Source organism: Gavia stellata, chromosome 32 (assembly GCF_030936135.1).
Source record: "Gavia stellata isolate bGavSte3 chromosome 32, bGavSte3.hap2, whole genome shotgun sequence".
In the NCBI taxonomy this organism is placed as follows: Eukaryota; Metazoa; Chordata; class Aves; order Gaviiformes; family Gaviidae; genus Gavia; species Gavia stellata.
In genome coordinates this window covers 5,633,862-5,758,304 of record NC_082625.1, presented here as the reverse complement: position 1 = coordinate 5,758,304, position 124,443 = coordinate 5,633,862, and the positions used below count along the sequence as shown (strand labels likewise).

The 124,443-nt window shown below is 59.5% G+C and overlaps 12 protein-coding genes across 17 annotated transcripts in view; 8 read left to right on the top strand and 4 right to left on the bottom strand.

Annotated features, from left to right (window-relative positions):
• PIP5K1C (phosphatidylinositol-4-phosphate 5-kinase type 1 gamma) overlaps positions 1–22,110 on the top strand; it is a 46,503-nt gene extending 24,393 nt beyond the window's left edge. The window contains exons 2-17 of the mRNA XM_059831654.1: positions 739–770; positions 3,115–3,201; positions 3,554–3,684; positions 4,303–4,420; positions 6,359–6,511; positions 8,604–8,903; positions 9,426–9,631; positions 10,848–10,931; positions 11,460–11,508; positions 12,527–12,611; positions 12,981–13,142; positions 14,130–14,271; positions 14,566–14,598; positions 17,072–17,176; positions 17,461–17,593; positions 21,778–22,110. Coding sequence (XP_059687637.1) covers positions 739–770; positions 3,115–3,201; positions 3,554–3,684; positions 4,303–4,420; positions 6,359–6,511; positions 8,604–8,903; positions 9,426–9,631; positions 10,848–10,931; positions 11,460–11,508; positions 12,527–12,611; positions 12,981–13,142; positions 14,130–14,271; positions 14,566–14,598; positions 17,072–17,176; positions 17,461–17,593; positions 21,778–22,110 — 2,153 coding nt within the window. The remainder of the gene's footprint in view (positions 1–738; positions 771–3,114; positions 3,202–3,553; positions 3,685–4,302; positions 4,421–6,358; positions 6,512–8,603; positions 8,904–9,425; positions 9,632–10,847; positions 10,932–11,459; positions 11,509–12,526; positions 12,612–12,980; positions 13,143–14,129; positions 14,272–14,565; positions 14,599–17,071; positions 17,177–17,460; positions 17,594–21,777) is intronic.
• A 4,882-nt stretch (positions 22,111–26,992) lies between these two features.
• CACTIN (cactin, spliceosome C complex subunit) lies at positions 26,993–32,634 on the top strand. Its single transcript, XM_059831653.1, has 10 exons — positions 26,993–27,141; positions 27,827–28,301; positions 28,858–28,953; positions 29,428–29,573; positions 29,658–29,820; positions 29,952–30,069; positions 30,322–30,514; positions 30,866–30,988; positions 31,156–31,424; positions 31,944–32,634. Exons 1-10 carry the CDS (start codon positions 26,993–26,995, stop codon positions 32,432–32,434), a joined length of 2,223 nt encoding a protein of 740 aa, XP_059687636.1. The 3' UTR covers positions 32,435–32,634.
• A 3,001-nt stretch (positions 32,635–35,635) lies between these two features.
• Positions 35,636–43,615, top strand: TBXA2R (thromboxane A2 receptor). 2 transcript variants are annotated; one of them, XM_059831878.1, is made up of 3 exons: positions 35,636–35,668; positions 41,886–42,793; positions 43,258–43,615. In XM_059831878.1, exons 2-3 carry the CDS (start codon positions 41,972–41,974, stop codon positions 43,525–43,527), a joined length of 1,092 nt encoding a protein of 363 aa, XP_059687861.1. In that variant the 5' UTR covers positions 35,636–35,668; positions 41,886–41,971; the 3' UTR covers positions 43,528–43,615. The 2 variants fall into 2 exon arrangements, with proteins under 2 accessions (XP_059687861.1, XP_059687860.1); XM_059831877.1 differs by lacking the exon at positions 35,636–35,668 and adding an exon at positions 39,242–39,329.
• Positions 43,616–44,051: 436 nt separating this feature from the next.
• Positions 44,052–46,662, bottom strand: GIPC3 (GIPC PDZ domain containing family member 3). The gene is made up of 6 exons (XM_059831869.1): positions 46,405–46,662; positions 45,769–45,954; positions 45,253–45,433; positions 44,594–44,706; positions 44,281–44,362; positions 44,052–44,203 (listed from the first exon to the last, which is right to left on the bottom strand). Exons 1-6 carry the CDS (start codon positions 46,660–46,662, stop codon positions 44,052–44,054), a joined length of 972 nt encoding a protein of 323 aa, XP_059687852.1.
• A 337-nt stretch (positions 46,663–46,999) lies between these two features.
• HMG20B (high mobility group 20B) lies at positions 47,000–53,180 on the bottom strand. The gene is made up of 9 exons (XM_059831775.1): positions 53,085–53,180; positions 50,832–50,937; positions 50,353–50,556; positions 50,004–50,124; positions 49,834–49,886; positions 49,436–49,511; positions 48,906–49,121; positions 48,337–48,469; positions 47,000–48,124 (listed from the first exon to the last, which is right to left on the bottom strand). Exons 1-9 carry the CDS (start codon positions 53,120–53,122, stop codon positions 48,112–48,114), a joined length of 960 nt encoding a protein of 319 aa, XP_059687758.1. The 5' UTR covers positions 53,123–53,180; the 3' UTR covers positions 47,000–48,111.
• Positions 53,181–56,975: 3,795 nt separating this feature from the next.
• MFSD12 (major facilitator superfamily domain containing 12) lies at positions 56,976–71,747 on the top strand. Its single transcript, XM_059831652.1, has 10 exons — positions 56,976–57,270; positions 66,507–66,717; positions 67,666–67,789; positions 68,036–68,233; positions 68,500–68,592; positions 68,683–68,775; positions 69,524–69,694; positions 69,979–70,073; positions 70,450–70,580; positions 71,270–71,747. The coding sequence occupies exons 1-10, from the start codon at positions 56,976–56,978 to the stop codon at positions 71,362–71,364; spliced, it is 1,506 nt and encodes a 501-aa protein (XP_059687635.1). The 3' UTR covers positions 71,365–71,747.
• A 3,076-nt stretch (positions 71,748–74,823) lies between these two features.
• Positions 74,824–78,950, top strand: LOC132319882 (GRAM domain-containing protein 2B-like). 2 transcript variants are annotated; one of them, XM_059831876.1, is made up of 11 exons: positions 74,824–74,984; positions 75,864–75,998; positions 76,152–76,233; positions 76,455–76,628; positions 76,723–76,821; positions 76,962–77,033; positions 77,139–77,198; positions 77,516–77,579; positions 77,882–77,992; positions 78,127–78,208; positions 78,460–78,950. In XM_059831876.1, the coding sequence occupies exons 2-11, from the start codon at positions 75,886–75,888 to the stop codon at positions 78,569–78,571; spliced, it is 969 nt and encodes a 322-aa protein (XP_059687859.1). In that variant the 5' UTR covers positions 74,824–74,984; positions 75,864–75,885; the 3' UTR covers positions 78,572–78,950. The 2 variants fall into 2 exon arrangements, with proteins under 2 accessions (XP_059687859.1, XP_059687858.1); XM_059831875.1 differs by lacking the exon at positions 74,824–74,984 and having other exon boundaries at positions 75,671–75,998.
• Positions 78,951–79,184: 234 nt separating this feature from the next.
• Positions 79,185–80,377, bottom strand: TEKTIP1 (tektin bundle interacting protein 1). The gene is given in 6 exon segments (XM_059831650.1): positions 79,185–79,299; positions 79,403–79,449; positions 79,451–79,543; positions 79,715–79,927; positions 79,930–79,948; positions 80,322–80,377. Coding segments are annotated over 6 exon segments (543 nt in total).
• Positions 80,378–83,872: 3,495 nt separating this feature from the next.
• Positions 83,873–92,147, bottom strand: FZR1 (fizzy and cell division cycle 20 related 1). Of its 4 annotated transcripts, none has more exons than XM_009811611.2 (13): positions 92,008–92,147; positions 90,800–90,921; positions 90,494–90,557; positions 89,952–90,079; positions 89,407–89,489; positions 88,862–89,045; positions 88,585–88,650; positions 88,002–88,104; positions 87,157–87,341; positions 86,038–86,271; positions 85,852–85,956; positions 84,895–84,999; positions 83,873–84,084 (listed from the first exon to the last, which is right to left on the bottom strand). In XM_009811611.2, exons 1-13 carry the CDS (start codon positions 92,078–92,080, stop codon positions 84,046–84,048), a joined length of 1,491 nt encoding a protein of 496 aa, XP_009809913.1. In that variant the 5' UTR covers positions 92,081–92,147; the 3' UTR covers positions 83,873–84,045. The 4 variants fall into 4 exon arrangements, with proteins under 4 accessions (XP_009809913.1, XP_009809915.1, XP_009809914.1 ...); XM_009811613.2 differs by having other exon boundaries at positions 83,873–84,087; positions 84,907–84,999; XM_009811612.2 differs by having other exon boundaries at positions 83,873–84,087; positions 84,907–84,999; positions 90,800–90,925; positions 92,012–92,147.
• Positions 92,148–104,721: 12,574 nt separating this feature from the next.
• LOC104254068 (uncharacterized) lies at positions 104,722–106,625 on the top strand. The gene is made up of 2 exons (XM_059831883.1): positions 104,722–104,777; positions 105,269–106,625. Exon 2 carries the CDS (start codon positions 105,404–105,406, stop codon positions 106,385–106,387), a length of 984 nt encoding a protein of 327 aa, XP_059687866.1. The 5' UTR covers positions 104,722–104,777; positions 105,269–105,403; the 3' UTR covers positions 106,388–106,625.
• A 1,812-nt stretch (positions 106,626–108,437) lies between these two features.
• On the top strand, positions 108,438–111,247 carry DOHH (deoxyhypusine hydroxylase). Its single transcript, XM_059831884.1, has 4 exons — positions 108,438–108,711; positions 109,118–109,194; positions 109,398–109,635; positions 110,606–111,247. The coding sequence occupies exons 1-4, from the start codon at positions 108,438–108,440 to the stop codon at positions 110,920–110,922; spliced, it is 906 nt and encodes a 301-aa protein (XP_059687867.1). The 3' UTR covers positions 110,923–111,247.
• A 5,238-nt stretch (positions 111,248–116,485) lies between these two features.
• Positions 116,486–118,169, top strand: SMIM24 (small integral membrane protein 24). Its single transcript, XM_059831649.1, has 3 exons — positions 116,486–116,558; positions 117,060–117,177; positions 118,076–118,169. The coding sequence occupies exons 1-3, from the start codon at positions 116,486–116,488 to the stop codon at positions 118,167–118,169; spliced, it is 285 nt and encodes a 94-aa protein (XP_059687632.1).
• The last annotated feature ends 6,274 nt before the right edge of the window (positions 118,170–124,443 follow it).

The following is a 124,443-nucleotide window of genomic DNA, read 5'->3' as shown; positions in this document are numbered from 1 at the left end:
TTCTCTCCTCTTCTTCTCTCTCTCTCTCTCTCTCTCCTCTTCTTCTCTCTCTCTCTCTCTCTCTCCTCTTCTTCTCTCTCTCTCTCTCTCTCTCCTCTTCTTCTCTCTCTCTCTCTCTCTCTCCTCTTCTTCTCTCTCTCTCTCTCTCTCTCCTCTTCTTCTCTCTCTCTCTCTCTCTCTCCTCTTCTTCTCTCTCTCTCTCTCTCTCAGCTTTAGGCAAAATCCTGATTTCTCACCGTTCGCTGTAATGTAGTAATGGTGGCTTCTCCCAAAGGCAGTGGTAGAGATAAATGATGCGTTCATTTTTGCGATATATTTGGACATTGGATCTGTAAATAGATTCAATTATCAATATAGTTTGTGAAGTGCTGTTTGAGTGGCTGGAAAGCAGCTTCATAGCGTCTCTCTGGGCTTCTGTATGTAACAGACTTTGCAGTGTCGTGTGGACCTGTTACGGTGCAGCAGGGTTTTACAAGAACTCTCTCTACTGAAGCCTCTAGGAAACGTTATTGCTGGGAAAAATTGTGGCATCTTTGTGCTTCTGAATATTAACCTGTTTGGGTGACCCCCTATAACTTCAGGCTCCTGCGCTAGTGAAACTGAAAGCTGAGCAAAACCAGCTGCTTTTAAAGGCTTCCAGCTTGCTTGAAAGAGCAACGCATTAGGCTTTTTTCTTGCCGGTTTCTTTTTTTTTTCTGATGTCCCTATTTTTACTGATGCTTTTCCCTTCTCTCTCAGGTCTGGCACTGAAGAAGGCAGCCATCACCGAGGTGAGATGTGTAAAGCTGGCTTTGAAAATCCCGTCTTGAGAATGAGAACACAAAACTCTAGAAAACACTTCTGCCTGACTTCTTTGAGCAAAGCTGGATTTCAAAATACATTTAAGATTACTGAAAATTTGATATCTGTTATATGGGAGAAAGAAAATTAGTGGCGGGTCTCTGGAGTCCCTGGGTTGGCCCCACCAGAGCCAGAGGGGACATGAAGGGATTATGCCCGCCACGTGGCCAGCTTTAGCTGCGTGATCCACGATGTCTGTAAGTGGCTGAGGGCACCTCTTCCACACCAGAACCTGAAGGTGCTGAATGGAGAATCTGTGTATTGGGCATCGCCAGAGCTCTGTGTTGGGTCTCACCCGCTCCTGTGAGCGAGTCAAGGAGGCTGTGATTTGTGAAGCCATAAAACAGGGGAACATCTCGAGGGACTGATCTTCTCTCACACCTAATCCAGGTCGCAGGTTGCTGATTCACTGTTACCTTCTGGAACAAAACTCTTTGCAGTTGGCAGCAGGGAGTCTAGTAGGAGGATCTGTGCATGAAAGCTGTTCCCTGAAACCCACACTCTTGGTTTAGGGCACCGTGTTCAAATGATTTTTGTTTGATCTAACTTTCTGACATACCCCTTTACATTACTCACTTGGGATGATGAGCATTTGTATACATGAATAGCAAAATCTTCCCATAAAACTGCCAGGAATGTGACACGATTCTTTTTGCCTCCCCAGAAATATGCATAGTAGGAAGCCCAACTTCTATGAAAGTTAATTGCTTTGTTCAATGCACAAATAGCCCCACTTTTTCTTGCCCTGGAAACACAGGTAGAGCAAGGGACTGTGGAAGAGACTTTTGTTACTGCATTTCCTATGATGGCAATCTCTTAACCGATACCTGTGTCTGTTAATCCCTTTGAGAGGATGATGATGAGCCACGTGGCGAGGCAGGACGATACAGCTTGAGCTTGCGTGTAATAGGATCCAGCTTGTTGGTTAGAAGCTGCGAGGAAACGATAAGCTGTACTGCTAATCACGACTGCTTGGAGAAGGAGTACTTGGAAGCAAGCCTGGCTGTGCTAAATGTTTAAAACAGAATAAGAAATAAGATTTTTGAAGGAGAAATCAGGCTGCCCCTTAGTACCAGAAGTACAAGCAATTTGACCAGAAATAGCTGCAAGCTCTTGATTAAAAGCTAAAACACAAAGAACTTCTGTAGTCTGAACAAAATTATACATTGTCTGCTGTAGACCTCAGTTCTGAGAGACGGGGCTGTGCGGCGCTTGAGAGACAGTGCTATAATAGTGTCACTTGGGAAGTGACCTTGGATCTCTCTGCACGCAGCTTAAAGGAACAACCAAAGCCTGGCTTTTTTCTTTAACGTAACAAACCCCCAAATGTCGCTGGTGGCTCACGGGCGGTTTTAGCCGTCTGCTGGGCTGCGCAGTCCGCTGGGGTGGTGGGAGAGCTGGGGAGGAGCTGAAGCGTTGCCCCGTGGCGGAGTGTAGAGGCCCTGCGCTTGGGGTTGCAAAAGGAGCTGCGTCAAACTTCACAAAACACAATGGTGTTGGCTTGTTAAAGGGTGCAGCCGCAATCTGCTCCCTCCTGGATCAGCAAAAAAAGGCCCAGGCAGACTCAGAGGTAGAAGAGGATGTGGATAGTGGGATAGGAGTAGGTTTTTTTCGCACTCTGACGTGCTGGCAGTCCTCTAGCGTTTCTGTAAACTCCGTGCAAAACTTCAGGAAGAGCTGTTATTGCAGTTCACCCTGTGTGGGCTCGTCCTTTGAATTGTAAACAAATGAGATCTCGCTTCAACGGATTATCTCCCTGTGCGTGCAGGAGCGGGGCTGTGTTGTCCCTGTTATCTGTCTCTTATTTCTCCAGTGAAGCGCGAGGAATTGGTATGACACCTGAGGGCATGGGATTTTTAAGAATACGCTTCTCTCGCTGTTTGATTTAATTCATCACTATTTTAAATCAATGAGAAACCGCAGTCAAGCAACTGCTGCGGAATCTTGGCAGCTGGGAAGCAAGCCGATTTTTCCTGAGCTCAGCATATTCGCTGAGGGCTCTGCCCAGTTAGTACTGAGGGTGTCAGATGGAGTGGTTGGGTGTTCTAACCCTTCTTGTCTTGGGGGATGGATGTGTAATTCAGCCAGCCTTGTTTAAGGCCTGCCGGTGCCGATTACACCTGTTTGCCCTCTGCAGATTTTTCTCCAGTGGTAGAGAGCGATCCCTCTGACCGTTACAACCGTGACAGCGTGGTTGTGCCTGTGCTGCTCTGCTTGTTCTTGTCGGTCAGGTCAGCTTCTGGTCTGGGCTTTAGCCATGCTTTTTCATTGCAGGGACCATCGCTACCAGGACAGCCTGGCCAAGGAAAGAAGATAGGTCATCGAGGCGTTGATGCTTCTGGTGAAACCACCTACAAAAAGGTTTGGTTTTGTGGAGTGGGGACTGGCAGCTACGTGTAGGTGGCAGGTGGGGAAGAGAAGTTGGGGCCCAAGGTTAGCAATAGCACAACCGAGCTTTCCTGGTTCGGTTTGTGAAGAGCTACCAATCTGATTTAGATTTTATGCAGCACCCTTGTACTGCGTAATATCGCAAACGGAAACCTTCTGGAAGCCTTAGTCCACCTCTTCAGCAGCTGGTTGAATTTGTTTAGCAGTATGTAGTGCCCAAGACGACCCCACAGAAGTCATAGGCACAGCTGTATTGTAATATAGGGGATGTTGTCATGATAATCTGCTGTGAAACGCTCGCTGACTGCTCTTTTCTTTCTGCCAGACCACCTCATCCACTCTGAAGGGGGCCATCCAGCTAGGGATTGGATATACTGTCGGCAATCTGAGCTCCAAGCCGGAGAGAGATGTCCTGATGCAGGACTTCTACGTGGTGGAGAGCATTTTTTTCCCAAGGTAAAGGAGACAGGGGAAACAAAACGAACAGATGAGTTATTTCTTTTCCTCTCACTGATTTTTTTTCAAGAGAGCTTCCATCTGTCTTTAGATCAGAGTTGGATGCTCTGAATGTTTTAAATATGCATCCATTACACACAAACCTAACAGTGGGAAGTGTTAGGCTCTGCAGTACACTGGCTTGCAAGGGGAGTACAATGTAAGATGCAGTATTATGTGCTTGAGTTTGTTAGCCTTCCTACGTGCTTTTCTTGCTACCTGTCCGTCTAGAATTTCTTCCACAAAATTATGCCATGTTTGAGATGGAAGAAACTCATTCTGGGAGCTCTTTAACTCTGTGAATAAACAAAGCTCATAAAAGCTATATTCTCTGTAAATATATTCTGCTTGGCAAGTGGTTGTTCCGTGCACTCTATGGAAATAGATTTTGGCAGGTAATTTAAAACATACTTTCCTGTTGTCCTGCCACAGAAGAAAGATATTTTTTGTTGTTGTTGTTCCTAAGATGTCTTTTTGCAAGGCTTAATTCATCTTAAATATACAGTAGCCTTGATGTGACTGTACGTATCTGGCGAATGGTAATACAGTGGCCCTGCTCACGTAATGTCTTCTGTGCAGCGAAGGCAGTAATCTCACCCCGGCTCACCATTATGCTGACTTCAGGTTCAAGACCTATGCACCAGTGGCTTTTCGGTACTTCCGAGAACTCTTTGGGATTCGTCCAGATGATTATTTGGTACGGATATTTTTTTTGATTTCTCTGTCTTTCCCCCTTTATTTGAGATGGTCTAGAGTAACACAAGAAACTTGCCCCTAAATCAAGGCTGTCAGCGATTCTTGCCTAAAAGGGGCAGAAAAGAGTTGAGGAATCGTTCTGATCCCAGCAAGGAGTGGGAACAGGCTGTGGATTTAGGGACTCTGTTCAGTTTTGGAGGAGATCCAGTGACGGTCCCAGCAAGGCCAGCACCACTCAGCCCAAGTCTTCGTTTGCTAAGAGGTAGCTGCTAGCTTACACTGGAGGGAAAGGAAATGATCTGCATACAGCGTGTGCCGTGTAAGCTACGCCATGGGGTTCCCTCTCTGTTGCTTGTGGTGACAATAACTTACTGTGTTTACAAGCAAAAGGAGTTGTGTTCTGCTGGGTGCAACCCTGTAATGTCCCCTGGGGCTCTGAGGACAAAGATGGGAATTTTTCCTTGTGCAGTCACTCAAGAGCTCTGTGAGTGGAGTTATTTTAATCATCTTATAAAGACAGAATAAAATACAGCTTGTTCTTGTGATCAGAAAGCTCCTCAGAGCTGGAAAGGCTGTGTTTAAAATACCTAGCAGTACAAGCTGTCGGGGCTTGGAGTACACTAGGGTTGAATTTGGTCCCTTGCATGATGTCCTGCTCTTTAGAAAAGGACATTTGTTGAACCAGGGAAGGGAACACATCCAAATCAGCGCACGCTCTCCCCCTTTTTTAATAGCCCTTTTTTTCTGACTTCGGCTGTAGACAGGGGTAATGGTAGCTGAACAGCTACAAGTAGAAACAAATCTGTGCCATTGCACAGTTTGACAGTAAGAGTGGTCCCCATCTGTGCCATCCAAGATATTGCTGGCTGATTTGATGAGTGGTTCAAAACTCGGGTGAGGCAAAGAGCCTGCCTCAATTGCAAAGGTCACGGCTCTGATTTGTTGCTTCTTCTTCCCCCGATGCTCTCTTGCCTGCCACGGCAGCAAATGCCTTTAATTATGCATGAGATAATTAACTTGATAAAGTCTTGGATCATTAATCTGTGCAGTGCTGAAAGCTGTTTTCAGTACATAATGATGAGCGTTTAATTTATTGCTCTGATCATGTCCCTTGCATACCCTGCTTCCCTCTCCCCATCTTACCTCTTGCTGTGGCACCTCTGACGTGATGCTGCCCTGAACCCACTCGACCTTCGCAGTTGCCTTGGGGTCGGTACCTAGCTGCAAAGTGCACGTGCGTGCTTGCGCTTTCGTATTTTTTTTTTTCCTGCTGCTAGGCATGTCCTCATTTGAGAACCTGCTGTTTGCATACTGATGTATAGAAATGTCCTCCCAATTCCATTCCCTATGCAGTACCCCTTGCTGGGCTTACACAGCGCTGAGCGCTCTCTTCTTTGGACACCTGGTCTAATTCTTTTCATGTGTTTCTAGCAGGATTTGAGGGGGTGAGATGTGGCTGTAAAAACCCCCTGTAACAGGGGAGCCCAAGGCCAGAGGAGGCTGCTGAGAACAGCCAGTGCATTGTGTTCCCTCCAGCACGGTGATAATGTGGTACCCTGTGCAGACTGTCATGACTCGTAAAATCCTTTCTTTCTGTCTGCACTTGCGGTAATGTGCTGAAAGAAGCCTAAATGTGATACGCGCACAATGGGGAAAGATAAGATGTAATTATGAAGCCTGGATGTTACTGAAAGCAGATTATTAGCTTGATTCTGAGCAGTTGGGATGCTCTGATCTGTAATCTCGGTCTCTAATTGTAAATTGTCCATCAGCTTTGCTGCTTAGACCTAACCTATAATGAAAATAGTTCTCACTTAAGCTTTGCTACCCCTTAATTTCCCAGGGAGACAGCATGCTGGGGAAAGCCTTCAAGGGCATAGAACTCAATCTGCAATGAGTGGGGGCTGAAAACATCATCTTTTTTCCTTTTCCTCCCTAGTATTCATTATGTAATGAGCCTCTCATAGAGCTGTCGAACCCTGGTGCCAGCGGCTCCCTCTTCTATGTCACCAGCGACGATGAATTCATCATAAAAACTGTGATGCACAAGGAAGCTGAATTCCTACAGAAGCTCCTTCCTGGCTACTACATGGTGTGTATCACCCAGCACCTTGGACCCGACTTGGGTTTCTGGTGGCAGCTTTTCTGTCCAAAGCATCGCACAGGGCATGTCCTCCACCTGGGTTTCTTGTGCCCTGCCCGCCCTGTGCCAGGGACAAGGTTAACAGTGTGTCACGAAGCCAGTCCCAGAAGCACAAATCCTGCCAATTATTTGCAAACTCCGTGGGTAAACTTGAGGCAGGTAATTGTGCCATAGCTTGTAGGCATGTTCTAGCCTGAAAATGGCTTCCCAGATGTGTGTTTCTGGGTGTTCTTTTGTTCTTCTAGTTCGTTCTTCTTGGCTTGGCACCATGCATCTGCCTCAGCCTGGCTTCAAGGATGGGTGTTGATTGCAATAACACAACCACTTTGATTTTGTGTGGAAACCACTGCTGTCCCTGGATATCTCCCATATCTTTTGTTTAACAGAGTTACTCTGAAGGTAGTTGGTTTTCCTGGCTCCCTCTGGCTGCGGTACCAACCAGCTTTGCACATCCAGTCTGCTGCAGGTAGCTGTTGCCTAAAGCTCAGGGCTAGCAAGGCAACGTATTGAGAGCCAGAGGACTTGCATGTGGTGACAAGTAGTGAATTGGAACCAAACCCAATGCTTTGGCCTGTAAACCAGGAGCTGTCTCCCTTCATAACTGTGGTGACGGGTCCAGCTCTATAGATTAGGGCACTGAAAATCAGTTAGAACCACCCAGGGATTTGTTTGCCATGGAGATGCCGAGGAGACGGTGATGGCAAGTGGTGTTAACGCTGCCCCACCTGTGTGCGTGTTGCAGTGGATTTGATTTATGTGATCGTACACTGTTTTTATGAAAATATTTGCCTCGCTCAATATTTACTGGGGAAAATTTGCCCAAGTGAGGCGGGGTCTTGGGAGTCTATATAACCGGCAGCCAGTTGCTTGCTTTTGCAAGTGACGGTCAAGTTCCTGGACAGGATGATCTTGGAAAGTGTTGCCTAATGTATGTAGTAAATCAGGTGGAGGGTTTTGAACGGGAATGGAGTTGCACTGTTGCCCTGAATTCTGCCGTTGTCCTGCCTAGCAATCAGCGTAACGAATTAAACTGAACTTACCTGTCTGGTGCAGAGTTGTGTGCTACTTCTCGTAGCATTCCAGTGTTTGTGGGTTACTGTAGTGCTAACACACGATCTCTCTGCTGTTCTTGGGGAAACCCATCCAGTGTAAAAGGAGTCGGTAGAAAGGAAGCAGAGTGGTTTCATCCTGAGTTACTTTAAAGCTGGACAAGTGCTGTTTGCGTTCGGTTTTGCCTGCCTCTGTTGCTTTTAGGTTGCACCATGTTGAACAGCGCACTCGCAAAGAGGGCTCACTCGTGTGCCCAGTTAGGTGAGATGAGGAGGGGCATGGAATTTTCATACAGTCGTGCTTCTGCCGTCTGTCAGAGAATCTGTCAGGTCTGTCCTTTCTTTCGTAGCGTGCAGAGATGTTCTGTTTCCTTCCAAAATTTTCCCAAAGCTGAACAAGCAAATCATGCCTGTCTTGTCATTCCTAATAATACTGCTGCCTAAAAAAAGGACATGATAGCAGAGCAGGATATCCGCGCTCTCTGGCCAACTGTGTTTTATAAAGCAGCTCCACAAAAGGAGGAGAAAAATTTATGTTGTTTTGTTTAAAAAATACCGTGTCCCTGGTTTATTCTGGGCCAGAGAACGGCTCTTGGATTCTGACACTTCTGAAGAGATGAAGATAGCTGTTATTTTTAAACTTGAATTTCCCATTTAGTGTGTTTATTTCTCTTCCAGTTTGGTTTCCCTTTTTTAGCTGCTGTTGATGTGGAAAGCAGGGAATTTCCGGACTTGGTTATTTGCCCAGAGAGTGCTGTACATCTCATTCCCTGTATTCAAGGCATAGTGGTATTTTCAGGTCCTAAAGCCACTGAAATGCAAGAGTTTGTCAAATATGTACAGTAAGCTCTCATGTAAAGTTCAGAAAATCTCTAGGTGAAGAAACCTTAGTCTGACTGCTCCAGGATCTGTTAATATGCTTTGTGTTGAACAGAGCAGGAGTCTTCTGCCAAAATGACCTTTCCCCGTGCTTTTTTCCAACCCTGCTGCAGAATCTGAACCAGAACCCACGGACACTGCTGCCGAAGTTTTATGGACTGTACTGTGTGCAATCAGGAGGCAAAAACATCCGCGTGGTCGTGATGAACAACATTCTGCCTCGTGTGGTGAAAATGCACCTGAAATTTGACCTGAAAGGCTCGACCTATAAACGCCGGGCATCCAAGAAGGAAAAAGAAAAGTCTAGCCCTACGTACAAGGATCTAGACTTCATACAAGACATGCCCGAGGGCCTGATGTTGGATGCAGACACCTTCAGTGCATTGGTGAAAACATTGCAACGAGACTGTCTGGTAAGGAGGGGGGCAGCTTGGGGAGCAGGTTAATGAAGTTCTGTGGCTGTGGATCATGAAGAAGAGCAAATGATTGAGAACCTTGCTAATCTGCTAACCCCAAAGCAGGATAAATCCCTTCTACTGCCCTTTTCCCTGAAAGCAAAGCAGTGGCGTTGGATCTCATGACAGCCTCTGAGGACTAAGGCTGCGTTCCTTTGCCTGATGCATCAGGCTGTGGCAGCCTGCTCCCCTTGTAGTTGGGCTGTTGGGACTAAATACGTTTTTCCTACGCAGTGTGCAGCAGATACGCGGTACAACAGCGTTATTTGCAAGGCTTCAGCCCTTTGGATTGATTGTGGGATGGCCAAACTCCACGCGATCAAGTCCAGAGGTGGCTGTTGGTTCAGAAATGTTCAAGCTCTTGCAAAGGAGTTGTTAGTGGGAATGTGGATGGGCTGTTCCATGCTTTGGGATCTGCTGTATTTGAGCTGCTGGCCTGATATTTTGTCTTTTGTTCTTAAACTCGATACTAACCTGTAGGTGTTGGAAAGTTTTAAAATCATGGACTACAGCCTCCTGCTTGGGGTTCATAACATAGACCAGCAAGAACGGGAGCGACAGTCTGAGGGAGCCCACAGCACGTCGGATGAGAAGCGTCCTGTGGGGCAGAAGGCACTTTACTCCACTGCCATGGAGTCCATCCAGGGTGGGGCTGCCCGGGGGGAGTCCATAGACACAGACGACACGTAGGTGAAAAGCTGGTTCTCTCGCGCTGCTGGGAGGGGCAGAGGTGGAGGCTGAAGTAGTAAATCCTTAACTGAGGCCCATATGACCTGTGAGAGTGAGCATCTCTCCTGGGGGGGTTATGGTAGTGCTGCCAGTAAAGCCATGTGGTGTGAAAGGGGGAAGCTGGGGTGGGAAATATTTCTGTAAGACTCCAGCTTCACAGCGATCTCTCTTCTTAGGCCAGTCTGTAGATTGTCAGCTCCTGTAACAGCCTCTAAACAGCCACCCGTGCTCTGTGGAGGAGAAACTAGCTCAGTTCTAGCTCAGCATCCAAATACTGGAGTGGAAGCAGGGATCAGCCTGTCCCTAGGAGCTTGGAGTTTGTTCTCCTTCACTCCACCTTCGGAATCCCTGACAGTACCCTGAGGCCATCCCACTGCAGTTAGCAAACAGCAATGTAGCCAAGCGCTGGAGTAACTGGTGGAGCTGTGGGTTTGGGGGGGGTTCCCCAAAACCTGTCCTGTGCTGTGCCCAGTCTATAGCTCTTGGGCTGCAGGTGGCTCTTGTGACTGTCTGCCTGGGTCTGTGGACGAAGCTTGCTAACAAATGGTAGAGTTTGCTCTTTGTTGCCATCTGAAACCAGCTGCTCCGGTTTTGACGGAGGATCAGTCACAGCGGAGCCGGGATAATACTTTGGTGTTTCCATTCTTTCAAGTAGTACCATTAATTGCAGTGGCCTGTCTGATACCTGCATGCTTTTGTTGTTTGCTGGTGCTAGTGGTTGCTGCACCTTTTGGCAGGAGTGATACTGGTGTGGATGGAACTGGAAATACCCTCATCCTTAAAGGTTTGGCTGCCATAATAGGCAGACAGTTCGCACTGACCTGATAAATAATCTGATCCCCAGAATAAAATGTCCTATAGCTAAGAAAAAACGATGTGGTGCTTTCTGGCCCAAGCAGAGCTGTTGTCACGCGACATGGGTCCTGTCCTGATCGTTGGCATTCGGCAATCCAGGCAGGCAGTAACCCCGGGGATGCCTTGTGTGAGACGGCCTGGGTCAGTAGGTGACTTCCCACGGTTGCACACAGAGTGACTTTGCAGGTTTTGCGTTGTGCCTGACCGCCACATCAGAGCCCTCTTTTCAGTGCTGCCGTCCACCCTTCCGCCGGTCTCGGGGGTATTACAGCTGCACTTTTTGAGCCTGCGTTCACTGAGGTTTTGTTTTACCTGCAGGATGGGTGGAATCCCAGCAGTGAATGGCAAAGGAGAGCGTCTCCTGCTACATGTAGGAATAATAGATATCCTTCAATCATACAGGTAGGTAACTTTGCAGTTGTCTGTCCTTTAAGTGTGTTAACATCTATTTTAATACTGAATGAAAGCAGGCAGATTTTCCTCTCCTGAAGAGTTTGATAATGAGTAGGCAGGCTGCCTAAAGCCGTCTGTCGATGGCGTGTTGGGGCTGTGGATTTTTATCCTGTCCTTAGAACAGCTGGTGACACAGAGCCATTTTTCTAAGATACAATGAGTTGCTCATAAAGAAGTTTCCCATCTCTGTGCTGAGGACAGGTACCATATCTCCAGGGATGGAAAGTGATTTCCTGCCCCCCTTCCAGCCCAGCTTCTCCTTCCCTGGAGGGTTCCCAGGCAGTCCTGACCTGGCTGCAGAGATGCCGGTGTGCTCAGCCAACCTCTCTTGGCTGGAGGAAAGCTACACTCCGGATGAAGGAGGAATTGTTAGCAGCTCAGTGATCTCTCCTGTGTGGGGTATGAAAGGTGGCTTAGGTATAGAGTACATGCCTGAATCTGTCTCTTTTTTTCTCTCCACTTGTCCCCTGGAATTAGGTTCATCAAGAAGCTAGAACATACCTGGAAGGCCCTTGTCCATGACGGGGTGAGTGCCTGTGCAGGGGCAGGAATTGTCCAGGCCTCGGCAGGATTACCTGCCTTGGCTTCGTTTATGCTAGTTGGTGCTGATTACCTTGCTATTTATAGTGCCTGAACTGGCACAGTGGAAGCTAATGAAAGGAATAGTTCTTGCCTCTTATGCTTCCACAGCGGTGTAGTGCCACTTATTCCCAATCAGGTTTTCTTGCTCACTCCACCTCCTCACATGTTTAACTGTCGTGCTACCAGCTTTCCTCCTCTGCTCCCATCTGTCATTTTCCTCCTCCCCGCAATACCAGGAGCTGAACGCACAAGGCGCGTGCGTTCATGTATGTGTCAAGGAGCCTTGCGTTTTGCTCTCTTTGGTGATTGACTGTGTTTCCACTTCAGTAAGCTATCTCTTAATAAATCCCTTTCAGTGTTTCCCTGCTGTCTTGTCTCCTGCAGCAGCCAGGTTCATGTTTACAAAAGAGCAACCTTGGATGTGGAAACTAGTTTTCAGCATTGCCTGTCCTAGCTTCCCTTAAATAATAAGGCAAAGGAAATGTGTAGATGCCAAGTCATAGTAGCACAGGCAAACATCAGAAGCAGCGACAGCTTCAGTTTTGCTATTTTAAACAAAAAGTGCAAAACACTTGAAATGTATGGAGACCCTTGGCTGAATTTTGGTGTCCTTGTCGTATGCGAGGGTATCCAGGTGTGCTTTGAATGTCAACCAGCAAAGCCAGAAGTTGTTTCATGTGTGTAATCAGGCTGATATTTGAAAAATCCAGGAAGCCTACAAAGGAATAAAATCACTAAAATCCATTATAAAATTACAGCAAGAATATAATCAAATGCAATCAAATCAAAGGCAATGCTTCAGGCTTATTTATAGCATTAATCAGATCATTTCAGTTAAGCCTTTCCATTTTAAGGCTCTATCAGTGCTAAATGTTGGAATAAAAAAGACTGCATTGGTTGTTACAGAAATTCTGCCTTGAGGGTTAATTTTAAAATTAAACAATTGCTTCTTGCCTTTGTAGGACACGGTGTCAGTACACAGACCCAGCTTTTATGCAGAGAGATTCTTCAAATTCATGACCAACACGGTGTTTCGAAAGAATTCCTGTAAGTACCTAGTCCGAGAGCTGTTGTCCTTGTGATGTGAGGCAAGCCACATCTCAGTCTTGCTGCTTCAGTCCACGTGGAGAGTTTCTGGGCCGGACTCTGAGCAGGGTTTCCCGCTGTAATATAGAGCAAAGCTGGGGAACTGCAAAGCCCTCAGGTTGTCACGGCTTGCTTTGGTCTGCCCAGACTCCCACCCAGGAGCTTTCCCTGCAGCCTGACTCAGGCTCAGTCCTTTGGAGATGGCACTTGGAGAGCATATTTGTGTGTGTCAGAGGTCAGAGGCCTCTCGCTATGAAGGGAAAAGTGCCTTTTGGTGTGGCAGGAGTTGGTGGTGGTAATTTCATCTTCTCTTTCACTCTTCTCATCCAGCTCTGAAGTCATCTCCCTCAAAGAAAGGGCGTAGTGCCTTGCTAGCTGTCAAGACGACTGGTCCAACCGCTGCATTTTCAGCTAGCCAGCTTCCCTCTGAAAAGGACGAAACACAGTATGATCTTCGTGCGGCCAGGAGTTACCCCACACTTGACGATGAAGGTAATGGTCTTGTTTGGTGGCTGATGGCTGTGTGATTACCCTCTCTTTCCTAGCAGTTCCTTAGGATCCTCCCCTGTTCTCGTCAAGTTCCCCACTGTGCACTGGCCACATGCCTTCCTTGATGGATTTCTCTTCATTGCATGTCTTGCTGTGCTTTGCAGGTGCTAAACTTAACCAGGACAGGGGAGAAGGTAAGAGTATATTGTTTTGTCACAGCACCAGCAGTTAGTTGGTTGGAGAAGCAATGCCTCTGCATCGAAGAAGACAGAATCCCTTCTTTGTAGCACTGTACAGTTCTGCAGTAAAAATGGTCGCTTGCGTCACTGCTGCAAGACAGCCGCTGCCAACTGGCACCAGCAGTCATAGTCCAAAAGCGATCAGAAAGTTGAAATTTCCACCCTTTAAAAAAAAAGGGGGGGGCAGCGGTGCCTGGGAACTGCAGGACTCTAATGGCAGTGTTTGGACAGTTAATAAGAGGCAAGATCTTGCCACTGAAAAAAAGATGAATGGGCTGGTTCAGTGCTGCCTTTTCATCACTTCCATCTGGGCTGGATTTACAGATGAGTGGTGAAAGACAGGCTCCTCGAGTGCATAGGTGTTAGATTTCTACCCATGCAAATCAGTGAGCGCTCGATTCATCTCTTAATTCACTTGGACATTTATCTCTGGTGAGCCAAGCCTTTAATCCAGCTTTGGTTACCAGTGAGATGTCTTCATTGGCATTACGTTTCCTGTAGCGTCTGTCGTGCTGGAAATGCTTACCAGTGCTTACTGACTCTCTCTAGAGGATGCCTTGGGAGAAGCTGTTGCATTCATGAACCCAGCTAAACTTCTTGCCTGTTTGTGGTTTTAAGTGACCAGTCCCAGTGAGGGTGTGCAGGTTGATGGTGGAACAGCCTCACACCGGGCTGGTGTAGGTAAGGTATTGGTGTCTGACCTACTCATCTTTTTCTTCCTGCATCATTCCTGCCCTCCACTCCGGGCCAGCAGGCAGGCCAGACCTGCTGCCCTGCACACCTCCTTCCTTTGAAGAAGCTACCACGGCCTCCATAGCCACGACACTATCTTCAACATCTCTCTCTGTTCCCGAGCGATCCCCTTCGGAGACCTCTGAGCAGCCCAGGTACAGGTGAGGACAGCACTCGTCCCCTGTTCCCACTGGAGTTAAGCGGCTGCCGTTCCCCTTCGTGCTGCAGATCTCGGCAGGCTGCCCTATGCTCTGGAATGCTAATGACCGATTTTAATTAAATCTCTCCTGGGAGCAAGCAGACACAGCTTTGATGGGATTAATTATTGCTGGGAGAAGTGTCAGCTGTTAAGTAGAACATCTCCCTCATGGGGTGGGGAGTTAGATTTGGGGGCAGGGTGGGATTTCTGTCTTAAATCGCTCCTCAAACTCTACTATTCTGGTTTCTTTCCGCAGGAGGCGCACGCACTCCTCAGGGCAGGATGGCAGGTGAGAAAAGTGCCTCATGTCTTTTTGCGCTGCTGCACAGAGACATCACGTTTGTCCCTGTGCAAGGGTCTCTTGGAGGGCTGAATGTGAATCTCAGCAGCCCCGAGATTTTGGCATGGTCCTCTGCAGGATGATGAGCTTCTTCCTGCAATCAAATGATTCCCATTTCTTACACAGAATTTTCCTTACAAGCAGATCTCTCGGCGCTTTGCAAGGAACCTTAAATATTCCCCCTGTTATTTGATGGGAAAGGGGACAACTGAGTTGTCCAAATTTACCCACCCAACCAGCACCAGAATCAAGGGAAGTCATTTATGTTCTCCTCTGGGTAAGCGAGACTTAACAGCAGGAACATTCCTCCTCTGTGCATCTGCCTGCCGCCTGGGTGCGGTGAGTATGAATATAGGAAGGGGCTTTGACTCTCTGAGGCATTGAACACCCTTAGTCCTTCCAGTGTCTTCAGAAAGTCAGGTACTTTGAGATTTTTTTTTTTTTTCTTCCTGTGGTGATAGGTGGCTCAGGGCCAAGGGCAAGGTAGGACAAAAATCCCCTACTGCACAGGGATGTCTGGATTTAGAGGCTCATATCATATAATTATCTTGCATATTTTTGCACCAGTAAAAATGACCCCATTGCCTGTGTCAGCAGGATCTGCATGAGGACCTTGTGTTTGCTGCTGACTCTGCCCTAGCTTTCCGGGACATCTTGTAAGTGTTGTAGGCGCAGACTTTGAAATGCACATATCCCAAGACTGAGTCTCTGATGCCATAGTCAGAGGAGCTGCTGGACAGGCTGACGTCCTCTCTCCCTGCAGTCAGTGTTTGGTGCTTCAGAGGAATACAAGGACTTTAGAAATGAGGGTTTGCACCGTCTTGCAAACATCTCCCCTTGTTCCTAGCTTTTAGTGATTTGCTGAGCTTCAGGCCACATACGCCATGGAAAAAAAAAAAAAACCCTTTCCATTGTATTTCTTAATGAAAACACCTCTGGATGCTGCATGTCACTGAATCGTGGTAAGTTCCTATCACTGGAGGGCGAGGACCTACTTGCTGTTGATTTGCAGTACCTGCTGAATTGTCAGGGACCTGCGAAGCACCTCACCTCCTGCAGAATTCATTGTCTGAAATTGCTGAAAATTGGAGACTTAAACTCAGGCACCAGTGGTGGGACCCATTTGGCAAAACGCAGTGACTTCACCCGAGTTACTCCGGACTCCCTTGGTAATTAATGGAGGGAGCTGGTGTAGGGTGTGACTACTCATCCAGAAATAAGTCAGGTGAATCGAAGTGACTGTCCCTGGACCATACAGGGAGCTTTGCGTCTTGGTCAGAAGTAGATCTGTCACAGATTTGCCACAGCTACAACCACCCCACACAAGCGTGGCTGCCTTTGCTATTTTTTGCCTAGTTTCTCCACTTCTGGTGTTGGTGTCTCAGCGTGCCCTTTCTAGGGGAGCAGGGACCTGTGTATTTGTAGAGCACTCGGTGATCCCCTGGGGACAGTCAGTGCAAGAACAAAGTTATTAAAGCCTGAATTTACATTCCTGAGCTGAAATGAAAAAGACCTTACCCAATTTGCTCAAGAAGGTGTCACACCTCTGATTATTCTAATCTGCTGGGGAATTCCCTCCGGGTTTCTGAGATCCACCCCTGCGGGGAAGAGAGGAGCGAGCTCCCCGGCACTGAGCTGGACAGGAGTGCCGCCTGCTGGCTCCGGCTCCTGCCGATGAACCCGGAGCTCGTCCCTTACTGCCAATGAACCCCAAGCTCGTCCCTTCCGTGCCCTCAGCTTGGCAAGCGCCCGCTCCTCCTTCCCACGAGGACTGTGGAGCCAGCCCCGCTAGCACAAGCAATTACTTTAATAGCATGAGGTATTAAATTGAAGACTATCACAAACAGCTCCTGAGCGTACGGATAAATCTGATGTTAACCCTGGAGGGCACTTGAGCAGCTTTGGTGCGCTGGGAGTCTTGGAAGAGGTTGGAGGCTTTGGCCTTTGTGTGATTGATGGATAATGCTGGGCTAAGTCTGGACACAGGTTTTGCCCGGAGGCCAATTCTCCTCTTTCCTCCTGTACTCCATTTGACACTGCCTGTCTTTTCTACAGCACTGGCTAATTAATCCCTTTCCTCTTGTCCTCTTTTCCCACCTCGTTAGTCTTGAGCACTGCAGTCTGACAGAACTGACTCTTTTGCCTGGGAGTTTCCGTTTATCCAAATCCTCAATCCTGGGAGGTCTGACGGCTCCCTCTGAGCCGACATCAACAGCTCGGTCTGTGCCGGGAGCTCGGTGCCGCGAGTGGCTGGCAGCAGGCAGCCGCATGCCGGGGCAGACCAGCACAGCTCGCTCCTGTGGGAGGTTGCAGTGCGAGAGGCTGGGCTGACTCAGGACTGATTCAGGCTGACCTAAAATTGAGGACTATGCATAACTAGTGCCTAACTGAGCCGTTGGGCCTGTCTCTCTTTGGTTTCCAGGTCACACGAGGAGGTGCGGGTTGAGGAGGAGCTTCAGCAGATCAGTGTCGAGCTGGAGCCCAAGTGTGATGTTGAGATCGTAGCTCCTGAAGAAGATGACAAAGAGTGAGTGTTTTGGAGCATTGGGTAGCTTTGCAGAGCCCTACCCGGTGTCATTTGGTCTGTGGCAACTTGTGCTGGAGGCTGACTTTGTAGGGCACCAGCTTTCCTGGAGGGATCGGTGCTCCCCCAGACAGTTCAGAGAAGCTGAGCACTGTTACTTCTGACCTGACCTGACCTGTCTGGATGTGACAGCGGAGCACCTTCAGCTCCTCTGTAATAAATCATAGTTTTGCTTGCTCCTTTTCTGATCGCAGCGACTAGACTCTGTCATTTCTTCCCCCCTCCAGAGAGGCGGCCTCTTCAGCCTGTGCCATTGTAACGTCCACAGCTACGATAGAGGTGGAGACAGCCAGCCAGGCCTCCGAACCAGCCAGCCAGGCCTCGGATGAAGATGATGTGCCAGTCACAGACATATACTTTGTAAGATACCTTCTCCACCTGGCCCATTAGGGGTGTGATGGGAAAGGTTGGACGAGGCTGTAACAGTCTCGATTTCAGGCAGTCGGGTGCAGGGCAGTGTCTGCCCCGTGCCGTCTTCGTGTTGAGCACCTCGAGATCTTAACGCTGGATGGGGTTTTGAATGCGGGGAACTGGATTAACCCTTGGAGAACTCAAAACAGCATCTAGTGGGGCTCAAATGGGTGGCGCTGCTGCTGTGGATGTAGCTGTAGGTGTGCTGCTCTACTTCCAAGCACAAGGGCTGAAGGGCTTATCTAGGCCAGCGTGTTCACTCCCGGGACAAGCCAAGGTGAATGTAGGTGCAGCTGAGAGGTTCTTCCTTCCTCAGCCAGAGAGCCCGACTGTTTTCCTGAATACAAACGTGCCACAGCAGCCTAGTGCCATAAGGGAGGTGGTTGCAGTGGGGCTGACCTCGGGCTCTGGTGAACTCTGGCTTTTCCTTTCCCTGCAGGCAGATGCATTAGGTGATGCAGTGAAAATCTAGTGCTGAGACAAGGGAGTAAGTGAGGTGGTTGCTGGTTGGCAGCAGAGTGCCGTGGAGCCTGGCGCTGTGTTCCTCAGCTCTTGCAATGTCTGAGCAGCTTCTGCAGACCAGAGAAGAGTGTTCAGCAACAGTACCTGCCCTGTGGATTCCCGGAGCAGACCTGAGGGTCTGACCCGTGCAAGCTCTCCCCTATGCCTGGGCACTGGAACCTTCTCATTAAAAGAGGTGTCCAGCTCCTCCCTGCTCTGTCTCGTTGCTGTTGGTTATATGGCGATGGAGATGAGCTGAGCCCTCGTGATGAGCTCTTTCAGGCTAACCTAAAAATGGCAACGTTTGCCTTTCCCTGTGCTTGCGTGACTCTGCTGCAGAGCTGCTCACTTGTTGCCGAGTCATTCCGAGGCTCGTGGGAGCCGTGGAAGGAATCAGCTCCATTTTAAAAGCCTGTCTGTTTGGGTTTTTATGCATGCTGTTCAAAATGCAAACAGCTCCCTCTAACTCTGGCTGCTCTTTCTTTGCCTGTGGATGGCAGCTGTGTGCAAGCTGCCTGCAGATACTGCCTGCTCCACTGGCAAGTGTCTTCTAGCAAGGGTCAGCTCCTCTTCCTCCTTGTCCCTGGGCATGTGGACTCCCCCCAGCTTGAGGGGCACCTCTCTCTATCTGGAGGAAACCATCTGTGTGCAGTGTGTGCTCATAGAGAGCGTGACTGACTGCTCATCAGCATTTCATACTTCATCTGAGTCCTTGAGTTTTACGTTAAATGTGTGTCGTGTGCTGTGGAGTGTTTGTCATTGTGGGGATGAAGGGAAAAGCTGATTTGGGTTCCCACAGGCGCTCTCCTTGGAAAACCACTTGAGCCGGAGCTCAAGTGAGGCTGCACCAGAGTGCAGCGGGGCTTGGACCACGGCTGCTCTCTTGCAGGAGTGCTTCAGGGGCGATGGTCGGTGAGGGAATGCTGTGTGCAGAGGTTGATTTGTCAAGTCCCAGGAGACTGCAACCTGCTCTTTGGAAGGCTGATCCTGAAAGGAGAGCACTTTATCCTCCTGTTCGCCCACAGGGGAATAAAAGTGCAGAGGTTGTGGCAGGGCATGGGCGCCGCTCTTCCCACGCACGGCTTTCCTGCCCGCTGATCTGTTCAGGCCTGGAGTTGCCCAACCCCTTGTTTTTTGCTTTCTCTTTCATCCTCTCTTTCACATCATCCTTTTCTCCTCTGTTTCCTTTCTCACTTAACTTGCCCTGGGGCCATCCAGTTCACGGATGGGAGGTACTGGATTTACTCTCCCCGCCAGCGCAGACTCCGAACCACCTCGCTTTCCTCTGGGATTGTAAGTGAACATGCTAGAACGTAGGCAAGCAGAGCTGCAGCTTTGAAACACTGGGGCCAGCACTCCGTTTCCCTTGGATGCTGTGGCTCTGTATTGTGTGACCGTTAGGAACCAGCCCAGCAGAAACCAGGGACGCATATCGAAATCGCTCAAATGGATCTCCCTGTAGGATCTGGCAGAAATACATGTTCTGCCCTGCTTTTCTGCAGGCTGGTGACACAGCTCCTGCCATGGGATGGGCTGAAGTATCACCCAGCCCTTGGACAAACTTGCAAGCACCAGACCTGGCCAGAGAGGCACCTGAGTCTTTGTAGGGAATGTTAGGCTCGGCACCCTTGGCCCAGGAAGCCAGATGGGGTTCCAGAGAGACCATTAAAGATGTTTTGAAGCTGCTAAAAGTCCAGTTGCAAATATAACCTTTTAGGCTTGTGGCTGGTCGTCTTTCTGGTGACTGGGATGGTGAACAGCTCATAAAACCAAATGACTTAGGAGTTGCTACTGGATTAGGGATGGTTTCTGCTCTCCAGCCCTTCTCGACATCACCGATGTGCTCCCTCTTCACTGCAGGTGTTCTGTGAGCAGTGAGGGTTTTCCTTTCCTTTCCAAAAGATGCAGGGAGGCAGTTGAGCATTTAGGGGCTGAATCCAGAGCTCAGGCTGCTCTGGGTTTTGGTATTTCCTTTCTCAGGGTTTGGAAGAGCTGATGTCCTCGGAGGGTAACGGCAGTGCTGTCAGAGCCTCGGCACAAGCGTTTGTATAGCGTGGTCCTCCCAGCCTGCCTTTTTGGTACCAGGCAGGGGAGCAGTGGAGAGGGCATCAGGCAGGGTGCATGGGGAAGCAAGGGCAGTAATGTGCTCCCGGCCTTGGCTGACGGCATGAGGAAAGTGCTGCACCTATGTAGGCAAACCGGCAACCCCTCCCGGCAGCTCCTCCTGCCCCCTCGGCTGGGTTTGGCTGCCCCAGCACTGGGAGGGTTAATACCAAGCACCGGATGCTCCTTTATCTCCCCGCTGGGTTTGCAGCTCCCTGCATGCATCTGAGCTCCTAAAAGGCTCTGAAAGAGGCTGGCTGGAGCATTGCGTTCAGTCAGGATGGGTGAAAAACAGGATGCCAGGCAGGCTTTATGCAGTGTTGAGCTTTCCTGCACCTCTAGCAGAGCCCTGTAAGAAGCTGAAGGCAAGGGTTTCTCTTCCTTCCTTCCTTCCTCCCAGCGGTCTCTGCTAATGTAGCTGCAATTATTGTTGGGGTTCAGCATGCAGAGCCCAGTGCTTCAAAGCTCCTCTGGCTTCTTGTAGTTTCTTGTACATAGTAGACTGTTAACACTTAGTTCCTGGCCTGGGAACGCCGTCAGGCTTCTTCCAAGTACCCATTTCCATGTCTCTTCCTTTGCAAACCCCAGGCTGAGTCAAAGGGGGCAGTTTCCTCTTGCTCTGGAGCATCTCTGGAGCCAAAAGAGCCCATTTGCAGTGGAAGTGTGTCCCCCCTGGGAACCCTGAAAGCAGACACTAGCCTTTGAATCTGCCTGGGCTTCTCTGCGCTGTGTCGGCAGCAGAAGCGTGTTTTGTCACACCCGATGCCCAGTGCTGTGATAACCGGCTCCCTCAACGCACCTCCCCTTCCCCCTCATTCTTTCCAAGATCCAGTTGTGTTTTGCCTCCTTTGTCGTACTTGTTCCCATCACCCCGCTGTCTCCAAGACTCTCAGCGAGAGCTGTTTCCTTTCTGTGGCCACCATCCACCATGGTCTAACCCACCCATCTGCTGCCTTGCTTGGCCTGCAGGGAAGGGGGAAGGCACAGCGAGCTAGATCAGGTTGCACTGTAAAAGCCCCCCCGGACACCAGAGATGCCAGCTAGTAGCAGCGCAGGGCTCAGGAAACAGGGGATTGAGAGCTGGGAGTGGGTAGCAGGAACGGAGAGCTCTGTCACTGCCCTTAGGTAAGTCACTTCCCATGTCTCTCGGTTTCTCTGGAGCCGGGGTGATGCTGTGGCAGGGAGCTGAGGCTTCCCTGGCATCTCGAAAGCTCTAAAAATCTGTCCCTGAAAGAGGAGAGGTTATGCCATTCCCACTGCAGCTGGAGCAGGGTCCAATGTCAGCTGCTGACGGGCTGTCCCATGTCCCAGCTGGTAGGGAGCAGGTATGTACTGAGAATGAGGAAGGCCTCTCTGCTGAGAGCTGGCACTGAGCTCAGTTCTCTCCCTCCAGGCGAACAGCTGTTCTTACTGTATTGTTTCCTACTCTTTTTATTTTCTCCTTTTATTTTTTCCTCTTCTCTCCTTTGCTCCCTGCTCTGCTGCTGCTCTCCTTGCATTCTCCCCACCGTCTCTGGCCACTCTGGCAGCCGACAGACGAGAGGAGTTGGGTTTACTCCCCGCTCCACTATAGCGCTCAACTCCACTCTGTCTCCGATGAGGAGAGCGATACAGTAAGTGTACAAGAAACGTGTGCCGGGTGCCCGGTGGGTCGAGGTTGGAGCTTGTGCTCCCTCTGCAAGGTCAGCTTGCAGGGGGAGCCGCTATGGCCTCTGCGCAGCATGGGGCTCTTGCATGGCTGCAGCAGAGACCTGCTGCATCTCGCATCAGCTCTGTGGCAGCAGGCGAGATCTCCTGCACTGGCAGAGACCCGGTCTGCTCAGCAAGGGTTGTGGCTTGTTCCAAATCATTTGGTGCAGTGAAAGCTTTGGGGAGCTGAAGTTCTCCAGTCATGTTGTCGTTGCTGGAGGATGCGAAACAGCCGTCTCTCTTCACGCTGGTTTTGATTCTGGGGAGTTGGCTGGGCTTAGACCTAACTGAATGCAGGGTGGATGCTTGGGTGTTGACTCTTTTCTCTGCCTCTTGCAGTAATCTCTATGCAGACACAGAAGCCCCAGAGAGCAGCGATTCCCTCTGCAGGTCTATGTGTTCCCTTTTCGTTGATGCAGCCGTTCCAGTGGGATGGGGAAGAGCTTGCTGACACCAGTATTGCTGCACTGCAGGATCCCGGGCACTGCATTTCAGAACGGAGCAAAACTATAACCGTGTATTTCTACTTATCCCAGACGTGGGCAGCAAAGAAACCACCCGCTCACCCGCAGCTCCCAACGGAGACATCCAGCTGGGTGTAGAGAATCCTGGGTAGTAACACAGTGTTTTCCAGATGTGCACTACCGTAGCTACCTATCCATGTGTGATACTGTGAACTTATTAATTTTTTTAATCATGTATTTATTTCTTTTATCTTTGCACAGAGACAGCACAAATGTGCTTTTTTAAACATTTAGTTTACTGCACTTTTTTTTTGTTGTCATATATTTGTGCATCAGAAAGGAGTGTGAGACCTCACTGGAGAATTGGTAGGAGCACGTTGCTGGGGAGGGCAGGGACCGGAGTGGCTTCATTTGAGGCAGCAGCGTGGTCTAACCAACTGATGGAGTCAGGAGGTTTAAGGCTGTCCAGACTCTGCCACGGTTTTGCCGAGTGACCTAGGGCATGTCACTTAACCACTCTGTGCCTCGGTTTCCCCCGTGCTAATGGGTGTACAGTACCCACTTCCGTTAAAGCACTTAAACCCTGGGATGAAAGGTGCTATGTAAATGCAATGTATTAAAGGCCATTGAATAGAATTGCTCCCATGTTACAGTAGTCCAAAGTAGCCATGCCAATTTACTTGGATTCAAAAATCGCTAGTGACTTCTCTTGATCTGTAACACTGTGCGGGGGAAGCAAACGATTCCTGGCGACAGTGACCTGGTCACCTCGGCTCTCCTCCGGACGTCGCGATGGGTTCTGCCTTCACCATGTGCTGCACTGCTGTGTCACCCCGTCCCTCCGTGCTTGGAGTCCACACTTCGTCTTACCGGCTGCTGCACCGCCGCCTGCTCCAGACACGCAGGCACGGACAGAGGAGAACTGTGCAGCTCCAGGGACCAGCCACGCTGGAGTGCGAGTTCCCCGGTCTGCCCGGCCCCAGGTGTGGCTTGTCCGGACACTGCATCCTACTGGAGCCACTTAGCACCTCGCATGCTCATGGGTGTATCTGACCCACCCCCCCCCCCCCAGTACTCGGGGGTCACGAACATGGGCTTCACACGTATCCTCCGTACCTCAGGGCAGTCAGGGTGGCACATGCACGTCCATACACGCTGGCGGCAGAAACAGAAGCCTGGCTCTGGCACCTAATTGCGCCAGGCGATGTTGTGTTCATGGACTCTGTTGGACTGGGACTGGGTAACTGGGATGTTGCCTGTGGTAACATCTGCTATTGGAAATCGCTGCTTCGGATGTCTGAGTTTGCCTTTTTGAGGGCTGCAGGCTTTAGGCAAGAGGATTTGGTGTCACTGGGTAGTGCTCAGACTAGACTCATCCGTCTGTCAGCAGGACACACACCATAGCATTGTCTTCAACTCTAACAATCCCATCCTCATCTCCCCGAGAGAAGAAAGGAAATCCTTTAGACCAGAGGGAGCCAGGTCTTATTCATGTGCTTTACGAGCCTCACTGGAGAAAGAGGGTCAAAATCTCTTTATTCTCATTACAATCTTCAGACTGTCCTTGGGATTCCTTGCAGAGGAGCGGGGTGGCAGGACCCTTCTCTCGGGGCTCAGCCCCCACAACCTGTCTTCACAGCAGCACTTGGGTTGGGTTAATTCAGGTCCCGGAAAGTAACTGGGCTGGCAGGAAGCTCTTCCCCTCTACCATGTGTTGAACTTGGTGAGGATCTTCACGAACTGACATTTTCTTGCCTAGAAGTACGGGACCTGGACTTCCCCACCTTGCCTGCAGATGCTGGAGGCTGTCAAGTGTGCTTTTCTCAAGAGCACAGGCTGGGGATCTTGCAAGCTGCTGCCATCAGATGTATTCATGTATTTACCAAATAATCTATCAAAAGTCTTTCAAGAAACTCTCCCCTTTCAGTTGCTACTTGACAGCTCGTTCACCTAGCTGGTAGCATTGCTCCGTGACAGCCCCCAGCCGCTTGTGCCGGTCCCACCCGGGCTCCGCAGGTTGCGTGGGCAGCGCTACGGAGGGCTCAGGAGTTTGGCGGAGAGGGGACGGGAGGAGTGCAATACCTACAGACTAACCTGCCTTTGGGCTGAAAGCAAGAGGCTTCAAAATGCTAAAAATTCAGCCTTTGGGTTTTTTTCTTCCAGAAGCATGATACCGTGCGTAGAGAGACCAAAGGGAGCCACATCCCTTCTGCATCTTCAGATGTTGCTCTTGGGTGCTGCGCGGGAGGAACGTAGCTCTGGGGAGGAACCCGGGAGGTTGGGCTTGGGCTGTCTGACCCGAGGCCCAGCTGCCCTGGTACCGCCTTGTTCATGGGCTGGTGGGTTTAGCCTCGTCGGGACTTTCCAACCAACTGAAATCAAGCGTCTTGTTTAAGACAGTTTAAGCATCGTTGATGGAGACTTTATTCCTTCCCCTCACTTCGGGGGTCTCTAAAGCTGCTTAGCCTCTGTGCAGGGAGCATCTGAGCCCCACCTTCGTGGAGTATCTCGGTGAATGAACTTTGCAAGCTGGAGCTTGGTCCCAAAAGACGTGGGGAAACCCAGACCTTTTGCAGCATTTTTCATTCCAAGCATCATCTTTCCTCAAGCGTTCAGGCTTTTTGAGAATCCTTGTGCAGTTCTGTAACACTGAACCCTTTGGAGCAAGCAGGTCTGGACATGGAGGGTTGAGGAGAGTCCTGTGAGAGGACGTGCAAAGGGCTTAGAGCGTTTTTGTCAACATGAGGGGACAGGAGGAACCTTCCATGCGGGAGATGCTGATCTGAAATGGAAACTGCCCCTTTCCAGGCTCGCACGGTCTCCCTGCTGTGTGTCACGTACTGTCTGCTTAGCTCAGTGCTGGAGAACTGCTCAGCCTCTGCTTCCCATGGAGGCTAAAAGGACCTTGGAGTTTAAAGCTTGCTGTTAGCCCACCTCTCTGCGCTGCGCTGCAGCATGAGAGCGTCAGGGAGCTCCGGAGCATTTCCCAAGCGCTGTCGAGGCTGCCTTTGCAGGACGCGCAGAGTCAGAGCAGGGCAGGACTAGGTCTTGCCCACAGAAAAGAGCATCGGCCCTTTTTACGGGATGAGAACCACCACCCATCCTTGGTTTGAATGTCCCTTCAGCTGTACTTCCAGCTCATCCGGGACACAGGCTGCCTGTACTTTCTCCGTCAGGGCTTTCTCTAGTGACCCAGCAGCGCGCTGGCAGGTGCTCTCCCCACTCTCTCCATCGTTGAAAGGAGGCACCGTCTCTTCTTTTGCTCCTCCGCGATCGGAGCAGAGCAGCCCTGCGAGACAGCCGGTTCCCACCTAGCTCCCTTTGCCACCGTTATCCTTCATCCCCATCGTCCCAGCTGGGACCCTCAGCTCTGCGGGACGTGCCCTGAGCATTGCCTGGTGCTGAGGCTGCTGGTGAGCTTTCGGCTCGGGCTCTTGCCAAAGTGCAGGTGGCTGCTGCCTGCCAGGTATGGATTTGGCAAGAGAAAACTGGCTTCTCTCTCTCTACGTTTGCCGTCAAGCTCCTGTAAAGGCTCTGCCCTTCGCAGGCGTGTGTAGAGCAGAGGCGTGAGGCGAACCAAGGAGCTGGTATAGAGAGCCCTGAACGCTCACGCGAGGGATCCAGCTTTTCTCTGCTGTTGCCTCTGCGGCGAGCAGCTCGGCCACGTGTGCTGAAATCACACTTTGGGCAGTTTTTCAGTGAAGCCGGAGCGCTCGTAGGTCTCGGCACAGGGCTGGCGCAGGCACAGCGGCGTTTGCGTGGGCTCCATCACCCCGGGCCCTCACCGGGCTCCCAAAGCACTGCCCAGCCCCGCGTTCCCCCTTCTCTCATTCACAGCCACCATCCTGCTCTGGCTCTTTCCGAAAAGGACAAGGCAAAAGCCGCGGCTCAGGCGTACCGGATCGTGTCTGGTTTTTCTTTTCTGTTGATGTCTACATTAGACCCGAGTATGTTCTATTGGATGTGCATATTCCCACTCATTTTCTGTGTCCGCTCCGTGCGTGCACCGTGTCAGGAATGTATGTAAGCAGGGGGGCGCGGGGGGCTGGCGGCCGAAATGTTACGCCACCCCGGGGGTGTTGTCATGTTTCTCTTCTTTTTGGGGCGATGGGGTAAGTCATGAGCGCTTTTTGTTCTTTTTCTTGGTTGTTTTCGAGGGTTTGGTTTTTTTCCCCCTCCCTCTTCGGGGAGCCCTTTTTCCAGAGAACTGTAAATTGATGCTATCTTGTCCTCGGCTCTGTGATAAAGCATAATGTAGTCTGTGCTGTGCTCACTCCGGGCGGCTCTGCCTCCTCTCTCCTGCGCTCGCGGCGGCCCTCACCCCGCTTTTGGGGGGAAAAAGGAAGAAAAAAGGGACCGGGACCGGGACCGGGACCGGGACCGGGACCGGGACCGGGACCGGGGCGGGGGGGGGCGCCGCCTCCCGCCGGGGCCTCTCCGCGGAGCTGCCGCGCTGCCTCACGGAGCGGCCGCCGCCGGGCCCGGGCCCGGGCTCAGGCTCAGGGCCGGGCAGACAGGCGCGGCGGGCGGCCCTGCGCGCCGAGCGCTGGGGAAGGCCCCCGGGGCGGAGCCGCAGCCGCAGCCGCAGCCCATGGGCTCGGGGTCGCGCAGCCCGGTCCGGCGGCGGCGGCGGTCCCGCTCGCCGCGGCGGGAGAGGGGCCGGGAACGCTCCGGTAGCCGGGAGAAGCGGCGGCGGCGGTGCAGCCGGAGTCGGGGGCGGCGGCGGGAGCCGAGCTCGGGGTGAGCGGGGACCGGGCCGCGTCGCGGGGGAGGCGGGACCGGGCCCTGGCGCGGCTGGGCCTCGTCTGAGGGGGGACCGGGCCCGGTGGAGCGGGGAGCGGGGCCTCGGTGTGCCGGGGCCCGGGGGAGACCGGCCCCGCCGTGGCTGGCGGCACGGGCGGGCCAAACCAGGCCTCTCTCCCCGCCCCCGGTGCCCGGCGGGGGGGAAGGCGCCGGGGGAGCCCGGGGAGAGGCCGCGGCGGGCGCCTTCCCCCCCGCCGGGCCCCTTCCCCCCCGCCGGGCCCAGGCTCTCGGGGCGGTGTGAGGGGCTGCTCCGGTGCGGAGGCGACGCATCCCCTCAGCCGGCGGCGGGAGGTCCCGCCGGGCCCGCGCTGTGCCACGGGGCAGCCACGGGCAGGGCCAGAGGAGGCCGGAGTACGCCCGGGCTGACGAGTGGTTTGGAAAGTGGTGTCCGTGACACGAAGCCAGCCCGTTTGGGGGCTGTTGGGGGGACGGGGTGGTGCAGGGGAGCAGGTACCGCCCCGAGAGCACGGTTGAGCTTTCTCGGCTCTGCTGGTAGCTCTGGCTGCGGCTCGGGTTGGATCTCGCCGCATCTGCGGCGGGGAAACGTGCTCTGGAGCGCCTATTGTCCCACACGGAGCCGGTAACCATTTCCCAACTGAAACACGACTTTCCCCCACCCCAGCTCCAACTCTGGCGATGAGAGACAGAAATGGAAGAAGAAGAAAAGCAAAAGCAGGGACCAGCACCACAAAAGCCAGAAGAAACACCGCTCGCAGTCCCGGGATCGCTCCTCTGGCTCAAGCTCAGAGCACGAGCGAGACAAGAGAGACCGGCAGAGGAAGAGAGATGGCTCCAAGTCTTCCGTGTCCTCCATCAGCTCTCCCTCCCCACCACGCTCCCGGGGCAGGGAGGAGACTGGGCAGCAGCTGAGCCTCCAAGAGCGCTTGAGGCTGAAGGAGGAGAAGAAGAAGCAGGCTGCTCTCATGAAAGCCTTGGAGACACCTGAGGAGAAACGGGCTCGCCGGCTGGCCAAGAAGGAGGCCAAGGAGAGGAAGAAGCGGGAGAAGATGGGGTGGGGAGAGGAGTACATGGGTTACACCAACACCGATAATCCCTTTGGGGACAACAACCTGCTGGGCACCTTCATCTGGAGCAAGGTGAGTTCTCCTTCATGCCCGTGTGTTGTAGGAGGCTGCTTGAAGGAGATCGTGCCCTTGCAGCTGCCACGGGACAGGACAGAGGAGCAGTGGGTTGTCGGGGGGGGACCTTTGCTTGGGGTGGGAACCTCTGAAGCACTAAAAGCAGCCACATGAGAGCAAAGCGTTCATCTAGGGCAGCAGCTGGGTGTTTCTGACAAGCTCGGTGGGGTTTTACCCCCTTTCTCCTGAAGACTGAGGTCTGTAGCCAGGGGTGTGGGATGAGGAGGTGGGTCAGGGTGCAGGAGAGGGACCCAGACCTGCTAGGAGCTGCAAGCTGAGTGCTGGGCAGTGTTTACTGGTGTGTTAGTACTCACCAAGTCAGGTGGCCTCCCTGGGCTGAGCCTGGGTTTCGCTGAGGGACTTCAGGAGTAGGGTTTGAGGGATGTGGGGATCTTCAACAGGATCAGAGCTCACTGGGGCAGCAGAAGGGGGTGGATGTGGTGGCATTTGTTGGCCGGTGAGGGGCTGTAAAGGTCACTGGGTTTCACAGCTTCCCTTGGCCACTCTATTTCAGGCACTGGAAAAGAAAGGGATCAGCCACCTGGATGAGAAGGACCTGAAGGAGAGGAACAAGCGAATCCAGGAGGACAATCGCCTGGAGCTGCAGAAGGTAGGATCAGATGTCCCCTGCCTCCATCTGACAGAGAACCCTGTGGACCCAGGGTCCCAGTCACTCACCTGGAAGTCCCCTTGTTCTTCTCACAGGGGGTGCCCATAGACTGTAGGATCGGGGGGGTCACAGTATAGTGACTTGTGCTATTCCAGGGTGAGAAGACTCTTCTTTTGGGGTTGAGCCCAGCTCAGGAGGTGCTGAGGAGGGCCAGTGCCAGGTCACAGCACTGAGGCACTCGGTTGTGCCTGTGTCCCCTGTCCTCCAAAGGGCTGGCAGCGAGCAGCAAGCAGCCCGGCCCCACTGGCCCACGCTGGCGCTCCTTCCGCATGGCTCCTGGCTCCCCGGGAGCCTTAGGCTGATCGCAGGAGCCGAGGCAGCTCAGTGAGCAGGGTTACGGCTGCGTCCTCGAACGGGTGTCCTGCATGGGTGCCCCATCCGCAGTGGCCTCACATCTTCTTCTGCACTGGGCAGGTGAAGCAGCTGCGCCTGGAGCGGGAACGGGAGAAGGCGATGCGTGAGCAGGAGTTGGAGATGCTGCAGCGGGAGAAAGAGGCAGAGCACTTCAAAACCTGGGAGGAGCAGGAGGACAACTTCCACCTGCAGCAGGCCAAGCTGCGGTAGGTGTGCGGCTTCGTGGGGACGGGCCTGCCAGGGAGCAGAGGATGGCAGGCACTGCTCACTGTCCCTCTCCTCTCGCCCAGGTCTAAGATCCGGATTCGGGATGGGAGGGCGAAACCCATTGACCTTCTGGCCAAGTACATCAGCGCGGAGGATGACGACCTGGCCGTGGAGATGCATGAGCCCTACACCTTCCTGAATGGCCTGACTGTCTCCGACATGGAGGATCTGGTGGAGGACATCCAGGTGCCAGCTCTGCCGCCCCTGTGCCGGGGCTGGCTGAGGGGCAGCAGCTCAAGGCTTCACCCCCTCAGCTCTGCTTCCCTGCCTGTGGTGTGGAGCAGGTGCCTGATGTCCTGCTTGTCTCCGGCCTGCAGGTTTACATGGAGCTGGAGCAAGGGAAGAACGTGGACTTCTGGAGGGACATGACCATCATCACGGAGGATGAGATAGCCAAGCTCCGCAAACTGGAGGCCTCTGGGAAGGGAGGACCGGGTAAGCGGGAGGGCAGAGCCTAGGGTGGGTGTCAAGTGGAGTGTGAGCAGTGAGTAAAGCAGGGCATAGCGTCTGCCGTGTGCACTCAGGCTCAAAGGGGTTCTCTGGGATCTGCTGGATGGAGGCTGCGGATCTGGCAGCCATCCCCTGCTGGGGTCCAGCCTTCCAGTGTCGGATGCAGCCCAGGAGGGCCTGGATGAAAGCAGCCTGAGCACTTGGAGACTGACTGGCCACCCTTGCCTGTCTGTTCAGGGGAGCGTCGGGATGGCGTCAACGCCTCTGTCAGCTCAGATGTGCAGTCCGTGTTCAAGGGGAAGACGTACAACCAGCTGCAAGTGCTGTACCAGGGCATCGAGAGCAAGATCCGGGCAGGAGGACCCAACCTTGACATTGGGTACTGGGAGAGCCTGCTGCAGCAGCTGAAGGCTTACATGGCTCGGGCCAGGTGAGAGCAGGGACTGTCCCCTGGCCAGGGCTGTGGGAAGGGGCAGTGCCGACCCTGGTGTGAGCAGAGTTGGGGAGGCAGAACTCAAAGTCATTGGTGGAGAGGTTTTATACCTTCTCTGAGATGGTTGGTTCTCCCAAGAGGGCAGAAGGGCTGGACACAGTCCCTTCTCCAGCGGTGGCGTTTACAGTGAGGTTTCCAAGAGGGAACCAAACTGGAGGGTTATTCAGCCCAAAACCGTACAAAACCCAGTAGATTTTTACGCGCTGTGGTGGGTGTCACAGCTCTGGGCAGTGTGGGTATGAGGTGGTTCTGCTGGGTGGAACCTGATGGCTCATCTCCTCTTCACAGGCTGCGGGAGCGGCACCAGGATGTGCTGCGCCAGAAGCTGTACAAGTTGAAACAGGAGCAGGGTGTGGAGAGTGAACCACTCTTCCCCATCATCCAGCGGGAGCCGGCCTCCCCCAGCGACAGGTACGCAGCCCTTTCCTTGGGGAGCGCAGCCATCTAGGCCTCTCCCATGGGGCACCCGGGACAGAAAATGCAGCCTCGTGCTCCTGTCCTTCCATAGACAGACCTCAGGTGAGCAGAGAACAAGGGTACCATCCCCGTCCCAGTTCTCTCTTCTCTCTTCCTTGCAGACTGGACCCAGAGGAGAGCATTGTGGTACAGCCAGGGCCATCCTCGGAGCCAGAGGCTGAACAGGACGCAGAGGCCAAAGGAGAGGCAGAGGGGGAAGCTGTGCTGATGGAGGAGGACCTGATCCAGCAGAGCCTGGACGACTATGATGCGGGGAAGTACAGCCCCCGACTGCTGGGCACCAACGAGCTGCCCTTCGACGCCCACGTGCTGGAGGCCGAGGAGGATACGCATCGGCTGCTACTTCTGCGTCAGCAGCTCCAGGTCACAGGTAGGAGCCCCACAGGCAGGCCCTGCACCCGCCGGCCTCACAGCCTGCCTGGCACGGAGGGCATGCGTGTGCTTCGGGTTGCAGGGCTGGATGGGGACAGTGCCCTCAGAAAAGGGTCAGTAAGAGCTGCATCTGGAGCACACATCCAGAGCTGGCCTGGCGGAGGGATGCCTCCAGGCAGAAAAGGGTGCTGTGGCCTGGACAAGAGCAGGGAGATGGGGCTCAGACTGCTGGCGTTCCCTGCGGGTACCTGCATCAGGTCCTTCCCCACTCGCAGCCACACCACCAAGCTGTTTGGGCTGCGGGCAAGTGGGAAAGGTGTTTTGGATGAGTTTCCCAGCACAACACAGCCCGGTGCCCACCTGGAGTCCGCAGGGCAGTGTGTGCATCTCCATGTCCAGCTCCGCACCCTCTACCCAGCATCTGCTGCTCCTTCCCTCTGCATGGCTGGGAGCAGTGTCCCCACAGCCCAGTCCTGGCTGGCACTGCAGGACTGGATGTCACCTCTCCTCCCTACAGGTGATGCCACCGAGAGTGCCGATGACATCTTCTTCCGTAAGGCCAAGGAGGGCATGGGTGCAGACGAGGCACAGTTCAGCGTGGAAATGCCCCTCACAGGCAAGGCCTATCTCTGGGCTGACAAGTACCGGCCCCGCAAGCCCCGCTTCTTCAACCGGGTGCACACGGGCTTTGAGTGGAACAAGTACAACCAGACCCACTACGACTTTGACAACCCCCCCCCCAAGATCGTGCAGGGCTACAAGTTCAACATCTTTTACCCCGACCTCATCGACAAGCGCTCGACGCCCGAGTACTTCCTGGAGGCCTGCCAGGACAACAAGGACTTTGCCATCCTGCGCTTCCACGCCGGGCCGCCCTACGAGGACATCGCCTTCAAGATTGTCAACAGGGAGTGGGAGTATTCCCACCGCCACGGCTTTCGCTGCCAGTTTGCCAATGGGATCTTCCAGCTCTGGTTCCACTTCAAGCGTTACCGTTACCGCAGATAAGGGGCTGCTCAACTCCTCTCCCGACCCCTGGCACAGGGGGCTGTGCAGGGAGGGGGTCTTGTTCCCCGTCACAGGCACTGTCCCATAGACGTCCCCAAGGCCTGGCCCAGCACAGGGCCTATTCCTGAGGGTTTTCCCTGTCCTTGCTTTTATCCTGAGGGACCCTGAGACTTTGGTACAAATAAATAGGGGTTGTTTAAGCCATGGCATCCTGTGCGTGGGCAACCCACGCCCCTCAGGACCGTGTGGCTCTGCTGCACGTCATCACCAGCCGGTACCGCACTGGGCCAGGACTGGGAGCTGCTCTGGCGGCTGGGGCTGGGGAGGGGTGTCCTCACCTCCACGCCTCTGGGGTCTGTCACCCCGACCCCACACGCTGTCAGCCCTGTGTGCTCCCATTGCCTGTTGCAGCCCTTTGCCCACACTGGCCCCCTCCCGCACTCCCCCGTCACCCCTGCCAGACCTGTCCACCTGGCCCAGTGGTCCTGCTGCCGCAGACCTCCCTGGGCCCGTCACCCTCCCGGCTGGCCTCGTTTCTGGCACATTCTCCCCTGGGATCTGGCTTCCTGAGCCTGGGAGCACCACCAGCTCGCTCCACCCTGGCTGCAGGATGAGAGGGTTCAGTGACTGCAAGGCGTCTGCCTCTGGCAGGGAGGAGGAGAGGGATATTAGCTGAGATATCTCCTTACAGGGGAAAATCCGGTTTCCATGGCCTGCAGTCCCTCCCACGCGGTGCCTGAGTGGCTCTCACTGTGCTGGACAAGGGGCAGCCCCATCGCTGAGGTGGGGGTCCCTGAGGGCCTCGAGTGACGCTCAGCGGGTTTCAGGCACCTTGGGGAGCGTTTCAGGGCTGAGCTGGGACTCACTGGTGTCGGTCCCTCCAGGTGATGGCCATGGGGCACAGCCACACCCTGGGATCACCCCACATGGCCCCATCCCCAGCAGCTCCCGAACCCTCGGGGTGTCCCTGCTCTATGCTGAAGCAGGCAGGAGGGGATGCCGGTGCATGAGTAATGCCCGGTAGCGCAGCTTCCAGGAAACCTCCAGTCTCCGCTGTCAACTATTGCAGCAAGGTTGTTTCCTCCCCGTGGCCCTCGCTGCATCCTGGCTGCCGCTACAGCCCCGTGGCGGAGGGGCTCGGGTGCTGCCTAGGTCCTCTAGCACAGGGGCAGAGCCAGCCCTGCGACTGGGGGCTCCCTGGCCTCGGGGGGCTGCCCCACGGCTGTTGTTTTCCCCCATAGCTCAGGAGACTCGCCCTGTCCTGCTGCTCTCGGCACAGCTGGCAGGATCCAGCCCTGCAAACACCATGGGAGCTCACGCTCGGGAGGCTCCCACGCCTGCCGCAGCCACCCACGTGTGCCGGGGCTCAGCCTGCCCGGGGAGGGGGGACACCCCCACTGCCTCGGCCCCACATGCGGGTGCCCCTTCCCCATCCTGCCAGACATCCCCGGGGCTGGCAGCTGTGCTGGGACGCATCCCCCGGCCTCTCCTTCCTGTGCGTTATTTAAAGCCGTTGAGCTTGGTGCCGGGGGGGTTTCAGGGCCTGCGCTCAGCGCAGGAAGCAAGCAAAGGCCCGACCAGGGATGGCTTTGGAGGAAATGGGAATAAAAAAACTCCAAAGCCAGTGGTTGGGTGCCCTGCCTGCTTAACAGCCTGGCAGAGCCCCCCTGCCCATAGCCCCTCTCCCTCCTGGGCACACACACAGGGGGGACTCCCCCAAAAACCTTCACTGTGTCCCCAGCTTGGACAGGGTCCGTGTCCCCTCCCAGGCGCTGCCTTTTCCCCGCACCCCTGACTTCGAACCCGGGATGGAGCCACTGACTGGGCACGAGAGCCTGAACCCTGGGAGCTGCTGCAGCCGGGCGCCCACCGCAGCCGGTTCAGGGGCTGGATCAGGCTGAAGCCCAGGATGTTTTCTTCCAGCCCTGGCTGCTCACAGTGCTCTTCTCTGCATCTCCCCTATATTTTGGGGGGGGCCGGTTACGTTCCTCTGCTTCGTGGTTTGCCACGGCGCAGCCCCAGGCTGGGTTTAGGAGGCACAGCTCTTTTCTGCTCCCGGAGACAGCGGCAGTGGCTTGGCCGGGTTCATGGCAGGGTGGTGGCAGGCCGGTGCGGAGCCGCCTTCGGCACCCCGTGCCCACATCCGCTGTGAGCACAGCTGCACCCCATACCAGGACGGCAGGAGGGTCGGCACACCCAAGCAGCATCCGGGCATGGCAGCCGGCTGCTGAGCCAGGTTCCGCTCACAGCGGGGGCCACTCCTGCTCCCGGCACGCTCCCCCCGCCAGGGCCAGCTGCGTTCCAGCTCCACAGGTTGTCCGTCCAGCTCCAACGGACTGTCACTCTCCTCCTGGGCTTTTGCCAGGACAGTCTTTGCTCCACACCAAGGGATTGAGGGATGGGGTCTGCAGTGCCAAGGCGGTGGCAGGAAAACCTCCTGCTCAAGCCGCTGAGCATCGCCCAGCTGCCCGCGCACCCCGGCCTCGCTGGCCTTGATGGGATGCTGGGTGCACGGGATGCCCCTGCGTCACCCGTGGGCTCAGATGCTCCCAGTGCTTTGGAGCTGGATGAAGACGCTGGTGCCAGGGGGACGGGCTCTGCCGTCCCCGGTGGAGCACGAAGAGCAGCGGTCGAGGCCATCGCGTCCCCTCCTGCGACTCCCACGCCTCAGCGGGACAGTGCCTGGGGACGTGCCAGCCCAGCATGTCTGGCTGGCCATGACTTTGGGCAGCACCGTGAGACACCGAGCTCGGAGCAGTGGGGCTGGGAAAACCCCCAGTGTGTGAAAACCCCTGGGCTGCATCCAGCATCCCATGAGGTAGGGACGGCCGGGGCTGCAGGGGACACCCAGGGACACTGCCGGGGGCCACCCGCTCGCATCTGTATGGCACCTCGGCCCTCCTCCACCCTCCTTCCAGCCGCTGCATCCCCATTCCCGGGTCTCAGGGCCCGCTGTGGGGCACAGCGGTGACGTCCCCCTCCCAGACTGGAGGACGAGGCCTTGCTGCTGTGCCAGCCCGACAGAGCTGTGGCGATGCGGTTCCCACTGGGACGGTGGCGGCAGCGGGACGGCAGTGGGACGGCAGGACTGACCCCCCCTTCGGACGCAGGAATCCGGCTCGGGTAAACAAATGAGTAACCCGGATAAGAGCCCGGCCCCGCTAAATATAGCTGGGACGGCGCAGGGTCGGGGTGTCTCAGCGCCAGCCCGTTCTCACAGCCGAGCGGGGACAGGTGAGGCCGTGGGACGCGGCCCCTCGTCCCACCCATGGGTGCTGGCGCCTTCGAGGCCGCCTCGGGCCGGCGGGGCTCTGGGTGCCGTCATGGGGGGCTCAGCGCTGGAGGGTGCTGCCGGGGGTTTGGGGGCGCAGCCCAGTGTGGCCGGACCCAGACGGGGAGGTGGGCGATGGGGGTCGGGGGGGTGGGGGGCGCACCCCACCGGGGAGCCCCGTCTGCAGCGGGGGAGGGGAGCGGCGCGGGGCCGGATCCGGACCCTGTTCCGGGGGGCCCGGGGCGGGGCCGGGGGGCGCTGCGAGCCCGGCCCTTCCCCCGCGCCCTCCCGCGGGGCCGGGCTGAGCCGAGCTGAGCTGAGCCGAGCCGGGCTGAGCCGAGCCGGGCCGGGCTGAGCCGAGCCGGGCCGGGCTGAGCAGAGCCGGGCTGAGCCGAGCCGGGCTGAGCCGAGCCGGGCTGAGCCGAGCCGGGCCGGGCTGAGCAGAGCCGGGCTGAGCCGAGCCGAGCCGGGCTGAGCAGAGCCGGGCTGAGCCGAGCCGGGCCGGGCTGAGCAGAGCCGGGCTGAGCCGGGCTGAGCCGAGCCGAGCCGGGCTGAGCCGAGCCGGGCTGAGCCGAGCTGAGCTGAGCAGAGCCGGGCTGAGCCGAGCCGAGCCGAGCCGAGCCGGGCTGAGCCGAGCCGGGCTGAGCCGAGCCGGGCTGAGCCGAGCTGAGCTGAGCAGAGCCGGGCTGAGCCGAGCCGAGCCGAGCCGAGCCGAGCCGGGTGGGGTCCCGCCGGCAGCGAGGTAGGGCCCGGGTCGGCGGGGGGAGGGAGGCGCTGCTGGCGGGGCCGGGGGAAGCGCGGCCGGGGGGGGCTGAGAAGGACAAAGAGCCCACAAGGCTGGGACGGACGGGCGGAGGGAGGGGGATGGACAGACAGACTGCGGCGCTGCGATGGGCGGACGGAGAGGCTGGGACGGACGGACGGAGAGACTGGGATGGAGGGGCTGGGATGGATGGACGGAGAGGCTGGGATGGAAGGGCTGGGATGGATGGACGGAGAGGCTGGGATGGAAGGGCTGGGATGGACGGACGGAGGGACTGGGATGGAGGGGCTGGGACGGACGGACAGAGGGGCTGGGATGGACGGACGGAGAGGCTGGGATGGAAGGGCTGGGATGGACGGACGGAGGGACTGGGATGGAGGGGCTGGGACGGACGGACGGAGGGACTGGGATGGACGGAGGGACTGGGATGGACGGACGGAGAGGCTGGGATGGAGGGGCTGGGACGGACGGACGGAGGGACTGGGATGGACGGACGGAGAGGCTGGGATGGACGGACGGAGAGACTGGGATGGAGGGGCTGGGACGGACGGACGGAGAGGCTGGGATGGACGGACGGAGAGACTGGGATGGAAGGGCTGGGATGGACGGACAGAGGGGCTGGGACGGACGGACGGAGGGACTGGGATGGATGGACGGAGAGGCTGGGATGGAGGGGCTGGGATGGACGGACAGAGGGGCTGGGACGGACGGACGGAGGGACTGGGATGGATGGACGGAGAGGCTGGGATGGAGGGGCTGGGATGGACGGACAGGGGCTGGGACGGACGGACAGAGGGGCTGGGATGGACGGACGGAGAGGCTGGGATGGAGGGGCTGGGATGGACGGACAGAGGGGCTGGGACGGACGGACAGAGGGGCTGGGATGGACGGACAGAGAGGCTGGGATGGAGGGGCTGGGACAGACCGACAGAGGGGCTGGGACGGACGGACAGAGGGACTGGGATGGACGGACAAACCGCAGGGCTCGGACGGGGGCCCGGCGGGGCAGGGCTGGGCCGGGGCGATAAGGGCGGCCTGAGCCGCCCGCTCTGCGCAGAGACCCGACGAGCTGCGGCCTTTCGGGGCCGGGAGGCGGTGACCCCCACGGGGGGGGCACGACGGGGACGCGGTGCCCCCTCTGCCCCCCGCCCCATGGCTCTCTGTCCCCTGGGCTGGGTGTCCGGGGCTGGCACGGCCCAGTCTCCCACCACCCCCCCCGCGCCCCCCGGGACCAGGATTTGCTTTCGGGGCTTCGCCCGCTGGGGCGGATCCGGCCCCCTGCCCACTGCCCTCCGCAGAGCTGCTGGGAAGGGCCGGGAAAAGGCCAGGAAAAGGCCGGGAAAGGGCCGGGAAAGGGGCTCTTATGGGCGGCCCAGCGGCAGCTTCGAAGCCCCCCGAGGTGCTGCGGCCAGGGGCAGCCGAGGCGTGGGGGGGTCCCCGGCTGCGCTGCCGAGCCCCGGCTCTCGCACCCAGGGCGCCCAGGATGATCCCCCAACCGCCACCCCCTGCCCTGTGCCGGGGGCCCCGGCGACAGTTTGGGACGAGGTGGGACAGGGACTGTGCTGACCATTCTCCAGCCAGCCCGGAGCGGGAGCGGGTTGGGGGCCTCTGCCCTGGGCCACAGCAGGGACAGCGAGGACAGCCACCATGCCTGGCAGGGACCGTCCCTGCTGGTGTGTCACTGCTTCCCGTCAGTGTCCTCTGTCCTGGGTGTCCCAGGGACGTCCCTGCTCCAGGCCAGGCCAGCTCCCCCGGCAGCGGGTCCCTTTGATGGTTGGGGGTCCAGGGAGGGACGCTGGGGTCCTGCCAGGTCCCCGTCCCCATAACGTGGCCGTTGCCGTTCCTGTCCCAGCTGATGGCCTTGAGCTGATCTGCTGCTCCGAGAGCCCCAGCCCGGGGGGTGGTTGGCGCTGGGACTAGGTCCGTCCCTGGCAGGGATGGCTGTGCCGGTGGCGTCCCGTGGGACCACCCACACAAGGGACATCAGGCTGGAGTGGCAGAAGGGATGCTGCAGAGAAAGTCCTTGTCCTTCCAGAACAAGGTGGGACAGGGCTGTCCCTGGAGAGCTCCAGCAAGCAAAGAGGGACTGAACACACGAGACAAATGCAAATGCCCTGCAGCAACTTCTGCACAGCCGCCCTGCGCCGACCATGTCCTGGGTGGCAGAGCTCAGGCTGAGGGGGGCATGTGGGGGGGGTGTGTGTGGGGAGTTTGGGGTCCCTTTGCAGGCATGTGGTGCTCCACTGCCCAGCAAACCTCTCTTCCCAGCCCACCCCCACCCCGGCCTGATCCTGCCAGCCCCATGCCCAGCCCTGCCCGAGGAAGCCCGGGGAAGCAATGGGCTGGGGCAGGCGCTGCCCTGATAAGGAGCAGTGTCCTCCGCTCCCCATTAGCCCCTCGCCTTTCCCTTGCTAACCTCGGATGTGGCCACGGCAGGAAGCGGCGCCTGGCGAAGGCAGGACAGCCTGCGGTGCATCTGCGGCGTAACGCCGACCCACGGGCTCACACGGTGCCAGGAACCCCATTAGCGCCCGCACCAGCCCCCGCCGCTGCTGCCAGCGCCTCTCAGCCTCCAACAGCCCATTTCGGAGACAGCTGCTCTCCGCTGGGATTTTACGCCAGCACCCTTTGCCTTTACTCGCAGCCAAACGCTCGCTCCTGTGGGATCTCCCTGGGAGAGGGTTTTGCCAGATCCGGTAACTCCAAACCCAAGCGCACGGGATCGGTGGGGACAGGCACCGGGCTTAGGGTCTCTCCTCTGCAGGACCTGCCATCCCTGTGCGCATCCTCCTGCGGTGGCCACCCACGATGGGGGGAGACGGCGAGTGAGGAGCCCCCGGCCCCCACATGAACCCCTTCCCGTAAGTGCCTCTGGTTTGCTCTGCTGCGCGTGGGGTTCGGCTCGCTCCGAGCCGTGCTGGCGCTAAATGGCCCCTCTTTAATATTTGATTCCCTCTAAGTGCTGCGTGGTTCCAGGCTGGCCGGCCGAGGCAACTCTGCGCAGGGTGGCACCCGGCTGCTCGGCCCCCGAGCCCGCCCCAGCATCGCGGTTGGTCCTGGGGCAGAGCCCCCGGTGTCCCCGGCTCTGCCGGCAGTGAGCAGCGGGTGAAGGTCCGGGTTGTGGTTGCGCCGGGGCAAGAGGGGAGGGGACATGGTGGGGTTTGGGGTGTGCAGCACAGAGCTGTTGGGGCTGGTGCGTCCTTGTTGGGCCATGGTTCCACCGCAGGGAGATCCCCTCTCTGGACACGGTGGGGAGAGGGGTCGGATCCTGCCACGCCGAGCCGGTCGGCAGCCAAGAGCACCCCATGGCTGTGAATCCCCAGGTGATGGGGACAGCAGGGTGACATTGCCCCACGGGCTCCTGATTCCCAACCACGCTGGAGCGAGTACAGGGAACAGCCCGGGATGCGGGTGGGGACACACTTGAGGACAGTGCCCCAAAAGCGTGGGCAGGCATGTGGCAAGGGACAGCTGGAGCGGGACCGCCCAGCCGTGGCACCCACATGGCATCACTGTGGGGCAGGGGGTGGAATTTGCCACCTCCCAGGGAGAGGAATCCCAGGGGATGCGGGAAAGGCTGGTGGTTCCTCAGGGACTCGGAACATCACACGGAGACCTGACCACATGTCTCAAGGGGACCGTCACCTTCAGGGTTGCCACTACCATCCCTCAGGGACCGGAGAAAACAAACAGCAGCAAGTTTTCGCTCTTGTCTCATGGAAAAAACTGGGGCCATCCTTGCGCTGCGGCAGTGAATCACCACCATGCTCTGCCAGCCGCCCATGCCGGGACGGGGACAGGGATGGGGACATGCCCCTGTCGCCACCCCCAACCCCCTTCCCCGCTCCCCAGCGGCTGCGGGATCGCCAGTGCCGTTGGTGATGGGGGCGAGGGCAGGGGTGCTACCGTGCTGGATGGGTGCCAGCACCCTCAGCCCTGCAGCCCGCATGGATGCGGCCCCCGGAGGAGGATGTTGCAACGCCTGGCTCCATCCCAGCCCCGGGACGGACTGTGGGATTGGCACGTGCCTCGGGTGTGCATGGCGGTTCCTATCCCTGTGGCCACCCTCACGCCAGGGGCCGGAAAGGGGGTGGCGAGTGGGGGGGGGGGTGCCAGGCTGCAGGACGTGGGTCATGGGGACACAGAGTGGGGCCAGATGCAGGACCAACTGCTGGGTTTGGCACTGATCGGGGTTGGCTTGAGGTTTGACTTGGGGACAGGGACGGAGGGCAGGTGGCAGTGGCACCCTACGCGAGGGGGAGGCAGGGGTGCTGGGACCCCCACAGCCGGGGGGCACCGCAGCGGGGTCTTTGCAGAGGTGGTGGGTTGGGATACAGCTGGGCATCCCACGGGGGCCACCAGGCTGGGGACAGTGTCAGCCAGTGGTGTAGGGATGGGGCAGACGGGGTGGCAAGGACATCTACAGCCTGGAGAAATGGGTCCCAGGAGGAGCAGAGGGGTCTGGTCCCTGGGGAGGTCTGGTCCCCGTGAGGTCTGGTCCCCACTGTTGCCATGCCTCTGCCCCATCCCACATCACCCCATTTAGAGCCAGGACTAATTAGCGATGGAGGCAGCAGCCCTGGGGCTTCCCAGATGCCGGATGCTTCCCAGCCCCGGTCACTGCCCAGCAAGCCAGTGTGGCATCGACCGGGCTGCCCACGACCGCAGCCGCCCTCATGCACCCTGTCACAGCCAGTGGGCCAATGTCCTGGTGATAAACCCTCGACTCCAGCTGCGGAGGAGCCAGGGAGGGGGGGAGAACGGGGATGTCACACATGCAAGCCAGCTGCGTGTCCCACAGCTGTGGGTTGGCTGCGGTGCCAGCACTGGGGGGGTGCAGCACACGGCTTCAGGCGTGGGTGTCCCATCCTGTGCCTCAGTTTCCCCACCACAGTGCGGGAATGGGGCCTCTCCCCATTGAGCCGGGGGTGCGGAGAGGAAGGCACAGAGATGGGGGGGTGGGGGGTGTCAGGATCAGGCCCTGGTGCAGCCACCCTGTGCCTGTACACCCCATCCTTCAGAGTGGGTCCCCCCATTGCAGCGGAGGGCAGATGTCCCCAGGGGTGTCTGGCCATGTCACCCCTCCTGGGGTGGGAGGGAGCTGGTGCCATCAGAGCCGAGCTGCCGGTGCCGCGCTTCTCCAAACACCCACCACGCTGGATTACAGCCTTGTGGCAACAGCCCCATGTGGCTCACGGCCGGGGACGGTTAATCCCGGCCAGCTGCGGGGCTGGGGCCCTCCACGCCCGTTGCCGCTGCTGCGCCGAGAGCGGTGCCAGCCCGGCACGTGCTGTGATCCTGGTGTGGTGTCCCCCTGCACAGGCCATGGGGTGCCCCACGTTTGCAGGTTCACGGTGGGTGATGGGTGTGTTTGGCCATGGAGGACTGGCCCTAAACCTTCCTCCTTGTCCCCACAGGGCAAGGTGGGATTGGTGCCGGCACCGGCGGGGGACACACGCCATGGCGCTGAGCCAGGAAGGAGCCTGAAGCCACCAGGAGTGGGATGGGGTGGGGGGATATGGAGCCCCCCAACAGCAGTGTGGCCGGACGGTCGGACATGTGCTTCGGGGTGTTCAACGCCAGTGACAGCCACGCCGGTGCGCAGAACAGCATCACCTCGCCCTGGTTCTCCACTGCCTTCGGCCTCATCGGCCTCTGCTCCAACCTCTTCGCCCTCTGCGTCCTGCTCAGCTCCTCCCGCAAGCTGTCCAGCCGGGCCCGCTCCTCCTTCCTCGTCTTCCTCTGCGGTCTGGTGGTCACGGACTTCATGGGGCTGCTGGTGACGGCCTCAGTCATCATCCCCTACCACTTCATCAAGTTCGCCTGGGCCGAGGTGGACCCCGGCTGCCATCTCTGCAACTTCCTTGGCTTCTCCATGGTCTTCTTCGGGCAGTGCCCGTTGCTGCTGGGGGCCACCATGGCCGGCGAGAGGTTCTTTGGCATCAACCACCCCTTCTCCCGCTCCACCAGCATCTCCAAGCGCCGCGCCTGGTCCATCGTGGGGCTGGTGTGGGGCTTCTCCTGCCTGCTGGGGCTGCTGCCGGTGCTGGGGCTGGGGCGGTACACGCTGCAGTACCCCGGCTCCTGGTGCTTCCTCACCCTCCTGCCCGACACCGGCGACGTTGTCTTCTGCCTGCTCTTCGCCCTGCTGGGCATCTTGTCGGTGCTGCTCTCCTTCATCTTCAACACGGTCAGCGTGGTGACGCTCTGCCGTGTCTACCATGACCGGGAGTCGGTGCAGCGGCGCCGGGACAGCGAGGTGGAGATGATGGTGCAGCTCGTGGGCATCATGATCATCGCCACCATCTGCTGGATGCCCCTCCTGGTGAGGACCTGGGTCTTGGTGTGTCCCCCCCCGCCATGCTCCTGGTGAGGTCCCGGGTCTTGGTGTGTCCCCCCAACTCCATGTCCCTCCTGGGTCTTGGTGTCCCCCCCTGCTCCTCCTGGTGAGGTCCCAGGTCTCGGTGTGTTCCCTCCACCATGTCCCTGCTGGTGAGCCCCCAGGTCTGGGGGTGTCCCTCCTGGTGAGACCCTGGGTCTCGGTGTCCCCCCACCACCACTCTGCACCCTGGGTTGGCACTTGGGTGGTGGGCTCTGGGGCTCAGCACCGCTCGCGGGCAGAGTGGGTGTTTCCTGATAGCAGGTGCCCCAAACCAGCCTGGGACCCCTCTCCAACAGGCTTGATGCCCAGTCTGGACCCTCATCATCTCCCCCCCCCACCCGGGGCAGCTCATGGCCTCTGCATGGACCCCCCCCCACTGACGCCTTGCCCCCTTCCCCCCGGCACAGATCTTCATCATCCAGACAGTCCTGCAGCAGCTGCCGACCAGCGGCCGGATCCAGATGCTGCCGACGGAGACGCAGAAGATGCTGCTCATCTACATCCGCATGGTCACCTGGAACCAGATCCTGGACCCCTGGGTCTACATCCTCTTCCGACGGGCCGTGCTGCAGCGCGTCTACCCCAGCCTGCGCCCCCGGCCCTCCATCCTCTCCCTCTACCCCGTCCTCAACCCCTCCCTGCGCCGCAAGCTCACCGCCGACTCCGTCCTGCAGTAGTGGCCCCCCGGGACAGGCACCGAGTCAGGGGGGGACAAGCCATCCCCCCATCCCACCCCAGCCCGGTTAATTAATTGTCCCCCATCACCCGCACCCATGGGCTCTCCCCTCCCGAGCCCGGTACCCGAGGGGGTGGCAGGGGGCACGGGGCTGCTACCCCCCTCCCCATCTGAGTGACCCCCCCAATAAAACACAGCTTGTGCAGCTCTCCACGCCTGCTGGGGGTGAGCAGCCGGGGGACCCCAGCCCCATTGGCAGCCGGAGCAACAGCCCTTCTCCTCCAGTCTCTGCTTTAATGAGCCGCAGCCGCTTCCCACCACATTTTGGGGATGCACAAGGGGGGGTCCTTGGGGGGGGGATGGGCTGCATGCCCTGCTGTCCCCCCCAACCCAGGGGACACACCTGGGTGCAGCTCAGGAGGGTGCGGGGGGGGCAGGATGGGGACCCCCACCAGCCCTGTCAGCCCCAGGTGGGGTGGGGAGACAGGGAGGGGACAGGGGCGAGGGGCACCGCTGCCCCCCCAGCTACTCCTGCCCCTCCTTGGGGTGGCAGACGGCTGCCCACACCTCGGCCACGAACTCCTGGGGGAAGGCAAACTCGCCCAGCACCGAGTCCAAGCCGCGGGCAAGCTGGGCCACGCCGGGGCTCTCCTTCGCAGCTTCCACCATCGTCGAGGCTGGGGAGGAGGAGAGGCAGCGTCAGCGGGGGCCGGGGGTCCGGGTTGGGCACCCCCTGCCCACCCTGCCCACTCACCCAGCTGGCTGTCGCGGATGCCCATGTAGCTCTCCAGCAGGTCGTCCACCCGGCGGGCGGCTTCTTCCTCGAAGGGGCTGGGCTGGGGGCGAGAGGCCCAGCGGGTGGGTGCCAGGGGGTGGGGGCACAGCCCAGGGACCCCCACACACACTCGCACAGAGCCGTGCCCATAGGTGCTGCGCACATGGGCACCCGGGGAATGCACCCCATGGAGGTGCAGGGTTCACCCAGGAGCATGGGGATGCTCATCCCCACCCTGGGCAGGGTGGGAGCAGCCGTGGGCTCAGGGTGGGGGTCTCCGGGTGGGTCTTACCCCCTCCTCCAGCGTGGCCTGGCCCTGCGCCCGCAGCCGCAGCGTTTCCTTCCCACTGGCCACTCTGCCCTCGCCCAGGGACTTGCTGCTCCGTGTCCTCTGCCCGATCATGTCTGCACCCCAGGGTGGGGGGGGCGAGGCGGGGTGAGGGTGCAGGCAGAGCCAGGGACCTCCTGGCCCCTCGCTGCCCACTGCCCCGGCCATCACCCAGCCCCAGCCATGCATGTCCCAGCACCCCCGGGGGGCACCACAGGGTGAGCCGTGCATGGGGAGGGGGTGCCCACAGGCAGCATAGGCATAAGGGACACCCATGGGTGCAGGGTGGGGATGCACACAGTTACAGGGTGCTCATGGGTGCCCAGGACAGTGCACACAGAAGATTGGGGTACCTATAGGGAGCACAAGCAGGTCTGAGGACACCCCCCCCCCCCAAGGAGCACCCACATGGTGCCATGCAGGGGTGCCCCGGGGTTGTGGGGTACACACAGCATGGGGGTGCAGGACAGGGGTCCACACAGGGGTGGCAGACCCGGGGGGGCACCCAGTCCCTGGGGAGGGGGCTGCAGGGCAGGAGGGCCCCAGGGGATTGCCCTCCCCACGCTCCTCTGAGGGGTCCCCCAGTCCCCAGGGCAAGCGCAGGGGGAACCCCCCCAACTCACCAAAGGCCTTTTTGGGCTGCACCAGGCGGAGGGTGAAGGGCTGAGCCCGGGGCAGCTCCCGCAGCATCCGGGCCACCTCGTAGTGCCGACAGCCCACGATGGTGTGGTCATTGATGGCCTCAATGCTGTCGCCCACGCACACTGTCTGGATGCGGTTGATGATGCTCCCCTCCTTAATTCTCTGGGGACCGCGGAGGGGGACGGGGGACACACAGAGTGGCACCATGGGAAGGACAGACAGACATAGCTCCCATCCCACCCCACACAAAAACACTGTCGTGGTCCTGTGTCCTTTTGCAAACGGGTCAGGCAGGGAGGGTCACCCCCCCCCCAAACTGCATCATGATGGGGGAGACCCCCAGGGCGAGGGTGGACCCAGGGGCGGACACATTTTGGGGGGAGTCAGGGAAGGGGCACGGTCCCAGGGATGGGGTGGCAGCAGGGGCTGTCACCCCACAGGGCCACAGCCCCCAGGCCTGCCCCTGGCCCCAGCGCAGCCCTGGGGAGGGGGTTCACCTTGATGAAAGCGTAGCCGGCCCCATTGTCCGTGATGGTGAGGCCAAGCGCGTCCTCCGTCTTGGTCACCTCCACCTCCTTCGTCTCGCCCCGGACATGGGCAAAGATGAAGTCCTCCAGGCCGATCTGTCCCCCCAGCAGCTTCTGCATGTCTACTTTGTGCGTGTTGAGCGTGCAAAAGAGGATCTGCCCCAGGGATCCCCGTCATCAGGGGCTGGGGATGCCCCGGCAGGGTGGGGGGGGCATCAGTGGTGCCGGGGCAGGAGCCAGCCATGGGCTGATCCAGCCAGGTCTGGGCACTGCTAGAGCAGGGGGGTCCGGGACACCCAGCCTGCCCCGGGACCCAGTGCTGCACCATCCCTGTGTGCCCTTCCCTTGGTGCCAGGGAATAGGCAGCCCCGGCTCCCTGCCCGCATGCCAGGGCGAGGGGAACTGAGGCACAGAGCCACCCAACCACCCCCCAGAGGAGACAGCCCTGAGATTAAAATGCTCTTTTCCCAGTCATTTTGGGGGCTGCATTCGCAAGCAGTTGGGGACCCACAGGAGGGCTGATGACGGATGGTGCCATGGGGTTGGCATGCCCCCCTTTGGGTGCAAAGCCCCCTCCCCGCGCCCTGGCAGCCGCAGTCCCCTCACCTCAGTGGGCGAGATGCCGAAGACCTCAGCTATTTTGGCGTAGAGCTCCTTGACGTTGGTGAAGCCCTCGATGCGCCCTGTGGCACTGCCGTGGGCCAGCTGTGTGTGAAACACCAGCCTGGGGCGGGCACGGGGAGGTCGGGGAGCTGGGATGCCCTCGGTAGCAGGTGGCTCTGGGGTCCCCGGCTCCTGCCCCATGCCGTTCTCCATGGGGCTGCCCTCCTGGGCCTCCCTGCCGCGCCTGCCCGCCCGCCGCATCCTGCTACCAACAGTGCTGAATTATAGATGGGTGCTGGCTCCCGGCTCGGCTGTAAGGTGATCCCTAGGCCTGGGAACCCGATCGGGTGGTGCGGTAACCCACCTGGGATCAGGTGAGCTCCGCCACCTAGGAAGGGCCCTGGCCAGGCTGGAGGAGGTGGAAGAGCAACCAGCACAGAGCCGGCTCCATCGCACCCTCCCCAGCTGGGGTTGGGCACTGCAGCAATGAGCTCAGAGCCATCACCCTTGCTACACACCCGAGACGCCAGGACTACAGCCGGGAGCAGCTCCAAAGCCGCCTCTGAGCATGAACACACAGAGCCCAGGCTGGTTGTTTCTCCCACATTTATTTGCTCCCATCTCCATCCCAAGCCAAGTGGCCACCAAGAGATGGCAACCAGGAGACTCATCTACAGAGCATGGACCTCGCAGGTGAGAGATGAGCGGTCGCACTCCAGCCCCGGGTTAAACCCAGGGCCAGATCAACGTAGTGCTAGTAAGAAAATAAGACACTCTCTAATTACACAGTCTGAGATTAGTGACAGGCAGCCCCGGGGATGGCCGACCCCAGCACAGCATGGCCAGGACACGGCTGCCATCACGGTGGTCCCACGATGCTGGATGGGCTCGGGCAAGGAGGCAGGAACCGAAAGCCTGTGCACCACCCCACGGGCTCCCACCGTGGGGAGGAAGGGGTCGGTCCCGGCTCCCTCTCTGGCATGAAGATTTTTTTTTTTTGCCTTCATCACTGCAGAGGGCAGGAGCTGCCCTGCCTGGTCCCAGAGGCATGAGGTGACAGGCAGGGTGACATAGGCAGGGGGCTGAAGGCACCCATGGGGGAGAAGCAAGGGGAAGCAGTAAGATTAAATAAAGCAAGAGGCGTGCGGAAGGAAGCCTGCCACCTCACCCGCTGCAGGACAGGGGACCAAGAGGCTCCCCAGGCTGATCTAGGGGCCGGGAGGCAGCGCCGAGCCCCAGGGCCTCCCAGGGCACCCAGCTGCCTCCCTTCCATCACCAGCAGGTCAACAGCAGCCCCTGGGTCACCCTGGAAGAGGCTGATTCACTCCAGGCCAGTCACCCGCAGGCACCTCATCTGCCACCGGATAGCTTTTGGGGAGTCTCTGGTTTAGTAAGGCAGAGCTGCAGAGCTCACAGGAGAGGGGGGGATGCTCACACCCACCGCCGAGCGCCTCGCCCAGCACCGCGCCGGCTGGGGTCTCTCAGCCCTGTCACCGCTTGGTCCCCAGAAGCGCGAGGTCCTCGGAGATGGTGCAGCCGTGGGGCTCAGCCACACTGGGGCTGGGGGGGTCCCAGCTCACTTCTCCAGCGAGGTGTGCGGGGTGGAGGGGGAAGCAGCCGGACCACCAGCAGAGACTGTCCCTTGTGTGAGCTCCAAGGGACAGGGCCGTGGTCCGGCCGGCCCTGCGCTCCGGGAGGGACTGGTCCTCTTCACAGGTGTTCGCTGAAGAGGGAGAAAAGCAAGGCTGAATTACAGGGGCTTGGCTTCTCTCTCCCACAACTGCCTGGAGCAGCTCTGAGCCCCTCTCTGCCCACACCTTCCCTGCTCGGCTCCCGTCACCCACCCTGCCTTGGGCTGACCCAGTGGTCTCGGTGCTCGCCGGGACACGAGGGCCGCCCTCGGGTGCCGGCTTCAGCCAGCCCTGCCCAGCTCACCTGGCTATCCGGGACAGGATCTCCTTGATGCGCACCACCAGCTTCTCATGCTGCAGTGGGTTGCTCTCGATGGCGCTGTGCAGTTTGGCCATGTAGAAGTCCAGAGTGCTCAGTGTGGGGGTTTCCCCGGTGCCTATGAGGCAGCAACAGCCCAGTTAGCAGGGCCAGCAAGTCCCCATCCAGCCCTGCCCATCGTGCTGGTGACTGGGGAATGGACCCTGAACACTAGGTGCCATCTCCCGCAGCAGGAGAGAGCCCGCACCGACACAAGCCCAGGAACAAAAGGATTTGGGCTAATCTGTGCCTTGCGGGTGCTGTGACTATGGCTCGAGAGCAGGACAGTTCCCAGCCTGCCCTACCCCGTTATAGGGGACCCAACTGGCTGGCACATTCCTGGGCCCCCTGGAGAGCCCCCCAAAGCGCTCCAGGATCCCACCCCATCAGCAGATGAGCATTTACCACCACCCCATTGCCCCGGCTTGTACCACGCGCAGAGCCCCAACAGTGCCCCTCTGTGTGGCCACCAGGTCCCAGCAGCAGGCCGGTCCCCACGGCTGTCCTGAACTCACCGGGGATGGGGAGGGAGGCGAAGCTGGCGGTGAGGGCCTGCCGCACGGACTGGAGCTGCTGCTGCAAGGCCAAGGTCTGCCTCTCCTCCTGGGCCAGCTCCTGCTCCAGCTTCTCCTTGGCACAGTTCATGCTCTCCGTGTGCTTCTGCAGGATGGCGTTCTGCTCCTCAAACTCCGTGTTCATCTTCCGCAGGCGCCGCAGCTCGGCCTCCCGGGCTGCCGGGACCGCATAGCGTCAGCAGGCGTGGCCCCTCTGACTCTGCCCCCCCCATCCCAAACCCAATCCCTTCCCCAGCCATGACTCTTCCACGAGGCTCAGCGTCACCAGCCCCCGGGCTCCACCCAGGATCCGGTCCCTCTATCCAACCTCACCAGGGACCTTTCACAGCCTGGATCTTGCACCCACTGCCAGCCGGGGTCCTGTCCCGCGGGATGCAGGCTGCTCTGGCAGCGGCATTGCTTGCTGCAGCCATCCCCCAAGCAAGACGCTGCAGCGCCGGCAGCCCCCACCCCACAGCCCAGCCCCTCACCTTTGTTTTGGTCCAAGAACTCCTCCGTGAAGATGGGCACGTCGAAGGTGGAGAAGGTGTCGCTGCACTCACCAGCCTGGGGGACGGGAGGGGACCGATCAGGCAGGTCTGAGCCCACCAAAGGGGACCCCGTCTCCTTGGGGCTGGGCAGGCAGGAGGTACAGTGACGGGGCAGGGGGTGGCCCTGCCTGTGCAGGCAGGGAGGATGGGCAGAGGACAGCTACGCTCTGCCTCCTGCCACTCCAGGCTCTGCTTCAATGAGAAGTTGGTACCTTGAACCACAACCTGTGAGACTCCCTCTGCCCAAACCTGCGGTCAGCCCAGCTGCCACGGGCCAAACCCAGTAGTGCCATGTGCCTCAGTTTCCCCACACATGGGTAGACCTGCCGGGGCCTTACCTTGTGCGGGTGCCCGTTCAGCAGGGTGTTCACTGCCGTAGAGCCCGTGTCCTCTGGAAAGGAGGAAGGAGGTTACCCCTAGGAGCCAGCCCAGCATGCCCCGAGAGGTTCTGGCAGCACTTGGCCGGATCCTGGGCGGAACACCAGCAGCCACTGCTCCCACAACCCACCTTTTTTGATCTTTTTCTCCTGGATCTTCTCCGTGCACATCTTGTAGGCCTCTGACTGCTGGTATTCCCGCAGCTCCTTCATGTACTGCTGCTTCTCCCGCTCCGCTTCGTCCAGGTACCGCTACAGTCACAGAGGGTCCTCAGCCTGGCCCAGCCCCAGGCTCTCTGGGGGGGCTGCTGACCCCTCCCCACTACTCGAGGCCCAGCTCCTGCTCACTAGCCCGCCAGTACTGCGACAAGCTCCTTCCGTGGAGCTGCAGCCAGGCAGTGAGCAAAGGGGTTTGGGGTGCAGGCTCCGGAGCATGCTGCCCAGCCGTGGGCAGGGGGGGTTTCTCCTGAGGGCCGGTACCTGCTTCTCCGAAAGCTGCAGCTTGCTCCACTCAGCTCCCAGCATCTTGGTGATCTCCGGGAAGGGCAGGTCAGGATGCTGCGTGCGGATCTGCTCGCGCCGCTCATTCAGGAAACGCACGTAGCCCGTCACAGGGGCTTTGGGGCCGTTGGGAAGGATCTTCTTCCTCTTCTTGCCCTTGGGCCAGCCCCTCTTCTTCACCGGCTGGCACCCAGCGAAGGGAAAGGGACAACCCATCAAGGATCAGAGCACATGATGCCATAGCACCAGCAGGACACAGGAGCAGCCTGTAGACCTGCCTGGGCCTCCAGTCCCTCGAGGGAAGGTTTGGGCCTTTCCTTGGGCCACGGCCGCAGCCACGGGCTCGCCTGCCTGTGCCTGGGCTGCTGAAGGGTGAGTGGAGGGACAGCCTCAGGCTCGGCAACACAGACCCTGCTCCTGGGGACCATACAGGGAGAGATGCAGATACTGGAGCTCACCTCCTCCTCGCCGTGCGGCTTCTCGCCGCTTGTCCGTGCCGACTCTCCCTTCTCCTGCTTGATGGCCACCAGGAAGTTTCCATGCTGAGCTTTTCCTGTGGCGTGTCTGCGGCGAGAGAGTACCCATCAGAAAGGGCTGGGAAACCACCAGGACTGATGGCGACACATCCCCCAGCAGCATGGCCTCACGCTCGCCGGATCCCCCAGCTCCCTCCCACCCAAATGGTCCCCAAACGCGCACCAGCCCTGCAGCCCCTGTTCCCTTGTGAGGGGAGGCCACAGCTGAGTGATGGGGCTCGAGAAGAGTCCAGCATCGGGTGAGCAAGGCAGTCCTGGGCACACAAAAGCTGCCCCAACGTCCAGTGATGATGCTGGGATCTTTCAGTGACATTTGGAGGGGGGCCAGGAGCTGCCAGTGCTGCTCTTGGGGGCAGGTAACAGCAACAGTCACATCTCTGCATGCCATCAGGGCTCAGGCGCACACGCCAGCGAGGAGTCCCAAGCAGCACGAACCAGTTGATCCTCCCTCTGCGAGGGAGGAGGAGCTGCAGGGGTTTGGATCCTGGCTCGAGGGGCACCACCTGGAAGCATCACCCACACCCAGCACAAGCACTGCCAGGGATAAGGAGAACCCTCAAGGCAGAGGATGAGGGCAGGGCACCAGCACCGGCTCGACCCGCTCCAGCCACAACCGCTCCATCAGGTTCCTGCCGCCCGCGCCACCACCGAGACGCACCGAGCCACCTCCGAGATGCACCGAGCAGCTCTAACATGGGGCTGGCGGCCCCGACTCCCGCTCTCCAACTTGCTGCATCATCTTTACAGACCAGCATCTGCTTTCAGCAGAGGACACAGGTCCAGCACTGGGGTTGGCAGAGCCTCTCCACCCTGAGCACACGCAGCCCCACTGCAGCATCATCGTGGGGGTCGCCAAGCCTACGCAGCCCCTTCTCCAGCCGGCTCCATCCCACAGCCTAGCCCCTATCCCCCTCGCACCCTTTGGTCCCCAACGCAGCTCCTGCTCCGTCGGAGCTGGCAGAGCGTAGTCGGGCCCTCTGCGTGGGGGGAGCCATGAAGGGCTCAAGAGTTGCAGCAAATAGTTCTCACTTGGGTTTCATCCAAGTCACAAGACACGGTAACTAGCACAGGGCCAAACACAAGCCCCAGCAAAGAAAGAAAACACCGCTGTGTACCAAAAGCCAGACAGATCCCGACCCGCTCGGGATGAACCCCCGAGTTTCTCTCGCCTGTTTGTCACATCACGTACTTGGCGTAAACCCAAATCCCCACAGAGACTCCAATGTACCACAACCAGGTTACCACCCGTACGAGCCACCCTTGCAATTAATTTGACAGGGGCCCTTTCTGTAAGCCCCCAGGGACACCGCCTGTAACTGCATTGGTCCTTGCAGAAGGTCTTCCCATCGGGATTCAAGCCCGACCAGCTGCCCTGCACTCCCACGCTCACACGAAAGCCTACGGGAAGGTACGAGACCATCTTTTCTTCCATCTTCCGGGGGAAAAAAAAAAATCTCTGAAGCTCCGCGTGGGCACGGCCACCCTTAGGCTTTCTTTATCAGCTCTAACGGAAATATTTTTGATAATGCCCAGACAGTATCATCGCGCTTAGCCGCCATGGCCAGGAACACGCTAACACCCGCCACCACCAGACGCCGGATCTCTGCCTCCCGCCACACCCGTGATCCGGATTCCTCACATGCCTAAGGATACTTTAAAAATAAAGTTATTTCAGGCAAGATTCCTACTCTTATCCGAACGTCCCTCAGCTAGTTCGCTCTGGAATCCACCTCCCTCCACCTCGGAGGCGCTTCCCCATCCACCTGCCCGGAAGGCACCGTGGCCGCCGCGTTCTCACTCCTCTGGCGGGAGGGACAACGGTCGACGCCAGCTTAGGACAGCACGCGGTTCGCCCCATGTGAATTAAGACCTTGTTGGTCTTAATCTCATGAGACGCTTCTTTTACAGCAGGTCTCCCTTTGCCCTGTGCTAACTACCCGGCTAGGCGGAAGCACAAGCTAACAAAGCGGGCAGGGAAGGGGAGAGCAGTGCCGGCTGCCGTAGGGGACGGGGGTCCCCAAAACACACAGAAGACACCCGAGGCTTGCAAGGCAAGACCGGCCACCCTTTAGCAAGGGACAAAGGACCAGGGCCTGGACCGGGACAGGGTGACGTGGAGCAGCTCGTGGCACGCAGGACACAGGGAGGGGGGGCCCAGAGCGCGGTGGCACTTACAGCATCCCGGCTGGCAGCTGCTTGGCGCTGTGGGCCATGGGTCCGGGGGGGCCTCGCCAGCACCGCTCGGGTCAGCACCCCTGAAGGACAGAGCCAGGGCTGGCACCCGCAGCCGGCGCGGAGGGGGGGACCGGGGGGGAGCTCCGGAGACGAGGCGGGGGGGGCTGATGCTGCGGGAGCACCAAGGGGGCAGCTCGGTGGCCCTCCCCCGGCCCCCCCCCCCCGCCACTCCACGCTCCCTGGCCTGCCCCCCCACCGAAGACCCCCTCGGAACGGTCTTCCCCGTGGGGACGTCGCGGACCCCCCCCCCCCCCCAAATGGCGTCCCCTCCCCAGCCAGACCCCTCTTTGCTCTCTCCACCTCCCCCAGGCCCCCACGGAACCCCCCCCCCGGGCCCCAGCACGAGCTCGAGCCCCCACTCCTCCCACTGCACCCCCCTCCGTTGTGCCCCCCCCGACCCCCCCTCCACAGGCCCCCCCATACACCCCCCCGCGGTCCCCGCCCCCTCACGTCCCCCGGAGCCCCCTCACGTCCCCCGGAGCCCCCGTCACTGCCCCCCCCGCCCCGAGGCCCCCAGCAGCACCCCCACCCCCGAGGACCCCCCGGGCCGGGCCCCCCCGCCCCAACTTTCCTGGCGCCGCCGGCCCCCTCCGCCGCTCTTCCTCACCTGGCCACGCCCCTCTATTATTATGTAAACTAGAAGCCCGCCTCGGCGCTTCCGATTGGCCGCTGGCGCCGAGGCGTGGAGCGCGCAGCCTAACGCGGATTGGCTGGAACGGTTCACGTCAGAGGTAAGCGGCGGGGAGAGGGCGGGGCGAGGAGGGGGCGGGGCCAGCCGGCGCGGCGCGTGCGCGTACGGTGAGTTCGGTGCGCGCGGCAGGCTGCCCGCCAATCAGCAATCGGCGTGGGGACGTGGAAGTGTTGTGGGGAGGGCAGCGCCTTAAAGGGGCAACGACACAGCGTGGAGGGGGCCCACAGCAACCGACCCACTGTGGGTGCCCCCAGTGCCCACCCCGGCGTCCAGGGCGGGGAGCCCCGGGAGGGACCTCGGGGGGGTCCAGTGGCCCCAGTGTGCCCTCACTGCTCCCAGTCCCAGTGCTCCCAGTACCCTCCCAGTAAGCACAGTGCCCCCCTCAGGGCTGTCCCAGGGACTCCAGTTACCCTCCCCCAACGCTCCCAGCATCCCCAGTACCCCACGGCGGCTCCCAGTGGCCCCACGCCCACCCTTGGGGTCCCAATGGCCCTGACCCCCCCCACCGCTCGCAGTGACCCCAGTACTCCCCCGCAAGGGGGGACCCACTGGCCCCAGTACTGCCCATACTGGTTCCAGTCACCCCAGTACCTACTCAAGAGGAGGTCCCAGTACTGCCACACTGCTCCCAGTGAGCCCAGTATGCAGCCAACTGGGGGTCCCCGTGATGCCAGTAGTCATCTCCGAGTCCCAGTAATCCCAGCACTTCCCTCAAGGGGGGTCCCAGTGACCCCAGTACTGCTCATACTGGTCCCAGTCACCCAGTACCTACTCAAGAGGAGGTCCCAGTCACCCCAGTACCCTCACACTGCCCCCAGTAACCCCAGTATGCACCCAAGTGTGGGGCCCCCATGACCCCAGTAGTCACTGCAGCACCCCAGTGATCCCAGTACCCACTAGAAGGGGGGTCCCCATGACCCCAGCAGTCACTCCAGTCTCCCAGTCACCCCAGTATCTCCCCAAAGGGGGGTCCCCATGACCCCAGTAGTCACGTCCCAGTCACCCCAGTACCCCCCAGAAGGGGGGTTCCCACGACCCCAGCAGTCACCCCAGCATCCCAGTCACCCCAGTACCTCTACACTGCTCCCAGTCACCCCAGTACCCCCCAGAAGGGGGGTCCCCATGACCCCAGTAATCACCCCAGTCACCCCAGTACCCCCCAAAGGGGGGTCCCCGTGACCCCAGTAGTCACATCCCAGTCACCCCAGTACTCCCCAGAGGGGGGGTCCCCATGACCCCAGTAATCACCCCAGTCACACCAGTACCCCCCAGAAGTGGGGTTCCCACGACCCCGGCAGTCACCCCAGCATCCCAGTCACCCCAGTACCTCTACACTGCTCCCAGTCACCCCAGTACCCCCCAGAGGGGGGTCCCCATGACCCCAGTAATCACCCCAGTCACACCAGTACCCCCCAGAAGTGGGGTTCCCACGACCCCGGCAGTCACCCCAGCGTCCCAGTCACCCCAGTACCTCTACACTGCTCCCAGTCACCCCAGTACCCCCCAGAGGGGGGTCCCCATGACCCCAGTAATCACCCCAGTCCCCCCAGTACCCCCCAAAGGGGGGTCCCCGTGACCCCAGTAGTCACATCCCAGTCACCCCAGTACCCCCCAGAGGGGGGTCCCCATGACCCCGGCAGTCACCCCAGCATCCCAGTCACCCCAGTACCTCTACACTGCTCCCAGTCACCCCAGTACCCCCCAGAGGGGGGTCCCCGTGACCCCAGTAATCACCCCAGTGCCCCCCAAAGGGGGGTCCCCACGACCCCAGCAGTCACCCCAGCGTCCCAGTCACCCCAGTACCTCTACACTGCTCCCAGTCCCTCCAGTACCCCCCAAAGGGGGTCCCCACGACCCCAGTAATCACCCCAGTCCCCCCAGTACCCCCCAAAGGGGGGTCCCCATGACCCCAGTAATCACCCCAGTCCCCCCAGTCCCCCCCAAAGGGGGGTCCCCACGACCCCAGCAGTCACCCCAGCATCCCAGTCACCCCAGTACCTCTACACTGCTCCCAGTGACCCCAGTACCCCCCAGAGGGGGGTCCCCACGACCCCAGCAGTCACCCCAGCATCCCAGTCACCCCAGTGCCCCCCAGAAGGGGGGTCCCTATGACCCCAGTAATCACCCCAGCGACCCCAGTACCCCCCAGAAGGAGGGTCCCCATGACCCCAGTAGTCACATCCCAGTCACCCCAGTACCCCCCCAGAGGGGGGGTCCCCATGACCCCAGTAATCACCTCAGTCCCCCCAGTCCCCCCCAAAGGGGGGTCCCCACGACCCCAGCAGTCACCCCAGCATCCCAGTCACCCCAGTGCCCCCCAGAAGGGGGGTCCCTATGACCCCAGTAATCACCCCAGCGACCCCAGTACCCCCCAGAAGGAGGGTCCCCATGACCCCAGTAGTCACATCCCAGTCACCCCAGTACCCCCCCAGAGGGGGGGTCCCCATGACCCCAGTAATCACCTCAGTCCCCCCAGTCCCCCCCAAAGGGGGGTCCCCACGACCCCAGCAGTCACCCCAGCGTCCCAGTCACCCCAGTACCTCTACACTGCTCCCAGTCCCCCCAGTCCCCCCTAAAGGGGGGTCCCCACGACCCCAGCAGTCACCCCAGTCACCCCAGTACCCCCCAGAGAGGGGTCCCCATGACGCCAGTAATCACCCCAGTCCCCCCAGTCCCCCCCAAAGGGGGGTCCCCACGACCCCAGCAGTCACCCCAGCGTCGCAGTCACCCCAGTACCTCTACACTGCTCCCAGTCCCTCCAGTACCCCCCAAAGGGGGTCCCCACGACCCCAGTAATCACCCCAGTCCCCCCAGTACCCCCCAAAGGGGGGTCCCCATGACCCCAGTAATCACCCCAGTCCCCCCAGTCCCCCCCAAAGGGGGGTCCCCACGACCCCAGCAGTCACCCCAGCGTCGCAGTCCCCCCAGTCCCCCCCCCGCCCCCGTTCCAGTGCCGGCCCCCAGGAGCCCCGGCGACGCCCCCCGAGAGGCGGCGACCCCGCGGGCGGCGCGGGGGGCGGGGGGGGGGGGGCGGGCGGTCATAGCCGGCTAAGGCGGGGGGAGCCCCGGCATGGCAGTCCCGCAGCCCCGCCCCACCCCGTCCCGTCCCGTCCCCGGGCGCTGCGGGCCGGCGGCGCGGCATGGCGGAGCCGCCGGCGGGTGAGGGAGCGGGTGAGGGAGCGGCGGGACTGCCGCTGCGGGCGCGGCTGAGCTTCGCGGCCGGGCACTTCCTGAACGACCTGTGCGCCTCGCTGTGGTTCACCTACCTGCTGCTCTACCTGCACGCCGTGCTGGGCTACGGCCACCGCCTGGCGGGCGCGCTGCTGCTGGCCGGGCAGGCGGCCGACGGGCTCTGCACGCCGCTCCTGGGCTACGAGGCCGATCGCTCCGCCGCCTGCGGCCGCTACGGGCGGAGGAAGTCGTGGCACCTCGCTGGTGGGTGCTGGGGGGGGGGGGGGGGCTTTGCTGGGGGGGTGCTCTGCGTTGGGGCGTCAGGGAGCGGGGGGAGTCGCGCTGGGGGGCGCTGGGTGGGGAGGGGTGGACCTGGGGGAGCCTTGGTGGGGTGCCCTGGGTGGGGATGGGTGGGCTGGGGGAGCCTTTTTGGGGTGCCCTGGGTGGAGAGGGGGGGCCCTGGGGGAGACTTTTTGGGGTGCCCTGAGTGGGGGAACTGAGGGTGCCTATCCAGGGTGCTGTGGGTGAGAGGGATGGTCCTGGGGGAGCCTTTTTGGGGTGCCCTGGGTGGGGGAACCGAGGGTGCTTATCCAGGGTGTCCTGGGTGGGGATGGGTGGCCCTGGGGGAGCCTTTTTGGGGTGCACCGAGTGGAGAGGGGTGGCCCTGGGGGAGCCTTTTTGGGGTGCCCTGGGTGGAGAGGGGGGGCCCTGGGGGAGCCTTTTTGGGGTGCCCTGAGTGGGGGAACTGAGGGTGTCTATCCAGGGTGCTGTGGGTGGAGAGGGATGGTCCTGTGGGAGACTTTTTGGGGTGCCCTGAGTGGGGGAACTGAGGGTGCCTATCCAGGGTGCTGTGGGTGAGAGGGATGGTCCTGGGGGAGCCTTTTTGGGGTGCCCTGGGTGGGGGAACCGAGGGTGCTTATCCAGGGTGCCCTGGGTGGAGAGAGGTGGCCCTGGGGGAGCCTTTTTGGGGTGCCCTGAGTGGGGGAAGTGAGGGTGCCTTTCCAGGGTGCTGTGGGTGGAGAGGGATGGTCCTGTGGGAGACTTTTTGGGGTGCCCTGGGTGGAGAGGGGTGGCCCTGGGTGAAACTTTCTGGGGTGCACCAAGTGGAGATGGGTGGCCCTGTGGGAGCCTTTTTGGGGTGTCCTGGGTGGAGAGGGGTGGCCCTGGGGGAGCCTTGGTGGGGTGCACCAAGTGGAGAGGGGTGGCCCTGGGGGAGCCTTGGTGGGGTGCCCTGGGTGGGGGAACAAAGGGTGCTTATCCAGGGTGTCCTGGGTGGGGATGGGTGGCCCTGGGGGAGCCTTTTTGGGGTGCCCTGGGTGGAGAGGGGGGCCCTGGGGGAGCCTTTTTGGGGTGCCCTGAGTGGGGGAACTGAGGGTGCCTATCCAGGGTGCTGTGGGTGAGAGGGATGGTCCTGGGGGAGCCTTTTTGGGGTGCCCTGGGTGGGGGAACCGAGGGTGCTTATCCAGGGTGCCCTGGGTGGAGAGAGGTGGCCCTGGGGGAGCCTTTTTGGGGTGCCGTGGGTGGGGATGGGTGGGCTGGGGGAGCCTTTTTGGGGTGCCCTGAGTGGGGGAAGTGAGGGTGCCTTTCCAGGGTGCTGTGGGTGGAGAGGGATGGTCCTGGGGGAGCCTTTTTGGGGTGCCCTTGGTGGAGAGGGGTGGGCTGGGGGACCCTTTCTGGGGTGCCTTGAGTGGAGAGGGATGGTCCTGGGGGAGACTTTCTGGGGTGCGCCAAGTGGAGATGGGTGGCCCTGGGGGAGACTTTTTGGGGTGCCCTGAGTGGGGGAACTAAGGGTGCCCTGGGTGGAGAGTGGTGGCCCTGGGGGATCGTTTTTGGGGTGCCCTGAGTGGGAGAACCGAGGGTGATTATCCAGGATGCCCTTGGTGGAGAGAGGTGGCCCTGTGGGAGCCTTTTTGGGGTGCCCCGAGTGGAGATGGGTGGCTCTAGGGGAGCCTTTTTGGGGTGCCCGGAGTAGGGGAAGTGAGGGTGCCTTTCTAGGGTGCTGTGGGTGGAGAGGGATGGTCCTGGGGGACCCTTTCTGGGGTGCCCTGGGTGGAGAGGGGTGGCCCTGGGTGAAACTTTCTGGGGTGCGCCAAGTGGAGATGGGTGGGCTGGGGGAGCCTTGGTGGGGTGCACCAAGTGGAGAGGGGTGGCCCTGGGGGAGCCTTTTTGGGGTGCCCTGAGTGGGGGAAGTGAGGGTGCCTTTCCAGGGTGCTGTGGGTGGAGAGGGATGGTCCTGTGGGAGCCTTTTTGGGGTGCCCTGGGTGGAGAGGGGTGGCCCTGGGGGAGCCTTGGTGGGGTGCCCTGGGTGGGGGAACCGAGGGTGCTTATCCAGGGTGCTGTGGGTGGACAGGGGTGGCCCTGGGGGAGCCTTTCTGGGGTGCACCAAGTGGAGAGGGGTGGCCCTGGGGGAGCCTTTTTGGGGTGCCCTGAGTGGGGGAACTGAGGGTGCATTTCCAGGGTGTCCTGGGTGGAGAGGGATGGTCCTGGGGGAGCCTTTTTGAGGTGCCCTGGGTGGAGATGGGGGGCCCTGGGGGAGACTTTCTGGGGTGCCCCGAGTGGAGATGGGTGGGCTGGGGGAGCCTTTTTGGGGTGCCCTGAGTGGGGGAGCTAAGGGTGCCCTGCCAGGGTGCCCTGGGTGGAGAGCGGTGGCCCTGGGGGATTGTTTTTGGGGTGCCCCGAGTGGAGATGGGTGGGCTGGGGGAGCCTTTTTGGGGTGCCCTTGGTGGAGAGAGGCGGCCCTGGGGGAGCCTTTTTGGGGTGCCCCGAGTGGAGATGGGTGGGCTGGGGGAGCCTTTTTGGGGTGCCCTGGGTAGAGAGAGGTGGCCCTGGGGGAGCCTTTTTGGGGTGCACCAAGTGGAGATGGGTGGGCTGGGGGACCCTTTCTGGGGTGCCCTGGGTGGAGAGGGGTGGCCCTGGGGGAGCCTTTCTGGGGTGCCCAAAGTGGGAGAACCAAGGGTGCTTATCCAGGGTGTCCTGGGTGGAGAGGGATGATCCTGGGGAAGACTTTCTGGGGTGTGCAAAGTGGAGATGGGTGGCCCTGGGGGAGACTTTTTGGGGTGCCCTGAGTGGGGGAACTAAGGGTGCCCTGGGTGGAGAGTGGTGGCCCTGGGGGATCGTTTTTGGGGTGCCCTGAGTGGGAGAACTGAGGGTGATTATCCAGGGTGCCCTTGGTGGAGAGAGGCGGCCCTGGGGGATCATTTTTGGGGTGCCCCGAGTGGAGATGGGTGGGCTGGGGGAGCCTTTTTGGGGTGTCCTGGGTGGAGAGGAGTGGCCCTGGGAGAGCCTTTTTGGGGTGCCCGGAGTGGGGGAACCGAGGGCGCTTATCCAGGGTGCCCTTGGTGGAGAGAGGTGGCCCTGGGGGAGCCTTTTTGGGGTGCCCTGAGTGGGGGAACTGAGGGTGCCTTTCCAGGGTGCTGTGGGTGGAGAGGGATGGTCCTGGGGGACCCTTTCTGGGGTGTCCTGGGTGGAGAGGGGTGGCCCTGGGTGAGACTTTCTGGGGTGCGCCAAGTGGAGATGGGTGGCCCTGGGGGAGCCTTGGTGGGGTGCACCGAGTGGAGATGGGTGCCCCTGGGGGATCGTTTTTGGGGTGCCCTGAGTGGGGGAACCGAGGGTGCTTATCCAGGGTGCCCTGGGTGGAGAGGGGTGGCCCTGGGGGAGCCTTTCTGGGGTGCTCTGAGTGAGGGAACCAAGGGTGCTTATCCAGGGTGCACTGGGTGGGGATGGGTGGCCCTGTGGGAGCCTTTCTGGGGTGCTCTGAGTCAGGGGGGTCAGCCCCAGGGGTGCCTTTCTGGGGTGGGGTTCAGAGCTGGGGATGCCCTGGATGGAAGGGGAACTGCGGTGCCTTTCTGGGGCGCCGTGGGTGGGTGACACCTGGGGGAGCCTTTCCAGGGTGCCCTGGGTGGAGATGGGTGGCCCTGGGGGAGACTTTCCGGAGTGCCCTGAGTGGGGGAACTGAGGGTGCCCAGCCAAGGTGCTGTGGGTGGAGAGGGATGGTCCCTGGGGACCCCTTCCAGGGTGCCCTGGGTGGAGAGGGGTGGCCCTGGGGGAGCCTTTCTGGGGTGCTCTGAGTGACGGGGGTCAGCCCCAGGGATGCCTTTCTGGGGTGGGGTTCAGAGCTGGGGATGCCCTGGATGGAAGGGGAACTGCAGTGCCTTTCTCGGGTGCCCTGGGTGGGGGAAACACGGGGTGTCTTTCTGGGGTGCCCTGAGTGGAGAGGGATGGCCCAGAGGGGCTTTCTGGGGTGATCTGTGTGGGGGAACTGAGGGTGCCTATCCAGGGTGCCCTGGGTGGGGATAGGTGGCCCTAGGAGGGCCTTTCCAGGGTGCCCTGGGTGGAGATGGGTGGCCCTGTGGGAGCCTTTCTGGGGTGCCCTGCGTGGGGGAACCGAGGGTGCCTATCCAGGGTGCCCTGGGTGGAGAGGGATAGCCCTGGGGACCCTTTCCAGGGTGCCCTGGGTGGAGAGGGGTGGCCCTGGGAGAGCCTATCTGGGGTGCTCTGAGTGACGGGGGTCAGCCCCGGGGGTGCCTTTCTGGGGTGGGGTCCAGCGCTGGGGATGCCCTGGATAGAAGGGGAACTGCGGTGCCTTTCTGGGGTGCATTGGGTGGGGGACACCCGGGGGTGCCTTTCCAGGATGCTCTGGGTGGAGATGGGTGGCCTTTTTGGGGTGCCCTGTGGGGGGGAACTGAGGGTGCCTATCCAGGGGGCTCTGGGTGGGGATGGGTGGTCCTGTGGGAGCCTTTCTGGAGTGTCCTGGGTGGAGAGGGATGGCCCTGGGGAGCCTTTCCAGGGTGCTCTGGGTGGAGATGGGTGGCCCTGGGGGAGCCTTTTTGGGGTGCCTTGAGTGGGGGAACCGAGGGTGCTTATCCAGGGTGCTCTGGGTGGAGAGGGATAGCCCTGGGGACCCTTTCCAGGGTGCCCTGGGTGGAGAGGGGTGGCCCTGGGAGAGCCTTTCTGGGGTGCCTTGAGTGGGGGAACCGAGGGTGCCTATCCAGGGTGCTGTGGGTGGAGAGGGATGGTCCTGGGGGAGCCTTTCTGGGGTGCCCTGGGTGGACATTGGTGGCCCTGGGAGAGCCTTTCTGGGGTGCTCTGAGTGGAGAGGGGTGCCTTTCTGGGGTGCTCTGTGTCAGGGGGGGTCAGCCCCAGGGGTGCCTTTCTGGGGTGGGGTTCAGCGCTGGGGATGCCCTGGATGGAAGGGGAACTGTGGTGCCTTTCTGGGGTGCATTGGGTGGGGGACACCTGAGGGAGCCTTTCTGAGGTGCCCTGGGTGGAGATGGGTGGCCCTGGGGGAGCTTTTCTGGGGTATGGGGTCAGCCCTGGGGGTGCCTTTCTGGTTTGCTCTGGGTGGGGGACACCTGGGGTGCCTTTCTGGGGTGCTCTGAGTGGAGAGGGGTGCCTTTCTGGGGTAGGGTTCAGCCCTGGGGATGCCCTGGATGGGGGGGGAATCAGGGTGCCCTGCATGTAGGGAGGTCTCCCTGAAGATGGGTGGCCCTGAAGGAGCCTTTCCGGGGTGGGGGTCAGCCCCAGGGAAGCCTTCCTGGAGCCCCCTGCTTGGAGGGGGGAACAGCCCCCGTGGCATTGAGGTGGGGACTCGGTCCCCCCCAGATGCAGAGGGGCAGCCCTGGGGGTGAGCAGAATTGGGTGCCCTGGGGTGGAAGGGAGCAGCCCCCCCGTGGAAGGGGACCACCCTGGCGGGGCTTTCCTGGGTGCCCTGCGTGGAGGGTGAAGCAGCCCTAGGCAGTATCAGGGCTGAGGTGGCAGTGCCCTGGGTGGGGGGAGATGGGCTCGGGGTGCCCTGCGTGGAGGGGGATAGACTGGGAGATCCCTTTCTGGGGTGCCCCCTAAGGAAGGGCAGCATCCCCCAAGGCAGGGGGTGGGGACTGGGGTGCCCCATGTGTAGGGGTCAGTGGGGTGCTCTGGGATCCCCCAGGCATGGATGGCTGAACCTGGATGGGGAAGGGGCACCGCCGTGTCCCTGTCCTGCCTGGGCACTGTCCCTGTCCCGGTGGCCCATGTCACAGCAGCGGGTGCTGCCTGGGCGCTCGCAGCCTGGGGCTCCCCACTGTCCCTCAGGCCATCCCTGTGTGGCGTCGGGGTCTGCAGGCTGTCCCCCTGCGTGGGGGTGGCATTGAGTTGGGGCGAGAGCTGCGTGCTTAGCCGGTCGATGTCACAGCAAAACGAGACCGACAGTAAAATCTGGGCTTTCCCAGAACCCCGGGGGTTTACCAGGGATTTGCCCGTGGCCAGGCAGCTCCCGCTTGTCCCCATGGGTGAGCACGGGGCCCTTGACCACGCTGGAGCTGGGCAACCTGCGTGCTGCATTTGCAGGCAGCGCTGCCCGGCCGCGGCAGGGGAAGGCAGCCGGTGAGTAAGGGCCCCGTGGGGATACGGAGGAGGCACCGTCTGGGTGTGAATTATTAACAGGCGCTCTTCTTGCATCGTGCCCTGAGGTCAAAAAATGCAATGAAGTGCAGGGGCTGGTGGGGACTCCTGTGTTGGGGTCCCTTTCTGAGGGGACAGCGTGACCTGGAGAAGGGTCCTTGGTGCAGTGACCGGCGCAGAAGCCTGCCCCATCCCTGCTGAGCTGGCGATGGGGAATGGGTCAGTTAGTGTGAAAATACGTCCTTCGACAGCCAGAGATAAAGTCCCTCGATGCTTCCTCCTGGTAATGGCATGGTAACGCCCAAGTGCCGGCTCAACTGGAGTGGACCCACGCGGAGAGAGGACGGTTGTAGTGTGGGTGCTCTTATCTTGATCTCGAATTTATCTCGGCCAACCGCTTCGTGCAACCGAATGATAGCCTGATAAGGTGGCTGTTCTCCCCGGAGTTTTGCTTGGCGAGTCAGGGAGGGTGTTGGCTTGGGGGCAGCTTCACCCCCCACCGCGGTGTCAGCTAGATCTGCGCCCTAGATTTAGGGAAGTGGCTGGAGCTGTGCTTCCCCCCCCTCCCCGGGCAGATCCGCTCCAGCTGGGTGCTGCCTTGCGTGCGCTGAAGGGGAAGTCCTGAATCATGTCTTGCACAGGGGCTGCAGCTGCCCCAGCCGGCTGCGCTCCCTGCTGTGGGGAGCAGAGCACCCTGCCTGCTTCAGCAGCACCGGTGGCGGCTGGAAGCACGGATGGATGTTGCATTTCCCTGTCTGGAGCATGGGTTATTCCTTGAAGGTGGGGGCTACCCCGCCGCCTCCCTTGGCTGACCATGGTATGACCAAGCGGGGTCCGCAAACCTGTGCCCGTACCGCTCTCGGCTGACTGGATCACACTGCGGCGAGATGTTTCACGTGGGAGTGGGGCGGCTCGTCTGGTGGCAACTCGTGCTCAGATCAAAGGAAACGTTGTGAAACCACAGCCTTGGGGTGGGGGAGATACCACGAGTTGCTATCAGTGGCATCTTCCCACCACAGCGCTGGGCTGCCAGCGCCAGCGGTCCTGGGTGGCTCACCCCGTATGTTGACCTGCGTGCTCGCCGGCTTTTTTGGGGGGCAGATTCCTGCTGCAGTGAGGTGAGAAGGATGAGCGGCTTTTTGCTGCCTGTCTGAGCCAGCACAGTGGCAGCACTGTCCCAGATTCCCTGCCCGGGGTGCCGCACAGCCTGGCATTCCCATGATCCTGCCCCACAGGGCTGGGAGATGAGAGCCTAAACCTCTGCCCGGGGGTGCTGCAGGGATGGGCAGGGTGGTCCTGGGGAGCTCCCATGGCCCCGCTCAGGAGAGTGGGGATCCCTGGGACCCCTCTGACTCGCAGTAAAGCCGCGTTCACTTGGGCAGACCCGGGGATATGTGGGTGTCGGGATGCAGCTCCCAGCCCCGTGCCAGAGGAGCAGGGCTCCATGGGGTGGCTGGTGGGGGTGGCCTCGGTGGTGGGCACTGCCTGTCCCTGGGGACCGTGAGGAGAACGGAGTTACAGGTGCCTCCTGCGTGTGCGATGGCGGTGATGGCTTGTGGATGGGTGCAGGGGCGGACGCGGAGGCTGCAGCAGCCTGGGACCCACAGCTCTTGCCCCAGTGCTCCCCTGGGGACACAGGCAAGTCCCTCGCAGCCCTTAGGGGACTGCAGAGCCCGACCCTGTGGGGCACTGGGACTGGGGAGGGGGCAGAGCCTCCCTGATCCTCCAGATGGGGATCGGTTAAAACCAACAGCCCTGTAACAGGGAACAAAGGAGGTCTGGTCTGGTTTGAACCTTCCTGGACCCTTCCTGTCCCGGTGGCTTGTCTGGGGCAGAGACACACAGTGTGCCCAAGTCCCCTGTCCTTCGGGGAGCTGCTGGAGCACCAGAGCTGGGTGCGAGCCAGCGCAGGGCAGCACCCGGCACCCTGCTGGGGTCCTTGCTCAGGATGGATCCGAGCCAGGCTGGGATTGTCGCTGCCTGCCCTCGGCGCAGGGAGAACCGCTTTGCCCCAGCCCTGCGGCAGCTGGGGTGGCTGTGCCACGTGGAAGCGATGAGGAGGAGGAATTGCTGTTTATGAGTGAGAGGAGGAGAAGTCGCTCGTGAGGAGGAGGATCTTGCAAAGTCCCCTGGGGAGGGGACCTTGGGGACCTGGGAAAGCGGCTGCAGATTCCCCTCAGCTATCGGAACAGGTTCCCGCAGCTCTTCGTCAGTACCCGGTGAAGCTGGGGACACGCAGGACAGGGCACGCAGCTGTCTCCGCGTCAGCGCCTGGGCCTCGGGAGCAGAGAGTGCCTCAGCAGATTTGCTCTGTAACCTTGTGGAAGGGAAGGGAGAAGCCAGCCTGTCCCTGCCTGCTCCACGCAGGCGTCCCCACGCTGTCACTGTCACGCTGCGGCAGAGGGAGGAGCCTGGCTCTGCTGTCCCTGACTCAGCTGGGACCTTCCCATGGCTCAGAGCCCGGTGTGGGGGGCAGAGCTGTTCCTGTCCCCCCTCGTCGCACTGGGGGTGTCCCTGGCCGTCTCTCTGTGGGTGACTTCTGCAAGCGTTGAGGGAGCGTGGCTCCCTCTGCTAGCCCCACGGGAGAAGGGAGAAGGGGACAGATGGGCTGGCCCTGCGCCCGTGGGACAGCCCGGAGCCCTTCTGGCCCTCGGGGTGCCTTATCGCCCTTGGGCAGGTGGCAGGGCAGCGTGTGTCCTTGGGGCTGCTTATCTGCACGCTGGAGAAGGGGAGAGAAGCTCTTGGTGGCTGCATGTCGTGATGGCGTGAGGGTCTGTCCTCTGGCGTTTTGAGGGGGATAGAGCGGGTGCAGGATGGTGCTGCACTTTGTGGGGGGGAATTTGACAGGGGAAAAGTCTGCTGATAAGTGTCTGTCTGTCTCACCTCTGGGTGCGAGAGGGAAGGATACCACCCTGTGCAGGACGGGGTATGGGGGGTCTGAGGCTTCATGTGTCTCACCTGGCTGGGGAAAGGGGCCCACGTCCCTCCCCGGCCCTGTGGGGTAGGACCTGTCCTAGAAGAAGGCTGGCTGCGTCTGTCCGGCTGTGTCTGAGCCAGCTGGGGCCATGGGAGTCCCAGGGCAACAGGGCTTGCAGCCTCTCACCGCTCCGCTCTCTTCCCAGGCACCACCTGTGTCCTCGTGTCCTTCCCCTTCATCTTCAACCCCTGCCTGGGTTGCAAGGAGAACACGCCGCAGTGGGCAGCCTTCATCTACTACCTCCCCTTCATCATCATCTTCCAATTCGGCTGGGCAGCCACACAGATCTCCCACCTATCCCTCATCCCTGAGCTGGTGACCAGTGACCATGAGAAGGTGGAGCTCACAGCTTTCAGGTGAGCACGGCCAGACCTGGGTGTCCCCTGAACCTGGGGGAGCAGCCCTGCCTGCGCTGGGTCCCATTGCTTGTGCGATGAGAGGTCCCCTGGGTGCCACAGGTCTGACGTCCGTTGTGTGCCATGGCACGCTTGAGCCCTCGGTATGACAGGACCAGGACTGGGTCCTGTGGGTGTCCTGCAGGGTGTGTCTAAGTGACACTGGTCTTCTGGGTTGGTGGCCCAAACCCTTTGGTACCAGGAGGGAATGTCTTGATGCCAGGGATGTTGGTGACACAGCCTGTGGGACACTTCCCTGAGCTTGGGGGCACTTCTTCAGGATTGGAGTGTGATGCTCAGACCCCCCCGGATGCCCCTGGGGAGAGCTGAGCATGGCTCTGTGTGGGCTGCCCCATAGGTAGGGATGGCCCCAGGGCCACGCTGGGCAGTGCGTGCAGCTCTGCGCACGGAGACGGGCTCGGTGCCGCTTATCTGGCAGGATCAGGCTGCGGGAAGGAGTGTTTATCAGATGGAGCAGGGCTTGCTTATCTGCCCCGGTGAGAGGAAGTTCCCCTTCCGGCAGGCGAGTGGGGACCAGAGCCCAGCCAGGCAGGGAGGATATGGGGCAGTGCTGGGGTAACCCTGGGGCCAAGGGGTCCGGCTCTGGGGGCACCGGGTCGGGCAGCTCAGGCCAGAGGTGAACTGTGAGTGGAGGGTGGACAGGGTCATCCGGAGGGGTCTTGGTTTTCTCCCAGGCTTGGATTGGGCGTGCTGGGAGGTGCAGCAATAAGACTAACGCCTGGCCAGATGCTGTGTGCTCTTGGAGGTGTTGCCTCAGCAATGACACTGCGGGGCAAATCTGGCTGTAGCATGCCTGGCTTGGAGGGCAGCCCTCAGTCGGGGTGTCCCCACCGTGCCTGGAGCTATGCTCATCCCTCTGCATTACGCTGAGGTGCTGTCTCCCCCCAGGTATGCCTTTACCGTCATGGCCAATATCACTGTGTACGGCCTGGCCTGGCTCCTGCTGAACTTCCAGGTGGACCAGCCTGACCGCACAGAGCATCTAGGCATCCAGGATGTCCCTATTTTTCGGGTAAGTGGCAGGGCTCAGTCCCTGGGGTCCTCTCTTCCCTGGGTGGGACATGGCTCAACTGGGGAGATACCAGAGGGAGTGAAATAGCAGTGCCCTGAAATCTCACCTGCCACACTGGGCAGGGGCTGCACTGAGCTCTTCCCTGGGTTTTTGGGAACCCCTCTTTATCCACCGGACTGCTGGGGGGTGGATGATGGGGAGGCAAAGGGCACCCCCTGCTAAGCTCACCCCCTCTGCCTCACCCAGAACCTGTCCCTCATTGTGGTGGGGCTGGGGGCCGTGTTCTCCCTCATCTTCCACCTGGGCACCAAAGAGAAGCCGTACCCGCCGGGCTCGCTGCCCCAGCTTCAGGAGAGCACGCCCCTGCTGCAGAAGGAGCCTACGAACCCCCCGCGCCCGCTCCTGATCTGGAAGGACTGGCTGCTGGAGCCTGCCTTCTACCAGGTACGGCTGCGGACAGGGCTTGCGGCGCCTGTCCTGGGCTGCTGCTCTGCCTGGGTGCTGTGGGCATCCTCCGGCAGTGGGACGTGCCCCTGCTGTGGGTGAGGATGGAGAGATGGGCTGTACTGGGCACCTGCCTACTACATCATGGGGGCTGTCCCCTTCTCATTGGGCATCTGTGCCGTGACAGGTTTGGGCATGGATGGTACCTTCCCTACCTCCAGTTTGCACAGGCTGAGCAGTGCTGCCCTGTCTCTGTCCCCTCACAGGTCGCGGTGCTCTACATGTCCACCCGGCTCATCATCAACCTGTCCCAGACCTACATCGCCATGTACCTGACTAACTCGCTGCTGCTGCCCAAGGTGAGCACAGAGCAGGTTCCCGCCCGTGTGGGGAGGGGTCCTGTGCCGACGGTCGGGGGCTCATCCTCTCCCTGTCGTTGTCTCTTGCAGAAGTACATCGCCACCATCCCCCTGGTGATGTACATCAGTGGCTTCCTCTCCTCCTTCCTCATGAAACCTGTAAATAAGTGGATAGGTCGAAACGTGAGTCCTGGGGGCCTGGTGAGGTTTGAGTTAGACCCAAAGAGAGGCCCACGGGCCAGATCCTGACCGCTCAAGTGAGCAGAGCACTCAGCACACCTGAGCCTGGCTGAAGAGCTGGGATCCCTCGTGCATCCTCTGCAGACAACTCCCTGCTGCAGCACGGGTCCCGTTGGGACAGTGTGGGTGGTGGGCAGGGTGAGGGGGCATGGGCCTATCCTGCACATCTCTGAGGTTGGGGAATGTGATGCTGGTCCAGAGTCAGCCTCTCCTGTGCAGCCGTGACCGGGCTGGAAGAGCCCCATGGAGAGGCAGAGGGAGGGTTTGGCTGAGCCACCCTGGGTGGGCATAGGGTGCGGGGGTCTGCAGTGCCAGCAGGATGGGGCTGCCCCTCCAGTGCATCCCCCTCCACACTGCAGCAAGCACCGTTCCCGAGTAAGTCCCCACCTCTCCTGCCGGTTGGGTGTCCCCGTGCCCTCCGCAGGCATCCTGCCTACAGCTCTGCTGGGGGCTCGGCTCTTAGGCTGCGGCCAATGCTGTAAAACAGCCTGGACCACTGCAAAGCCCTTGCTGTTTGGGGGGTCCTTGTTTAAAACCAGCTGGGAGAGAGCCAGGGCTGTTCCCCACGGGTCCTAGGCAGCAGCTGACCCCTGTGCTCTCCCCACTCAGCCCTGCCTTGCTGGGTGTCAGCCAAGCCAGGGTCTGAGCTCTCCCTTCTCCCTCTGCCTGTCCCCACGCTGGCCCGGAGCAGCTGACCTACTTCATGGGCATCCTGGTGATCTTGGCCTTTGCCTCCTGGGTGACCCTGGCCAGGGAGATGGGAGCAGAGATCTACGGGGTGGCCGTGCTGCTTGGGGCTGGCTCCGCCACTATCCTGGTCACCTCCCTCTCCATGACAGCAGACCTCATCGGCACCAACACGGTATGTCTGCTCCTCCCAGCCAGGATGGACCGGGGTGTCACAGCAGGGCTCAGAGCCCATGGCCTGGGGTGGTCACTGGTGCGGGATCGGGGCAGGGACATAGACCCCTGCGAAGGGGCTCTGCTGTGGGGGTGCGAGTAGCCCTGTCCCCTGTGCCCGGGCTCTGCTGTAATATGGGCTCTGCCCATGAGAGGGCACAAGGCTCTCGCTGCAGGCGCCCGCTGGGCTGCATGGCAGGGTTGGCCTCGGCGCAGCGGCTGATGAGGTTTCGTCTCCCCTCGCAGCACAGCGGCGCGTTCGTCTATGGCGCCATGAGCTTCACGGACAAGATGGCCAACGGCCTGGCTGTGATGGCGATCCAGAACCTGCACCCGTGCCCGTAAGCATCCCTGCGGGGTGGGAACCTTCCCAGTGGCAGCTCCCGCCACATCGCCTGGGCACCAGGCAGCAAATATCCCTGGTTCAGAGAGAGACTCAGGTGGAAGGCAGCTCTGGTTTATCTTAAATCCTTCCTTGACTTCTCTTCTGGCCCGAGACAAGGGTTCCATCTCTGGGATGCATGAAGGGGCTGGGGATTATAATGACCAGGGTGCTGCCCTCTCTCCTTGCCCTGCACCTTTCCCTCGCATCCCAGTGTGAACCAGTCGTGACACTGAGGACGTGGGACCTCTGTCAGCAGCCGCAGGGCAGTTGGGCAGCACCAGGCTAGGTTCTGGTCCTGGCCATCAAGCCACGTCCCTGCCCTCTCCCTGCAGGACCGAGCTCTGCTGCCCTGCCTGCGTCAGCTTCTACCACTGGGTGATGGTGTTGGTCACCGGAGGCATTGCCATCGTCGCCATTGCCTCTCTGTGCTGCATCATGGTCTGGCCCATCCGTATCCGCTACCGTGAGTGGGGCTGGGGGCACTGGGAGGGGCGGGCAGGCATGTGGCTGGGGGCACTGGGAGCCCCATGTCCTGTGCCAGCCCAGGCTAAATTGAAAGTGTCTTTCCAGACGACCCCAGCTGCGGGGAGGTGGTGGGAGCCCTGTCCCGGCGGGAGGTACCGTGGCAGGGCTGGCTGTGGGGACACTCGCAGCCCTGCCCGCGGGGGGACCCTCATGGTAGGCACACGGGGCAGGGCCACCATCCCGCTTCTGCTGCTCCTGGCCCCGGAGCAGGGGGCTGCGCCTGCTTGCTCTGCCCTCCCGAAGGGCAGGCTCCACCCCTGCCCCACTCTGCTATGGCCATCCTGACCCTGGCACCCCATGGGTCACCGAGGGGTGGCAGGGGCTACTCCCTGTGCTGGTAGCCAACTGTGGGCGCAGGGGTTAGGGATGGGGTGCCCCTTGCCAGGTCAGGGACCCAGGCACCAGTGCTTGGTGCCAGCTCAGCAGCTGCCTCTCTGCCCTGCTAGGTGCCTGCGTCTTGCTCCGGGGCAGGGGGAGAGGACGGACCCCCCCATGTTGCCTTGGGGACGTGCTAGGTAGGGCTCCTTGTGCCAGTGGCAGGAGAGTCCAGAAGATCCAGGCCAGCACGTGGTGGGTCACCGCAGCTGCAATGGCTCCTGACTCGTCCCTTCCCTCCTGTCCCCGCAGATGCTGTCTGCCTGCAGGGGCTGAGCGGAGCGGGGACCTCCTACGATGGCACGGAGAGCGTGGAGGGAAGGAGCCAGAGCAGCACCCTCAACTGAGCAGGACCCGTCTCCTCGGCCACCGTGGTGTCCATACCGCTGAGCTCTGCCCGGAGGGACCCCCGCCGCAGGGGATGGCACTGGGACGGGGGTGCTGGGCTTCGGGGGGGTGGCCCCTGCCCTGTCTCCCTGTCACCTTGCACTGGACTCATGTCCCCCCCACCCCACCCAACCCCTGTGCCCTGCCAGGGGACTCGTGAAGGATGTCACCCTCTGCTTGCACAAGTGTAACACTAGAAGGCCCTGGGCCGGGCCGCGGGGGTCTGTCCCAGCACGGGGGACGGGCACCCGGCCCTCGGTTTTAACCCGCTTTTGTAAGGTCAGTATGTACAAACGGCACTTTTTAAAGGAGGAGAAAAAGGAGAGAGGAAAAAAAAAACCAAAAAAACCCACCAAAGCACCTCTAACCCTGGGTAAATGCCCTTGGTGTCTTCCCTGGGCCCCTCGCCGCTGGGGCGGCCCCTCAGGGCCTGGGCTCTGCCCCGGGGGGTGCGGGACCCCCAAGGCCGGGCGGGCAGGAGCAGGGTAGGCGGTTTGGGGTGTGCACAGGGGCTCTTGGGGCTTTGTCCCAACGGTGCTCCCCCTTTCTCCTTTACTCCTCCGCGGGGAGGAAGGCCCCAGCACCGGGGGAAGGGGCGGGGGGGTGTCCTGCAGCGGGAGGGAGGCCCGCAAGATGGCCGCCCTCAACAACGATGGCGGCTGCGCCCGCAAACAAAATGGCTGCCGCGCAGCAGCGCTGGAGCCTAACGATTGGTTCCTGTGCGGCTGCCCCGCCTCCCGGGAGAGGGCAGCCAATGGTGGCTCTCCTTGCCGTAGCGGGGCCGGAACCGGGGCCGGAACCGGGGGCAGCGCTGGCGGGGCCGGGCCGCTCTCCGGCCCGCAACCGGCCTGGGCCCGCTCGGTGCCGCCGGGGCGCTGCGGCAGGGAGGGCGGCGGCGGGCCCTGTCCGCGGGGCCGGGCCGATGGGCGCAGCCCGGGTCCCCGCTGCTCCCGGCACCGGAGGTGCTGTCTGGGCCCTCCCCGTCCCCGCTGAAGTGAAACCGGGAGCCCGGGGTAAAGGCCAGGCTGCCCCAAACCGCGGGTGGGTTAACAGGCGGCTGTCGTTGGCACGCAACGGTGCATCACCTGCCTCGGGCTGCCCCTGCACACCCTCCCTGCCATCCCGGGGCAGCTCGGGGGCTCCCGGTGCCGGCTCCCGGGGGGCCTGGCCCCACGGCGGCCCCTGCGGCCTGCTGGTGGGAGAGGGCCGGAGCCCATCGCCCGGCTGCCATAAACCCTTCGCTGAGGGGACGCGAGTGGGGCGCCTTGTCCCTGCTCGGCCGGGTGCCGTGGGGAGCGGGAGCTGTCGGCACGCGGGTGACTTTGGCGCCTGAGCGTGAGTCACGCCCTGTCCCCCCGGGACGAAGGGGTCGTGGGGCAGGGACGCCGCAGCCAGGCGCCTGCCCAAGGCCGACCCCAGCTGAGGAACGAGGCCACCCCAACCCAGCATGCTGGGGGGACGATGGCGGCTGCGGGTGGCCCGGCGCAGCCCTGGGAGTGCTCTGTTTACCGGGGGGGCCCTGGCCTTGCCATGCTGCGGGGTGCCGAGGCCGGGGGGGGGCCAGCGCCGGCACCCCGGGGCGCAGCCAGCACTGCGGAGTGGCACACCGCAGCTCCACCTCGCTGGGGGGTTCCCAGTGCCACCCTGCGGCCCCTTCGCCCTCCTGAGCCCCCTCTCCCGCCTCACAGCCTGGCACCGCGCTGGGGTCAGGCCATGGGGACCGAGGGTGCGGGTGAGCCGGGGCGGGGGGCGGACGCTGTGTGCGTGTGTACCCACGCGTGTGGCGTCTCTGCGTGCGCACACCCCGGCAGGCGTGCGCTGCTGCAGGCGGGTGTGCACTGGCTTGCACGTGTGTGGGGTGCATGTACGCATGCCCTACGTGCTTGCACACACGCGTGCATGACGTGTGCACGCAGGGTGGGCCTCAACGTGCTGGGCACGTGGGTGTGGGGTGCGCAGGCGTCGGGCCGCGGAGGGCAGGGCCAGGGCTGCCGCGGAGCCCCCGCGGTGAGTGATGGGGGGGTGTCGATGTGTGAGTGAGCATTGGGGGTGTAAGTGTATGTGATGCGCATGTGCGAGACACTGCGTGTGCGTGCGCACCAGGGTACGTGTGAGCGCGTCGGTGGGGGGGGCTGAGTGGGTGTGATGGGGTGTATGGACAAGTGTGGCTGGTGACACACTGTGTGTGCCTGGGGGGGGGACGGGGACAGAGCTGGGTCCTGGGGGAGTCGGAGCTGGGTCCTGGGGGGGGACTGATCTGGGGTGCAGGGGCTGCAGCACCCCACACTGCGCTGTTGGCCCGTGCCGGGCTGTTCATAGGGTTTATGGCTGTTCCCCGCTGCCAGCTGGGACTGCGGGAAAGGCTTTATCAGCCCTGGTCCAGAGAGCAAGGCCTGAGCCAGGGCGGGGGCCAGGGCCGGGCCGGGTGGCCTTGGCACATGCCCCACTACCGTGCAGGAGGGGCAAGGGTCTCTCCCCTACGGCCGCCTGGACCCTCGGATCTGCTCAACCCCCCCAGCCTGGTCTTGCCCCCTCCCCACTCTCTGCTCCACAGCAGAGTCCCCGGGGGGGCTGGTGGCCAAACCTGCCCCACAGGGACTGGCTGGGGGGGGGGGATGGAATGGGGCATGAGGGAGCCTCTGCTTGTGGGGCTGGAGGTGGGGAGTGGGCACCGGCCGGGCAGTGGTGCGACATGCCCGTAGGATTGCAGGGTGTGCTGCTCTGGCTGTCAGCTCTGCCTGGGAGGGGGATTTGCAGAATGTTTTGGGGGGCAGCTGAACCACCCCCCACCCCACGCCGTGAGGGCTGTGGTCACAGAGGTGCCTGCAGAGCAGCACGCTTTCACCCACTGTGTGCTCAGGCGGGTGCTGCACAGCCCCAGCTCAGCAGCGCTGGCAGGAGACGCTGGACGGGCAGCTCTGCCCACCACAGCACACCTGGGGGTGTTTTTTAACCCCCTCCCTGGTCTGGGTCCGGCACCACGCTGCTCCAGAGGATGCAGAGGGCCGTGGCCAGGGAACCCCCCGGGGTGGGCAGGTCTGTGGGGTGAGGATGCTTAGTGCCCCTTTCCACCCCTTAGGCTGCCCCATGGGGCTCCCATTGCTGGGGGACGCGTGGGTTGGTGCCAGCGTCACCCCGCTGGCACTTGGCACACCTGAGGGACTCCCCGTGCCGAAGCCCCCCAGCTTGCGGGCCTGGCGAGATGGGCAGGCGGGCATGGTGGCAGGACGGCTTCCCGCATCCCACCGGGAGCCGGGGTGTGCGGCCCTCCCCGAGCCATGCTGTGCCGTGGCAGTGATGCCCGTTCACCCCTTTGCAGCCTCCCAGGTGACCCAGGCTCTGCGGCGCAGGCTCCCACCCAGCCAGCCCTGGGCTGGTATTTGCCCCGACGCCTCCCTGCAAACCTGCTGCGGCCGGTCCCGGCCCCGCCTGCCTGCCCTTCCTCGCCAGCTGGAGGAGGAGGAGGAGGCAGCTGCGGGCCGGGAACGGCTCTGGAAGAAGCGTGAGTGGGAGCAGGACGTGAACGGGGCCGCGGCGCAGGCCGGACGGGACGGGAGGGCTCGGCTGTGCCCGCCACCAGGTACCGCGTGGGGTGGGCAGGAGCTGCCCTGGTGAGGGGACTCTGCTGCCCGCACATGGATCCGGCAGCAGAGCTGTCTTCCCAGCCCCTCCAGCGCCAGCCCAGCCACGCACCATCGCTCCGAGTACCGGGAGGGACCCAGCGGCTGTCACCCCCCCTGGCCCCCCACCCACGAGTGGGGAGCAGAGCTGGCCCAGCCGCTCCTGGGGGACCAGGCATCCCCCTTGGCACGTGCCGTCCCTCCTGCCGGGGCAGGGTGCAGGCTGGCGGGATGGGGTCCGGGTGGTTCCTAGCACTGGGTTTGGGGCCCATGTGCCGGGGAGGCCATGGGCGCACCTTTTCCCGGAGCTGGCTGGTGTGATGGTAATTGCGCCGCTCCCTCCGGGGCCATGGCGCAGCAGGCAGGGACTAACCACTGCCCCGCTGCCAGTGCTGCTGCCTGCAGGCTGCTGGGCTCTTCCTGCGGCCAGGCAGGGCTGTGCTGCTGGGGAAACTGAGTCACGGGGGCAGGCAGGGGTCTGGCAGAGCCACGGTGCCTCCTGCCAGCTGCAGAGATGCTGTGATGGGGGGGGGCTGTGCAGCCCACATGAGCCCCGAGAGCTGATGGGGGGCACTGGGGGGGCTGCTGAGCAGCCAGACGAGGGGAGCCCCGTGCACTGGCAGCCGCAGGGGATCGCAGCCGGTGGCGTGCCACCATGGGGCAGGAGAAGTGCGCGTGCGATCAGGTGGGCTTTGCCCACATGGTCCTGGCAGAGATTGAGCCCTGTCCCCATGCCCCCTCCAGGGGAGGGACTGGCTGGTGTCACCGTCACGGGGGCTGCTGTGCTGCAGGGACAGGCAGCAGTGGGGGCTGTCCCCCCTAACCCCCCAGTCCCCCAGCTGCGCCTCGGACTCGTCCTTCATGCCAGGGAAGCTGAGGAGGAGCAGAAGGGGGGTGCTGGAGGAGAAGCAGTGGCAGAGCCTGGAGGAGCGGGGCAGCGTGGGTACCCAACTGGGGCACCCCGTGCTCACCAGGTGGGTGCTGCATCCCAGCCCTCACCTCCCACCAGTCCGGTGCGGCCATGCCCCCCCCGGGTGCTCTCGCCCAGGTGAGAGGGCACGATGCCCGTGCACAGCGGGGTCTGCAGGCAGCCCTGTGGCTCACCCCTGCCTGCTGCTGCCCGCCAGATCCAAAACCTGTGACCCTTCCTTCTGCAAGGAGCCAGAGCAGGCTGCGGCTGCGGGCAGGCAGGGACACCCGTCCCCGTCGGTGAGTCTCGGGGCACCGGAGCCCAGGAGGGGGGTCCCCAGCCCCAGCGCCGTGGTCCCAGCGGGATGCTCTCTGTGGGGTGGGTGCTGAGGGAGGGTCTGTCCTGTGGTTTTGTGGCAGAGGTAGCAACGGAGCGGGGGGGGCTGCAGGATGCCTGTGGAGCCAGGGCTCTGCCCCAAGCACCACGCCATGCCAGCCCCATGCCCCGGCCTCCCCCGCAGCTGAGCAAGCGTGCCGCCGGCTACCGCAAAGCCTTCGGGGAGCTTGCCGAGCAGGAACCGCTGCTGGCCTGCTTCTCCTGCGCCTGGCAGAGAGAGGTGCCCTACCACGGCCGCCTCTACATCTCCTCCCGCCACGTCTGCTTCCACTCCAGCCTCCTGCTCAAGGACATCAAGGTGGGCTGGGGATGGGCACGGGGCCGGCGGCTCTGGCGGGGGGCACGGGCAGCAGCCAGGGACACGGTGTCACTGCCTGGCCCCCCCGGCGCAGGCGGTGGTCCCCGTCACCTCCATCTCAGCCCTCAAGAAGACCAACACGGCGCTCCTGGTGCCCAATGCGCTCAGTATCCGCACGGCCGAGGGGGAGAAGGTGAGAGCAGGGCCGGGGATGGTGCTGGGGGGCAGCTCAGCCCGGGCTAGTCACGGTGTCCTGGTCCCTACAGCCGGCGGGCTCTGGGCCGTGACCGAGGGAGCAGCTCTGGCGCAAACCCTTTTCCTGCTCTCCGGCAGTTCCTCTTCGTGTCGCTGCGCCGGAGGGAGGCCACATACCAGCTCCTGAAGTCAGTCTGCAAACACCTGCAGGTATGCACTGCGTCGCACCGGGGGCCGGGCACGTGGGGACTCTGTCACCCCCCATTGCAGGGCCATTGCGGTGGCTGGCACCCCCCCTTCATCTCTCCTGTCCAGGACAACGGCTGGAGCCCTCTGGCCTCTCTGAGCAACGAGGAAATCCTTAGGAGGCCTCTGGTAAGGCTGGAAAATGGTTGTCAGGAGGATTTCGGCAGCGGGAGGCACAGCCCTGGCCCCCTGGGCTGGGACAGGGACAGATGCGGTGGTGGCAGCCCACGCTGCATGGGTGCCTGCCCCCTGTGAAGGCTTTTGGGGGGTGGTGGGGGGAAACGTGGAGTTGAAAAGCCCCAGCTTGGGGCGGTGCAGACCCCAGGACCCTCAGGGCTCCCTCCTCGGGGCTGGCATGAGTCCCATCGGGTCCCACCCATGTCCCCATGGCTGTGGGGCAGGCACCCTGGGGACGTGCACCACGACTGGGGCTTGTCCTCTTTCAGACCTCGAGCCAGTCGGACCTGGAGCAGAGCACGCCGGAGCCCAACAGCCTCCAGGAGCTGCTGGGTGAGTGGCCACCCTGCAGCCTGCACGCACCTCGCACACTCGCAGCCCTGCTTGTGCAAGTGCCTGTGTCCTCACCCACGTTTCTGCCCCACTGACAAATCTCGGCTCTGCTCCCCCTCCCCAGCCACGTATGGTCCAGGAGGGTCCGCGCAGCCCTTGGCCACCTAAACAGCATTCCCCACAGCACTGGGGAGTGCAGGATCTGCTCTTTGCGGCCAAGTGTGCCCCACCAGGTCCCCAGGACCCCCCAGTTCCCTCCCTGGTCCTGGGGCACTCATCGAATGTCTCCCTTTTGCACGCAGATGGGCCGAGCCCGATGCCAAGGCAAGCGGAGGAGGAGGATGGAGAGGCGGCGGTGCTGGCTCTGAGCAGCAGCGAGCAGGTGCCCTTGGCAAAGCCACACAGTCTCCAGGGTAGGTCAGGGGACCCTGGGGAGGGGGATGCTGCTGGCGCTTGACCCCAGGGCTGGCCCCCGGCACCAAGCAGTGCCGACCACAGGGGCCAGGCTGAGGCTCTCAGCAGCATTGACACCGCCTCATCCTGGCAGGGGGACAGCACACCACGCTATGGGTCCGGACCACCGTGCAGCTGAGCGCTCTCAATGCTGTCATCCTCATCTACCTGCTGCTGTGAGTCCCCGAGATCCACTCACGCACCTCGGGGCTTCAGGACATCCCCTGGGTCCCTGTCCCCACTGTACCCTGGCACAGACAGGCTCTCCAGCGTTGGCACTGGCAGCCTGGGGTTCCCCCACTCCCCCTTGGGGACCTGCGCTGGCCTGGCCACTGCGTCCCCAGGGTGAGCGCGCGGGACCTTGGCCACGGCGCTGTTCCTGCCCTGTCCCTGTGACCCCTGTGCCTGACGCTGGCCTGTCCTCCAGGATGGTGGCCCTACTGATGTCCTCGGGGTACATCGGTCTTCGCATCCTGGAGCTGGAGCAGCAGCTGGTGTCCATGGGGGCTTGGCCAGAGCTCAACCTGTCACACCAGTGAGTGGCGGGGGCCAGGGGTCCCTCTGTCCCCAGCGCAGCAGGGACCCTGCCTCCCCCCCAGGTACAAGAAGACACGAGGCCAGCAAGGACACAGCCGTCACCAGGGCCCCAGCCAGGGGACAGGCTCAGCGGCTGCTCCCAGCCCTTCCTCCACCTCTCAGGGAACAGCCGGGGGCTCCGTCACCAAGTGCCTCCCAGCCCCCCCAATATGCCTGGGGAGCCCACGCGAGCTGTGGGGTCCATCTCGCTCCCCCCATGTCTCCCCACCCTGAGGAGCAGCACGAACCCGGGCAGCTCCCAGGGGGCAAAGAGAAGCATGCAGGGGCTGGCTGGGGTCAGGCACCCACCACCCCCAGCGACAAAGGGACAGGCGATTTTATTAATAAAGATGTGACCCCCCTTCTCGGGGGGTGCTGTGGGGCCCACGTTGCCCCTTCCCCGAGGCTGCCATATTCCTTGTGACAAGTGGAGGGAGGCAGGATTTGGGGGGCTGGGGTGGTCAGCACCCAGCAGCACCCTGCCAGGCCAGATGCCACAGGATGAGCACCAACTCACCCCCCATCCCCTCCCTGCTCCCCAAGAAGGGGCCAGGACTCCCGCAGGACATGGGGGTTTTACTGGTAGGTGGAAGGCTGGTGGTAGAGGAGGCTCCAGGTGCTGATGTCCCAGGCGTTGGGGGGGCAGGAGAACACAGGGACATACCCTGAGCTGCCCCCCAGCACCCAGGGGCTCCCGGTGACAAGTGGGAAGCAGAGGGGAAGGGGGCAAGAGGGGGCATAGCTGGGGGCCCCATGGCCCTATAGCCAGCCAGGCCTCCCAGCTCTTGCCATACTCCTTCCCCAGGACGGGTCTCTCCCGCCAGAGGAAGGGTCCCCAGGGGGGTGCAGGGTCCCAGGTACACAGCAGGGACGAGGGGGTCCCACCAGGCCACCGCCCACAGGCGCTGGGCGTAAGCTGAGGGTGGGGAGCAGCGCTGGGGAGGGGCACAGCAGGACCTGCACCCCACAGCAGAGTTCTCCCAGCCCAAAGCCCTTGAACTCAACCCCAACTGGTTGAGGGGCCCTGGGGCTTCCCCCCCTCCTCCTCCTCCCAGTATCCTGTGCCATCCCTCCCGCACCCCAGACCCCCCAGCTCAGCTCCATACCTGGGGCAGGGGATCCCGCTCCCCCCAGAGGATGTGGGGCCCCTGCCAGCAGCGGTGAGCGGTGCGGGAGGCAAGGGGGTACAGGGGGTCCTCCGCCTCCTCACCCCTGCCGCTCAGCCCCATGGACCAGCTCTGCCCCACAGCATCCCAGCCCAGAGGGGTGGTCTTCCAGGGCACAGCCTGCTTCAGCAGGGGGGCCTGGCGCAGCCCCCTCCCAGCGTTATATGCTGGTTGCTGGGGGTGGGAGGGAGGTGTCAGGACTCTAAGCCCCCACCAGCAGCACCCCTGGGCGCAAGCAGGGCAGGGGACACGCTTGGGGGTGGCGGGGGGGGGGGTACAGGATGGCCTTAAAGGCAGCAGGATCTGAGGGCGCTGGAGAGGGGCACTGCAGACGGGCGCCGAAGACCCCTCCCAGCTGGTGGGACAGCCAGCAAGCTCAGCACAAGAGCTGCCACCCCTCCCCAGCCAGATCCCAGCTGCCAGCCCTCCCTCCTTGACCCCAGGGAAACCGAGGCACAGCCAGCCTAGAGAAGCCATGGCAAGCTGCCACATCCCACCGCCCCTGGGAAGGAGCAGGGGTTTCTCCTCCCCCAGGCAAGGGTCCCACCTGCACAAGGGCAGCACAACCTCCCTCTCAAGGGTGCTGTGCTCCCCCAGCTCCATGCCTGGTGCTACCCATGGGCTCGCTGCAGCCATCCGGGAGCAAACAGTGCCCAAACTGGCACCCGGCAACTGCCCCACACCAAGGCGGGGAGGCTACAGAGGGGCTGCACCAGGTCAGGGGCACCTTTGATCCCTTCCTGCCCCACAGAGAGGAACAGGGGCAGGGCAGGGAGGGCTGGGGCTGCGCTTCCCTGCTTTCCCACAGCAGGAAAGCAAACACAAGCGGGCAGGTGGGAGCAATAAACCACAAGCAAGACCTGCAGCTCAGAAAGCTGGTACCTGCAGAGCCAGGGGCAGCTGCTGCAGGGACCCTGGGGCTGGGGGGGCAGCTCGGGAGCACTCGGGGACTCGTTGTGCCCTCACCTCACCATGGAAAAGTGGATCCACCAAGCCCAAGAAACATAAATTCACAATTTGTTTAATGCCAGTTAGATTGCTTTACATGGAAAAGTTACAACGCTCCGTATTTTTTTTTTTTCCACCATATGATGCCTTATATATAACAATGCCACAAGGTCGCAGACTTTATCACACAAACTCTGGGAGGACCCTTTGCTCAACCCGCCCGCACGGTTCAGTGCTCACAGGTCACACACCGCAAACACAAGCTCACATTAGCTTTGCTCTTTTTCCCATTTAACACGCCACAGCACACCCCAGCCGACAGTGTCGCACCGCTCGCCTGCGTGAGCCGGGACACACACGCACACCCACCCACACTCTTGCAGTGGAAGACCTGCAGAGAGAAGTTCTGGGAACTCTGCATCTGCCTTGGCAGCTGCGAGCAGGGTGGGGGAAGGAGTTTGTGCCATGCTTTAACAGCTAAGTCAATCTGAACAGCTCATTCTCACCATGCTCGGTAGCCAACGCATTCAGCCGCAGACCAGCCATGGCTTGGAAATCTCTAGCCCTCCCTGCCAAGCGTGATGCGGGAAGTCACGATGAGCCAACCTGCTCCCAAGGCAGCTCCAAAGCGAGAAAAGTGAGAGATGTAGTTTGTGAAAGTCCCTGGCAAGAGAGGAGCACGATGCGGGGACAGAGCAATGAGGGGCTGTCCCCCTTGCAGCATCCCAGGGCGCAGCTGGACGCTGGGAGAGCGGGGAGCACCGAGCTGCGGATGCAGCACAGGCCACGTGTGCCCAGACGGCACTGCCCACTGCCCCAGCAGCTCCTGGGGCTCCTCTGGGGAAAGCACCCACATGGCAGTGCGAGAGGGAAACCCACCCTCCATCCGCTGTCCCTGCAGGAGTCCCGGGGCAGTGGGGAGCCCCCGCAGCGCCACACTCACCCTATGCCACCCCACGCTCCGGCAGGGCTGCCCAGCTCCCTCCTCCTGCTCCAGCATGGGCACAAACCCGTGTGAAACCACCCCACTGCTGAGACCTTATGTGTGCCCCCACCCCCCCATCTATTTCTTCCCGAAGGAGAAAGCAGTGTCTCCTGGGGGTCTGCGTGTCAGGATTTAGGCAGGAGACAATCCACAACAGCCAAGAAAATCCACAACAGCAGCTACCAACCACCTTCACCCCTGGTGTAAACACCCCCCGTCCCCCGGCTCTGCTGCCTGACAGTGTTACACAGGACAGACACCCGTGACAGAGCACACCTTGCTGCAGGTGGCCTTTCACTTCAAACCTGCTTGCCAACGTAACGATCCGACTTAATTTTAACAATTCCTCAGTGCTTTGCGGTGGTCCTTCCACACAATGAAGTTTAACAGTGCCAGTGAGTGTAACAAGTGACAAGAGAGGGGCTGGGAGGCCGTCAAATGATTTCTAAACTAAGCCCCGTGCTCCTGCAGCAAGAACTACAATAAAGTGTGTTGAAACCATGTTTCAGGAATTACATTTCAGAGACAAGTGAGGCTGTAAGACAATTTGCCAGTTGGGGCTTTGGAGACTCAGCGCTGCCAGCCTGCTAAGTAAGGAGTGGCGAGCTCCCAGCACACGGGCTCCGCACGAGTGCCTCCAAGCACCTGCGACCCGCAGGGGTAGCGCCAAGAGCCTGATCCAGGCACTGGTGTAACGGCACACGTGGTCAAGGCTGTAGTGAACAGAACGGCACCTCATTGCCCTTCTCCGTACCAGCCTTCCTACACCTCAGAAGCTCACGCTAAGGATACTGGTGGCACTGGGGAGAGACAATTAGATTCCTACCGCCTCCCCTACAGTCTGGTTTCAGGAAAAGAAAGGTGTGGGGGGGGAGAGAGAGAAAAGTATTGCCTATGCACTCTACGGAGAGCAGGTCAAGGTCTATATACACAGCCAGGAAAATCCAAACGAGAGCAGGAAACGGCACTCGCACCCCAGTGCACTCAAGAGGGCAGGAGGCAGGCAGGAGCCAGGCGCACGGCAGGGAGAGCATTGGCACGTGTACAAAGAAAGACAGGAACAGGCTGCTGCAAGCGTAACAGCTTCTTTAAATTAAAAGCAACACATACACACAAGTGCTTTGCGTCACATCCCACGGCACTCATCACACAGGCTCCAAACGCACAAGCAGGCACTCTCTTCCCATACAACTTAAAAAAACCCCCAAAACAACAACAACAGGTCCCTGGCTTTGACTTGGAGATAAAAAAAACCAACACTTCTTCCTTGCTTTAGAAACAGAACCCCCTCTTCTCGCCCAGACCTGCTGTTTCCCCCCCTCCAGCCAGAAGAGGCCATGCTCTCCCCAAAAAAAAGATCCACATGAGTCGTTTTGTTTCTCAAACACATCTCAACTGCTTTTACCCCTCAGGAAGACTCCAGAGCAACCAGCCTGCCACAAACGGCACTGTGGGAAGCTCCACATGCACGGTGGTTGTTGGTTTATGGTTTTTTTTTTTTTTAAAAGCCATTGTTTTTCCTCTCTGTTAACTAAAAGGATCAGCCCAGAACATGCAATAGCAATTTCAGAACTTTCTGAACGTGCTCCCTCTGAGGTGGAGCCTCTTCAAGTCTCCTCCAAAGTTTAGAGCCCAAAAATGTATTTGTTTGAAGGCAGCTGTCAAGCATGCCAAAAAATCAAGCTGTCTTACAGGAATGATTGTATCAAGTACTACAGTACCTATTTGGAAAAAAAAAAGAAAAAAAGGAAAATAAGCAGTTCTCCAGTTTCTTCATGTAATGGGGATGCCAGGCTATCAACAATGCCCTTAGATAACCAGAGAGGCTAAGGCCCAGCCCCCTCGCACCAGTTGTATTGAACAAGTCTGGCTGGCTCCTACCTCCAAAGATGTGCATCCGAGGACAGAGCGACCCAGAGCAGCACATTAAACCTGTTCCCACAGAGGCAAGGATACTCTCATCTCTCCCAAGAGGGGACAACGCAGCAGCTGGGATGGCCTTGGTCCGCTCTCAATGGTCCATGTCATACCTGTTTTCTCCAGTATACAACACGAGGGTTGGAGGATGCTGGTTTAACATTTCTCTTGTACCCGTTTCCCTTTATGAAGGATGAATCTGTAAACCTTTGGCAGTTCCCTCCCCTCCCCAACCCCATCCCAAATACTGCCCAGCGTGGTTCACAAGCACGTATTTAATTAACATCTCTTGGGTCCATCCTCCAGTCCCACTGGCGCTCCCTCCCCTTCTGGCTGATTGTTTGGGGTTCCATGCACACCAAGGTAGTGGTTTTATCCTGGTATGTCAGGCTGTAGTCTCCTGGGTCGCAGTATATGGGGTTTATCGTATCCTGGTGAAGAGGTTGAGAACAGATACAGACTCCTGACAAGAAAAGACAAAGCAGGTGCTAAGTACTCCACAGTTGTGCTGCAGCGCTACTCCATGTGCTTTTGTTTTTTTTTTTTTAATAAAACAACTGCTAATCTGGTGAGGTCTCTCTAGCTCAGAGCACGATCCGAGTTCACCATTCAAAGTCCAATACCATAAATGTTCCCATGTTGTTTTTTTTTTTCCAATTGATAACAAGGAGCATGGCAGGTAAGCGTGCCATTCCCACAGCTTTGCAGGAAGCTGTACCCCAGAGCCATCAGAAACCAGGGGGACACCCAGCAGTGAGCAACACCAGCTCCCCGCTGGTGCCATTCTCTGTGCCATTCTCCACTGCCACTGACAGACACCCAGAAAAGCTCTCAGAGCATCTGGCACAACCCGCTTTCAGTGATGGTGAGTCGTCAGTGGCAGCATCCATGACCCCTTTTTCATCCAAGCCACCATTAAGCACTTCCGTAAGGAGCTAGGGGATAATCGTCTCTGAGGATGGGGTCAGTTCATAGCAGCATGCTAGCAGGGAAGATGGTGGGATCAGGGTGAGCTTCCTGAAATGCTGCTATGTTCAGCAGCCTTGTAACAGCCAGGAGAAGGATGTTCTGTCACACTGCCTTTTATTTCATCTGATGACTACAAATCCCTTTATATCTCAGCAAAGTTTAACCCTTCACGGCATCCAGCCCTCAATCTGCAGGATACGGTGAAAAGATCAGAGGCCAGGCAGCAGAACAGAGCAAACTTGGACTGAATTCGCCCCCAAAGGCTGAGCCTCCTGCAGGACACAGCTGCAGCCATCCACACATGCATCCTCACCTTTGTCGAGCGAGTTTTACTGAAGACGTTCCAGAAGCGCAAGGTTTCATCCCCAGCTCCTGTAACTATGGCCTCCCCATCAGGGGACATTGCCTAAGACAAAGAGAGAGCAACCTTTAGCATCTGGGACATTTCTGAGGTTGAAAACAAATCTTCATTGGAATGCATGAGAGTTATTTAACTCTCCTTCCTACTTGACTGGCGGTGAGAAACCAAACAACTACCTCTGCTTTCATGTGCCTTATTCAGTCTCAGTAGGTGCCAATTTGAGCACTTGCAACTTACTTATGCAGCTATGGAACACATGGGTGGAATTGAATTATCATAATAACGATACTTGTGTTAAGAAATCCAAGCCGTTTGTAATTGAGGCTATTCCTCCCCGGATTATAAATACGCGTTAAGGCAGGAAGCGTGATATGACTGGCATTTGCCAGCTCTGTTAGTCACTTACATTGGAATCTACCTGACAAAAACAGTATCAGCATATTTATCACCTCTGTTATGAATCCGCTGAAAGCCCTATGTAACAGTAACAAAGCAGGTACGAGATCAATGTGGATTAACGGCACCAAGCATTTTAATGACAAATTAGGAGGACTGAAAGCATCAAATTCTTCCCCTGCTGACAGTCACCAGTGAAAAAGCGTACAAGTCTTAAGGCAACAAGAAGAGATGCTTGTGCTTCCTCAGAAGAGTTTTGGCAGGCTTCACTATTCATTAATAAAGCCTCACATTTCCATAGCAGCAAATCAAAGCATCCCTTACAGGCAAGGAAACCAGATACAGAGAATTTCTCATTGCTTGCGGGGCAGCATTCATATCTCCACCTAGACTACAGGCAGCTCACAGTGCCACCGGCACTGCGGCTTTGGGTCTCATCTCAGCGCATGTGCAGCCAGGTAAGCAGCTACAGAAGTTTTCAGAGACATGGCCATCACTTACCAGATACAAGACTCTGTACGAGTGCCCTGTTAGCTTTGCTACTTGAGTTAACGAGGGGTATTTCCAGACGAGGATCTGGTTCTGCGAGTATCCGTGGGTACTCACCTGAAAGGGGAGAGGGAAATATGCATCATGCTTCCTACCACAAGACAGCTCAGCAGCAGGACTGCACCAGGAGGAACTTACTAGCTCGTTGGCATGTTTCGACCAGGCCAGGTTGCACACTTGTGACCCAGTGTCGATGCACTGCAAAGGCTGCCCGGTGAGCGTGTTCCAGAAGCGTATGCAGCGGTCAGCTGTCCCACCGCCCGAGGCGAGGAGCCCGTGCTGATGTGGAGACCAGGCAATAGCTTTTACTGCTGCAAGATGCTCTGTGTATTGTTGGACAGGACTCAGGCTGGAGTGATTCCAGACAAGGAGCTGGCAGAGAGGAGAGACGTGATTAAACTTGCGCTGTAGTCATGTGTCCGCAACACCCACAAGCCTCAATGTTGCACTGGGACGGATGAGGGCAGTTGGGCAACAAGACGATTTCCCACAGCTCTGCCTGAGCGCATGCACCTCCACTCTGCACTTGCAGCCCTGAAGCCAGTCCCACCCTGCCACCACACTCAACTGAGGACCCATTCTACCACCGGGCCACAAGGAAGCTAACAGTCCTTAAATTAAGCTTATGAGGCCAAAGACACAGTGTCACTGACCGTGAACTCAAACCCTTCTTTTGTCTTTATGGCTGTATTATTCCAGAATATTTAGGAGTATGCTCAAGTTCATTAGAAGTTATTCTGAGCAGGAGGACCTCAGTACAAGCATGCTGTCACACAGGCACTGGGCAAATTCACTCCCTAGCAACCTGCTCCAAAGGGCTCTGAACACTGCTTCTCCATAACAGATGCCTCCTCCATATGGTGCTCAGTGAACTACAAGACTGCGTTATAGGTATTAGAACTTATATAGCTCTAGACTCAGTTTCCTTCTGCATAAACATGCTTGCAACAAACTTGACTATACGCTACATAAAGTCAGGAAGTACAGCTTAGCAGTAGCTTTGTTGAACTCAAACCCTGAGTCAAGCTATAGATTTAATTAGCCAAATACAGAAGCAAAATTAAATTTGCCTTTTTAATTTTATTAGAGAGGAGACTGAGTAGAAGCTTAGCATGATTTATGTTTGGACACAGTCCAACAACAGAAACAAAAGCCCCTTTCAGAGAGGCCAAACAGCCTTAAAGAAAGGGGGCCTGACATTTCCTGGTGAAGATCTAGAGACATTGAACCTCACATGACTCCTTGGAAGTCCCATACCTTATTATCATTTCCTCCAGAGGCCAGGAGCTGGTGGTCCGTAGACCATTTGAGCCCACAGACCTCCTGTCTGTGGCCCTGGAGCCGCCGCTCGGACTGTAGGGGTGGGGTGCGGATGTCCCTCTGAAGGATCATCCTGTCTCGACTCCCAGAAGACAGCTGGTCCGCGTTCCATGCCAAGGCACCTGTAACGCAGGCAGAGCATAAGAGTATGTTGTGGGAGTCTTGCAGGAGCAGGTAGACAGAACACAGCCACCACAGTTGCCAAGGTTTAAAAAAAAAAAAAAATCTGTGCTTACAGACCTCCCTTATATCCAGTGTCTGAAGTCCTCAAATAGTGTACAATTAAAGATTAACCTGCGCAAACTTACTCAAGGTACCACTAATCCCATTTCACGGTGCAGTAAAGCACAGAAACAGAACCCAGAAGGTGCCCTGACTTCCCAAGTCTCACTCCAGCGTTCAGATTCAAAATGCCTCTGAGCAAAAAAAAAAAAAGTCCCAGCAGAATAAGGGAACTGGAAATCTCAGTGTAAAGCAGCCTGCCTGCAGGGCTGAAACCGGAAGCCAGTGGCAGTGAAAAAAGATGTTGTAACCAAACCTAAAATGCCTCAGACATGGAGGAAACACCTGCTGCAATACTCAAACACCACCACACCCAAGATCAGAACACCACAATTACTAGATGCTAATATTTTGAAGACTGCTCAAGACATAGCAGGGGATAAATATCAGTTCTGGTACTTTTTGAGTTCTGCTATTTCAAGCAGATCCCTCACTTACAAGGAAAAAGTTCAATCATGAAAAAATGAAACATGGGAAACCTCTGCCTCCCACCTCCTTACCGACTCTGGCTGTGTGCCCCTCTAGCATGGAGAGCTTTTTTCCTGCAGCTGCATCCCAGATCTGTACAAAGCCCTTGTGAGTGCCAACGGCTACCAAGTTCCCCTAGACAAACAGAAAACCATGATCAGTAAAGCCAGTAGGTAAAGACAGATATAAAACAAAAACTAGAAGCTGAGGAAAAGACTTGAGGTAAATCCTACAAGATGCAAAGCATCCAGAGTTCTTCCATATTACATCTTTTCCCTACAGAGAGGGGCAAGCAGCCTGGCTGGAATATACTTATTGTAACTTTTTATTAGCAAGAGCTGGAGGAGCCAACCGGCTCTTTCTCCTTCCACACATCTCAGCAAATGCCTCGAAAACCTGAAGATACAAGAGGTTGCTCTATATCCCCTCATTTAGCAGAAAAAAAATAGCGCAGACAGGAAAACACATTTGATTTGTGATGCGTACAGGGAGTTTGGGGAAATACAGGAAAATAACCCAAGAAGTTAAAACCTGTGAGGAAGAGCTATACAGCTACAATGATAGTGTCCAAATTACAAGCGTTTCAGCTGTCATTGTTGACAACGTTATACTGACCCGTTCTGACCAGCCCACAGATGTTACAGAATCTCCTTCCACAGAGAGATCACACAGTCGGGTTACCTTGAAAGTAGGACAGAATGGAGTAAGAAACACTTGTTACTGTCATACTACACTATTAACCGTCTCACAAACTAGTACCTAGCTTGGGAACAGAGCATTACAAGTGCTGAACCCCTCAAACAGCACGTTCCATAGCTCTGAAAGATGCTATGGCTGGAAGAGACCTACAGTAAACGGGCACTTCACTCTCCAGACACTGATGATCATTTACCTGGCTAGTACAAGCACTCCATAGGTAAACACAAGTCCCAAGGCCAACGCTGAGGACGTTAAGAGAGGACCAGTCCACCAGGTTCAGGTAGAAGTCGTCCTGCAGCTCTGGGGCATCCAGCACTTTGAAAGGAATCTTTGAGATTTTCCGAGTTGGTTTTCGAGGTGATCTTAGCAGCTTCTGACTGTTTACAAAAACAGATATAAAAACAACTACAGGATCTTGCACATCACAGCAGGTGGTAGACACAGATGTAGCCACTCTTTAAATGCACAAAGAGGCCACAAAATGCTTTCTAGCAGGAAAGACTGGAAGGAATTAGGTTCTGCTTCTATAAAGGGCTAGGGAACAAAAAGATAGACTATGGCCAAGGCATATTCGGTATCTAGGCAGGTAGGGCACCTGCAGAAAGTCTTAGAACTTGACTGTCCCTACTTATTACCTCCCCAGATTTTTGGATGCCTTAGAAAGAAGCCCTAGAGAACCTCACTGAATCCTCTGTCCCAACCCTTCCCTTGTCACAGTCTGTGGAGAATGAGTATTACCTTTTGTTGCTGACAGGAGACAGGGAATACGGTGAGACCTCGTTGCCATCATCTGGACTAGAGCGTTTTGTGCTGAGTGAATACTATATAAAGAAAACACATCTAGTAAGAACCCCAGCATGCCCAAGACCTAGGAGATCACTCGCAACATGCGCTGGTGCCTGATGCCTAGCTAACTCCAACACCCAGTCAGATTTCCCAGACTTATCAGTTCCTCCCTTTCCCAGGTGCTCTGGAACCATACAAAAAAACCCCTCATCTCCACTCAAGTCCAAAAGCTTGATTTGGTCATTTACCCCACTGTCTAAAAAAGCTTGGTTCCAACTCAGCTTCCCTGCTAGTACAGAAATAGGAAGTACGTAGCTTGCTGCAGATACTTAAATTCTCTTTCTTTACAGGCCACCAAATTTTGTTATCAACAGCTTATCTTAGTCAAGCCACAACACTAACTCGCTTGCACTAGCAGCTTGGCAGAACCGTGTGCTTTGTTCCCGCGACGCACACGTGCAACCTCTGTTGGTTTTAATGCAAAGTAACCAACTTACAGTGAAGAGAGACTTCTTCTCTGGGGTGGATGGCTGCAGCCTCCTGTCTTCCGTCTGTGGGTCTTGCACTTTCTCGATCCCTGCTCCTAAGAGTTCGTTCTTCAGCAAGGCAGAGTAAGCAAGGCCATCTGTGAACCCAAACGAGCGCTTTGGCAGAGAACTCGGAAGCAGCAAAAAGCTCTGCAAGGAGTGGCAGGATCACATCTGCCTGACTTGTACATTCGCTGGGCCTCTTAATAAGCCTGGGGCCCCAGTCTGGAATCAAGATTAGCAGCAAGCTTCCCCTCCTTCCACTCCCTCAGGAAAGTGCTTCCATGGCACAATAAATCAACGGATACAAATAGCCTCTCGCTTCCCAGACTCTCGTCAGAAGCCTACGGAGGTGACCTGGTATTCACTCTCATGATGTGGGCACTTCCTAAAACACCAGCACGATTTTTTGCATAAGCATGAAAGTGCCAATGTTCCCTTGTTCCAAAACTTGCCAACAGTTTGAAATAAAAGCTATAGGCATGGCACAAGTGGTAGAAAGGTGGTCTCACCTTTGCCATTGTCCGATGTGGCATCCTTTGCTTTTCTGTTTTGACTTGGTGATTTTTCGTTTTCCTGAAAGGTAGAAACATGCTATCACCATACAGAAACCTCATGATATATGGTGAAATACCAAATGAAGAAGTCTCCTGGACCACAGGGGCAGCCTGTCTGAAGACATGTATTCAAAGGAACTCTTTTGGGGCAGCAGAAGACCACGGTGCAGAAGATAAGCAGAGCAATTATGCCAGCCAAAACAAAACGTGCCATTTCCTCAGTTCCAAGACTGAGCTGTAGGAGAGAGGAGTAAAACTTACATTTATTCTGTGGAAGTTGATGCTCCAGTTGGCCCCAGCTCTCGAGGGAATGAATCTGTCACCATGCTTACTAGGAGAAGACATCGGAGAATTGGAAGGCGTCAGGGTTCTTCTCATCTCTGCTACCTGAATTAAAGAATAAAAGACACATACAAGAACAAGTGTTGACAACAGCAGGAGTCTGGAAAACATCAGTGAGGTCTTGTCAAAGCTGAATATGCTTAAGTAGAAGAGCCAAGCATTAGTTTATCCCCTTAACAAAACTAGTAAGCGCATCAGAGTCCAACTGTCATGGGAACTTCTGTCCAAAGAAGCAACTAAACAGCCTCTTTCTCACTGCTCCTTCTCAAGCTGACATCGTCACAGCAAACATGTGGAAGGCTGGAGTGGGGCAGACTGCTTGCAGGGTGAGCAGCAGATTCCTCAACTACAGTCACATTCTTTTTCATAGAATAATTTATGTTGGAAAGGACCCCAGCTCAGAACAGGGCTAATTTCAAAGTTACACTGAAGGTCACTGCCTCATCCAGTTGAGTTTTCAGCATCTCCAAGGACAATGACCCCACAAGGTCCCTGTTGCAGTGTTTGAAAGTTCTCACTGTGAACATTTTTTCCCAATATCTAACTGGAATTCCCCTTGTTGCAGCTTGCATCCATTGCCTCTAATCTTTCCACCGCATACCTCTGAAGAGAGTCTGACTCCATTTTCTCCATGACCACCCACCAGGTAGTTGAAAGCAACAATTTCATCCCTCCTGAGCCTCATCTTCTCCAGGCTGAGCAACACAGGTCTCAGCATCTTCCTGCTCCAGCCCCCTGACCATCTTGGGGGCGTCCGCTGGACATGCTCTATCTTGTCAAGCCCTATAAGTTGGTTTGTTAGTTTGCTAGCCCCCAACTTTTTACGTTCCACATGTACGTACTAAGATTGTTTAGTAAAAAGGCGTTACTGAGCTACATAAAACTATCTTAACTGCTTTTTGCAACCTGAACTGAATTTATATATTCAAAAGCTTTGTTGAAGTCAAGTTGTTTGGTTATTCCTAGAAGAGCTCAGGAACTCACACCTACTCGCAGCACAACCAAAGACTAAGGTTTGCTTCAAAGAGGTCCCGTATCTTTCAGAAGCTCAAGTGAAAACAGTCACAGGCAGGAAGGACAACAACTTAATAGGCAGACTAAGACCATTTAGCACAGCCCATTTGTACTTACGCAAGGCATTGTGTTTTCATTCTGTATGTTGATTTGGCGCAGGAGACGTCTCTCATAATCCTGGTCCATGGTGGAAAGCAGAGGGGCTGGGGAGTTCAGCAGGCTCAGGAATTTATGTTCATGAAGTCCAATCAGTAATTAGTCTGCTGCAACAGACAGGGGAAGAAAAATACCAAAATATTACACCCCTTCATATAGAAGCAGCCTCTTCAGAATCTCCTAAGCCTGTTCTTTAAACTTGAGACCACTTTTCCTATCCAGAGCATCGGTATCAAACTTGTGTGATGCAGCACAGCACAGGGCTGCTAATGAAAGCATTTTTCTGTATTACTGCCCTTGGTTGCTGATTCACATGAGCAGGCAACCAGGGTTTTGTGCCTGACAGGACCTCAGCAGGCAACCACCACAACTGGAGCAGAGATTGCGATACTCGAAACCAGCCTGTTCATGTGAACTACTGCAGCAGCACAGTTTAGCAAGCCTTCAGTACTCAGGCATGGAAAAACCAGACAACGACAGCCTATCCCACCAGAGCCAGATCCGTACCTCAGGCCAGGGGCACGACAGCAGCGCACACCACTATGCTGAAGCTAGCTGGGATGGTTTTAGCCGTGTTAGAAGTATTGCAGACTTTTAGTACCACGGAACGCAGGCAGCTATGGACTAGAAAGCCCTCTGGGTTAACATTCAGTGTCTGATGCCTATGCTGTCCCAAATATTCCTCCTGGCTAGCATAAAGCTAGCTCACTTATGGCTATACAGTCTATAAGCAATGTTAAGCATCTTTCAAGCATACATTTTAGGATAGGGCTGCTTCATAGCCTAGATTTGCCTGGCTAAATTACAACATCAATAAAAAAAATTAGCCAACACTTCTGCGAGGATATGTAGTCACAGCCCTTCTCTGAGCTCTGAAGGGCAAAGACCAGCATCGTTAGTGCCCAACCTCCCGAACTCACACGCACCTCATGCTTTGTCCACAGCTCACGTTGACAAAAAAATGCCGATGCCAGAAGAGACATGCCAAGTTGGTCTTTCAACCCAAGATAAACATCTCCAAAGGGAAAGGTGGAATCTAACACACACACCACACAAAAAAAGTCCCCACGATACACAGGCATCTGGAAGCTGTGCAGAATGTAAGGGGATTTTCATTCTCTGTTATTACATAAACGTTCATGGCATCTGGCCTGAGTCCCGACTACACAAATGGAGTTGCCTCAAGATACAAACTTGTGGCAAAATCCGGGAGGCAACTGCACACAAACGGCTGTGCTGGGAGAAAGCTGTCCAGGGAGACAAGCTACACTGCCACGCTCAGGGCCTGCCACGAACTGCCTTCAGCTTCCTCTGCCAGCGGGTAAGGTTTGCTGCAAAAAGGTTTACCTCCAAGAACAGAAAACCTGCTCAGGGTTTACCATTAAAAATTGGAGGCAAGTTACCAAGCTAAGAGGGGTACAGCAGCACATGCTGTAATCCAGCAGTATGTGATTGTCTTACAATATTCTACTAAGTTAGCTTGAAAGCGAGATAAAGCACACAAACTCTGGACTACAGTCATCTATTAGCTAGCAGAGCTACTTTCCTTTTATCTAAGCCATTTTTTAGTACTGAAACTTGGACTTCTTACAAATGCTAAAATGCAGAGGCCTTTTCTTCCTTGCCATTAAGCATGCCAACACTTTCACAGGAGCATCCCTGAAATAGATAGTGCCAAGCTGTTTGAGTACACCTGCTTACCTCTGCCACCTCCTCCCCCAAGCTTTTTTCTTTTTCAATTTAATACATTTCTCCCATATGTTCTTTCAGAGGCAAAGCTGGAGAAAGCTACCAAATTTAACAGTGAGCTTCCACCAAATGAATTGAAGAGTCAGAGATGGCATTATTGTGAGTGGAAAGTTAGAAGTCTATGATGTTATTAACGAACGGGGTTAAAAAAAAAAAATTAGTGCGCCCCATGTCGAAGACTCTCCCGCATTTTGTAGTTTACTTACCGCTATCCTTACCTACCCGTGATCTTCCAGATCTACCTTAGAGGTTAACAGGACCTCTCAAACCAAGCATTTCAAGAAAATGCCCCCCCCCCCCCCCTTTCTTTTTGTTTGTTTTAACACCCCGAATAAGAGAGATCAGCTTGCAGAACCCACATGAGGAGCGTGATCAGCTGGGGTACGCCACACATTTGAAGCATCCTCCCAAAATGGCTCAGCACAGTATTCGTGAGAGATTTAGATCCAGTTACACAGCGATGTGACATTTTTAATTCTGGATAGGGAACACATTCGCTTTTAGAGCTTTTCATTTGAGTTCCCATCTGTACAAATTTCGACTACAACTTCTAATCAGAAATACAGCATACACAGAGTGAACAACAGAGGAGACTGCATAGGCAGAACATGGCAATAATACTAATAAGCCCCAAACAACCTTTTTCAGGCTTCAGATGCTTGAAAATAAAGCATCAACATAACATTAATTGTATTTGAATTACCAAGACATCCTCTACCTCCTTCAGCCCTGCCTAAATTTGGAAATATATTCAGTTTTTACATTTAAAAGTTCTCCTGCCTCCGGTATTCTCGGAGTCTCTCATGTTTACGTCAGCAGCTCTCATGTTTAACACTTATCCACCCAATTACCTTCCAGTTTTAAGAAGGGCACAAATGATTTCTGGAATAAAAAAGGGTCAGGGATTCCCCAGTGCTTGCCCTGCTGTGGTAGGCCACGTCTTGACAGAGCCAACACAGCCACCGTTTGCTACCCCAACTTCAACACTTACTAAAAAATCCAAATAGGTACAGGCTGCCTCTCAAACAACAGAGAAACAACTTTGCAAAATAACTGCATTCACTTCCCTACCAACCCTGGCATTCTGCATGCTGGCTTATTAAAAACAGATCCATCCCAAGAAAAAACATTTAAGTATTTGAATACATTAAGCTTGAGTCAACAAAAAGAACAAAACGCACTTGTTCAGCACTGTAACTTTGCCTGGAAGTATTGTTCTGAAAGCAATGTGATCTGTGATAAAATCCAACCCATTCAAAGATAGGACATAAGGTGCATGAAGAAAATAAAGTCAGTCAGTATACAAATTCCTTCCTAGGAATCAAAAATCTCCAAACCCCACCTTTCTCCTCCAAGCATAAGCTACATAATTAGTAAGAAAATAGTATCCAAAAAGAATGCGTAACACACATAGCTCCTCGAGATCTTTTATTTCTTCAACTAAAAGAGAACTTACAGTCCACATACTCCCAGTCCTTACGGCAAAGCCTTTCTTACTTGCTTCAGGGGAAATGGAAAATCCACCCACTTCCCACAGACAAATTTAGAGTTAGCAAGAGCCTACCCAAAATCAGAGATGCTACCTTCTCTTTGGGCCTGTATTTAATGGCACAGGTTTTGAGGTAAAAACATGTCATTATTCAGGTGCTGAATATTTACAAGGTCTCAGGAAGAACCCTATAATTTACCAAGGGGAAAAGGATGGAATAAACAAGCACTTAGTCCTCTAAGTCACAGGCAGCAGGATTTGAAATCAAACCCAGATGTCCTCCTTCCCCAAAGCCAAAGTTTTCATCTCCCAGTGATTTATCTAAAACCCATTACTAGGCAACACTTGCAAATCAACAAGATCTCAGCTGGCAACAGAAATGGTAGTCCGTCCATCCATGCCAGCTAAAGAGCCCTGGACCTCCTTTGTGCCGACTCCACCCTTGTCTGACCACGCCACGCGCCGGTTTGGCTCACTGCGAGACAAAAAACTAACTCAGCCCCAAAGGGCAGACGTCTTCCGCTGGTTTAGTAAACAGCACCTCCACCTCAGCCTGGAGTATTGTAAGAGTATTTCCAGTAATGGATTCTTCTATTTCCCAGATTTCTGAACACGCTCTAAGGGAGGAAAAAAAAAAGCTAAACCGTAGCGTTTTTGCCATGTAATAGTCAAGCCTATTACAAATGCATCCAGAATACTGAAGCTTCACAGCGCTAATGCAGACGTTGACAAGGAGCAAGATACTCTGCGCTTGCCCAACCTGACGTAGAGCTCGTCCACATTTAACCCAGAGGAACAGAGTTTACATATTATGCCAACCAACCGATCCTTTTAAGTAACTAGCCTCCTTTCAAAAACAGCAGTAGCACAGAAAGTACAGCCTTGTGTAAGTTTTACCAGTATTTACCTTTTTAAAGCTACAAGTATGCAACTTCTTATAGAGCGATTTACTAAGGTATTAGTGTGAAAAGCATTTATAAAATTAACCATTTACAGAAGTAACCCCTACACAATGGAAGCAGGTAAAGTTTTATTTCAAAACAAAATACCAACTTTGTTGCCTCGCACTCATCAAAGAAGATTGTTCACAACTAGGTATTGCACAGAGACCACACTAACAGCAATGACAAAATTACTTCAGTGTTATGGTGACAAACAAGATCTCCACCCTTAAGCCTCACTCTTGAAGGCTGCAGAGAAATTCAATACTCCACCAATAAACCAAGGTGCTGTATTACTGCAAGAACCATCACGTTGCATCAGTGCATTTCAGAGTGTAATATGTAGATGACTACTTCTCACTGAAGGTCCTTCAAAAATCCATGTCATTTCTGCCTTTCCAAAGCATCCTGCAAACAAGCACCTCCTGCCCAGGGAGCTCGCAAACCCCTTTATACGCTCACTACCATCAGCTCTAGAATGCCCCTATTCTAAAAACGCCAACTTTTAGCCGACCAGCAACAGGCGCAAACTGAATTCAAGTTTGATTTGAAAGGCAAAGTGGCTCAAAGGCACAGCCAAGCCATTGTCTTCATCTCCTGCCTGCACTCAGCCTCCCAGTTCGTAACAGTAGTATAGAAGCTCGAGATGCTGCAACTCCATACCAAGCTTAGGAGACAAGTAGTATGCACAGCTATCTGTGCCTCCTGTCACCTCCAATGTCAGAAAATATCACCCCGTCTGCACAGGCAAGGGCCCAACCTGTAATTCAGATTGGAGATGACAAATGTTTGACTTTCTGCAACTCACTGCACCTCCACCTGCGCTCACAGACAAGCTACAAGACTTCCCACAGCCCTCCAAGTCAGCTTCTGAAGCTAATTTAAGGCTTTGTGTCTACCTTTCCAAAGCAATGTACAGTCCTACCAAGATGACAGAGGAATTCTGACCAGCAAACCGCAGGGCAACAGCGCTAATTTAGGACACTCAGGTCACAGAGTGCTGCAGGAAGCCTGTGTGAGGCAAGGATGAAGTATTCACGACAAAGAGCTCTGTACAGGGCGTGGACTTTCATGGCCAGTGGAAACTCAGGGTTGTAACACCTTCAGGAAACAGCAAAATCTCTGACTTTGGAAGAGCCTTTACTAAAAATAAACACCCCCCTCCACTAATAGATCTTCTCAGTACACCATTACAAGCTCAAAAGTTTTTCACCAGGATTTTCATACACAAAATAGTTGTTCTTAGATGCAAGCCCTCATCTGAGGGGAACACTCCAGGAAGTCTACCAAGAACATTGCTATTGCTGCCTCGTTTACATGGATGACGCTCAGATATTACCATTGCTTTCAGCATAGATGTTTTTCCTAAATTCCCCTTCTCTCCACAACGGGAAGAAAAGATGGGAAGCTGACGGAGTCAAGCCTACCGTGCTGTACTCAAAAGACAAGTACTTTTTCAACCCTTCAACTCAAGACTCAAATACAAGTGTGACGCTCAACTAGAGATCAGATGGTCAGAGGCGGCAGCCCCCTCCGCTGCTGTACCCACACAGCAGCCAGGCCCCTAGCTGAGGGGGTTCCAAGTTTGCTTCAGCCAGCCTTTAGTAAGTTAGGAGAATTGTAGGTTTGTTACTTTACCTTCACAGATGACGTTTTCATTCAATACACATCTCACTGCAGTGTACAGTAGTCTGTTAGGAGCCCAGGGTTTATCTAAGCAGACATGACAATCATGTACTCAGCAGGGGATTTCTCAGAAAATCATCACTGTTGAAGCCCTTTTTATTGCCTGCAGGTAGTGATTATTTCATCTTTTCACCATGCTGCTCCATAAATAAGAGGGCCACGCCTGCTGCCAGGGAATCCGAAGTAAAGTACAAAATCTTCAGCAGTGCAGGAAGCCATACACTGGGAAATACACAGAGCGTTAAAATGTAACATGCTCAATGAGGGGTCACCTCTGCGTCACCTCTTGCCTGTGGGTCAAAAGGCAATCTCTGCATCTAATTAACAGAAAGCCTCATAAGAGGTTCATCTATTATGAAAGAAAAACAAATAAGAGGCAGCAGAGAAAACACTCTCCAGTTTTAGAGATGCAATAATTAGCAAAGGTACCTGGGTCAAACAGTGTTTGAACACCTCTTCCTGGCTGAGTTAAAGATCAGGTTCAGCTCTGGCAGATGATGCTTGAGAAATACCAAGTGTTGAACAAGTTCTGCTACTCCCGTTCACTCCGCTGCTCCCGCAGATGTAATGAAACAGGTTCCTGCTGTCTCTGCCTTTGCGCTTGGGCAGAGCAGGCACGAAACACTACCCCTTTCTGCAGGCGCTAGAGGATAATACACACGCAGAGGAAGGAGTAGGGTACAATTTCCTCAAGTTACTACTTGACAAAGAGGGGATACGCATTAACCTCACCACATTCTGCTTTGAGATTTCACCTCAGTCCATGACGTAACCTGTGCCGAACTGATACGCCCGGATGCCGCTATCATTCCCAACTCAGGAGGCAGAGGGAGCAATCAGAAAACCACACAGCTTTCTCCGTACTACCTCGCCACCGAATCTCCCCTCGGGCACAAGAGCCGAGTTGCTGGCAGTGGTTGGCCTCTGCAGAGGCAGCTGGCCAAGGGAGCAGAGGGCAAGCTGCAGCAACAGCACTTCTGTTTCATTGTCACCTGATGGCAGTTTTCCCCACATAAACACACATTTTTGGACAAGTCACTGGATAGACAGGAGAAACGGAGGGTCTGCTTTTGGCTGCTCATCGCCCAGCATATGACGACACTCACTATGGTGATTACCTACAGGATATTTACTAATTTATTTATTCTGCATACCGTGAAGTGTTTAATAAGAAGGAAGTGGGGATGGATGAAGTGAAGTACTTGGACCTTAGGGATATGGGGCCTTTATAAGGCTGGCGTTTTTCTGTTAGGCATTCTAGACTCAAAGAGGACTTAGAGTAAAGGGAAGCACATGACAAAGGCTACTGTATGCATTTCCTAACATTTTACAGAACCTTCAGGGCTTTTTTTTGTGGTGGTTTTTTTTTTTAGTAGTTTATATGCTCTGTCTGAGCTCTAGATAAAAGGTCTGTTTCATTGGAAGCCTTATCAGGAGTCAGTGCGCTAAAAGCCAAGATTAAAAATTCACCAGCAGCCTTGCCCATAGAGCTTTAAAGGCCAGGCGATTCAAAAGTCTGCTTCTTCATAATATTTAAGCTACTGAGGGTGCAATGGCAACCCTGGTCAACCCACAAAAGAAAGTCGCAGAATTTAGAAAACGCGGCAGCTTCAGTCAATGGACCCAGAAAATTCTGCTTCTGTATTAAAAATAATAATAAAATAAAAATCAGTCTTTAATATGAGACGTTGTTGCCAAGCAGGGGAGTTGCTCTGTGAAGAGCCTTTGGCACAAAATACTAGGCTAGCATCATTAAACACACTAACTCAGTAAGAATCAGCACTTCACAAGAAAATGAGCGCAATGCCTTCAGGAGAGCTACAAATCAAGGAAAAAAAAAAATCATCTGCGCAATAAAGCCTACAACACCTTCGACAGATGACTCCAACATGACCCATCAGGCCTCGCTGCGCTTTAGTGACTCCTCCAGAACGCCTCCCCTCTCACCACGCGTGGAGGATGCTCAGTGCGGACTTCTAAGACCTCAAGCCTGTAACTTGCTGAATGGGCGTGCTGCTTCCAATTGCAAAATGTCAACAACACGTTAAAAAACCCTAACGAAAGACACAGTGATATTTAACTCCTTCAGACCCCCAAAAGCCGTCGGAGGGACAGCCGCACACCACCAACTTGCATTGCGCATAAACAAGTGACTTCTGATAAAAGTTTCTGTCGCCGCTTGGTAGTTCTCTTTAGTACTAGAGTCCATGCCGCAGAAATCTCAGCTACTGTTTGTATTATCAATTTGATCAAGAAACCAAGAACTGGTGAAGACGCAGCAGCTGAAGTGGCCTCCGGCTCTCATCACGCCTTTCCAAAGCGGGTCAGGGTACGCTGACCGAATAAAGGGTCTACGGCAAGAGCTTTCCACCGCTTTGGACAGACACAGGCTACACAGCGCTCCCGGGGGGGTCCAGATGCACGATGTCCGTTAACAAACGCGTGTGATGCAAAGAGCATTAAGGCACATCGACTCCCCAAGGCAGCTGCAGCAGCAGCCGCGGCAGAAGCTGCCTGACCCCCAGGCAGCCCTCTGCGAGGGGTGTCCTCGGCGCAGAGGCCGGCGCGATGACTCCGAGTTACCTGGCAGGGATTAGGTCCCATCCTGTCAGATCTGACAAAGCACCGTAAAAAAAAAAAAGGGGGGAAGAGGCACTCCCGAGGAGCGCGGTCACTCCGGGCGGCGAAGCGCCGGCACCGCTCGCTAACCACCTTCGGCTCCGGACACGGGGCAGGCCCAAAGGCCGGGAGGCCGCTGCCCCCCGCCCATCCAGGCCCGAGCTCGGGCCAGGCCCCCCCGGCAGTGCCCGCGGAGGTAGGGCACCCTAGCCGGGCTCCGAGCCGCGCCGGCCAGCGGCTGCCGCTGCCCCAGCCCCGCCCGGCCCCTCCGCGAGCCCGGCCCCACCGCCCGGCCCGGCCCGCCGGGGGCCCGCAGGCCCGCGCCACCGCCGGGGGAAGGGGCAGGGGCCGGCCGCAGGCCGCCCCGCGCTGCCGTGACACCGGCCCAGGGCCGCGGCCCCGCCGCCCGCCCTACCTGCCCGGCCCGGCCCGGCCCGGCCCCGCTCCGCCTCCTCCTGTCAGTCTCCGCCGGCCCCAGCGCTCCCCAATATGGCGGCCGCCCCCGCCGCGCTGCCCCCGCCCGCTGGCCCCGCCCCCGCGCGCGGCACGACGGGAGCGCGCCCCGCCCTCCCGTTCGAATCAATACAGGAAGCGGCGGCGCGCGACGCCATGGCAACGGCCGCGGCCCGCCCGGCCCCGCCCCCTCAGCGCGGCCCAGCTGGGCCGGGCCAGCGACCCCGGCGGGCAGAGCCTGACGTCACCTCGCAGCACGCTGACGTCATGGCGGTGAGGGGCCTCCTGAGGCGGGGGGGAAGGAGCCCTCCTCGCCTGCCCCCCGCGAAGGCCCCGGGCCTGCGTGCGGACATGGCGGCTGCCTTCCCCGGAGCCCCGCCTCGGCACCTCGCGGCTCCCCTCCCGCCGCGGCCGGCCCGGCGCAGCCCCCGCCTCAGCGGCCCGCCGCCGGGGGCCGCCGGGGCGCAGGCGAGCGGCCGGGGTCGGCCCGCAGGCAGCGCAGGGCCGGGTTTGGCGGGAGGCGGCGATTTGCAGAGCAGCTCCCGGAGAGGGCCGCGGCGGCCGGCTGTCCCCCGGCCCGAGCCCCGGCCGCAGCGGCTGGTGAGGAGCCTCACGGCCGCTCTGGCTCAGCCGTTGCCGGCGGGAGCTGGCAGCGAGCTCGGCCGACGGGTACGGCTTGGCGAGGGCAGTGAGCGCTGCGGCCTGCGGAGCCGCTCCCGGCCCTGGGCCGATGCCAGCCGGGAGATTTCGCTCTCCCGAGCCGTTGCCAACCCCGGCACCTGCCCGAGAGCCAGCCCGAGCTGCAAACCCTTCCCGCTGTGCGTGCCCCTTCCCCTTCCGCCACGCTGACTCTGGCGGGGCTCGGTGCCTTTATCGTGGGTGAAGGGAGACGGAGGATTCCACCTCCACAGACTGCGTCTCTCTGAAACCCCGTGCTCTCACAACCCAGCGCCCCGCCGACAGCCTGCCCTGCACCGCCGACCGATGCCGGTTGTGCCGTGGCGATGCAGCAAGCTGCCATTCCCCCGTTACGAACGCAGCTCGGTCTCCTGCGATCAGTTGAGCGTCTCTTTGAAGCTCGCTTCTGTGTTATTCACAACAAGAAGCAGCTAATAACTGGCAACCGAGGAAGGACCTGAATCATTCAGGTCAGGGTACGAGGCACCCCAGCAGCCTCCCTGGAGGGATCCCCCATTCCCCGTTCTCGCACGGGACCTTCGGAGGCGGAATATCCCCCACCGTGGCACACCTGACAGGCTGCGGGGAACTCGGGCACGGCTCTCGGGGCACAACCAGGGGACTGGCACTGCCTGTTTGTTGCTGGGGGCTTCGCTGGCTCCCCGAAGCCGGGCCCGGTGTGCCTCTTCCAGCCATCCCGCCAACTAAACGCCTGCGTGTGGCTTAGGGCGGACGGCGCGGCGGGCTCCAGCCCGGTGCAGCCCACCACCGGCCAGCCCGAGGGCGCCGGGGGAGCCCCGCAGCCCTTCCCCGTGCGAGGCGCCGGCCCCTCCGTGCCGGGCGGGAGCGGGCAGCGAGCCGGGACGGACCCCGCTGCTGCCGCCGTGATGGCCGCGGGCGGAGGCGACGGTGCCGCCCCGTCCCGTCGCGTCCCGCCCCCGCCGGTGCCGCCGTGACCCCGCGGCCGATCACTTCCCGGGCGGCCCCGGCTCCCGATTTGAAAATGCAGGAGCGGCTGCTGGTGCTGCTGTGCGCGCTGGCGCGGCGGCGGGCGGGCGGGCGGCGGGCCATGGCCGGCGCCGGTACCGGTACCGGTGCCGGTGCCTGGGACGGGCCGCAGCGGCGCGCCTGGCTCCGGCACTACTACAGCCAGCGGCAGAAGCGGCTCATGACGGTGACCGGGGACACGGGGGGCGCCGAGGACGGGAAGGACGCGGGGACGTAAAGGAGGGGGCGTGGGGACGCGACATGCGGGGCCGGGGAGGACGGGGGTGGCGGGGGACACGGGGGGGGGACAGGCACAGGTCATGGGGACACAAAGGATGGGGACAGAGGGGGCGTGTGGGACACACGGACAGGAAGGATGTGGGACACGAAGGACACGGGGGGTACGCAGGTTGTGGGGACACAAAAATGGGGATCGGGGGGACGCGCGGGACAAAGTGGATGGGAAGGATGGGGGGCGCGGGGGGGACGCGCAGAGGTCATGGGGACACAAAGGATGGGGACAGAGGGGACGTGTGGGACACACGGACAGGAAGGATGTGGGACACGAAGGACACGGGGGGTACGCAGGTCGCGGGGACACAAAAATGGGGATCGGGGGGACGTGCGGGACAAAGTGGATGGGAAGGGTGGGGGGCGCGGGGGGGACGCGCAGAGGTCACGGGGACACAAAGGATGGGGACAGAGGGGGCGTGTGGGACACACGGACAGGAAGGATGTGGGACACGAAGGACACGGGGGGTACGCAGGTTGTGGGGACACAAAAATGGGGATCGGGGGGACGCGCGGGACAAAGTGGATGGGAAGGATGGGGGGCGCGGGGGGGACGCGCAGAGGTCATGGGGACACAAAGGATGGGGACAGAGGGGGCGTGTGGGACACACGGACAGGAAGGATGTGGGACACGAAGGACACGGGGGGTACGCAGGTTGTGGGGACACAAAAATGGGGATCGGGGGGACGCGCGGGACAAAGTGGATGGGAAGGATGGGGGGCGCGGGGGGGACGCGCAGAGGTCATGGGGACACAAAGGATGGGGACAGAGGGGACGTGTGGGACACACGGACAGGAAGGATGTGGGACACGAAGGACACGGGGGGTACGCAGGTCGCGGGGACACAAAAATGGGGATCGGGGGGACGTGTGGGACAAAGTGGATGGGAAGGATGGGGGGCGCGGGGGGGACGCGCAGAGGTCATGGGGACACAAAGGATGGGGACAGAGGGGACGTGTGGGACACACGGACAGGAAGGATGTGGGACACGAAGGACACGGGGGGTACGCAGGTTGTGGGGACACAAAAATGGGGATCGGGGGGACGCGCGGGACAAAGTGGATGGGAAGGATGGGGGGTGGGGGGGGGACGCGCAGAGGTCATGGGGACACAAAGGATGGGGACAGAGGGGGCGTGTGGGACACACGGACAGGAAGGATGTGGGACACGAAGGACACGGGGGGTACGCAGGTCGCGGGGACACAAAAATGGGGATCGGGGGGACGTGCGGGACAAAGTGGATGGGAAGGATGGGGGGCGCGGGGGGGACGCGCAGAGGTCATGGGGACACAAAGGATGGGGACAGAGGGGACGTGTGGGACACACGGACAGGAAGGATGTGGGACACGAAGGACACGGGGGGTACGCAGGTTGTGGGGACACAAAAATGGGGATCGGGGGGGACGTGCGGGACAAAGTGGATGGGAAGGGTGGGGGGCGTGGGGGGGACGTGCAGAGGTCACGGGGACACAAAGGATGGGGACAGAGGGGATGTGTGGGACACGAAACACAGGGACAGGAAGGATGTGGGACACAAAGGACACGAGGGGGACATAGGTCACAAAGGACGGGGGACATGTGGGACACGAAGACAGGGACGCAAAGGATGGGGGGGACACGAAGGACAGGGGACTTGAAGGACACGGGATGTGAACCTAGGCGCAAAGGGCAGGGGGACATGAAGGAGGGGGTGACATCAAAGGTGGGGGACACATCAAAGGTGGGGGACACAAAGGATGGCGGATACGAAGGGCCTGGGGACAGATGGCAGCGAGGACAAGCTGTTGGGGGAGAACACGGCGAAGCCACTTCCCTGGGCAGTTGCTGAGGAAGGTGAAAAAAGCCTCTTTGCAGCTTAAAGATGTTTTTTAGAATTCAGTAACAGAAAAACCATTCCCATGGAGGGGCCGGGAGTGCGGGTGCTTGCTCCCGCTTCCAAATCATGACCGAGCCTGCAGTTCACTCGGTTGCAAGAAAGCAACTAATACTCGTTAAAAAATAAAACCACAGAGTAAGTGGCTGCTTCGAAAGGGGACTTTTCCAGAAGGCTCCTCATCTGCAGCACCTGGGCATCTTGTCCAGGGTCACAACTATTGCCTGGTGGATTTGCAACGGGGTTTCCCAGGAATAGGAAAATTTCACCCGGTGGTAGGGCTGGTTGGGACCACTGGCCACGTGGCACTGGGCATCCTCCTTGCCCTGCGCAGGTTGCTTGAGCTGGATGGTCTTCCGGGGGGGTGGGCGGTGTGTGTCCCAGCGAAGCGCTGGGCGGGCGCCGGGGAAGCGCCATTTCATGCCCCTCTTGTCTCCCCGCCATGCTGCAGCTCCTGATCGCTCGCCGGAGGAGAACCAGCTGCTACTTCTACCCCCGCGCCTGGCCCAGCGTCAGGAGCGCGGACTGGTGGGAGCGGGTGGTCCTGAAGGAGTTTGGGCCCCAGGACTGGCTGGAGAAGTTTCGGATGTCCAAGGAGACCTTCTTCTACGTCTGCAACCAGCTGCGGCCTGGGCTGGCTCCGCACAGCGCCCACTTCCACCCCACCCTGCCCCTGGAGAAGAGGGTGGCCGTGGCTCTGTGGCACTTGGCCACCAATGTGGAGTACCAGACTCTCAGCCCGCTCTTTGGCGTGGGGCCCTCCACGGTGCAGACGTGTGTCCGGGAGGTGAGCTACGCTGTCGTCTTGCTGCTGAAGCCCCTCTACCTCCGGTTGCCCAACGAGAAGGAGCTGGAGAACATGGTGCGCATCTTCCGCACGCGCTGGGGCTTCCCACACTGCATCGGTGCCCTGGACAGCCTTCACATCCCCATCCACCCGCCCCTGCGCCTCAGCGCCGACTACTGCAACGGCCAGGGCTGGCACTCCATCCTGACGCAGGCCACCGTGGATGGGCTGGGCCAGTTCTGGGACGTCTCCACTGCCTTCCCCGGCAGCATGGAGAACAGTGCGGTCCTGGAGAGCTCCAGCCTGTGGGTGCTGGCCAAGGAGGGCCGGCTGTGCCCCAACCCTCCCAAGCACTTCATGGGGAAGGCGCAGAAGTACGTGCTGCTGGGCGATGCCACCTACCCCTTGCAGGACTGGATCCTCAAGCCCTACCAGGAGGACGAGAACCTCACCCAGCGGCAGCTGCAGTTCAACTACCGCCTGAAGCGGGCACACAGCGTGATCGAGAACGCCTTCCTGCGCCTGAAGGCGCGCTGGCAGATCCTCCTGAAGTGCGATGACTGCAGCCTGGAGCTGCTGCCCACCCTCGTCCTCGCCTGCTGCATCCTGCACAACGTCTGTGAAGCCCACGACAACCCCTTCAACGAGGAGTGGCTGGAGGGCACTGAGCCGACCGAGCTGCCCAAGCCCTGCCAGCCTGCACCCGCCGCCATGGAGGATGGCCGGGCTGAACAAGTGCGCGAGCTGATGTGCCAGTACTTCGAGAGCTGCGGGGAGGGCTGACGGGGCCAGGGGCGAGAAGCAGCCCTGTGCATCCTTGCTCATGGACTTCCCACGGACTCCGGCAAACGTTGGCCCAGTGGTACCGGGCTGTTCGGCAAAGGACTGCACCCTCTCGCCTCTGTCAAAGGCTGCTGGCCACACTGGCCGTTCCCGGGGCGGGGAGGGGGTCGCCTGCGTCACGTTCGTGCTGTTTTTGCCGCGGTGGTTTCAGGCAGTGGAATGTATTTTGTGACCTTGCTCTCTTCCAAGATTTGAGCGGTCTGGTGGTGTTGTGTGCTGTGTGAGCAAAGCCGGGATCGGGGCTGGGAGAGGGCTGCCTGGGTCTCCCTTTCCTGGGAGCGTGCCTCTGTCCTGAGGCCCCTCCGTCGGGCCAAAACCAGCAGGAGGCTTGAAATAAGAAGGCAAGTCCCCTTTGAAGGTACGAAACTTGCTGCGTAAACACGCTTGGGAAGGGAAGAGAAGGAAGAGGCATAGCAGTGACTTGCCAGGGGCTGGCACAGCCCGGAATGAAATTGCATCTGCAAACTCCCACTCTGCTGCTGCTCGGGCTGCACGTGCTGCCCTTGGGGGAGCGGGCTGAGCCACCACAGCCTGGTGTCCCTCCTCGCTCCTCTCCAGAGGGGTTTGCCGTGAGGGTCCGTGGCTTGGCCCCCAAGGTCCCTCCCCAAACCACCAGCCAGCTCTTTCTGCTGGCACCTCTGATCTCTGCTCCCAGCCCGGCTGCAGTGTGAGCAGAAACATGCAGCTGTGCCCCACATATCATCTGAGAAATCGAGCGGCTGTGGTTTATTTCCCCGCTGTCCTCCCGCCGCAGGCTAGAGCCTGGTGGCACGCTGCCTCCGCCGTGCCAGGGCAGGGCCGGCTGCCGGAGTGCCAAGGTACCTCCATCAGCACTTTGTTGGAAGGTGGTAGGCGGGGGGGAACGGCACAGACACGTCCCGCTGTGCCACCCTTCCCACCGGGCCAGGATCCGCTGCCCGCGGGGCTGGGGTGTCCCAGCTGGAGCACTGGAGGTGGCTGGCAGAGCCCCAGCGGGGATGAACGTGGCACCCCGACTACCGGAAGGAGCGCGGCTGCCGGCTTTGCCCCGCCACTTTGGTGTAGGAGAGGCGTTATGGTGGTGTCTGCGAAGGCGCCTCGTGGCTTGGGGCCATCTCCGGTGGGGACCCCGGCCCTTGGGCAGCAAAGCTCCCCGGGGAAGAGGCTCCCCATGGCTCAGCGAGGCCTCCAGCACCCCGGCCTCCTGCCCCTCTCACGCTGGCCTGGACGGCCATGGGGCGAGGGGACAGCACTGGGGCCCAGGGACAGGCGTGGGGGGGGGGCGGCCATGGGGCAGCCACTCCACTCCCCCGCCTCGGGCCTGCGCTCCACCGCTACCGCGCATGCGCCGCCACTGACCCCGTTCCCCCGGCCGCTCCCACTCGGCGGGAGCAGGGGGAAAAGGCAGCACCCCCACACGCATGGGCGGGCTCAGGGCGGCTCTGCCCTCCCCTACCCGGAAATGCGATGGTAGGAGCCGCCGGCGCGGTCACGTGAGGGAGCAGCATGGCGGCGCGCGGTGAGTGGGGACCGGCCCGGGGCGCGTCCGGCCCCGTCGGGGCTTCGGCCCCGCCCCCGGCTTGGGCCGTTCTCCCCGTTCCCTCCGTCCCATCAGGGCCCGGCCCGGCGGCTCCGGCTGAACGGGGCCGGACTGGCGCGGTCGCGGCGGGACGTCCGTGTCGGTCCCGGGGATCGGGTTACCCCGGGGCCGGGCGCTTCCCGTGGGATCAGGCCTGGCCCCGGTTCTGCTCGGTGCACCGGCACAGGGCTGGGACTTGCCTGCTGCGCCGGGGCACCCCCTTCGCCCCCGCGGTAGCTGCCGGCCGGGCCCTCTCTGCCCTCCCTGTCCCGGGGTGAGGGACCGGCTGGCGGTTGAGGGCGCCCCTGGCCCCGGGGGCTGTGCCCAGGGCCCCCCCTCACCCCCTTCCCCGTCCGCAGGCGTGTGACCGGAGGGAGCCCCACCAGAGGCCTGTGTGCGACCGGATCCTGCCCTCCTGCTTTCCCCGGCGCCATGGTGACAGAGAAGGAGGTGGAGGCCATCGGCCGGACACTGGTGGACGCGGCCCAGCCGCTGCCTGCCCGGTTCCGGGCCCTTTTCACCCTCCGCAACCTGGGCGGCCGCGCGGCCGTGGACTGGATCAGCCGGGCCTTCGGGGATGGCTCTGCACTGCTGAAGCATGAGCTGGCCTACTGCCTGGGCCAGATGCAGGACGAAGCGGCCATCCCTGTGCTCATCCGGGTGCTGGAGGACACCAGCCAGGAGCCCATGGTCAGGCACGAGGCGGGTACGATGGCAGCTCCTGCGGCTGTGGGTGCAGGGGAAGAGTCCAGCCTGCAAGTGGGACTTGTGGGTGCTTTCCCCGCCATACCGAACAGCTCGTGATGGCCTGAGCCAGCTTAGGCATCATGGCTTGGAAAAGCCTGAGGCGTGTAACCGCCTCATGATGTGGTGAGCCCTGACCAGCCCTGGCTGGACTGGTTGGCCGAGCCTTCCCGTTCCTGCTGGCCAGGCTGGCTCCTGCTGTGTTTATTTGCCTGGCTGTTCCATTTAGGATCAGTCAGAGTCAGGCCCATGTCCCTGCTTCAGAGCAGGGCGAGGCTTTGCCAGAGGATACGGCAGGGTCCTGTTGTGGATACGGCAGGGTCCTGTTGTAGACACCTTGATAATGTCTTCACACATCCTTCCTTCAGGTGAAGCTCTGGGTGCTATCGGGAATCCTGATGTGCTGGATATCCTGAAACGCTATTCAGAGGATCCTGTGGTTGAGGTGAGGCTCTTGGGGGGGTCATTTCCCGTGGGGTGCAGCGTTGCTGGCCCAGGAGGGTGCAGCAGCCCCTGGCCATGGACAGGGACACCATGAGCAGCATCCTGCTGTGTGCTGGCACCCAGCTGCCGTCAGGAAGCCCTGGGTGCCCTCCCAGCACTGTACGGTGCTGTCCCGCAGCCAGGGCTGTGTCCCCGTCCCCACAGGTGGCAGAGACATGTCAGCTGGCAGTGAGGAGGCTGGAGTGGCTGCAGGAGAACAAGCAGGAGCCGAGCCGCAGCCCCTACCTCTCTGTGGATCCTGCTCCCCCTGCCGAGGAGACGGACGTCGCCAAACTCCGCGAAACCCTCCTGGATGAGTCGTGCTCGCTGTTTGACCGCTACAGGGCCATGTTTGCCCTGCGAAACCTGGGGGGACAGGCTGCTGTGCTGGCACTAGCAGACGGTAAGGGCTAGCGCAAGGCTGCCTGCAGTCTCCTCGCTGTAAGTCTGTAAAGGTTAATCTGGGATTAGCCCTTCCCAAATCCAGGGCTGCCAGAGCTGTGAGTCTCCTCTTAGGCTCTTCACGTGTTTGTTTGTAGAGCTGCAGTCCCCCTGCTTGCTTGCTTGCAAGAGCCACATCGCAAAGCGCTTGGTGCTCTCTGGTGTTTCACAGCCCCCTTGCCATCTTCCAGGTCCCCTTTCTCCGTGGGTCCGGGTGGGAGAGGGCGCAGTCTGTAATTTTGGCTTGGGACCAACCAGTCTGACCTGGTGTCTCCTGGTGGGACCTGGCCCCAGGGTGTCGGGGCCCTGCTCTCCCGTTCTGGACAGTCAGAGGCTGCCAACCTCGTCCTGAGGTTTGGGAATAGCTCTGGAGAGGGGACTGAATGTCTCCTGAGTGGGGAGGGGGCAGACCATAGCCCAGGAACCATTTGGACACAGCCCAAGGGAAGTGAAAGAGGCTCTCCAGCCATCTGGGACGAGCCGAGGGCACGTTTGCACCGTGAGACGAGGCGTGCAGGGATCTGTGAGCTGCTGCAGCACGGGAGGGCTTGAGACCGTGGCTGTGCTGGTGGGGCAGGGCCCGCGGGCAGCACAGGCTCCCCGGGGCAGGCGAGGGTGCCGGCAGCTGCCGAGAGGGCGGGTGCTGCCATCACAAGAGGGCGTCCCTACGCCGCCGGGGCACGGCTGCGGGTGTGTGGAGCCGGGGCTGCCCTGGCTCTGTGGGTTCAGTGAGCGGGGTGAGACAGCCCTTCCTGTAGGTGTTTTGTCCCCTTCCCCAAAAGCCCCCATGGGTCTGGGGTGGTGGCTGCCAGCTCTAACCCCCAGGCCAGCCTGCCCCATGGCTTTCCCTGGCTTTTGGGTGGGGTGCTCTAGCTAAGCATCCTAGTGCACTTTGGGGGCAGTGGCAGCTCACTCTCGCCTTCTCCCCGCAGGTCTGCGCTCCGGCAGCGCCCTCTTCCGCCACGAGATCGGCTACGTGCTGGGCCAGATGCAGGATGAGGCCTGCGTCCCGCAGCTGACGGCCACGCTGCGCAGCTGCACCGAGAGCCCCATGGTGCGCCACGAGTGCGCCGAGGCCCTGGGCTCCATCGCCCGCCCCTCCTGCCTGGAGACCCTGCGTGCCTTCGCTCGTGACGAGGAGCGGGTGGTGCGGGAGAGCTGCGAGGTGGCGCTGGACATGTACGAGTACGAGAACGGCGCCCAGTTCCAGTATGCTGACGGGCTCTGCAAACTGCAGGCCTCTGCCTGAGCCCTGGCTTGGGGGGGGCGCGGGCTGGGCGCGGTGCCTCCCACCCCCCTGCCAGCTGCGCTTTCATGGCCGCCTCCGTCGACATGGATCTATGCCTTGCTGTGGCGGAGGTGGAACTGGATTTGCTCACTGGCACGATTACAGACACCTTCTCCCTCCAAATCCAGGCTGAGCTGCTACTTGCCCCCCGCCACCCCCCTGTTTCCTGGATCTGCCCCTCTTTCCCTGCCAGGATCAGCACTGCCTGCCCGCAGCCTGGCTCGGGGCTTGGACCGGGTGGGCTCCGCTCTGCACGTCGGAGCCTGTCACGGCTGCGTGGGGCCCGGGGCTGCTCTGGGATTGTACTGCTGTGGCAGCTCAGTGTGAAACAGCTCTGCTTTCCCTGCCGGAGCTTTGCTGGGGGGCCAGGGCTGGCTTTGGGCACTCGCTCTTGTCGCTTGTAGCTGTGCGATGCCTCGAAATAGCCCTTGGTGCTGGTGCCGAGCCGGGTCCCTCCTTACCTCTGCGGTGGAGGAGCTGCTGTGGGTTTGGCCTCTCCTGTCGGGGCAGGCCAGGGCTGTGCTTGCAGCAGCCTTTGCCCTGGGATGGGGGTTGTTTCATGGCAAAGTTTGGAAGATTTGGCTGCGCTTTTTCTTTCTGCAGGGAATGGGGCTGCCATTAGGGCTTACAGGGTGAGGCAGAGCCTGCCCAGACTTTCTCCTGCATTTAACCAGACCTGGGAGGGCTGAGGCTGGTGTCTGCTGCCGTCACCCAGCACCCAAACCCCCTGGGCAGCCCAGCGTGGGCACGGAGGGGAGCAGGCAGGGAATAAAGTGCTGGTGGGGTGAGCTCCTGCGTGAGTCGAGTTGTGATTTAGCCCTTGCCCGGATGCGGGGTGCACCCAGCACCACAGGGCTGGGTGCCGGTGGGGAGCCCCGGGGCTGCCATAATAGAATTATAGAACAGAATCATTTAGGTTGGAAAAGGAAACTGCAAACTGGAATGAAACTGGCATTTTTGTGGCCAGGATCTGGCCAGGGGCTACCTGGGTGCAGCAGAGCCAGGACGTGTGCCGGGGTGGAGGAGGGCCGGGGAGTTGAGCCCTGACTTGGCACCGAACCCCACGGGCACCTTCAACTCTCCCCAGCCAATCCACCCTGGGAAGGGTTGGGGTTTTTTTTTCTCAAGGCTGCTGCTGGTTCGGGCCAAACCCTGCCCAACCATAGTGGGAGGAGAGAGCATGGGGTGGGGTCCCTGATGGCATGGGGTAAAGCCCCCTTCCCACAACCCTGGCAGGCCCAGGGAGGAGGGCAGACATCGCCCATGGGGTGCCCCAGGAGCCCCCCATGGTGCTGCCCAGGGGAGGGTCTGGTGGGGTGCTGCTGCACCGCAGGGACCGCAGGTCCCTGCTGACGGGGCTTTTCCCCTTGACCGAAGTCTCCCTGTGAGTTGCTCCTGGGCTCAATCCTCTTAGTCCCTAAAGCCGCTGCTGCGGCCAGCTCGGCATCCCCGGGGCTCTGGTGCTTGGGGACACGTCTGGGGTGGGGACCCCCAGTCTGGCCCAGTTCAGAACCCCTTGGAAGGCGGTTTTACTGGAAACATGACCAATTTTGGTCACCTGTACATGCTTACTGGAAGTCAGGCCTGTGTGCCCAAGTGCTGTGGATAGGATCGCTTGTGTGTGACGTGGAGGATGAGGGCCACCAAACCTCAGTTCCTCGGCACTGGAGACAAAAGACCTGATGTTTTCACTGTTTTGGAGTCAGCAGCTGTTACAGGGCTTCTTGCCCCCCTTCCCTTATCCTCCGTAGCCCCGGGGTGGTGGGGAGGACCCACCCAGCACCGCCAAACTCTGGGGTGTCTCTGCACCCATCTCCGTCCCCCGCGGATGGCGGCGCAGGGCAGTGGGACGTGCCGTTTCCCCCTTGCCACGTTATCGGTGTAAGGCGGCTGCCAGGTCCACATCGGGACCTTGTTCGCATGCGGGCTTCGGCACGCTGCCAGCGAGTTTCCCCGGTGTTTGCCGGTGTGTTTGTCCCCACTTAACCGCCCCGGCTGCTCTAACCCTTGCTCTCCGCTGTTCTCCGGTGTTTCCACAGGTGACTCACTTGGACCACACAGGGTTGTTTCCAAATCTCTCTGCACCAGCGTTTGCCTCCACTCCCCCATATGCTTTTTAAACCCAAATTGGAATGAAACTGGCATTTTTGTGGCCAGGATCTGGCCAGGGCCGACCTGGGTGCAGCAGAGCCAGGATGTGTGCCGGGGTGGAGGCGGGCCGGGGAGTTGAGCCCTGACTTGGCACCGAACCCCACGGGCACCTTCAACCCTCCCCGGCCAATCCACCCTGGGAAGGGTTGGGGTTTTTTTTTCTCAAGGCTGCTGCTGGTCTGGGCCAAACCCTGCACCCTCCTGGTGCAGAGGGCATCGCTTTCGGGTGGTGCCTGGACCCTGCACCCCTCTGCAGGCTGCTCCTCACCGGAGGAGCGTTTTTTGGGCACTGGGGTGCTGCAAGTAGTGGCCAAGGCGAAGCTCCGGGGAGGTGACAGCCCCTCGCCATGGGCTGCTTCACTGTGGCTGGACTCTGCGCAGCAAAGGGGGCCCCGCAGGAGCCCCCCCGGCATGGGGCTGCGGCACCCATCCCCTCTGCCCATCACCTCCCGCCTCGGAGGGCACCGTGTCCTCTGGGGCAGGGCGCTGCTGTTGGGATTTCACACCATCTGTTCGGGGGATCCGGGGCCTGCTGAGGGATTTAACCAAGCTCAGGGGAGGCAGGGGGAAGCCTTGGGGTGTCCCTCCCCATCCCTGCCTTTGGGGGTTCTCCAGCTGCAGACGATTCCTCACTCCCAGGGGGAAGGAGGTACCTGCGGTGCTGCCAGAGGGGCAGATCGTGGGGACCCTGAGCCATGTCGGAGCCCGCTGGTTGCCCCCCAGGCTCAGCCCGGCAGGGCTGTGCCCGGATTAGCAGGCGCTAAGCTCCTTCCTGCGGATGCTCTGTTCTTCGGTGGCAGCGGGCGAGCGGCTCCCGGTCGCACGGAGGGTGAGCGGCACTGCTGCTTGGCATGGGGACCCCGCTGTCCCCGTGAGCCGCCGGCACCGAGGAGCCTTGTGGACCCCGATGCCATTTCTCCCGCGTGGCAGAGGCTTTGGTGGCTCGGGGCTGGGGTGCGGGGGGAGCTGGCAATGGCCCTGGCGGGAGGCACCCCACTCCCCGGCACTGGAGGGGCATGGGGGCCACGGCACTTGCTGCAATCTCCCCCCGAGGAGGATGGGGTGCTGTACGTGGACTACAAGCCCCCCGCCCTGGACAGCATCCGCCTGCCCCGCTATGTCCTTTACCTGGTGATGGCGGCCACCCTGGTGCTGTTGGTGGCATATGCTATCGTGGGGCACCTCATCAAGGACCTGGTGCACGATTTCGCCGGTGAGTGCTGCCCAGAGCGGGGTTGGTTGAGCTTTGGGGCTCCTTATGGGGCTGGGTGGGGGGCAAGAAGGGGGTCCCGCAAACCCAGAGCCTTTGCCGTGGTGGGGATGTGCTGCTGACAGCTCCCTCTCTGTCCCCGCAGACTGGGTGTTCGGGCCCAAGCCGGAGGAGGAGAAGGCGGTGATGGCCGAGGGGACCGTGCCGGAGGTGGAGTGGCTGGCGGAGGACGGGGTGCCGGCAGAGGGGAAGCCAGAGGGCGAAGGCACCGATGCCCTGCCCGGCATGGACATCCCGCTGGGGCTGCTCGCCGCCCCGCGCAGCTCCGTCTCCTTTGCCGACTCCCGCAATAAGAGGTTTTTCTAGTGCCAGGGGGCACCCCCCACACGCACCGGCACCCCACAGCCATGCCTGGCCGTCGGGTCACAGCACGACCCACAGCCCCAGAGCCGGGTGCAGGGGTGACGCTGCCTGGCACTGACACGTGGCTTCACCGTCCTCAGCACAGCCCCACACGCTTATCTCGGGGCTGCTATTGCTGCCCCCCAATAAAGCAGCCTGCCCCAGCCCTGCTCGCTCGTCCCGTAGCCAGGCATGGGGAGGTGGCAGGGCTGGGACACCCCGACCTTTGTCTGGGGACAGCAGCATCCCTCGGCGGAGCATCACCGGGCATGGGTGCGTGGGGAGGGACACACGTGCAGGTGCACACGCGTGGACACACATGTCAGTGTGTAAAGGTGGGTGCTCGGAGGTACGAACCCCTGGTATGGGGGCACACCCCGGGCGTGGGCACAGACACGCGTGGGCGCAGCGGGCATGGGCAGGGGCACGCATGCGTGCGCATGGAAACACGGACGCATGCGCCTGCGGGGAGGCACACGTCAGCACAACCACGTGCAGACGCACGGGGGGGGCAGGCAGACGGACAGCTGTACGCTGAGGCTGGATTTGTCCCCGCCAGCCCCCTCGGTGCCCTGACGCTGCCAGGCCATGACCTCTCCTGATGGGGCAGAGCTCAGTGGCACCCACAGGTGCCCCCAAAGCCAGTCTTGGGGGGCGAAGCACCCACAAGCCCTGCTTGGGCTCTGGGTGGGGGCACTGGGGATGGGGGTCATGTTGTACGGACCCCCATCCCCTGCCTTAAACCCAGGCTGGGGCTGGACACCCCCCTCACATCCCTCCGCCGGTGCCCCTGTCCCCACGTCCCCTGGTTCCTTCTTCAGCCCTTGGGGACTTCCCATGGGCAGGGTAGCCCTGCTGAAGCCCACGGTCCATCCCCGGGGTGCCGCCGGCCACCCTGTGCCTCAGTTTCCCCTGTGGCCTGGCAGGTGGGGGCTGCAGGACTGGGCGAAACAGCTCGCCCTGCCAAGGTCTCACCGATAACACCGTTAATATTTAGCTCTTCACTGTACCTGGCCACTCCTTGGGCACGCGACGGGGTCCCGCTGGCACCAGCCATTGCATCTGGGGCCCAGGCCTGGGCCCGGGTGGGTGCCGGGGCAGCGGTGGCCTGGCACTGTCCGCCCCCCCGTGCTGCCCCATCCCCATGACGTGGCAGGGTGGGGGCCGTGTCCGCGGGGATGGGACACTGGCCGGGATCTGCCCCAGCCCTGCCAGCAGGGACGGGGGTGCAGGGCCCCATGGGCAGAGGGGAGCGACGGGTGGGCGCTCCTCCACACATCTGCCTGTCTGTCTGTCCCTCCTCTCACCCACCCATCCGTCTGTCCTTCCATCCATCCACCCACCCACCCACCCACCTGTCCATCCACTCACCCATCCGTCTGTCCCTCCGAACACCCACCCACCCATCCATCCGTCTGTCCCTTCATCCATCCACCCACCCGCCCGTCCATCTGTCCCTCCATCCACTCCCCTACCCCGGGGGTGGACCCCAGCCTTGGTCCCCAAGGTGATGGCCGCTGGGTGCCGCAGGGTGCTGGTGGCTGAGCCGGGGGAGAGGTGCCACCTCCTGAGGGTTACTGGAGCCGCGTTGCCATGGCGCTTGGTGGCACTTGTCCTCTTGAGCCCAATAACAGTCGCCCGTTGGCCCCGGGTGCAGGGAGCGGTGCCCGCACTCAGCCCCAGCAGCGGCGTGGGAGAGGAGCCCACATTGGGGTGCAGGATCCGGCCGTACCCCAGCCCTCTGCCAGCCTCCGCCCAAAAATGCCGAGGGTCTCGCAGCCCCTCTCGCTCCTGGTCCTGCTCGTCCTCGCCGCCACCGCCCGGGGACAGGCTGGTAGGTGCCCCCGCAGCCCCCCCGCCCCATAGCCCTGCGCCCTGGGGTGCCCTGGAGGGGGGGTGGCTGTGCCCACCCCGGGGCATCAGATCAGCTCCTGGGAGACCTTCCCAGTAGGACCAGTCTGTCCCAGTGCCCCGGCAGCAACCATTTTGGGGGCAGAGCAGAAAGATTTGGGGGTGCCTGCCTGTTGTCCCCAGCGCTCCCCACAGTGCCGGGTACCCCCGCGCTCTCCCGGGGACGTGTTGGCTGTGTTGGGGGTGGCTTCCTCGGCACCCAAGGGACGGTGGGGAGGGGGTGGCGATGAGCGTCTGCCGATGACATCCCCTGGTGTCCCCAGTGTCCCTCGGTGCCGGGCTCAGCACAATTGGGACCCTGTGCCATGGGATGGGGTGTCCCATGCCCTGGAGGCTGGGGTTCCCCAGAAGCCATCCCCATCCCTGTTCCCATCCCTATCCTCGTCCCTGTCCCCGTCCCCGTCCCCAAACCCCTGCCGCGCAGGCACCGGCCCCAAGCAGCTGCAGCCCTGGCTTATCAGCCTCACTGCCGTCGTTGTCTTCCTCTTCATCGTCTTCGTGCTCCTGCTCGTCAACCGGCTCTGGCAGATCAGGATGCGCAGGTGGGCCAGTGCGGCGGGGACGCATCCTGCACCCGCTTCGGTGGAGGGTGCCAGCCCAGGGGGACCACAGGGTCCGGCCGTGCCCAAGGCTGGGAGCAGGGTGCTGTGGGGTGGGGACAGGGCCATCCCCGGGCACCGCTCAGCACCTCTCTCCCCTCGCAGGAAGCAGGGCGGCCTCCCGGAGACCCAGGGCACTGACAGGTACCACCGCCCGGGGTGGGACCGGGACCCCCGTGCGGGCCTCGGTTCTCCCCTGGGGACGGCCATGTGCTGGCGGTGCCGTGCATGGCTTGGCGATGCCACACGTGGTCCGGCAGTGCTGTGCATAGCTTGGCAATGCCACGTGTGGTCTGGCGGTGCTGTGCATGTCTTGGCGGTGCCACGTGTGGTCCAGCGGTGCCGTGCATGTCTTGGCGGTGCCACGTGTGGTCCGGCGGTGCCGTGCACGGCTCAGTGATGCCACACGTGGTCTGGCGGTGCCGTGCATGTCTTGGCGGTGCCACGTGTGGTCCGGCGGTGCCATGCACGGCTCGGTGATGCCACACGTGGTCTGGCGGTGCCGTGCATGGCTCGGCGATGCTACACATGGTCCGGCAGTGCTGTGCATGGCTTGGCGGTGCCACACGTGGTCCGGCGGCACCATGCATGGCTTGGCGGTGCTACGCGTGGTCCAGCGGTGCTGTGCATGGCTCGGCGATGCCACGCGTGGTCCAGTGGTGCTGTGCATGGCTCGGTGGTGCCATGCGCGGTCCGGCAGTGCTGTGCATGGCTCGGCGGTGCCGTGCATGGCCTGGCGTGCCCTTGGCATGGCCAAAGGCGATGGTGTCGCCCCAGGGGAGCGGGTCGGGGGTACCCCGTCGCGGGCGGCCATGCCTTGCTGACACCTCTGTCCCAGCAGGCTGGAGCGCACTGGCCGCGCCAACCCGGCGGCTGAGAAGGACAGCGACGAGGAGAGCGATGGCGAGGAGCGGAGCAAGTCCACGTCCTTCTGAGGCGGTGGCCGTCCCCTGCCCACCCGGTGCCCGGCCCTGGGGACTCTCCGTCGGGCACCGCGCCCTCAGCCCCGTCCGCGGGGCGCGGATCCATGCCGGGTTTTGCGGGGCGGCCGCGGAGCGGGAGGTGCCGCAGCGGCCCCGGCTGCCGCCAAGACCCGGCGTGGATCGGCCGCCCGCCGGAGTGGATCGGGGAGGCCGGCGGCCGGGGACAGGAGCGGGGCCCCCCCCCGCATCCCCCAGCCCGGGGCTGGCGGGGGGTCCCGCCCGTGGGGGGGCGGTGGGTGCCCCCGGCTGTACCCCAGTAAAGGTCCCCAGCCTGCCCCGGCGTCAAGCGTCTGGTGTCACCGTGCTGGCGATGGGGCTGTCCCATGGCCCCCACGGGGCTCCGCACCCCCGGGGGGGGCCCGCGGCGCCGCCCCCCTGTCCCCGAGGGTGCGGGGTGGGGGGGCACCCCTGGGTGCCAGCGGGGCAGGGGACAATGGCGGGTTCCTGGCATGTGACACGCTGGCAGGCCTCAGCGACTTCGGCATGGCCGAGAGCCGGCGTGCGGCCACGCCGCTGCCCCCCGACACCCCCGGACCCGGGTGCCCTGTCCCCCCCCGTCCCGGGGTGCCCGGGGACCGAGGGATGTCGGGTGACACACAGCTTCCGCCAACGACCTCATACGGGTGAGGGTGATGGTGTCAACACGGGCGAGGCAGCGATGTCATGTGCGTGAGGTGGTGATGTCATGTGCGTGGTTGGTGATGTCACACGGACAAGGCCCTGATGCGCAGGCGGTGGCGGCAGGGCCGCGTCCCCATCCGAGCCCACTGCTGCGCCCACCCGTGTCCCTGTCCCCCCGTGTCCCCTCCGCGCCTGCCCCGGCCCCCCCTCCCCGAGCGGGGCTGCGGGCGCACCCCGGGGTGCTGCTGCTCCCGGCTCAGCCACCCTCCTCATCCGGCACCCATGGGTGGGGGGCACCCCTCCGGGGTGATGGGCACCCGCTGCCCGGCACGGCTCTGCTCCAGTACACCCCAGTGCCCCCCCCCAAGCTGGGACACGCAGTTCCTCCCCAGGCCGGGCGCCGTGCCTCAGTTTCCCCCGGGGGCAGCGAAGGAAGGGCGGAGGCGGGCTGGAGTTGAAGCATAGCTTGTTTAATTTTTATACATTTTTTTTTTTGTCTTTTTTTTTCCTTTTCTTTTTTTTATCTTTTTTTTGTGTGTGTGTCAGTTTTTTTGTTTTTTGTTTTTTTCTTCTTTTTTGTCTCTTTTTCTCTTTTTTGCATAGGGGAGGGAGGGGGGGGAAAAAAAACCAAAACCAACCCAACCAAAAAAAAAAAAAAACCCAACAACAACAAAAAAAACCCCAAAACCCCAAAAAACGAAACAAAAGAAACAAAAAAATAAAGAAAACCAAAAAAAAACCCCAACCCCAAATCCCTAGTCACGGTCAGTAACTGGTACGTAGGCAGGAGCGGCGGCTATCGGTAATGGCTGCGTACAATGGTATAATCAATATCGTGAAGCACCAGGGAGGCGAGCGGGGGGCTCGGGGGGGGGGCCTGGGGGGCCGGGGAGCGGGGGGGCGCAGCCGGGTGGGGGGTCCCGGCCCCGGCTCGCGGCCCTGGTGCGCTCGGCGGGTGTGTAACGGCTGCGGCAAGCGAGAAGCGAGACTCCGGCTAACTAGTAAAATATAACTGCGAGGGAGGGGGGCACCCGGGCAGCGCCCCGCGGGGGCGGGGAGGGGGGACCCCCCCAAAAGGCGGGCGAGGGCAGCCGGCGGCGCGGAGGCACTGCGGCGGGATTTTTGGTATGGGTGTGAGGCGTGGTCCTGCCGGCTGCCGCCTCGACGCCTTTTCGGGGCGGTTTCTCTCCTTTTGCCGCTCTTTGCCCCCCTCCCTCCCCAAAACCCACCCACCACCCCACACCCCCCCAACCTCCCCCCCCCCCCACCCCCACCCCTGTTTCCCCCACCCCACCCCATCTCCACCTCCGCTCCCGCCTGCCCGCGGGTGTCGCGCAGGGCACCCATGGGTGCTGCCCGCCCCGGCCGGCGGCGGGAGCCCGGGGGACAGAAAGCAGCAATTCCAAACTCATAGTACGGAAAAAAAAAAAAGGAACAAAACAACAACAAACGAGACATATATATATATATAGGGGATTTTATATATATATATATATTCCTTTGCGCTTTAAAGTACCTTAACTGTGTGTCGGCCCACAGGGACCCGCGCCCACCCCCGGCCCGTGCAGCCCCATATATATATATGTGGAGAGAGATATATATATATATGTACAGGTTATTTTTTTTTATTTATAGGTCACAAGGACTATTTTTAATTAATTTTTTTAAGCCGACGAGCCCGACTAAAAACCCTCTAGGAGAGACTGTAGTGCATGAACCCCCCCCCACGGGAGCCCGGGGTCTGGTGATTGTCAAGCGGACCCCCCCCCCGCTCCATGTCCCCATCCTGCTGGGGGGGGGGCCCCCCCAGAGCATCCCCAGTGATGGGGTGTCCCCCCCTCACCCCAGCTTTGCGCCCACCCCACCTGCGGCCACCGAGCCCAGAGGCCGCGTGGGGCGGTGGTGGTGGTGGGGGGATAAAAAAATAAGGGGGAACGGTTAAAAGAATAAAAATAATAAAAAATTAGTGGTCGTCCCCCCCTGTCCCCACCTGGCCGGGGGGGGGCCGGGGGGGCAGTTTGCATATTCCCTTTGGGCAGAGCTGGGGGGGACACGCGGCCCCGGGGCGGTGGGTGTCGGGGGGAGCAGTGCAAAGACCCCGGGGGTGGTGGGGGCTCCCCGGACCCCCATGGGAAAGCCCCCAGGGCTGACCCCCCCCCACTGCCACCCTCCAGGCTGGGGGGGGGCATCGAGTTGATTCTTTTTTTGCCTTTTTTTTTTTTAACATGTTTTAAGGTGCTTTTCTTGCCAAGGGCGGGTTTTGGGGGGCCAGACGTGCTGCGGGCCCCGGGGGGGGGGGTAAAGGCAGCAAAACGGGGGGGACACACACAGACAAGGGTGGGGGACCCCAACCCGTGCCCCTATGGGGCCGGGGGCTTCCTCGGGGCGGGGGGGCCCAGGCCCGAGGGGCGCCAGCGCCCCTCGCCTCCCCCCAGCCCCACGCTCGCCGGGGGGGGCTGCCCCGGGTGCCCCCCACTCCCTCCCTCCGCTGTCACTCTGGTCACCGCTGAGAAATGCTTTTTTTAATAATTGTGGGGTTTTTTTGCTTTGAGCTGATCCTTTTCTGGCCTTAAAACCCTCTTTTTTTTTTTTTCTTTCTTTTTTTTTTAATTTTCTCTCTTTTTTTTTTTTTAATTCCATTTTTTTTTAATTTCTTTTCCCCCAGCTGGACGCTAACCTCCCGCTCCCCGCGTTGCATTGTCCTTGCAGAAATCAATACTGCACCTTGCATAAAGCAGAGGCTCCCAAGGATATTTCCACCCCACCCCACCCCGTGGGACCCCCAACAAACCGCACCGGTGGGCGAGACCCCGGCGGGACGTGTGTGTCCCCCCCCCCATCCCTCCCTAATACTTTTGGACACCAAAAAAAAAAAAAAAAAAAATTAAAAAATTTAAAAAAACGTTGACGACGACGTTTCTTCATTACAAAGCAGCAGCGACGCGCGGTGCCACCCGCCCATCGGTGTCACGACCCGCGTCAGTCCTCAGCCTGAGCGGGGCTGGGGTGTGTGGGGGGGTCTCTCTCTCTTTCTCTCTCGCTCCGGCCGGCGGGACGCTTGGGTTTTAAGGCAAATTCTGGAGTTTTTGGGGGTGTCGGGACCCCGCTCAGCGGTTGGCGCAGCAGGGACTAGGCAAGGTGACAGGGAGAGGGGACCTCCTGCCAGGACTTTGCCTGTTCCCCGCTGCGCCAGCCGGACCCCCGGAGATGAAGCCGATGGAGATGAAGGTGGGGAGGGCGCTGCGACCCCCCCCCACACCCCCCTGACACCAGCCTGGGGTGGGAGCACAGCTACATTCACACGGTTCCATTCCTGTCACGAGAGCAGCCGGGCTCAGCCCTCCCGGCCCTGCGCCCCGTTGAAAACCGATAAAAAAAGGGGAGGGGGGTGCGCGCACGTGGGATGTTGTGGCCCCCCCATAAGGGCTCAGCCATGGGGGTCTCCATCCCTGGTCCTCCCCGCGGGGACCCCGACCGCATCCTCATCCATCCTGCTGCACCCAGACGCCTGGGATCCCCCCCGACCGCTATGGGGGGGCTCTGACCTGGGGGGGTGTGGGGGGGAGTCCCTACCGCCTCCCGCCTTGCTGCCTTTGGTTGCTGTAAGCAGAAAAAGAAAATAAAAAACCCCCAAAAGGGATGGACACCCCCCCCCCCAAAAAAAAAAAAAAGAGAGGCAAAGCAAAGGGGTGGCCGGCCCCCCCCGGCCCCCCCTCGCCGGCGCAGCCGAGCGGCTATTGCATATTCCGGTGTGTTGGCGCAGAGGATGCATCGGTTATTACCAACTGGAAGACGTTTCTGAGGGGGGGGAAAATTGGTTAAAAAAATAAGAAGAATAGAGAGAAAAGGGACTTTTCCGGCCGAGAAGAAGCCATGCAGGAGGCGAGGGGGGGGCGGCCGCCCCCGGCCCCCCCGGCCCCCCGGGAGCCCCGGGCATGCAGCGACTCCCTCGCACTGATATCGGGTCCGGTAATACTTAGTCTTCGAAGGCAAGGCACATCATGTGGTATAAAATTTCGTGCAAATCAGGAAAACATGGATTTTTTTTTTTTTCTTGTGTTTTTTTTTTTTTTACGGCTTTTTTTTTGTCTTTTATACAGATTTTTTTTTTTGTTTTTTTTTTCCTCTTTTTTTTTTTTTCTCTTTTGCTGAAGGGAAAGGTAGAGCCGGTTAATACAGTCTGCCATGCACAGCATCAGCCATCCGCGGCTGGGTTGAGCCAGGTCACCAGATCCTGTTAAAGCACCATGCAGTTTATTTGTCTTTTTTTTTTTTTTTTTTTGTCTTTTTCTTTTTTTCATGTGTTTCTTTTCTCAGATCTTTAAAAAAAAAAACAGGTTTCCCTCTCCGCCAAGCGCTTTTTTTGTTCCGTTTTGTTTGGTTTGGTTGTTTTTTTTTTTTTCCTTTTTTTTTTGTGGGTTTTTCTCCTTTTCTTCTCCTTTTTGATTATTTTTCTGTCTCCCGGGATTTCCTGCGTCAGCCCTTTCCCCGGTGCCGCGCTGCGGGCGGGCAGGATCCGGCCTCGCTGTGCCGTCCCGGGGTGGGGTGGGAAGCGGGGGGCCGGTGGGATGGGGGATACGATGCCGGTGGTCCACGGGGGCAGCTCTGGGTGCCAGGGGAGGGGGCCAGGTGGGTGGCGGCGGTGACCTCGGTGACGTCCCCTACTCCCGGACATCCCACGGTGGCTTCTCTCCATCATCACCCATGGGGTGTCCCCTGGGGTGTGGGCTCCCTGGGGTGCCTTTGGGGACACGCCTGGGACCAGGCCCCTCCACAGCCGCCACCATCTCGCTGGAGACGCCGGGTGCCTTCGTCATCTTCCTCCTCCTCCTCGCCTCGGCCGCTGCGTGGGTCCCTCTGCTCTAAGGCACTGCCACGTCCTTGCGTCCCCTTCCCGGCCACGCCGCCATCGCGTGGGACGGGGACGGCTGGGCGCGTCCTCCAGCGCTGCCCCCGGCCGGGGGCTCCTCCGGGGGTCCCGGGACCCCTCCCCGCCGCAGTTCAGGCACTTGACGCGGGGCCGGGGGCTCCGTGGGGCTGGCTCTGCCCTCGCCCTCGCTCGGGCTCCTTTTCTCCATCCTTTTGTATTAAAAAAAAAAAAAAAACACCCAAAAAACCCCAAACCAGCCATCCCAGCAAGCCTGTGCCGGGGGCTCCGTCTTCCTCCTCCTCCTCCTCCTCCTCCTCCTCCTTTTTTGTGAGTTTTTTTTTTCTTTTCTTCTTTTTCTTTTTCTTTTTTTGACGATTCCCTCTTAAAAGTGCATTTCCTACAAAATGTGCAACACGAGCGCACCCTCTCCTCGCCATCCACCTGGTACCTGTCCACAGGAATGCATAGCTCAGACACACGGACGCACGCTCCGTCACCACCCCCGCCCCGGCGCTGGGACACGCAGGGGGACACAGGGACACACGTGGGGACACGTGGAGCCGGGGCCGGTGCACGCTGCGGGGCGAGGAAGGCATTGCAGAGAGACGGTGACCGGTGCCCTGGCCCGACGGTGGCAGCCCAGGTCCCGCTGGGGCCGTGGTGGGAGCGTCCCCACGCCGTGTCCCCGCGGTAATCGGGGTGCCACCGCCGCCACGACCGTCTCCAGCCATGCCC

Excerpts from the sequence above, each read along its gene's own strand:
- CACTIN (XM_059831653.1), top strand. The coding sequence starts at position 26,993 with ATGGGCTCGGGGTCGCGCAGCCCGGTCCGGCGGCGGCGGCGGTCCCGC. Across the intron at positions 29,574-29,657 it reads CTGCAGCAGGCCAAGCTGCG|GTCTAAGATCCGGATTCGGG; the intron begins GTAGGTGTGCGG and ends CCTCTCGCCCAG. Across the intron at positions 30,989-31,155 it reads CCGGCCTCCCCCAGCGACAG|ACTGGACCCAGAGGAGAGCA; the intron begins GTACGCAGCCCT and ends TCTTCCTTGCAG.
- TBXA2R (XM_059831878.1), top strand. The coding sequence starts at position 41,972 with ATGGGGTGGGGGGATATGGAGCCCCCCAACAGCAGTGTGGCCGGACGG. Across the intron at positions 42,794-43,257 it reads TCTGCTGGATGCCCCTCCTG|ATCTTCATCATCCAGACAGT; the intron begins GTGAGGACCTGG and ends CCCCCGGCACAG.
- GIPC3 (XM_059831869.1), bottom strand. The coding sequence starts at position 46,662 with ATGCGGCGGGCGGGCAGGCGCGGCAGGGAGGCCCAGGAGGGCAGCCCC. Across the intron at positions 45,434-45,768 it reads CCGGCTACGCTTTCATCAAG|AGAATTAAGGAGGGGAGCAT; the intron begins GTGAACCCCCTC and ends CGCGGTCCCCAG. Across the intron at positions 44,204-44,280 it reads CATCCGCGACAGCCAGCTGG|CCTCGACGATGGTGGAAGCT; the intron begins GTGAGTGGGCAG and ends CCTCCTCCCCAG.
- HMG20B (XM_059831775.1), bottom strand. The coding sequence starts at position 53,122 with ATGGCCCACAGCGCCAAGCAGCTGCCAGCCGGGATGCT. Across the intron at positions 50,557-50,831 it reads AGCCGCACGGCGAGGAGGAG|CCGGTGAAGAAGAGGGGCTG; the intron begins GTGAGCTCCAGT and ends GCTGGGTGCCAG. Across the intron at positions 50,125-50,352 it reads TGCAGCTTTCGGAGAAGCAG|CGGTACCTGGACGAAGCGGA; the intron begins GTACCGGCCCTC and ends CTGTGACTGTAG.
- MFSD12 (XM_059831652.1), top strand. The coding sequence starts at position 56,976 with ATGGCGGAGCCGCCGGCGGGTGAGGGAGCGGGTGAGGGAGCGGCGGGA. Across the intron at positions 57,271-66,506 it reads GAAGTCGTGGCACCTCGCTG|GCACCACCTGTGTCCTCGTG; the intron begins GTGGGTGCTGGG and ends CTCTCTTCCCAG. Across the intron at positions 67,790-68,035 it reads AGGATGTCCCTATTTTTCGG|AACCTGTCCCTCATTGTGGT; the intron begins GTAAGTGGCAGG and ends TGCCTCACCCAG.
- LOC132319882 (XM_059831876.1), top strand. The coding sequence starts at position 75,886 with ATGCCAGGGAAGCTGAGGAGGAGCAGAAGGGGGGTGCTGGAGGAGAAG. Across the intron at positions 76,629-76,722 it reads TCCTGCTCAAGGACATCAAG|GCGGTGGTCCCCGTCACCTC; the intron begins GTGGGCTGGGGA and ends CCCCCGGCGCAG. Across the intron at positions 77,580-77,881 it reads CAGCCTCCAGGAGCTGCTGG|ATGGGCCGAGCCCGATGCCA; the intron begins GTGAGTGGCCAC and ends TTTTGCACGCAG.
- FZR1 (XM_009811611.2), bottom strand. The coding sequence starts at position 92,080 with ATGGACCAGGATTATGAGAGACGTCTCCTGCGCCAAATCAACATACAG. Across the intron at positions 90,558-90,799 it reads TCAACTTCCACAGAATAAAT|GAAAACGAAAAATCACCAAG; the intron begins GTAAGTTTTACT and ends TCTACCTTTCAG. Across the intron at positions 85,000-85,851 it reads CGTACAGAGTCTTGTATCTG|GCAATGTCCCCTGATGGGGA; the intron begins GTAAGTGATGGC and ends TCTTTGTCTTAG.
- LOC104254068 (XM_059831883.1), top strand. The coding sequence starts at position 105,404 with ATGTCCAAGGAGACCTTCTTCTACGTCTGCAACCAGCTGCGGCCTGGG.
- DOHH (XM_059831884.1), top strand. The coding sequence starts at position 108,438 with ATGGTGACAGAGAAGGAGGTGGAGGCCATCGGCCGGACACTGGTGGAC. Across the intron at positions 108,712-109,117 it reads CATGGTCAGGCACGAGGCGG|GTGAAGCTCTGGGTGCTATC; the intron begins GTACGATGGCAG and ends TCCTTCCTTCAG. Across the intron at positions 109,195-109,397 it reads CAGAGGATCCTGTGGTTGAG|GTGGCAGAGACATGTCAGCT; the intron begins GTGAGGCTCTTG and ends CCGTCCCCACAG.
- SMIM24 (XM_059831649.1), top strand. The coding sequence starts at position 116,486 with ATGCCGAGGGTCTCGCAGCCCCTCTCGCTCCTGGTCCTGCTCGTCCTC. Across the intron at positions 116,559-117,059 it reads CACCGCCCGGGGACAGGCTG|GCACCGGCCCCAAGCAGCTG; the intron begins GTAGGTGCCCCC and ends CCTGCCGCGCAG. Across the intron at positions 117,178-118,075 it reads TGGCAGATCAGGATGCGCAG|GCTGGAGCGCACTGGCCGCG; the intron begins GTGGGCCAGTGC and ends CTGTCCCAGCAG.